Genomic DNA, 144,179 nt, shown 5'->3' with positions numbered 1-144,179 from the left:
TGTGTCCCCCTTCTAAGTGTCTCCTCAAGTGTTTACATAGGCTTTTGAATGCCTAAGAGCCCTAAAAATTGGCCTTTTCCTAGTAGGACTATACTTGGGCTCAGCGAGAACACGCCCGTGTTCGATTACTCTAGCCCGTGGTCAAGGCTGTTGAATAGGCATGGGCGTGTAGTCTACCCGTGTAAGTCGTGCTTCGATCCTGCCAAATGGACACACCCGTGTGAGGAAGACCAGGCCGTATTGATTTCCCACGTGGGTCCATTTTCTCCGTTTTCGGCCCGTTTCTCGCTCTTTTTACTCTCCTATGCTCACCTAAGTATAAAACATGAAATTAAAGAATTAGGAGCATCGAATTCACCAAATCTAAGGAGAAATCATCCGTAAATGTGCTAAGCATGGGATAAAAATATGTATACATTACGGTTTATCAAATACCCCCACACTTAAGCAATTCTGTCCTCAAGCAAAATTCTCAACTCACAATCAAAATAAATTCTTTTCAATTTATAATCTATATCAATAATATCTCAAAATAATCCATAAGTATTCATACATTAAAAATTCAACTAAAAGTACATCAAAGTTTCAAACATTCCAAGTTGAGCATTTTATCACGAAAACATAGATGTCTCCCATCATCTAAGTGATTACCTTTGATCAAAATATCACAGAGTTTAACATCCTCACTAAAGCTTCACTCAAATCACTCGAGGTGTTTAAGGGCATCAATCAAAACACTCATTAGTCAATATGAAAAGTTATTGCCATAAGCTTGCTTGAAAATCAAATCTCTACCACTATATATTGAGTTGATACATCAATCAAAAAGGTCTTTTAGAGGGTTGTAACGTGGCTTTGGTTAGGGGGTGTGGTCACAAGATGAAAGAAAAGATTAGAATCGAGATTGAATTGAAAAATTACCTAGCTAGAAAAATGACTTGTCATCAGTTGAATACAAGCGAGCTTCTTCTTAAAATATGGAATTAACACTTAAGCTCAAAAATGACAAATTACTACTAATATGTCTTGAAGTACACTTCTTTTCTTTTTTTTTTTAAGAACAAGTCAAATACATAGAAGAGCAAAACATAGCTAAGCAATTAGTTCAAATCAAATCTCGACAAAAATAGGGATCAAATTAGGGGATTTCAACAATAATGGGTTATGGGTTAATATTGAGGGTAAATCAATTAATGGCTTGTTAGGCTCAAAGGGGTTCACTAAGGGTTAATTATGAAGGTAGGCTTTTGTGGAGTGAGTGGGTTAAACCTAAGTGCCTTTATCATCTTGACATATCAAATCAAATGGTGTGGTCTTAACATGCATAATCAAGCAAGTTCTAGAATAACAAATCAATACTGACGCACTCATAATAAAAGTGAGCGTGAAAGGAATAAAATATGCTCTAAAGGCTCAAGATTTCACAAAAATTATGGCTTTTTGATGTTTAAACTTGTGAATTTCAACTCACGATAATACCTAAACTTAGGAAAACAACCTAAAAGTTTTTAATTCTTCAGAAATCAACTTATCATGCTTGATTCCCTAAAGTCTTAAAGTTTAAACAATCAATGCATAAATACCTATGTTTTAATTCAAGACATATCAATAAAAATCATAAATTAATTAAAATTCATTCTAATAGTGATATGAGTGATTCACGTAGGAATAAGACAAAATTCAGGGATTTATAATGATGATATAATAGACCCCTGATACGTGACTTTTGTGTGATAAGTTTTATAAATTTATAATTAATCATTCTTGAAACTAACTATTATCACGATGTAGGCAAGTGTACCTATCGAACAGTAGTATAGTTTTAGCAAGACCGGGTTGTCGAACCCAAAGGAACTAAAAGTACTAGTAATGACTGTCTTTTTATTATCTAGCCTAAGAATAATGGGGTTTGTTTTAACTAACTAATTAACTAAACTAAGAACTCACAGGAAATAGAATTGGGGAATTACTTTTGGAAAATGATTGAATTAAGACAATACCTAAGGAAAAATCCACCTAGACTTCACTTGTTATTCTGACTCCGAATCGGACGATTTATTCATTTGACTTGATCCGTAGAAATCCCTAAGTTATATTATTATCTCTCTCGAGACTAACAATGTCTAACCCTAGGTTGAATAATTCAAATTTCTTCCTAATTAACTTCTTAGGGTTGCATTAACTCTATCTATCGATCCCCTTATTAGGTTTCACCCTAATCTGACAAAATCTTGTCACCCTATCTCTAGGCGCGCAATCAACTCCGCTTAATTATGACAATTGTACTCTTAGACAGGGTCTATTCCTCCTCTGAATAAGAGCTTAACTTGAATCAATATTCTGGAATACCAAAACAAGAATTAAGAACACATAATTAAGAACAAGTCAAATATTTATCATACAATTCAGAAAATAATAACAAGATTTGTCTTAGGTTTCATTCCCCTTAGGTATTTAGGGGATTTAGTTCATAACTAAAAAGGAAAACATCTCAGAAGAATAATGAATACAAAACATAAAGAAAACCTAAAACTCCTGAAGGAAAATTGAGGGGAGATCTTCAGTCCTGATGGTGAATCCGGCTTCTGAGATGGATCAATCGGCTTTCTTCGAGTAATTCCTTCCTTCCTCCCTGTGCCTCCCCTTTTTCTCCTCCTCTAGGGCTTATTTATAGGCTTTGGAATGCCTAAGAACCCTCAAACTTAGCCTTTCTTGAATTGGACTCAACTTGGGCTCGGCAGGGACATGCCCGTGTGACACGCCCGTGTGCGATTATTTCAGGCTGTGCTTAAGCCTGTTAGAATGGCAAGGGCGTGTGTTCTAAACGTGTAAGTCGTGCTTCGATTCTTCCAAATTGACACGGTTGTGTGGTCTGCTCGTGTGAGGAAGTCCAGGCAGTGTTAATTTCGTACGTTGGCCCATTTTCTCTGTTTTTGGCCCGTTTCTCGTTCCTTTCACTCTCTTATGCTTACCTAAGTATAAAACATGAAATTAAGGCATTAGGAGCATCGAATTCATCAATTCTAAGGAAAAATCATCCATAAAATGTGTTAAGCAGGGGGTAAAAATATGTATAAATTACGGTTTATCAACCCCCCACACTTAAGATGTACATTGCCCTCAATGTACAAAGATGATATATTGAAAAAGATAGACATATAATCATAAGATAGGGAGAGAAGTGAAACTTCCTGAATGATGAATGAACTCCTTGAATTGGAGTTATGGAGAATAATCGGCCAAAGCAATGATGAGGGTGGAGGAGGATACTCCAGTGGTGGTAGCGATTTATTAATCTATAAGTCCTTTGCCCTTGGATTTTTAGTTCCTATTTGATGATGAGCTTTGGAGCTCTTTATGACTGTGATAAAATCAGGAACTCTTTAAGAAATATAATGAAGCATAATTACTCGTAATGGAATAGCCAAAAATATAATGAAGCATAAATAATAGGTGTTTATAGAGAAATTGGGGCACAGGGCCATGGGGCACGCCTGTATACTCTCATTTCAGCCTATGCGTTTCGTGGTTTTTGAAATTGGGTGCATTGGTGTACACGGCCATGTTGCATGGCTGTGTCGATCAACGTTCACTTCTCTCACACCCATGTATGCAGGCGCACACCAGTGTTATTTTGACAGGCTCGACCACGATCGGTGCGTACGATCATGTTGCTCACCCGTGTTACTTTGGCAGGATTGCCCACGGCCACGTCGCACAGTCGTGGCAACTTTATCGGATCTTGTGTTGGGGAAACATTTTTGCTCTGTTTTCACACGACTGTATTGCACGGCTGTGTTGTATCCCGTGGTATGTGCATGGCCTATGGAACTCCCATGTACCTGACCGTGTGGTTTTGGAAATCCTGTGTTCAATGACTCAGTTAGTGAATTAAATGTTAAAGACTAAAATTTAAGGAAGTTAACACCGTTAGTGCTTAGGGTGCCTCCCGATAAGCGCTTGTTTATAGTCTAAGCTTGACTCTACCTTGTGGGTATATTTAGGTAACTTCGTGGAGCCATAGCTCCTCTTTATCATCTTTGAAATTCTCACCGTTATACATTTTGAGACGATGTCCAATTACCTTAAAGGTGCCTTGTGATGGACTTCCCTCTACTGTGCCATATGGAAACATAGTTTGAACTACGAAAGGACCTGACCATCATAATTTAAGCTTTTCAGGAAACAATTTGAGCCCCGAGTTATATAACAGGACAAGATCTCCAACTTCAAATTTCCTTCGTTGCTTCAAACGGGCGACATGGAGGCGCTTCGTCGCTTCCTTATATAGGCGCGAATTTTCATATGCATTGGCTCACCACTCATCTAACTCGTTCAACTACATCAACCTATTTTTACCTACAAGTTTGGGGTCAAGGTTTAGAATTTTTATAGCCCAGAATGCCTTGTGTTCCAACTCAAACGGTAGGTGACATTTTTTCCCATAAACGACTCTGTAAGGTGATGTTCCTATGGGAGTCTTAAAAGTAGTTCTGTAAGCCTATAAAGCATCATCTACTGTCATCTCCCAATCCTTCTTGTTTAATTCTACTGTCTTTTCTAGGATACGTTTAAGCTTTCGGTTCGTTACTTCAACTTGGCCACTAGTTTGAGGGTGATAAGGGGTAGTTGTTCTGTGATGAACTCCGTATTTCTTAAGGGTCTTGTCAAATTGGGCGTTATAAAAATGAGTACCCTTATCACTGATAATTGCTCTAGGTGTACCAAATCGAGAGAAAGTTTCTTCAGGAATCGTACTACTACTCTAGCATCATTAGTAGGTAAAGCTTGGGCTTCAACCCATTTGGACATATAATCAACAACTACAAAGATGTATTTATTCCCGAATGAACTAGGAAATGGACCCATAAAGTCGATACCCCAAACGTCAAATATTTCACATGAGAGCATATATGTCTGAGGCATTTCATCACGTTTGGATATATTACTTGTCCTTTGACATTTGTCACAAGAAGTAACATACCTGTTGGCGTCTTTGAATAGAGTGGACTAATAAAAACCTGATTCGAGGACTTTATGTGCGGTTTTATTTCCATCGTAATGTCCTCCAGTCGGTCCTGAGTGGCAATGTTCCAAGATTTTCAATGCTTCTGTCCTTGTAACGCATCTCCTAATGATTTGATCTACACATTTACAAAAAAGAAAAGGGTCTTCCCAGAAGTAGTTTTTCACATCAGTGAAGAATCACTTCTTTTGCTGATGTGTCAACCCTTTTGGGATAATGTTAGCGGCTAAAAAATTTGCAATATCTGCAAACCAAGGTACCTCAGAATCAGATATAGCAAAAAATTATTCTTCAGGGAATGAATCATTTATTTAAATGTCATCTGGCTCATTGGTACTTAAGTTTTCAGGCCTGGAGAAATGGTCAGCCGCAAGATTTTTAGCTCCTTTCTTATCCTTAATCTCCAAGTCAAATTCCTGTAATAATAAGATCCATCGAATGAGTCAAGGTTTTGCATCAGTTTTAGTCAAAAAGTGGCGAAGAGCTGAATGGTTAGTATAAACAACAACTTTAGACAATATTAAATATGGCCTAAATTTATCGAATGCAAAAACCACAGCTAGCAGCTCTTTCTCCGTGGTGGTGTAGTTTTCTTGTGTGGCTGTCAAAGTCCTGCTAGCATAATAGATAGGTTGAAAATGTTTATCTCTTCGCTGTCCCAAAACTGCACCTACTACAAAATCACTCGCATCGCACATTGGTTTAAAAGGTGAATTCCAATCAGGTGTAATTAAAATTGGAGCTTTAGTCAGTTTATCCTTTAAAGTATTAAATGCTTCTAAACACTCCTGATCGAAATTGAAAGGCACATCTTTTTCTATGATTTAGTCAAAAGCTTAGCTATTTTAGAAAAGTCTTTAATAAATCTTCTATAAAACCCAACATGTCCTAAAAAGCTTCTAATAGCCTTAACCGAATTAGGGGGAGGTAGTTTTTCAATTGTTTCAATTTTAGATTTATCAACCTCAATCCCTCTACTAGAAATTTTATGTCCTAACACAATACCTTCTTGAACCATAAAGTGACATTTTTCCCAGTTAAGCACAAGGTTTGTTTCCTCACATCTTATTAACACTCATTTTAAATTTTTGAGGCAAAGATGAAAGAGTTACCGAAAACTAAAAATTCATCCATAAATACCTCCATGACGTCTTCTACGAGTTCATCAAAAATGGTCATCATGCAGCGCTAAAAAGTAGCAGGAGCATTACATAATCCAAAAGGTAATCTACGATAAGCAAACGTACCGTATGGACATGTAAATGTCGTCTTTTCTTGATCTTCAAGAGCTATTGGGATTTGGAAATAGCCAAAGAGTCCGTGTAAAAAGCAGTAGTACATGTGTCCTGACAATCTTTCCAACATTTGGTCAATGAATGGAAGGAGAAAGTTGTCTTTTCTTGTGGCATCATTTAGCTTTTTATAATCAATGCACAATCTCCAACTTGTGACTGTCCTTGTTGAGATTAATTCATTCTTCTCATTGGCCACAATAGTCATGCCTCCTTTCTTAGGAACTACCTGCATTGGACTCACCCAAGCACTATCAGAAATAGAATAAATAATTCCAGCATCTAGGAGTTTAATTACATTAGCTTTAACAACTTCCTTCATGTTAGGGTTCAGTCGTCTTTGGGCTTGCACGCATGGTTTATATTCATCTTCCGTTAAAATTTTGTGGGTGCAAAAAGAAGGGCCGATCCCTTTAATGTCAGAAATTTTCCAAGCCATGGCCCTTTTATGCTTTCTCCTTAGGTTGCAAGTTGGATGAAATAATTACCGGTAATGTTGAATTATTTCCAAGGAATACATATTCCAAGTGAGTTGGCAATTGTTTAAGCTCCAGTTTGGGAGATTCGTCAATAGAGGATTTTTGCTTAAGTTCATATTTTACCTTAATTCCCTCATATTCTGCTAGTTTTGGGGAGGTTTCATTGGAGTTTAGTTTGGTTCCTATTTCAGAATCATCATCCATCCTCATTCCTTGGGCGAGACACAGTTCCATCGTGTCCTTGTGTATGAATTCTTGAAAAGAATCTTGAGTAGCATGATCAATAGAGTTGATAAAATAACATGAGTCATCTTGTTCTCTAGAAAATCTCATGGCATCATAAATTTTAAAAACAATCTCTTCATCACCTACTCTAAGTACCAATTTACCATCACCAACATCAATTACAGCCCTAGCAGTCACTAAAAATGGCCGACCTAAGATTAAAGGAACCTCAACATCTTGATCCATGTCAAGTACAATGAAATCAACAGGGAATATAAATTTATCTACTTTTACAAGTACGTCCTCTATAATTCCCTTAGGATATTTAATAGATCTATCAGCTACTTGAATACTCATCCTAGTGGGTTTAGGTTCCCCAAGACCAAGTTGTTTAAACATTTTATATGGCATCAAATTAATGCTGGCGCCTAAATCAGCTAGTGCTTTATCAACATTCAAACTAATAATTAAGCAGGGAATAGTAAAACTTCCTAGATCTTTCAGTTTGGTTGGCAGTTTATTCTGGAGTATGGCTGAGCACTCTTCATTAAGTTCCACTGTAGATAAGTCTTTAAACTTCCTTTTGTTTGTTAGAAGCTCTTTTAAAAATTTTGTATATGTAGGCATCTGCGATATAGCTTCAAGGTAAGTTAATATGCTGTTGTTTAAAAAGTTCAAGAAATTTACCGAATTGTGCATCTATGCGGTCTTTCTTCAACTTTGCTGGGTATGGGATTGGTGGTCTATATTCTTTTGGCATTAGATTGTCATTGTTTTCGGGTTCGACCTCCTTTCTTCAGCTTTTTGTGGTGGCTTCTTTTCAGATTCAGCTAACACTTTCCCACTCCTTAGTGTAACTTCTTTCATATGCTCTTTTGGGTTGGGTTCAGTGTTACTTGGCAGGCTACCTTGTGGTCGTTCAGTTATCAATTTAGCGAGCTGACCTATCTGAGTTTCGAGACCTTGGATCGATGCTTGTTGATTCTTAAGTGTTGTCTCAGTATTCTAAAAATGAGTTTCTGACACTAAGATGAATTTTGTTAGCATCTCCTTAAGGTTCGACTTTTTCTCTTGTTGGTAGGGTGGTTGTTGGAAGCCTGGAGGTGGTGGTCTCTGATTCCCTTGGACTCCCCATGAGAAATTTGGGTGGTTCCTCCAACTTGCATTGTAAGTATTACTATAAGGATTATTTTGAGATCGAGGATTATTACCCATATAATTTAACTGCTCGTTCTCGATGTTGTGGCCATAGGGTAGGTATTCTGAATTGCTTGATCCACATCCACTTGCTTCGCACTGCATTACTGGGTGAACCTGTGAAGAACCAAGGAAATCATAAATTTTTCTGTTCAAAAGTTCTACCTGATTAGAGAGCATGGTGACCGAATCGACGTTAAAAAAACTGGCTGTTTTTGTTGGTTTTATCCTCATGACTTACCACTGATAATTATTCAGCGACATCTCTTCTATAAATTCATAAGCATCCTCAGGTGTCTTATTATTGATAGTTCCACCAGCGGCTGCGTCAATCATCTGTAGAGTCGAAGGATTCAGGCCATTGTGAAACATTTGAACCTGTAGCCAGAGTGGTAACCCATAGTGAGGGCATCTTCACAAAAAGTCATTGCATCTCTCCCATGCATCGTAAAGTGTTTCTAAATCCATCTGCACAAAAGAGGAGATATCATTATGTAATTTGGCTGTTTTAGCCGGCAAAAAATATTTTAATAAAAACTTTTCGGTCATTTGTTCCCAAATAATGATTGACTCTTGTGATAATGAGTTCAACCATTGTTTAGCCTTATTCCTCAACGAAAAAGGGAATAACCGAAGGCAAATGGCGTCACCAGAAATGCCATTGATTTTAAAAGTGTCGCAAAACTCTAAGAAATTTGCCAAGTGAGCGTTGGGATCCTCGTCCTGTAGACCATCAAACTGAACAAACTGTTGGACCATTTAAATTGTGTTAGGTTTCAGTTCAAAAGTATTTGCAGTAATAGCAGGCCTAACTATGCTCGATTTGGTTCCTATTAAAGAAGGTTTAGCATAATCATACATAGTACGCGGAACAAGATTCTGATTAGCAGCAATCGCAGGAGGTAGCGGATTTTCTTTGTTTTCAGCCATCTCCTCGGTTGTGGTTGAAGTATCGTCCTCTTGCTCTTCCACTGTGTATCATAAGCTTCGCCTTATTTCTTTTCGGTTTCTGCAAACTATACAGTCAACTCACCATAAAAAAGTAGTGGTCCTGACGAGTTTCTTCTTGTCATAAACTGAAAAAAAAACTGTCAGAAGAGAATAAATGAAGATTAGAAAAGAAAATTAAAATAAAAATTTGAATTGCAATAAAAGTAAAATGGCTAAAGTAATAAAAATCGAGTGTTCTTAATATCTTAGTTCCCCGGCAACAGCGCCAAAAATTTGATACGTGATATTCGCGACAGGTTTTAAAGATTTATGAATGAATCGTTCTTGAGACTAACTTATTATCACGATTAAGGCAAGTGTACCTATCGAACAGTAGTATAGTTCAGCAAGACCGAATTGCCGAACCCAAAGGAACCACGAGTACTAGTATTTACTTCCTTTTTATTATCTAGCCTAAAAATTAATAGGTTTGGTTATCTAAATTAATTACTAAACTAAGAATGCACAGAAAAAAAATTGGGAAAATACTTTTGAGAAAATTCAATTGATTAAGACAATACCTAAGAAAAAAATCCACTTAGACTTCACTTGTTATTTGACTCTGAATCAAACAATTTATTCATTTGACTTGATCCGTAAAAATCCCTAAGTTATATTATTATCTCTCTTAAGACTAATAACGTCTAACCCTAGGTTGAATAATTGAAATCTCTTTCTAATTAACACCCTAGAATTGCATTAACTCGATCTATTGATTCCCTTATTAGGTTTCACCCTAATCTGACAAAATCTTGTCACCCTATCTCTAGGCGCGCAATCAACTCCGCTTAATTATGACAATTTTAATCTTAGACAGGGTCTATTCCTCCTCTGAATAAGATCATTAACTTGAATCAATATCCTGGAATATTAAAACAAGAATTAAGAACACATAATTAAGAACAAGTCAAATATTTATCATACAATTCAGAAAGTAATAACAAGATCTATCTTAGGTTTCATTCCCCTTAGGTATTTAGGGGGTTTAGTTCATACTTATGAAAGAAAACATCTCAAAAGTATAAATGTGACAAAACATAAGAAAACCCAAAACTCCTGAAGGAACTTGAAGGAAGATCTTCAGTCTTGATGATGAATCCGGCTTCTAAGATGGATCAATCGGCTTTCCTTGAGTAATTCCTTGCTTCTTACTCTGCGTCCCCCTTCTAAGTGCCTCCTCAGGTGTTTAAATAGGCTTTTGAATGCCTAAGAACCCTAAAAATTGGCCTTTTCCGAGTAGGACTATACTTGGGCTCGGCAGGGACACACCCGTGTGCGATTACTCCAGCCCGTGGTCGAGGCTGTTGAGCAGGCATGGGCGTGTAGTCTACCCATGTAAGTCGTGCTTCGATCCTGCCAAATGGAAACGCCCGTGTGAGGAAGTCCAGGCCGTGTTGATTTCCCACGTGGGTCTATTTTCTTCGTTTTCGGCCCGTTTCTCGCTCTTTTTACTCTCCTATGCTCACCTAAGTATAAAACATGAAATTAAAGGATTAGGAGCATCAAATTCACCAAATCTAAGGATAAATCATCCGTAAATACACTAAGCATGGGATAAAAATATGTATACATTACAGTTTATCACTTACCAAACATTCATACACTTATACAATATACACAATTACTAAGTTCACCTGTCAACCACAATTTCACATGATGAATTTATTACATTGAGCTCAATTTCAAACATCAAATATCCAATCATATTCCAACATTTAGCTTCAACTATCACTTACCAACACTTGTCAAATTAGAGAACGTCTTATGGATTTAAGTACGTTGTTCACTCGTTGTCACATTTCACTTTGTCATATTTGGCACACTTTATCATTTTGCCATGTTTGGCACACTTTATCACTTTACCATAGTTCAACTATGGACTTGCACTTTCAAATTTTTCACTTGAGCACTTTGTCACATTGCCATAGCTTAGCTATGGTCTTACACTTGAACAGTTGCACTTTTCCATGATATAATCATGGTTTCATCCGTCAATCCGTCACTATTCACTGAACAACAGTACTCAATCTTACGTTCTACTAAATTTCAACTTTGTTTCGATTTTCATATTATTACAATATTCATGATTCAATAACAAATATATATAAAATAATACATTTAACCATTCTTCATTTAGCAAATAATTATGAAAGTTCAAGCATATGAACTTACCCAGGTCGATTTGCAAAATTTGTGAAAGTTTAGGGTCTAATCAGCTACTTTTTCTTTTCCTCGACTTGCTTCGGGTTCTCGATCTATCATTGTAAAATCATTCACTTATCAGTATTGATTTCACCTTCACTCTATTTCACATCCTTAATGTTTATAACTTGCTTATAAGTAACATTATTTGTAATTTCACTATTTACTTATGCATATTCAATGCTATTCATCTATATCATAGTCACTAAATTATTTTTATCTTGAGACACAGAACTCCAAATTAGGATCCGATAATTTTTCCTAAAACTAGACTCATATATCTTCTTACTATAAAATTTTTAGAATTTTTGGTTTAGCCAATAAGTACAATTTATTCTTTAAAGTCACCCCTATTCTGCTGTCTGACAGTTTCGACCCTTCTTCACTAAAAATTAATTATCTCCTTGTACGGGACTCAGATGATATTCTCATTTGTTTCTCTTGAAAATGGACTCATTAAAGATTTTAAAAATATAAATTTAAGGCCCTAACTATTTTTCTCCAATTTTTTATGATTTTCCAAATTTAGAATAGGGGAATCCGAAATCATTCTGACCCTGTCTCATATAATTTATTATATCTCATAATTTACAATTCCGTTGCTTTCACTGTTTCTTCTATAAGAAACTAGACTAAATAAGATTTAATTTCATATTTTATTCATTCTCTAATTCAATTTATACAATTTTTGGTGATTTTTCAAATTTAGACTAATGCTACTATTCAAAACTGTTTTAATGCAAAATGTTGGTTTCCATTTCGCCCCAAACTTCACAATTCATACAATTCAGTCCTTGCTCAATTAACCTCTAAATTAAGCTAATTTTTCTCAATTAATACTTTACCTAGACATTATAAGTTATTTCACAACTATTGAAATTTAGAATTTCCACATAAAACCCTAGCTTCAAACTCTTTTACAATTAGGTCCCAAACATTCACTTTCTATTCAATTCTTTCAATAAAATCAGCATATAAACAATTTAAAGCTCTAATTCCATGCTAAATCATCATATACTTCCAGAACATATTCATAGAAACTTTTAATTTCTTTCATAGAATCAAAAACTAATGAATTCAATAAGTGGACCTAGTTGTAAAAGTCACAAAACACAAAAATTTCTAGAAATAATCAAGAATTAAACTTACTTGTAGTAAAAGTATGAAAAACTAGCTTAAGAAAACCCTTCTATGGTGTTTTTTCTGATGAGAATGCAGAAAAATAAAGAGAAATCTAGATAATTCCACTTTAGTCCTAGCTTTATTAAGTAAATTTTGCAATATTCCAATTTTGCCCTTAATTCATCAATTTTCCTGCTAATTTCATGCCCCTTGCAGTCCAACCCAAAAAATTTTTGGGTCTAATTTCCTTCTAAAACCCTCCTTAATAGTCACCTAAGCTTTTCAATCACTATTTAACTAGTTTTGCATTTTTTTTCAATTTAGTCCATTTTAACCAATTGACTATCCAAACGTTAAAATTTTATAACGAAATTTTAATACCAACTCAATGGCACTCCATAAATATTTTTAAAAATATTTATGGCTCATTTTATGAACTTGAGGTCTTGATACCTTGGTTTAGACCCAATTTACTTATTAATTTCTTTTTAAATCACAATATCCACTAATCCAAAAATTCCCTTTTCATCACACTTGACTCATACGTATTATTTATGAAATTTTAAAACCTATGTATCAGATTTAGTGATCTTGGATCACTGTTTTCGACACCACTGAAATTTAGGCTGTTACAGAATTAGGGTCTAAATTTTAGCCTGGACTGGTAATTCAGATCCAAGCTCATTAGAGTAATTGTCGTTGCAGGGGATTTAGCCTAGACTGGTAATCCCAACAATACTCTATGAGTTTACATTACAGGGGATTTAGCCTGGATTGGTAATCTCGCTGTAAGGATGATGTTCGCGGGAGTGTGCTCTTTGAAATGGAAATGTGCGCACATGAATATGAATTGATGGACCCTGAATTGTACACTAAACGTGTACCTCTGAAAATCCATCAAAGTTATGAGAAATTCAATGGGATAAATATGGAAAAATAACAAGGGAATGGAAATCATGGTATTGATGAGCTCATCAATCGTGGTATATATTATTGATACATGGAAATTATTGGACTAACTTGAATGTTTAGTTTGTGCATGTTAGGGTAATAATGCATTGAATGGATATTTGAATGTTTATTGCATTGTATTAAAAATATTAGGTAAGTATAATTCTTCTTACATGAGCTTACTAAGCACAAAGTGCTTACCCTGTTTCATTTTCTCTTGTTTTATAGTGTTAAGAGCTCGGAGGTCGAATTCGGTCAGAGACACATCACACTATCAACCTCAAGATTTCGGCAGATAAAGAAACTTTATTTTGGAAATCAATGGCATGTATAAGCTAATAAAGTAAATGTTAATGTGAAATAATTGTAAGGCCAGCCATTGGTATGGCTAACAAATCTTGGTTTTGGTATGTGGTGAGGTTATCTTATAAACATGCATGAATTTATCTTGAAAATATGTTGAATTGGATTGGTTGATGTGGATTGGTCTCAGTTTAAAATTATAGGGAAGGTTAGATATCTATAAAAGGGTTATATTGAGTTAAAAAAATTAATTCGTAAGCTCCGGTAATACCTTGTACCTTATTCCAGCAACGAATACGAGTAGGGGGTGTTGCATTTGTTGGTATCAAAGCTACGATATAGCTAGTTCTAGGACTGACGTAGTAAATACGGGATTAGCTATTCATGTCATTTAAATTATTATTAATAGTGTGATATCTCCTGATCATTTAAATGTGTTTTTCTTATAGTAAATATCTGCCTACCGAGTTCAATCTGAGGAAGCCAGGAGTCATGCTCCGACTCCAGAACGGGCACAGAGGGAAGCCGAAGTTACTAGTACTACAAGGCCCATATTTGAGGGCCAAGGTGAGGAGGCAAAACAAGCCTTCTTTCAAACGATGAATGAATGATTAGTCAATACTTAAGAACTAACCCTGTAATGCAACAAGCTCAAGCTTCCCCTCTTGCTCCTCCACCGGTTCCCGAGACCCCACAAGGTACAGGTACTGAATCTGTTAGAAAAGGGAAAGCTTCGGTAGATAAAATTCAAAACTATGGGGCTGAAGAATTTCGAGCAGCATTTGATGATGATCCCGAACGGGATAAATTCTAGTTAGAGAATACCACTCAGTTTTTGGAGGAATTATCTTGCACACTAGAAGAATGTCTGAAATGTTTCGTCTCACTGCTAAAAGACACAACTTACCATTGGTGGAATACTAAAGCTTCAGTTGTTCCAAAAGAAGAAATTACATGGGAATTCTTTTAGACCGAGTTCAGAAAAAAATATATCAACTAGAGGTTCCTCGATTAGAAGAGAAAAGAATTTCTTGAGATAAAACAGGATTATAGATCAGTATCTGAGTATGAAAGAGAATTTGTTCGATTGAGTAAATATGCTCAGGAATGGGTACAGTCAGAAACTAAAATGTGCAAACGATTCGAAGAAGGGTTGAATGAAAATATTAAGCTACTGATCGAAATTCTTGAAATTCGAGAGTTTGCTACATTGGCAGAGAGAGCTTATAAAGTAGAAGAATTGAGCAAATAGAAGAAACAGGCTGAGAAGGAAGCTCGAATTTTTAGTAAAAGACCAATGGGAAAATCTTAGTTTTCTACTTCAAAGAAATTAAAGAAATACTAGGATCGTTCTACCTCAGCCACTGGATATTCGGGTAAAGAGCAAGGTTCTCAATGCACTAATCCAAGACCTTCCACTCCATCAGTGACCAGTGTTGGCAGTGTTGGTACCCCTAAGCCGAGATACCAGTACTGTAATAAAGCTAATTTTAAAGAGTGCCAGCTAAAAAGTGGGGCTTGTTACCGATGCGGTTCATTTGATCATTTTCTCAGAGATTATCTAGAAAATGGTGAAAAAGAAGCTGAATAGACATCGAAGCTGATTAATCTAGTTTCGAGGGGTAGACCACCTTGACCATCTGGTAATGTCAGTGGTAGCCGAGGAGCTACAAAAGATACTGCAGGCAGGCCTGAGGCACGAGCACCTGCTAGGACATATGCCATTCGTGCCAGAGAAGATGCCTTAGCACTCAATATTATTACTAGTACATTTTCTTTACTTGACACTGATATTACTACATTAATTGATCCTGGTTCTAGCATTCATATATATGTATAAAGCTTGCATGTGTTAAAGATTTATCTATTGAACCTAATGAATTTGTGCTTAAAGTCTTGAACCCCTTGGGCCAATCTGTTTTGGTGAATAAAATTTGTAAAAATTGTCTACTGATGGTAATAGGTTATTATTTCCTGACTGATTTGATGTTACTACCATTTGATGAATTTGACTTGATATTATGCATAGATTGGCTAACCCAGCATGATGCAATAGTAAATTGTAGATAGAATACATTGCACAAAAATGTCAGAATGTTGAGTTACTCCAGGTTAAATCTAATCAAACAAAGGGGTTATCTATTGTGATTTCAATGATGGCAGCACAGAGGTATGTCAAAAAAAGGTATGATGCTTACTTGGCTTTTGTACTAGAGACCAAGACATCTGAGTCGAAGATTCAGGCAGTGCCAGTGGTATGTGAATTTTCTGATGTGTTTCCAAAGGAATTACCAGGGTTGCCACCAAAAAGAGAAGTGGAATTTTCTGTAGATTTGATTCCGGGAACTTCTCTGATTTCCATAGCTCTGTACCAGATGACTCCTACAGAATTAAAGGACTTAAAGACACAGTTACAGGAACTTGTTGATAGGGGTTTTGTTCGACTGAGTCATTCACCTTGGGGTGCTCCAATTTTGTTTGTGAAAAAGAAAGACGGGTCTTTGAGATTGTGTATCGACTACCGGCAGCTTAATAAAGTAACCATCAAGAATAAGTACCCGTTACCCCGGATTGATGACTTATTTGATCAGTTGAAAGGTGCTACAGTGTTTTCAAAGATTGATCTCCAATCAGGTTATTATCAGCTATGGATAAAGGAGTCAGATGTGCCAAAGACAACCTTCAGAACCAGGTATGGGGATTATGAGTTTTTGGTTATGTCGTTTGGGCTAACTAATGCACCTGCAGTATTTATGGATTTGATGAACCGGATATTCAGACCGTACTTAGACAGATTTGTGGTAGTATTTATTGATGATATTTTGGTTTATTCTCGGGATGAAGAAGAACATGTAGAACATTTGAGAATTGTGTTACAAATTCTGCGAGAGAAGCAATTATATGCTAAATTCAGTAAATGTAAATTTTGGCTTCAAGAAGTGAGTTTTCTCAAACATATTGTATCCACTGAAGGCATCGTGGTAGATCCAAGTAAAATCTCAGCTATTGTCAATTGGAGTCCATCGAAGAATGTATCTGAAGTTAGAAGTTTCTTGGGTTTAGTTGGTTATTATCGGAGATCTGTACAGGGGTTCTCTATGATAGCTTCTCCTATGACTCAATTATTGCAGAAAGATGTAAAGTTCAGTGGACTGATGAATGTTAGTAGAGTTTCAACCGATTGAAAGATCTACTAACAAAGCACCTGTATTAGTGCAGCTTGAACCGAGTAAGAAATTTGTTATTTACAGTGATGCCTCATTAAATGGTTTAGGTTGTGTCTTGATGTAAGAAGGTAAAGTAATAACCTATGCTTCAAGATAACTTAAACCACATGAAAGAAATTACCCAGTACATGATATTGAATTAACTGCCATTGTATTTGCACTGAAGATATGGCGGCATTACTTGTACAGTGAGAAATGTCATATTTATACTGATCATAAAAGTCTGAAATATCTTATGACGTAGAAAGATTTGAATTTGAGACATCGCAGGGGGCTTGAACTGATAAAGGACTATGATTTGATTATTGATTACCATCCGGGTAAGGCTAATGTTGTAGCTGATGCTTTGAGTCGAAAATCTCTATATGCTTTACGAGCTATAAATACCCGATTGTCACTGACTGATGATGGTTCAATCATAGCTGAATTGAGAGCTAAACTGACATTTCTACAACAAATATGTGAAGCTCAGAAGAATGACGAAAAGTTACAGGTTAAACGGGTACAATGTGAGTCAGGTACTAATTCTGAATTTCAAGTTGAGATTGATAGTTGTTTGTTATTCAAAGGTAGGGTATGCATATGTAACAGCCCAATTTTAAGTGGTTTCGAAAAGAGCGAGTTGGGGATCACTAAATCTGACAAGTGAGTTGAAAATTTAATAAATTAATACCTATGAGTCATGTGACACCCCTAATGTGACCCTAGTCGGAGAGTGGTTTCGGGACCACGAAACCGAGTCACAAGAATAATTAAGTGTTATATTCCGTGCTTATTGTATGTGGAATTGGTATGCGTAAATATTTCGTGTCTCAATTTTTATTAATTAGGTGCTAATTTATAAGAAAGGACCCATGTGCTAGGACTTGAAAATGTGATAGGTGTATTTTTAAGTGGCCTAATAATGCATAAAGTGAAATAAATGGAGTTGCATGTCAATTATCCCATTCCCTAAGGTGGATGGCCAGCCATGACAAATTATGGGCAAGGGAAAACATGTTCCCAACATGTTTTACTAATGGATGATGTTAGAAATGATAAAATAAGAGTATGAAAAAAAAAAAAGAAAAAATGTTCATTCTTCTCCATAGGCTTGGCGAATGTCCTAAGGAAAGAAAAGAAAAATTTGTTCATCCTTTCTCATCTTCTTGGCGAAAATACTAAGGGAAAAGGGGAGGATTTTTGCTTCATGCTTGGGTTGGAAGAGACCTAGAAGGAGATTTGGCTAAGTTTACATCAAGATTAAGGTATGTATGAGGTTGTGTTGGGAGTTTCATGCATGTTTTGGTTGCTAACTTGATGTGCATGTTAGCCATGGCTCAAATCTTTGGTATGCCATGGAAATGGTATTTGGCCAAAGTTGTTATAGTGATAAAGCCATTGCATGCTAAGTGTGAAGCTTGATGATGATGCATGCAAAGATGGATTGTCTACTCTTGAGTAAGACTATGAGTTTTCTCTTTGTTTTATTATGATTGAAGTTGAAAAGGAGCATGATTGTCATATTCGCCATGATGCATTCTTGAGCATGATTCATGCTTTTGCATGTTAGTTAAAATTTGTGTTTTGGATGGCTATGGACACCTTGAAAATTCGCCATGCTCATATATGCATATATATGATTGCACATTATGTTTGGTTATGAACTAAGTGATGAATATATTGGTTTGAAGAAGAAAATGTGGAAGAATGCTTGTGAAATTGCAAGCACAATTGACCTAGCACACCTATAAGTGCTTGATGCTATATTATAAGTTTTGGGCCACAATGTGCAAAGCATTAATTAGTAAATTGCATGCTGTTTTGTGAGGTATTAAGTGCAAAATTGACCTCAACATGTACATGAATATTCGGCCTTGGGTAGCCTATTGAAGGCCTTAGCATTTCCTTGATGCTCAAATAAATTGTATTGAATTGTTTGATGTAGTATAAAATGTGCATGACCATTGTGTATTCAAGCTAAAGAGTGGCCATATGACCATTTAAAATCCTTGTCATATTCGCCATAAGCAAGCACAATGAGGTTTTAATAAATTGAATTTGTTTGAATTAGCTCAAGAGCTAAGAGGGCCACAATTGGACAAGGGAAGGAAAAGGTGATCGAATAGCCAAAAAGCCGTTCGACAACATCCGAGGTAAGTCCTCAAGAAGTGACCTTACTTGAATTATGTGAGATGAAATATGGATGTATGATTATTGATTATGTGTGTATGAGTATTTGAATTCCACCGGGCTAAGTCCGGCGAATATGCTAATGATTATAATTGTGTTTGAGCCTTAGTAACGAAAATGAAATATGTATGTCCAATGATTATTGATGTATGTGTGCATGAGAAATTGAATGATATCGGGCTAAGCCCAAGACAATTATGCTGGAAATTATATCCGGGTTAAGACCGAAGGCAATTGTGCTAGTGGCTATATCCGGGCTAAGACCCGAAGGCATTCGTGCGAGTTATTCTATCCGGGCTAAGACCCGAAGGCATTTGTGCACGTGATTATGTCCGGTTATATTCCGAAGAATCTTGGGCTGGAGATGAGTGTTGGTTGCTGTAATGAATTCAATTAGTATACTCGAAAGGCCCAAAGGATAAGGTACGTTATATGTGCATTGGAAAGTCGACATGTTTGAGCAACATTCGCTCAATCGACTAATGAATTTCAGTTATTGAATTGATTGATACTTTGTGAAATTATATAATGATGAAGTGTGAAGTAAGAATGTGTATTAATGAAATGATGCATTTGGCTATGTGAATGTATTGCTGTAATTAGAGTTGATTATATTCCTTGAGACTTACTAAGCATAAAAATGCTTACCCCGTTGCTTTGGCTCTCAGTTTTCTAGATTTCGCTCGAAGCAATCGGATTTGGGATCGTTCAAGTCGAAGTCATCCAAACTATCAAGCCTCCATTTTGGTATAAATTTTTGGTTGAACTTGAGATGGCATGTATAGGACTACCCCTTGTTTGTTAAATATGTTGTAATGTAAGTATGTACGGCCATGCGAAAATGGCTCGAAAAGGGAAGCATGACTTAGACTAATTGTGGGTTGTATGTATATATTTGGTGTCATGATGTGGCTATGGCTTGGAAATGGGAATGTTGGTCATATGATCAGCCATTGGCATGGTTAAAATGATCATATATGAACCTATGTATGGCAAGACTAGTTGAATCATGGAGACTACCAAATAGGTAAGTCCTACCTTAAAACAGATGCTGCCAGCTGCAGTGGCGTGAATGTGAAAAATCACCAAAATTCATAGGAATGGAATTAAATAGTGAATAAGCTATGTAAATGAACCTTGATGAGTCTATTTTCATATGGAAGAAACGAAATGGTCATAGGAGTTACAGGTTAAGAGATATTAAAGCTATTGTGAGACAGGGCCAGAATGGTTTCTGGGTTCCCTGTCGCAACTTTAAAAATTCACTATAAATTATCCAAAAGGAAATAGGAGACATACATTATATGTACAGATTCCATTTTGAGTCTAGTTTCATTAGAAACAAACGACACCAGCATTAAATCCCTGTACAGAGAGATATTCAAGTTATACCGCGCGAAGGTCAGAGCAGTCGATCCCTGTAACATGGGTAACTTTAACTAATAAACTGTACCAATTGGCCCGACCAAAAATCCTAGAAATAAATCCATGGATGGATATATGAGTCTAAATTCAGGGAAAATTTACGAAACCAGTTTCCGAGTTTTGAAACTCGAGATATGATTTTTAAGGCGACAGTGACGCAGTTTTCCAGCCTGACTGGAAATGTCAAATTGGTGGGCAAAAACATGTGAACTTGGCTTGTTAACCCCTCGGGTCCGACACCGGCGATGGTCTCGGGTTTGGGGTGTTACAATTTTATTGGTATCAGAGCCACGGTTTAGTCGATTCTAGGACTACCGTGATGTGTTTGGGGTCTAGCTATACATGCCATTAAATGATGAATCGATAGTGTGGTGATTTCTGACAATTTGACTTTGTGTTTGTTTATAGCAATGGATCCCGATCCCAACCGAAGCGATAGCTGATGATGTGGAGAGTGTGGCGCTGCTCCGCGCAAGGGACAGCCGGCGGACTCTCAACCTATGGCCAGCAATCCTAATGACGAGGCTAGGCAAGCCTTTTATAGTGTGATGAGCGAATGGTTTAATCAATACATTCGAACCAACACTACTGTTCCACAACCTCCATTCCCGACAAATGCAACCCCGCCCTACAATACCTCCAATGGTGACCAAATAAGGTCAAGTAAGCCCCAATCGATAGGATTCGAAAACATGGGGCCACTGAATTTAAGGCTACGGATGATGATGATGCCGAGCGAGCTGAATTTTGGTTAGATAACACTATCCGGTGCTTGATGAGCTATCCTGTACACCGATGAGTGCTTAAAGTGTACCATCTCCTTGCTACGCGAGTCCGCCTACTATTGGTGGAGTACTCGACTACTGTGGTGCCTAGAGAGCAAGTGACTTGGGAATTCTTTCAAACCGAGTTAGGAAAAAGTATATCGATCGAGATTCATCGACCAAAAGCGGAGGAATTTCTTGATCTTAAGCAAGGTTCTATGTCCATTCTGACTACTGACGAAAGTTTGTGAGGCTTAGCCGACGCTGTGAGAATGCATTTCGTCCGAAGCTATTATGTGTAAACGCTTCGAGGATGGGCTGAATGATGATATAAGGATGTTTGTTGGCATTCTCGAGATCGAGAGTTCGTAGTACTTGTTGAGCGAGCTTGTAAAGTCAAGAGCTTAGAAAGGAGAAACAAAAAGCTGATGTGGGAACTGGAGAATTCGAAAGAGGTCCTCGGAAAGTCTCTTCAACAAGCATCGAAGAGATTTTGAGATGATGCGAGCCGGTCTAGAGGCGTTTGGGCTTTTCTAGACGAGGACGCGATCGACCCTGTGACCACACGAGTCACCTCGATCGCCGGTGGATGAAATGATCGTAGAGAGAGGCGGAGTGTCCACATTGTGGCAAATGGCATTCGGGAGCTGTTGGTTTCGTGATCGCTCCTGCTATAAGTGTGGATCGGCCGACCACTTTATGAAGGATTGCCCGAGGATGCATGAGCAGAATGTAAGTCGAGTGCAAACCCGGGTGCTACCATCGCCGAGGTAGGCCACCTAGAAATATGGGCAATGTCGTTGGCGGTCGAGAGGATCTAGAGATGCTACCATCGGATCCGAGGCTCGTGCTCCTGCTAGGACTTATGCCATACGCGCACGCGAGGATCTTGCCTCTCCGGATGTTATTACGGTACTTTCACTCTTTTCAATACAAATGTAATTGCTTTGATTGACCACGGTTCTACTCATTCATATATATGTGAAACCTTAGCATCCAAAGAAGACTTTGCCCATTGAGTCTCTTGAGTTTGTAATTCGGTGTCAAACCCTTGGGTCATTACGTGCTTGTCAACAAAGTGTGCAAGAAAAGTCCCTAGTGTTCCGAGGTTCTTGTTTTCCGCGGACTTGATGCTTTTGCCGTTCGATGAGTTCGATGTTATTCTTGGTTTGGATTGGTTGACCATGCACGATGCGGTTGTAAATTGCAAGAGCAAGACTATCGATTTGAGGTGCGCGAATAATGAAATAATTCGGGTTGAGTCCACGGACTTAAAGGGTTGCCACCGTAATATCGCGATGTTGGCCCGAAATATGTAAGAAAAGGGTGCGAAGCGTACCTTGCGTCGTGCTTTCGATGACAAGGAATCGAGAAGAAACCGAATCTGTGCCCGTGGTTTGTGAATACCGGATGTTTTCCGAAAAATTGCGGGTTTACCACTGTTCGGAAATAGAATTTGGCATCGAATTGGTACCGGTACCACTCAATTTCGATAGCTCCGTATCGTATGGCACCAACGGAATTAAAGGAGTTGAAAGCTCAGTTGCAAGAATTGGTGGATAGAGGTTTTGCTCGCCCGAGTTTTTCGCCTTGGGGTGCGCCGGTGTTGTTCGTGAAGAAGAAGGATGGAACCATGCGACTGTGCATCGACTATCGTCAGCTTAATAAAGCGACGATAAAGAACAAATATCCGTTGCCACGCATTGACGACTTGTTCGATCAACTGAAGGGAGCCTCGGTGTTCTCGAAAATAGATTTGAGATCGGGCTACTATCAATTGCGAATCCGAGATTCGAACGTGCCCAAGACCGCCTTTAGAACGAGATATGGTCACTATGAGTTCCTAGTGATGCCGTTTGGGCTCACTAATGCCCCTGCGGTATTTATGGATTTAATGAATCGGATCTTTAGACCATATTTGGATCGATTTGTAGTCGTGTTCATTGATGACATCTTGGTCTATTCAAGAAATGAGACCGAACATCTTTGAACACTGCGGTTAGTCTTTTGCAAATTTTACGGGACAAGCAATTATATGCTAAGTTCAAGCAAGTGTGAGTTACGGTTAGAGAGGTTAGCTTTTGGGGTCATGTGGTATCAGATCGGTATTCGAGTCGACCGAATAAAATTTCAGCCATACTTAATTGGAAGCCTCAGAAATATTCTCGAGGTTCGAGCTTTTGGGGCTTAGGTTATTACCGACGATTTGTAAAGGCTTCTCAACGATAGCCACGCCGATGACGGCTTACTCCAAAAGGACGTTAAGTTCGAATGGACGGAGAAATGCCAAAAGGTTTCGATCAGCTGAAAACTTATTTGATGAAGCCCCAATTCTAGTGCAACCCGAGTCAAGCAAGGAGTTTGTCATCTATAGCGACGCCTCTCTACTTGGGTTAGGTTGCGTATTAATGCAAGAAGGTCGAGTTGTGGCCTATCGTCGAGGCAATTAAAGCCAAATGAGAAAAATTATCCGACTCATGATCTCGAATTGGCGCCATCGTATTCGCCTTAAAGATTTGGCGACATTACTTATTTGGTGAAAGGTGCCATGTATACTCGGATCACAAAAGTCTCAAATATTTGATGACCCAAAGAGACTTAAATCTGCGACAAAGGCGTTGGCTTGAGCATTAAAGGATTATGAGTGATCATTGACTATCACGGGAAAGGCGAATGTGGTTGCGGATGCCTTGAGTCGTAAATCGTTATTCACTTCGAGCGATGAATGTGCACTTGTCCGTCCGATCCGACGGTGTGTTAGTGGCTGAATTGAAAGCCAAACCATTATTGACACACCAAATTCGAGAAGCTCGAGAAAGTCGACGACGAGTTGGTTGCAAAAGCGGGCTGCGTGTGTTCGAACAAGGACTTGGAGTTTCAAATCGACGATGACGATTGTTTGAGGTTCAAAAGTCGTCTGTGTCCCAAAGAATTGAACTCATTTCGATAATTCGAATGAAGCCCATTGTAGCCAAATGGCAATCCACCCGGGAGTACGAAGATGTACAATGATTTGAAACGTCGGTTTTGGTGGCATGGTATGAAGCGAGACATCTCCGACTTTGTTTGAGATGTTTAATATGTCAACAAGTGAAAGCGGAACATCAGTGCCTTGGATTACTTGACCAATCACGATACCCGAGTGGAAATGGGATCGAATCACAATGGACTTTGTATCCGGACCGCCATTGTCGCAAGTAAGAAGGATGCGGTTTGGGTCGTGGTAGATCGATTGACTAAGTCGGCCCACTTTGTCCCCGTCGTCTGATTTTTCAATGGACAAATTAGCGGAATTGTACGTTTCTCGATTGTGAGATTACACGGGTGCCTATTTCCATCGTGTCGGATAGAGATCCGAGATTTACCTCGCGATTTTGGAAAAAGTTGCAAGAAGCTTTGGGTACCAAGTTGCATTTCAAGACCGCCTTTCACCCCCAAACCGATGGTCAATCCGAGCGGATAATTCGAGATACTTGAGGATATGTTAAGATGTTGCGTCCTCGAGTTTAGTGGTTCATGGGAGCGGTATTTGCCGTTGATTGAATTCGCTTACAACAACGACTTTCAATCAAGTATTAAGATGGCACCTACGAGGCTTTGTACGGCGTAAATGCCGTACACCATTGTTTTGGACCGAGCTTGGTGAAAGTAAGATTTTCGGGTGGATTTGATTAGGGATCTTTGAAGAAAGTGAAAGTAATCCGTGAAAGTCTGAAGATAGCCTTCGATCGTCGAAGTCGTGCGCGGATATAAAGCGTAAGGATATCGAGTATCGTGGGTGATAAAGTGTTTCTCAAGGTATCGCCTTGGAAAAAGATACTCGAGTTCGGTAGTAAGGGCAAGTTGAGCCCGAGGTTCATTGGGCCATATGAGATATCGAGCGAGCGGTCGGTGGCATATCGTTTGATTTTGCCCCGAACTCAAAAAGGTTCACGATGTCTTCCATGTTTCGATGCTTGACGTTATAGATCCGATCCATCGCACGTGATTAGTCCATCGAAATTGAAATTCAAGCTAATATGAGTTATGAGGAAGAACCAATTCGTATCCTATCACGAAGTGAAAGAGTTGCGAAACAAGCGGGTTCCGCTAGTGAAAGTGTTATGGCTCAAGCACGGGATAGAAGAAGCTACTTGGGAGACCGAGAACTCTATGAGAGAGCGATATCCGAACCTATTTACCGGTAAGCTTTTGGGACGAAAATCTCTTGAGTGGGGAGAGTTGTGACACCCTAATGTGACCCTAGTCGGAGAGTGGTTTCAGGACCACGAAACCGAGTCACAAGAATAATTAAGTGTTATATTCCGTGCTTATTGTATGTGGAATTGGTATGCGTAAATATTTCGTGTCTCGATTTTTATTAATTAGGTGCTAATTTATAAGAAAGGACCCATGTGCTAGGACTTGAAAATGTGATAGGTGTATTTTAAGTGGCCTAATAATGCATAAAGTGAAATAAATGGAGTTGCATGTCAATTATCCCATTCCCTAAGGTGGATGGCGGCCATGACAAATTATGGGCAAGGGAAAACATGTTCCCAACATGTTTTACTAATGGATGATGTTAGAAATGATAAAATAAGAGTATGAAAAAAAAAAAAAAAAAAAATGTTCATTCTTCTCCATAGGCTTGGCCGAATGTCCTAAGGAAAGAAAAGAAAATTTGTTCATCCTTTCTCATCTTCTTGGCGAAAATACTAAGGGAAAAGGGGAGGATTTTTGCTTCATGCTTGGGTTGGAAGAGACCTAGAAGGAGATTTGGCTAAGTTTACATCAAGATTAAGGTATGTATGAGGTTGTGTTGGGAGTTTCATGCATGTTTTGGTTGCTAACTTGATGTGCATGTTAGCCATGGCTCAAATCTTTGGTATGCCATGGAAATGGTATTTGGCCAAAGTTGTTATAGTGATAAAGCCATTGCATGCTAAGTGTGAAGCTTGATGATGATGCATGCAAAGATGGATTGTCTACTCTTGAGTAAGACTATGAGTTTTCTCTTTGTTTTATTATGATTGAAGTTGAAAAGGAGCATGATTGTCATATTCGGCCATGATGCATTCTTGAGCATGATTCATGCTTTTTGCATGTTAGTTAAAAATTTGTGTTTTGGATGGCTATGGACACCTTGAAAATTCGGCCATGCTCATATATGCATATATATGATTGCACATTATGTTTGGTTATGAACTAAGTGATGAATATATTGGTTTGAAGAAGAAAATGTGGAAGAATGCTTGTGAAATTGCAAGCACAATTCGGCCTAGCACACCTATAAGTGCTTGATGCTATATTATAAGTTTTGGGCCACAATGTGCAAAGCATTAATTAGTAAATTGCATGCTGTTTTTGTGAGGTATTAAGTGCAAAATTGACCTCAACATGTACATGAATATTCGCCTTGGGTAGCCTATTGAAGGCCTTAGCATTTCCTTGATGCTCAAATAAATTGTATTGAATTGTTTGATGTAGTATAAAATGTGCATGACCATTGTGTATTCAAGCTAAAGAGTGGCCATATGACCATTTAAAATCCTTGTCATATTCGCCATAAGCAAGCACAATGAGGTTTTAATAAATTGAATTTGTTTGAATTACCTCAAGAGCTAAGAGGGCCACAATTGGACAAGGGAAGGAAAAGGTGATCGAATAGCCGAAAAAGCCGTTCGACAACATCCGAGGTAAGTCCTCAAGAAGTGACCTTACTTGAATTATGTGAGATGAAATATGGATGTGTATGATTATTGATTATGTGTGTATGAGTATTTGAATTCCACCGGGCTAAGTCCCAAGGCGAATATGCTAATGATTATAATTGTGTTTGAGCCTTAGTAACGAAAATGAAATATGTATGTCCAATGATTATTGATGTATGTGTGCATGAGAAATTGAATGATATCCGGCTAAGCCCAAGACAATTATGCTGAAATTATATCCGGTTAAGACCAAGGCAATTGTGCTAGTGGCTATATCCGGCTAAGACCCAAGGCATTCGTATGAAGTTATTCTATCCGGCTAAGACCGAAGGCATTTGTGCACGTGATTATGTCCGGTTATATTCAAGAATCTTGGGCTGGAGATGAGTGTTGGTTGCTGTAATGAATTCAATTAGTATACTCGAAAGGCCCAAAGGATAAGGTACGTTATATGTGCATTGGAAAGTCGACATGTTTGAGCAACATTCGCTCAATCGACTAATGAATTTCAGTTATTGAATTGATTGATACTTTGTGAAATTATATAATGATGAAGTGTGAAGTAAGAATGTGTATTAATGAAATGATGCATTTGGCTATGTGAATGTATTGCTGTAATTAGAGTTGATTATATTCCTTGAGACTTACTAAGCATAAAAATGCTTACCCGTTGCTTTGGCTCTCGGTTTTCTAGATTTCGCTCAAGCAATCGGATTTGGGATCGTTCAAGTCGAAGTCATCCAAACTATCAAGCCTCCATTTTGGTATAAATTTTGGTTGAACTTGAGATGGCATGTATAGGACTACCCTTGTTTGTTAAATATGTTGTAATGTAAGTATGTACGGCCATGCGAAAATGGCTCGAAAAGGAAGCATGACTTAGACTAATTGTGGGTTGTATGTATATATTTGGTGTCATGATGTGGCTATGGCTTGAAATGGGAATGTTGGTCATATGATCAGCCATTGGCATGGTTAAAATGATCATATATGAACCTATGTATGGCAAGACTAGTTGAATCATGGAGACTACCAAATAGGTAAGTCCTACCTTAAAAACAGATGCTGCCAGCTGCAGTGGCGTGAATGTGAAAAATCACCAAAATTCATAGGAATGGAATTAAATAGTGAATAAGCTATGTAAATGAACCTTGATGAGTCTATTTTCATATGGAAGAAACGAAATGGTCATAGGAGTTACAGGTTAAGAGATATTAAAGCTATTGTGAGACAGGGCCAGAATGGTTTCTGGGTTCCCTGTCGCAACTTTAAAAATTCACTATAAATTATCCAAAAGGAACTAGGAGACATACCTTATATGTACAGATTCCATTTTGAGTCTAGTTTCATTAGAAACAAACGACACCAGCATTAAATCCCTGTACAGAGAGATATTCAAGTTATACCGCGCGAAGGTCAGAGCAGTCGATCCCTGTAACATGGGTAACTTTAACTAATAAACTGTACCAATTGGCCCGACCAAAAATCCTAGAAATAAATCCATGGATGGATATATGAGTCTAAATTCAGGGAAAATTTACGAAACCAGTTTCCGAGTTTTGAAACTCGAGATATGATTTTTAAGGCGACAGTGACGCAGTTTTCCAGCCTGACTGGAAATGTCAAATTGGTGGGCAAAAACATGTGAACTTGGCTTGTTAACCCCTCGGGTCCGACACCGGCGATGGTCTCGGGTTTGGGGTGTTACAAGTCAAGTGTGATTATAGAAGTATTTTTTTTAATTAGTGAATTTTGTGATTTAAAAGAATTAATTACATAAAATCAGGTTGAAAACGAGGTATCGAGACCTCGGATTCATAAACCAAGCCATAAATATTTTTATAAATATTTATGGAGTGTTATTAAGTTAGAATTAAATTTTCGTTAGAAAATTTTAAAGTTTGGCTAGTTAATTAATTAAAAAGGACTAAATTGAAAATAGTGTAAAATTTGGTAAAGTAATTAAATAGCTTAAGTGACTAATAAGGAGGGATTTAAAAGGCAATTAGGCCCAAATTATATGGTCTGGACGGTTTGGGCAAGAAAATCAGCAAAAAGACAAGGAGAAACAAGGGCAAAATTGGAAATTTTGCAAATTAAACATATAAAATAAAGACAAAATTGAAAAATCTAGAGATATCATCATTTTTCTTCAACAAAAACGCCATGGGAGGTCTAGAAGTTGCTGGTTTTTCATATTTTGACATATGTGAGTTCAATTTTTACTTTTTCTTAGTAATTTTTATGTTTTTGTGACTTTTACAATTAGGTCCAACTATCTAATTCATTAGTTTTTGATTTTATGGGTGACTTTAAAAGTTACCATGAACAAGTGTTGTATGATTATGGTGAATTATTATGGAATTGAAGTTCTTATTTTATTATATGATGATTTTATTAAGTGATTTTGATAGAAATTGATTTTAGGACCTAATTGTGAAAAAGTTGTGAATTAAGGTTTGGTACTGAAATTATGGTTTTCAAAAATTAGCTCAATTGATGGGTTAAATGAGCAGGGACTAAATTGTAAAAACTATAAAATTTAGGCAAAAAGTGTAATTTCGTGAATTAAAGGGTATAAACTGTAAAGTAGAGTAAAATTAAAATGAATGCTAATAAATTAATAATTTTACATTTATTGGTATCAGAGCTTCGGTTTAGCCGATTCTTTGAACAATTGAGATGTGTAAAGTGTATAGAAATACATGCCATATAAATTTGTGATAGTGTGATGTGTACGATCCGATCTAATCTTTTTTTTTTACTTATAGACAGAGATGCTTTCCAACCGAGATATTTCTATAGTACTAAAAGTGATATTGAGATATTTGAAATGTGTTTATCATGAGACGGAACTTAGAAAAGAAGTGAAGATGTTATAAACTTAATTATCAACATTTTTCACTAAAACAGTTTTGGACAGTAGCAGTAGTTCAAATTTGAAAAATCACCAAAAATTATGGAAATTGACTTATAGGTTGAATAAAATATGAAATTAAAGCTTATTGAGTCTAGTTTTACATAGAAGAAACGGCGTAAGCAAAAAAATCTTATTTTATGAGATATTTGAATTTTGTTTGAGATAGAGTTAAAATGATTTCAAAATCCCCTGTTTTGATTTGAAAAAATCATTAAAAATTTTAAAAAAATAATTATGGGTTATAATTTATATTCTTAAAATCCTTAATGAGTCTATTTTCAAAATAAATAAACGGAAACATCATCTGAATTCCGTAAGAGAAGATAATTGATTTTTAGTAAAGAAAAGTCGAAGCTGTCAAACAGCAGAACAAGGGTAATTTTTTAGAATAAAATATACTTATTGGCTAATCCATAAATTCTAAAAATTTTATTGTAAGATATATGAGTCTAATTTCATGGAAAATTAGTGGATCTTAATTTGGAGTTTCGTAGCTCCAAATGTAAATAATTTAGTGACATGACTCAAGTGGAAAGTTTTGCTATGAACAGTAAATATCATGAATTATTTGAAAATGTTCTGAAATTTTCAGTAATGCTCTGTAACCCTATTCTAGTGTTGGATACTGTTTAGAGGTGTTACAATATACCTTATAATTTAAAGCTCATACAGAAGATTTTACACGAGGCTCATAGTAGTACTATGTCTATACATTCGGGGAGTAATAAAATGTATAATGATCTGAAAAAGATGTATTGGTGGTCAGGTATGAAACGCGATATCTCTGATTTTGTATCAAGGTGTTTGATATGTCAGCAAGTTAAAGTTGAACATTAGGTACCTTCGGGGTTACTTCAGTCAATCACTATACCAGAATAGAAATGGGAAAGAATCACATGGATTTTGTATCGGAGTTACCATTGTCTCCGAGGAAAAAAGATGTCATTTAGGTGATTGTTGACCTATTGACAAAGTCAGCGCACTTTATTCTGATACGTATGGATTATTCTCTAGATAAACTGGCTGAATGGTACATATCTGAGACAGTCAGGTTACATGGAGTGCCTGTCTCCATTATATCGGACAGAGATCCCCGATTTACGTCTCGTTTTTGGGACAAATTACAAGAAGCCCTGGGTACTCAGTTATATTTTAGCACTGCATTTCATCCTCAGACAGATGGTCAATCTAAGCGTGTAATTCAAGTATTGGAAGATATGCTCTGGTGTTGTATACTAGAGTTTGAAGGTAATTGTGAGAGGTATCTACCTTTGATTGAATTTTCTTACAATAACAGTTATCAGACTAGTATTAAAATGGCTCCGTATGAAGCTTTGTATGGCAGAAAATGTAGAACACCATTATATTAGACAGAGCTCAGTGAAAAGAAGATACATGCGGTTGATTTGATCCGAGAAACAGAAGAAAAAGTAAAGGTTATTCGAGATAGTCTAAAAGCAGCTTCCAATCGTCAAAAATCATATGCCAATCTTAAACGAAAAGAGATTGAATTTTAGGTCAGTGACAAGGTATTCCTAAAGTTTCTCCTTGGAATAAAATTCTTTGGTTCGGTCGAAAGGGTAAATTGAGTCCAAGATTTATCGGGCCATATGAAATCATAGAAAGAATTGGACCGATCGCTTATTGATTGGCATTACCACCGGAACTTGATAGAATCCATAATTTTTTTCTTGTGTCTATGCTACGACGGTATTGATCGGATCCTTCACATGCTATTTCTCCGACAGAAGTAGAGATTCAGCTGGATATGAGTTACACTGAAGAACCAGTTAGGATTTTGGCTCGAGAGACAAAGGAGCTCAGAAATAAAAAGATAAATTTGGTGAAAGTATTATGGCAAAAGCACGAGATTGAGGAAGCAACATGGGAACTGGAGGAGGCAATGAGGAAACATTACCCGAACCTCTTTACTGGTAAGATTTTCGAGGACGAAAATCCTTAAAGAGGGGAGTTGTAATGGCTTAAATTCAAGGTTATCGGAACAGTGGTTTCGCAACCAAAAATCCAATTTAAAGAGAAATTTATTTTAATATTTTTTCATGAATATTGATATGATAGGAAAATCGTATGAAAATATCGATAGAAAAATTTTACCGATTTAGTAGTTAGTTAGAAAAAGAAATTATTGAATAAATTGGGTAAAAACAACGTATCGAGACCTCGATCTCATAAAAATAAGTCAAAAATATTTTTATAAATATTTCTGAAATGTTAGTAATATGGTATTAAAATTTCGTTAGAAATTTTTTACGTTTAGGTAGTTAATTAAGTAAAAAGGACTAAATTGAAAAGGGTGTAAAAGTTACTAAAAGGATTAAATAGCTCAATCGTTAAATGAGGAGGGACATGAATTGCAAATAAGAACAAAAGGGGATATTTTCGACGGCATAAGCTGGGAAAAATCAGGAGAATTGGTGAAATAAGAGCAAAATAGGAAAATAACAAAATTTACTAAAATAAAAATGGGACCAAATTGGAATATCTAGAATTCTCTTCATATTTCTTCATTATCATTAGCCAAAAACATCCTAAGAGTTTATTCAAGTTGGTATTTCATAATTTTTTCACCAAGTGAGTTAATCCTTGTCTTTTTCTTATAATTTTTGTGTTTTTAAGACTTTTACAACTAGGTCCTATTATTAAATTCATTAGTTTTTGATTTCATGGATGAAATTGAAAGTCACCATGGTTGAGTGTTGTAATTTTATGATGAAATAGCATGAAATTGAAGCTTTAATTTGTTTATGAGATGATTTTATTAAGTAATTTCAATAGAAATTGATTTTTAGGACCTAATTGTGAAAATGTTTGGAATTAAAGTCTAGTGTTGAAATTCTGATTCCCAAAGGTTATAAAGTAGTTTAAAGTGATTGAATTAAGTGTTAATTTAGAAAAATCAGCTCAATTGAGAGGCTAATTAAGTAGAGACAAAATTATCATTTATTAAAAGGTTAGGGGAAAAATAGTAATAAACATCTTACACTAAAACAATTTTGGACAGCAGTAGTAGACTAAATTTGAAAAATCACCATAAATTTTGGAAATCAAATTAGAAGATGAAAAAAATATGGAAATAAAGCTTATTGAACCTAGTTTCTCATAGAAGAAACGGTGTAAGCAATGGAAATATAAATCATGAGATATAATAAATTTTGTGAGACAAGGTCAGAATGAATTCGGGTTCTCCTGTTCTGACTTTGGAAAATCATCAAAAATTGGAAAAAAAATTATGGGTTAAAATTTACATGTTTAAATTATTAATGAGTCTATTTTCAATATAAACAAATAGAAACATCATCCAAATTTTGTACTAAGATATAAATAATTTTTAGCAATGAAAGGTCGAAGCTGTTAGACAGCAGCAGGGGTAAGTTTTAAGATTTTATTGTACTTATTGGCTAAACCAAAAATTCTGAAAATTTTATGGTAGAAAGGTATTTGAGTCTAGTTTTAGAAACATCAAGCGGTTTTTAATTTGGAATTCTTTAGCTTGAAATATAAATAATTTAGTGACTACGACTCAAGTAGACAGCTTTGAATGAACTATAAATAATAGTGGAATTATATAGAATGTTACATATGAACATGAAATGTATTAAATTGATGATTAAATTTATTTATTTAGATCTAGAAAATTCAAATATGAAGCTAGATTGAGGAAAAGAAAAAGTTCGAGCTTAGTATATTTTTGTAGACGAATAAGAATCGAGGTAAGTTCGTGTAACTTGAATTATGTTCTTAAATGCGTGAAATGTATGTTATTGATGTGAATATGATTTGAATGTTCATTGTATGAAAATTGATGAAACATTGATATATTTGATAAAAGGGGAAGAAATCTCGGTTGAATGAAAGGAAATTTTTATGGATCTCTGAAAAGGAATTGACGGTAAAAAGTATCTAGCCTGGACGGGTGATCCTATCCTGATATAGCCCTCCCGAAGAATATGTGTAAAATGGATTTAGCCTAGACGAGTAATCCGAATTTGGGTCGAATTTAGCTGGATCGGTAATTGGATCCAAGCTCATTAGAGTAATTGTCGTTAGGATTTAGCTCGACCGGTAATCCCGACAATACTCTATGAGTTTATATTACAAGGGATTTAGCCTGGACTGGTAAACTTGCTGTAAGGATGAGGTTCACGAGAGTGTGCTCTCTCAAATGAAAATGTGCTCACATTAATATGAATTGACGGACCTGGAATTGTATACTAAAAGTGTACCTCTGAAAATCCATCGAAATTTCGAGAAATTCAGCGAGATAAATATGGAAAAATAACAAGGGAATGGAAATCATGGTATTGATGAGCTTATCAATCATGGTATTTATTATTGATACATGGAAATTATTGGACTAACTTGAATGTTGAGTTTGTGCATGTTAGGGTAATAATGCATTGAATGGATATTTGAATGTTTATTGCATTGTATTGAAAATATTAGGTAAGTATAATTCTTGTTACATGAGCTTACTAAGCACAAAGTGCTTACCCTGTTTCCTTTTCCCCTGTTTTATAGTGTTAAGAGCTCGGAGGTCGGATTCGGTCGGAGACACATCACACTATCAACCTTAAGATTTCGGTATATAAAGAAACTTTATTTTGGAAATCAATGACATGTATAAACTAATAAAGTAAATGTTAATATGAAATGATTGTAAGGCCAGCCATTGGTGTGGCTAACAAATCTTGGTTTTGGTATGTGATGAGGTTATCTTATAAATACGCATGAATCTATCTTGAAAATATGTTAAATTAGATTGGTTGATGTGGATTGGTCTCGATTTAAAATTGCAGGGAAGGTTAGATATCTATAAAGGGGTTATATTAAGTTAAAAAAATTAATTTGTAAACTTTGGTAATGCCTCGCACCCTATTCCGGGAACGAATACGGGTAGGGGGTGTTATAGTGATTCACCAAAGCAAGCATGGGAAAAGCTAAAGGATGAGTGTATGGGGTCAGACAAGAGAAGGCAGCAACAACTGATCAACCTTGGGAGAGACTTTGGGAACTTTTAGATGAAAGAGTCAAAAACCATCAAACAATACTCTGATAGGATAATGGTCATAGTCAACAACATTAGGCTCATTGGTGATGATTTCAATGAGAGCAGAGTTGTTGAAAAGGTTATTACAACTCTCCCTGAGAAATTTGAATCATAGATTTCTTCATTGGAGGACTCGAGGAATTTATCAGCTATCTCACCATCTGAGTTGGTAAATTCCTTCTATACACTTGAGCAAAGGAGGGCCAATAGGTAGGACAGCATCCTGAAGGAGCTTTCTAAGCAAAGGTCAAAGAAGGCTCAGGTTCAAGTCAGAAAGGGAAGGAACATTGGCTCGAAGTAGTGAATCGAGAGCTTAAACGTATCCTAGAAAAGAAAATAGAATTAAACAGGAAGGATTGGGTGATGAAAGTAGCTGATGCTTTATGGGCTTATAGAATTGCTTTTAAGACTCCCATAAGAACATCACCTTACAGACTTGTTTATGAGAAAAGTTGTCACCTACCGTTTGAGTTGGAACACAAGGCATTCTAGGATATAAAATTTCTAAATCTTGACCCCAAACTTGCAGGTAAAAACAGGTTGATGCAGTTGAACGAGTTAGATGAGTGGCGAGCCAATGCATATGAAAATTCGCTCCTATATAAGGAAGCGATGAAGCGTCGCCACGAAGCCCGTTTGAAGCAACGAAGAAAATTTGTAGTTGGATATCTTGTCCAGTTATATAACTTGAGGCTCAAATTGTTTCCTGGAAAGCTTAAATCATAATGGTTAGGTCCTTTCGTAGTTCAAACTGTGTTTCCATATGGCACAGCAGAGGTAAGTCATCCATCACAAGGCACTTTTAAGGTAAATGGACATCATCTCAAAATGTATAACAGTGAGAATTTCAAAGACGATAAGGAGGAGTTATGGCTCCACGAAGTTACCTAAATATACCTACAAGGTAGAGTCGAGCTTAGACTATAAACAAGCACTTTTCGGGAGGCACCCCGAGCACTAACGGTGTTAACTTCTTTAAATTTTAGTATTTCACATTTAATTCACTAACTGAGTCACTGAACACAGGATTTCCAGGACCACACGGCTAGGCACACGGGCGTGCCGTAGGCTATGCACATACCACGAGATGCAACACAGCCGTGCGATAAGGCTGTATGAAAGCAGAGCAAAAACGTTTCCCCAACACCGGATCCGATAAAGTTGCCAAGACCGTGCGACGTGGTCGTAGGCAATCCTGCCAAAGTAACAGGGCGAGCGGCATGACTGTGCCCATCGACCGTGTTCGAGCCTATCAAACTAACACGGGCGTGTGCCTGCATACTCAGGCGTGGGAGAAGCGAACGGAGATCGACATAGCCGTGCAACATGGCCGTGTACACCAATGCACCCAATTTCGAAAACCATGAAATGCACGGGCTGAAATAAGAGCACACGGGTGTGCCCCACGGCCGTGTGCCCCAATTTCTCTATAACACCTATTATTTATTTTATTTTTATCTCTATATTTTGAAATTACTTTTTATTTCCTTTTAATACTATTTTATCTTGAGTTTTTACAATTTTTATTTTCGGTTATTTCATTACGAGTAATTATGCTTCATTATATTTCCTAAAGAGTTCCTAATTTTATCACAGTCATAAAGAACTTATGGATTAATGAACCTCTACCACCATCGGGGTATCCTCCTCCACCCTCATCATTGCTTTGGCCGATAATTCTCCATAACTCCAATTCAATGAGTTCATTCATCATTCAGGAAGTTTCACATCTTTCCCTATTTATGATTATATATCTATCTTTTTCAATATATCTATCTTTGTACATTGAGGGCAATGTACATCTTAAGTATGGGGGTCTTTTATATCATCATTAGAAATCCCTGAATTTTGTCTTATTCTCACGTGAATCACTCATGTCACTAATAGAATGAATTTTAATTAATTTATGATTTTTATTGATATGTCTTGAATTAAAACATAGGTATTTATGCATTGATTGCTTAAACTTCAAGACATTAGGGAATCAAGCATGATAAGTTGATTTTTGAAGAATGAAAAAATTTTAAGTTGTTTCCCTAAGTTTAAGTATTATCGTGAGTTGAAATTCACAAGTTTAAAAACATCAAAAAGCTATAATTTTTGTGAGATCTTGAGCCTTTAGAGCATATTTTATTCCTTTCATGCTCACTTTTATTATGAGTGCGTCAATATTTATTTGTTATTCTAGAACTTGCTTGATTATGCATGTTAAGACCACACCATTTGATTTGATATGTCAAGATGTTAAAGGCACTTAGGTTTAACCCACTCACTCCACAAAATCCTACCTTGATAATTAACCCTTAGTGAACCCCTTTGAGCCTAACAAGCGATTAATTGATTTACCTTCAAAATTAACCCATAACCTATTATTGTTGAAATCCCCTAATTTGATCCCTATTTTTGTCGAGATTTGATTTGAACTAATTGTTTAGCTATGTTTTTCTCTTTTATGTATTTGACTTGTTCTTAAAAAAAATGTGTACTTCAATACATATTAGTAGTAATTCATCGTTTTTAAGCTTGAGTGTTAATTCCATATTCTGAGAGGAAGCTCACTTATATTCAACTGATGACCAGTCAGTTTTCTAACTAGGTAATTTTTCAATTCAATCTCGATTCTAACTTTTTCTTTCAGCTTGTAACCACACCCCCTAACCAAAGCCATGTTACAACCCTCTAAAAGACCTTTTTAATTGATGTATCAGGTCAATATATAGTGGTGGAGATTTGATTTTCAAGCAAGCCTATGGTAATAACTTTTCATATTGACTAATGAGTGCTTTAATTGATGTCCTTAAACACCTTGATTGATTTAAGTGGATCTTTAGTGAGGATGTTAAACTCTGCGATATTTTGATAAAAGGTAATCACTTAGACGAAAGGAGACACCTATGTTTTCGTGATAAAATGCTCAACTTGGAATGTTTGAAACTTTGATGTACTTTTAGTTGAATTTTCAATGTATGAATACTTATGGATTATTTTGAGATATTATTGATAGGGATTATAAATTGAGAAGAATTTATTTTGATTGTGAGTTGAGGATTTTGCTTGAGGACAAGCAAACGCTTAAGTGTGGGGGTATTTGATAAACCATAATTTATACATATTTTTATCCCATGCTTAGCACATTTATGGATGATTTCTCCTTAGATTTGGTGAATTCAATGCTCCTAATCCTTTAATTTCATGTTTTATACTTAGGTGAGCATAGGAGAGTAAAAAGAGCAAGAAACGGGCTGAAAATGGAGAAAATGGACCCACGTGGGAAATCAACACGGCCTGGACTTCCTCACACGAGGGTTTCACATGGCCGTGTCCATTTGGCAGGATCGAAGCACGACTTACACGGGTAGACTACACGGCCGTGCCTATTCAATAGCCTTGACCACGGGCTGGAGTAATAGCACACGGGCGTGTCATACGGGCGTGTCCCTGCTGAGCCAAAGCATAGTCCTATTCGAAAAAGGCCAATTTTTAGGGCTCTTAGGCATTCAAAAGCCTGGTTAAACACCTAATGAGGCACTTAGAAGGGGGACGCAGAGTAGGAATCAAGGAATTACTCAAGGAAAGTCGATTGATCCATCTCGAAAGCCAGATTCATCATCAAGACTGAAGATCTCCCTTCAAGTTCCTTCAGGAGTCTTGGGTTTTCTTATGTTTTATTATCTTTATGCTTTTGAGATGTTTTCTTTCATAAGTATGAACTAAACCCTTAAATACCTAAGGGGAATAAAACCTAAGACAGATCTTGTTATTATTATCTGAATTGTATGATAAATATTTGATTTGTTCTTAATTATGTGTTCTTAATTCTTGTTTTAATATTCCAGGATATTGATTCAAGTTAATCCTCTTATTCAGAGAAGGAATAGACCCTGTCTAAGAGTAAAATTGTCATGATTAAGTGATGTTGATTGCGTGCCTAGAGATAGGGTGACAAGATTTTGCCGAATTAGGGTGAAACCTAATAAGGGAATCCATAGATCGAGTTAATGCAATTCTAGGGTGTTAATTAGAAAGAGATTTCAATTATTCAACCTAGGGTTAGACGTTATTAGTCTCGAGAGAGATAATAATATAACTTAGGGATTTCTACAGATCAAGTCAAATGAATAAATCGTCTGATTCAAAGTCAAATAACAAGTGAAGTCTAGGTGGATTTTTTCCTTAGGTATTCTCTTAATCAATCAAATTTTCCCAAAAGTATTTTCCCAAATTTTCTTTCTGTGCATTCTTAGTTTAGTAATTAGTTTAGATAACCAAACCTCTTCATTTTTAGGCTAGATAATAAAAAAGAAGTAAATACTAGTACTCGTGGTTCCTTTGGGTTCGACAATCTGGTCTTCCTGAACTATACTACTGTTCGAGAGGTACACTTGCCTTAATCGTGATAATAAGTTAGTCTCAAGAACGATTCATTCATAAGTCTTTAAACTTGTCGCGAATGTCACTTATCACTAGTGCTACTGATATAGCTGGTTTATGGCACTAGAGGTTAGGCCATGTCAATTATAAATCACTTGATTTGTTGCACAAATCAAACATGGTTGAAGACATGTCCAAAGTTGAAGTCAGTGACAATGTTTGTGAAATTTGCCAACTTGGGAAGCAGGCAAGATTTCCTTTTCTAGTTGATAAGGCATGGAGAGCTCGAGGCAAGCTCAAATTAGTCCATATTGACATCTGTGGACCAATGAAGACTTCTTATTTGAATGACAGTAGATATTTTGTGCCGTTCATTCATGATTTCAGTAGATTCTGCTGGGTTTATTTTTTGAAGCAAAAGTCAGAAGTATTTGAGGCATTCAGCAAATTTAAAGCCTTAGTTGAGAATCAAATAGGTTGCAAGATCAAGGCTTTGAGATCAGATAATGGTGCTGAGTATTTTTCTGAGAAGTTTTAGAAGCTGTGTGAGTAAGCTGAAATTCATCATCAGCTAACAACAATCTATACTCCTCAGTAAAATAGAGTATGTGAGAGGAAGAATCGAAACAGTGCTCGATATGGCTAGATGCTTATTGTTTGAGAGCAAACTTCTAGGCAAATTTTAGGCTGAGGCTGTAAATACCTGAGTATACCTGCTCAACAAGCTGCCAACCAATGCAGTTAAAGAAAAGACTCCTTTTGAAGCCTGGCATGGACTCAAGCCAATTGTTTCACAGCTAAAATTATTTGGTTGTGTCTGTTATACCCTCATCTCAATTGAGAAGAGAACCAAGCTTGAGAGAAGGGCTGTTCCAAGGATCTTTGTTGGTACAGTAGTACCAATAAGGGCTATAGGGTATTTGGTCCCTCAACAAAGAAGATTTTGGTGAGTAGGGATGTGAGGTTTGATGAAGAAAAAGTTTGGAGTTGGAGTTATGCAGATGCAAGTTTGAATGAAGAAGATCAGCTTGATAGCAGCTTGGAACCAGTTGAAAATGAGTCTAGCAATGAAGATTTTGATGATGCTCCTGTGAGAGGCACTAGAACCATTGCAGACATCTATCAAAGATGTGATGTTGCAATAGTTGAACCTTTAGATTTTGAAGAGGCTGTCAGGGACAAATGCTGGAAAAAGGCCATGGAAGCTGAATTGGAAATGATCCACAAGAATAACACTTGGGAATTGGTTGATAGACCAGACTAGAAGAAAGTGATAGGTGTCAAGTGGGTATTTAAAGCTAAGTACAATGCTGATGGCTCATTAAACAAGCACAAGGCAAGTCTTGTGGTGAAAGGCTACAGTCAGCACTATGGCATTGATTTTATGGAGACATTTGCTCCAGTAGCAAGGCTAGACACAATTAAACTTTTTTTTGCCTTGGCTGTACAGAAATAATGGAGAATTCACCAACTCGATGTCAAGTCAACATTCTTAAATGGCTTCCTCAAGGAAGAGATTTTCATTGAACAACTAGAAGGGTTCAACGTTCATGGTGAAAAGAACGAAGTCTATAGGCTAAAAAAGGTCTTGTATGGTCTAAAGCAGCCACCAAGGGCCTGGTATGACAGGATTGATGCAAACCTGTCTAGGCTCAGCTTTATAAAAAGTGTTAGTGAACCTACACTTTTTATAAAGAAGTCAGAACATGAAACTCTTCTAATTGTCTCACTTTATGTGGATGACTTACTTGTAACTAGAAGCAAGGAAGAGCTGATTAATGAATTCAAAGTGCAAATGCAAAAAGTTTTTGAAATGATAGAATTAGAAGTTATGACATACTTTCTTGGGATGGAAGTAAACCAATCTGATCAAGGCATCTTAATTAGCCAACATGCCTTTACTTTGAAGATTCTCAACAGATTTTGCATGACAAAATGTAAAACAGTTAGCACACTCGTGGCTCAAGGGGAAAAGCTGACTAGTAGTGGGAATCAAAAGAGGGTTGATGAGAAAGAGTATGAAAGCTTGGTAGATTATTTGCTTTACTTAACAGCTACTAGGCCCGATATCATGTATGCTGTTAGTCTCTTATCCAGATTTATGCATTGCTGCAATGTTGTTCATTGTAAAGCAGCAAAGAGAGTTCTCATATATGTGAAGGGAACTTTGGATCATGGAGTGAAGTTTGAGAAGGCAAAAGAGCTCAAATTGATAGGGTATTCAGATAGTGATTGGGCAGGGTCCATTGATGACATGAAAAGCACATCTGGATACTTTTTTACTCTTGGCTCAGGGGCTTTATGTTGGAGCTCAAAGAAGCAATAACCTGTTGTTCAATCAAAGCTGAATTAGAGTACATTGCAGCCGCTACAACTGTTAATCAAGCCAATTGGCTTAGAAAGTTGCTGTGTGATTTGAATAAAGAGTAGATTCAAGCTACTGAGATTAGGGTTGATAATCGGTCAACAGTTGCTATAGCTAAAAATCCTATTTTTCATGGCAAGACCAAACATTTTAAGATTAAATTTCATTTTGTTTGAGAGGCTGAACAATCGAGGGAGGTAAATCTCGTTCATTACAGCTCAGAAAATCAGTTTGCTGATATTTTAACCAAGCCTCTCGGTGCTACACGATTTGATGCTTTAAGAAGAAAGATTGGAGTTTGTTGCATACAGTCCAAGGAGGAGTGTTAAGCTTTGGCCTGCAATGCAACATTAGACCAGCATTAAAGATGAACTAGTGGAGCAACAACATTTTGTTTATTTTGTTCATTTGTAACTTAATTTAGTTCCTTTGTAATTTGTACTTCAAGTTAGTAGGATTTGGTCAAGATTTGAATTGATAGCTAGTATGTCAGCTACATTTTGTTTGTAATTTTAATTATGTTTTAGTCAAGCATTTATGGGAGCAGTTATACATTAGGTAACTATCAATTTTATTGTAACATATATACTTTTGTTGGATGAAATGAAAGGTGAGAAAAATTCATTTTCTTCCTCAACAATTTATTTTTGCTTCTGTTTTGGTTGTTCTTCTTGTAAGTCTCAAGTCTTTGAAGCTCAAACTTCTTTCATACTTTATCCGAGTTTATTATTTTGTTGATCTAGTTTCAGACAGAACTTCATACTTCATCCGGATTACTTGGTTCTGTTTTTCTTCTTGTGTGCAAAAAACCCAACACTATTTTCGAACTTCATCGTCTACTTGCTCAACTTGACGGGATCAAAAAAAGTTCTTTCATTAATCAAAACAATTATTTTCAAAACTGAATCGACCGATTGGACCGAGAACTAATTGGAGTATCAATACAGAGATAGGGGTTGAATAGATTAACTTGCAAATCCATATAAATCCATTGGATCAAGCTAAAAAAACACTCGTTCAACCGATTTTCTTTTTTTAATATTTTTATTTTTATGAATTTTAATAATTTTAATATATAAAGAAAATAATATTTTTGTCTTGTTTTTTTTTCTATATGGTAATTTTAATTGGTTATCTCTTTTTTAATAGACTCAAGGATTTTATTAACAAAATACTAACTTAGGGGAAAAAGTAGTTTAGATATTGCTTGCGACTGAAAAATATTTAGGTATTAAAATAGAAAAAATGGCAAAGATTTTCTAGTTAAACCTTCTTTTAAAAAAATAGAAAAATAGACTTAATGATTTGACTAACAAATGTACCAACTGTTGAACTGCAACACCAACTGATTTGCTTCTTTGTTTAGTTGTCATTGAGTCAAATAATTGCTGAGATATTTTGCTGATTTTTAGTTTTTGAATTGTTCACATAGAGTAGTAGTAATCCTAGTTTTTAGCAGTTAATTAAGTCTTTATTAGCTGCAATATATGCTGAAAATATGGCAGTATTATTACTTGTGTTTTGATATAAAATGTATTTGGTTCAGCAATAAATAACAAGTTCTTCTATTTTTCAGTATTCTCTCTTCTAAAAAATATTGTTGTGAATTATGAATTGTGGCATTCATTTCATGTTCTAGTTTACAATTTGGTATCAAAGTTGGATTGATTAAAAGGCATGCATATTAATTTTCTGATAGTTGTTTTTGTTGTTGGTGAGATGGTTGATCTACAAGTCATTGGTGGAATAAAAAATGTGAGCAATCAAAATTATAATTCATGGTCGATATGCATGATGTTGTATCTGCAAGGCCAAGATCTCTGGAAGGTAGTTAATGGGAATGAAAGTACACAACCAGAAGAGGACGGAAACGGTGTTCTTAGGAAATGGAAGATTAAGGCAGGTAAGGCCATGCTTGCCTTAAAGACAACAGTGGAAGATGTGTTGGAACACATTCGGAATGCAAAGACTTCAAAAGAAGCTTGGGATACATTTGTTGATCTGTTTTCGAAGAAAAATGAGACAAGACTGTAACTTTTAGAGAGTGAATTACTGTCAATAATGCAACGTAACATGACGATTGCTCAGTATTTTCAGAAGCTGGAATCCTTATGTCGAGAGATTTTTTAGTTGGGTCCACAAGCTCCAATTGGCGAAACTAGAATGAAGAGGGTAATCATTCATGGTTTAAGACTAGAATATCGATGCTTCGTCACAGCAGTATAGGGATGGCAGAATCAACCATCACTTGTTGAGTTCGAGAATTTATTGGCTGGTCAAGAAGCATTGGTTAAGCAAATGGCAGGAATTTCATCGAAAAGTGAAGAGGAAGTTCTTTATGCTAGCAGGAGTAAACGAAATTTCAAGCAACATGCTGTTTAAGGAACAAAAGGAAATCCAGAGGAAAAGGGTAATTGTACAGGTGCACCAAAGCATTATGGTAACACTAAGAAATTTAAAGGAAAGTGTTACAATTGCGAAACAAAAGGTCACATGGAAAAAATTACTGTTCAAGGAAAAAGATTGTTGAGAGCAATACTGCTACGTCCAAAAGCAAAGAAGAATGGGATGGCGAGGCTCTTGTTGCGATAGAAGAAGAGGAGTCAGCTTTAACTACGACAACAAAGAAAATCAATTACGATGAGGACTGGATCATTGACTCGAGCTGCTCAAATCATATGACGAGTGATAAAGAAAAGCTGCAAAATTTATAGAAGTATAAGGGAAGTCATGTGGTGGTGACAGCAAGTGACTCAAAGCTACCAATAGCCCACATCGATAACATTATAATTTCTCTGAAGCATAAGGATGATGATGTATTACTTCAAAATGTCTACCATATTCCAAGTATGAAGAAGAATTTGCTTTTGATAGCGCAATTAACATCTATGGGTCACTTTGTCTTATTTGCCCCACAAGACGTAAAGGTATATCAAGATCTTAAGATTTCAAAAATATCAATAATGGAAGGGCAGAGATCATAATCGATTTATATGATGTTAACGGAGGCTGCATATGTTGATAAGACTAGGAAGAACAAGGTAGCAGATTTGTGGCACATGCGATTGGGTCATGTAAGTTATTCAAAGCTTGAAGTGATGATGAAGAAATCGATGTTGAGGGGTCTTCCACAACTTGAAGTTAGAACTGATTCGATTTGCATTGGCTGTCAATATGGAAAAGCTCATTAATTACCATATACAGACTCTAAGTTTCAAGCAAAAGAACCATTAGAGTTGGCGCATTCTGATGTGTTTGGACCTGTCAAACAAGCATCAAATGGTGGAATGAAGTATATGGTGACCTTCATTGATGACTTTTCAAGGTATGTGTGGGTTTATTTTGTAAAGGAATAATCTGACACATATTTAAAACTTGAGTTCAAAGAAACGACAGAAGCAGAGGTTGAAAAAAGAATTTGTTGCTTACGAACAGATAATGATGGAAAATATAGCTCGAATGAATTTTCTCAGTATCTTCGAGATGATCGAATACATCATCAGCTTACATATGCCAATACGCCATAACAAAACAGCGTGGCTAAGAGAAAGAACAGATACTTGGCTGAAATTTGTTAGAGTATGCTTCACGCAAAGAATGTACATGGAAAATATTGGGTAGAAGCAATAAAGATAGCAGCATTTGTTATCAACCATCTCCTTCGACAAAGGTCATGTGTTCTATCACCTTTTGGAAAATTATGGAATAGAAAACCTTCTTCGAGTTTTCGAATGTGTGTGCTATGTGTTCATGCCTAACCATTTGCGTAGTAAAATGGACAAGAAAACTATAAAAATATATTTTTATAACATATGACAACCAAAGAAAAGGTTGGAAATGTTGCAATACTATAAGTGGAAAATGTTACACATCTCGAGATGTAGTGTTCAATGAGGCTTCTTCTTGGTGGATTTTGGAAAAGAATGAACTACTAGATTCAAAAGGTTTTAATGATGCACAACCTTCCCATATAACAATGCGAATTTACTTATATGATGATGTAAACTCACATCGTGTGGTCCTAAAGAAGGGTGCGAACACCGTACATGCAAACTCAAAGTGCGAACCGTGTAGAGTACAGGTCAAAACCCAATCAAGTAGTAGGTCAGTAATAATAAGAATCCTAACAAATATCAAAAAGTCAAGTTACCTAAGCAAATATTTAACAAAAGGTTTTCACGTTTTGTGTGGCCCAAATTTTGCTCTCTTTTCTAGGTTGTTTTTCCATGTTATTGCTTCTTTTTATGTTTCTCATTGGAAAGCTAATGGAAGCTATTGTGGTCTACTATATTGATTCCCTATTTATTACCTCAAATTAGGCAAATTATATAACTGTAAGGAAAAAAAAACTATTATAGGAGCCTTTGAGTTAAGTTATTTTTGTTAAATAAGCTGCTACAGTTTTGTTGAATAAAATTAATCTTATACTTCGATTTGAATTTATTTATTTATTATCCAATATTAGAGGTGAGGGATGGAGGTCACATAGTTTGAACTCGTGGCAATTGAGTATCTGACCAAAAATTTAATCGTCACTTTATACAAATCAAGATGTAGGGACGTGAAAAGTTTTTTGCTTTGGCGATCATTTGAAAATTTGAAAATAGAATTTCGGTTTTTTAAAAAAAGAAAAGGGAGTCGCCACCGATCCTTTTTCCTAGGTGTGATCGGACACCTGATAAATCTTCGTTTTAACAAAAAAAAAATTATTTTTGATAAAAAGAAAGATGAGTTTAGGTCTACGTGAAAGTTTAGAGAAAAATAGCGTTCGGAAGTCGGTTACGCGCGGGGAAGGTTTTAACACCCCCACGACGCCCAAAATTGGTATCTCATTAAACATGTGTTGTCTTAATTTTCAAAAATGCGAGTTCAATGTAATGTTTAATCGTGATCCGAACAAAACATGAGAAATTTCAAGTTTTAGGTTTTTTTTTAAGGATGTCCCGTTTTTAACACGAGCCAACGTGATTCACCCAACATAGCGATGAAATCACAAGCTTAATGTTAAAATCGGTACATTACCTTATTTTTTTGAAATAAAAAAATGTTTCAAAAATAAATAAAAAAACGGATGATGTTATTGTGACAAAAATTCGTGAATAAATAAACGATGCAAAATAATGAGGTGATTAATAAAATAAAAATATTATAATATAATATTAGGATATTAGAGTGATTATAAATAACATTTATAGTAAAAGAAAAGGATAAAATTTTATTAATACAATAATAAAATAATATATATAACAAAATGATAATATGTACAAAAGACATATGTATACCAAGTTTGACATAATAATGTTAAAATAAAATAATAAGTAACAATAGTAAAAATAATAAATATAATAATAAATATAATAATATATAAAAATAATACTATATATATAAAACTATATATATACACATATAATAAAATTTATACTAATATTAAAAACAAATATAATAGGGTAAAAATAGATATAATAATATGTATATAACGTGGTATTAAGAATATGTGTATAATATAGTATTTAAATATATATACATAATATATATGATAATAATATTAAAAAAACAACTATAAATTTATACAAATATATATATAAGTATTAATTGAAACTAAAAAATAATACTAATAATAGTAAAAGTATACTAATAATAATAAAACGATAATAGTAAATATAATAATAAATAATATTAAAAGTAGAAAATGGTAAAAATAATATAAAAACCAAATTAAATCTAGAAAAAGGATTAAATTCGAAACAAAAATGAAGTTTTGAGGCCAATTTAAAAAGAAATAAAGGGAAAGGGATTAAATTGCATACGCGAAAAATAGTACAGGGACCAATGATGCAATAAATCCATTCGGCCTAAAATGCACAGCAGCAGAAGGACCGAATTACAAAGCACAACAAATTTCGGGTCAAAATTTAAAACAACTAAAACTTAATTGCATAATAGAAAAAAAGTGGAGGGGCTAAATGTGCAAATAGCCCCTCTAATGAAAACACGCGGATCCTGAAGTTGGAGCGGGTCGGGTCGCGGGTCGGCCATGGGTTAAGGCTCAAAACGACGTCATTTTGGGGTTAAAAGGCAGCCCCCAAAACGACGTCGTTTTGGGGGGCTTTTTAAGGCAAAATTTTGGAAAAAAATCATTTCCAGCTTGTTTAAAAAAAAATTTCCTTTCCCCCTTTTGTTTTCTCTCTGCAGGTATGCACTCCGGCAAAGACTCCGTCCGGTCACCGCCACGGTGGCCGAAAAATTTAAAAGGTATTTATTTTTTTATTTTTTACGAAAATTTTCCGATTCTTTAGTTTTCTATCTTTTTTATTTTTTTGATATATTTTTTTATACATGTATATATATGAGGAAGTAGATTCGAAAATAAAACTAAAATAAAAACTAAAATCACCTTAGGCCTTTAATTATGATATTGGTGTTTTGGTTGCTTGTCTTGGTGCTATTCTCGTGCTATAATATTGCTAGAGTTGTTGTTTTTTTTGTTCCTAAAAAAAAAGAAATCGAATGCCTTTTTATTTCTTCCCATTGCCGAAAAAAATCTCCTACAAATAATTTTTGTTTGGCTTTTTATAGCCATTTTACATCAATTTTTTATTAATTGCTATCTTTTCTTCTCTGGTTTTGCAGGTGCAAGTGGCGGTGGAGCAGGTGGCAGTGGGTGATGGTGGCAGACCTAGGTGCGGCGCACCTAGGTGTTAGGGGGCTAGGGTTTCTGATTTCTGAAAATAAGTTGTAGGCTGATGTTAGTGGGTTAGGGTTTGTTTAATTTGGGCTGGTAGTTTAGGTTTGGGATATGTTAATTGGGTTTGGGTTTAATGGGTCTTGAAAGGGGGTTTGGATAATTGGGTTTGATGTATGTTGGGCCTAAAGTGTAAACGGACCAAAATTGGCTTACAACAGCTGCCCCTCTTTGCTCATTGTCATGCAACGGGAATAGAGCAAAGACACAAGGAAAGGCCAATTTTGCCCGGTCTTGCCTAGTCTTGACTTCTTTGGTATCCTTCTGGTTCAGGTAGTCTCTTTCCAGTCCACCGCATCTTGTAGCTTTGGTTCAACCTACTGCAAATTCGAAGATATACCTTGTAGCTTCAATTTACTCCAATGTGACTTCAAGGATATGAGATTTATGGCTTTGATCTTTTCTGCAACTTCAGGAAGATAAGATCTACAACTTCAATCTGCTCTTCTACCGCTTCAGTGAGATAAGGTTTGTGGTCTTTTTTTCTACGACTTCAAAAATGTAAGATCTGATGTCCTCGATCAACTCCACTGCAACTTCAGGAAGATAAGACTTGAAACTTCAACCTGTTCCACTGCAACTTCAAGGAGGCAAAATTTGGTGTCTTCAATCAGCTCCAATCTTTATTCTTTATTGAGAAACAAACATCAAAAATAGATCGGCCTGCGAACTTAGTGTGTGACCTAGGACTCAACTCACCTCTCGCAATATGAGTTGATTTTTTTGAAAAACTAAAATTGGAAATACCTCGGCGTGTGACCTGAGGTTCAACTCACCTCTCGCAATATGAGTTGATTTTTGAAACACATAAATTGAATAGCAGAAATTGAAAATACCTCAGCATGTCCTGAGGCTCAACTCACCTCTCTCAATATGAGTTGATTTTTTGAAAAGCAGAAATTGAAAATTCTTCAGTGTGTCCTGAGGCTCAACTCACCTCTTGCAATATGAGTTGATTTTTTTAAAAGCAGAAATTGAAAAACAAAAATTGAAAATACCTCAGCGTGTCCTGAGGCTCAACTCACCTCTCGCAATATGAGTTGATTTTTTGAAAAGCAAAAATTGAAAATACTTCAGCGTGTCCTGAGGCTCAACTCACCTCTCGCAATATGAGTTAATTTTTTTGAAAAACAAAACTTAAAAACAGAATTTGAAAAGACCTCGGCATGTGGCCCGAGACTCAACTCACCTTTCGCAATATGAGTTGATTTTTGACGAACAGAAAATACCTCAGCATGTCAACCAAGGCTCAACTCACCTCTCACAATATGAGTTGATTTTTTGAAAAATAGAAATTGAAAAACAGAAATTAAAAATACCTCAGCGTGTCCTGAGGCTCAACTCACCTCTCGCAATATGATTTGATTTTTTTTGAAACACAAAAATTGAAAAAAAAGAAATTAAAAACAGAATTTGAAAAGACCTCGGCATGTGGCCCGAGACTCAACTCACCTCTCGCAATATGAGTTAATTTTTTAAAACAAAAATAAAAACATCAGAATACCAAAACATGTCATCTGGTGGGACTCAGGTGTCTTTTCCTTTGATTCAGTACAGCTATCATCACATCCTCTTGCTCTACTGGAGTACCTGTATATGTCATGCATGATGTTATCATGATATGTACATATTTGTCTTAAATGTCTTTATGCCTACGTGATTGTGCTATGCGCTTTGGGCTTATTTGTCATATATCCCTTTTTGTTACGATTTTTGTGATGATCTGCATTCATTACTTCGACTCTTGACTTTCTATTTAGGCCCTGTACCCGTCCTCAAGCTTCACGAACAATCTGCGTTTCTCAAATATCACTCTTTTGCCCTTGGTTGAACTTTGTCCTTGCTTTGAGGCTCTTGTACTTATCAAATTCTTATCCGGGTAATGCTTAACATTTCTTTTGCTCAGAGTATGTCATTTTACTATTTATTATTTAAATAAACCACACAATGAGATGCATGAAAATGGTCAGGTAGGTACGAAAGGGATACCTCCATTTATTTATTTCAAAGGTGACAAACAAAGAAAGTTAACCAAGATTAGTAAAAAGTGTAATAAAAAGAACGGGGATCGCATTCAGCGGATACAAATGCTTAGATTTTCAACGCATGAACTCTTCCACGTTTCTTAATCAAGAATCTTTTCAAGCATTGCTTCTTACGTAGAAGATCTCGAGTTTTCAGAAATGTTTCAAATACTGTAGTCTCGTTGTTTGACCCACCGTTCAAAACGCCTTACTTTTTAAACCCAGTGTTTGCTTCATTAGAACCCCCTTTTGGGTTTTCATTCTAATCTTTTGTGTTAATCAAGATGCCCTTTTCGGGTTTTCACCTTGATCTTTTTTTTTAGGCATAATATTTCTTCACAGCATTTGAATTCACTGGATTAGGTAACTCCTTCCCATCCATCTCAATGAGAATCAAAGCTCCACCTGAGAAAGCCTTCTTTATGGCATATGATCCTTCCCAATTTGGTGCCCATTTTCCTCGCAGGTCTTTTTGTACTGGGAGAATCTTTCTCAGTACGAGTTCTCCTTCGTGGAATTCTCTCGGCCGTATTTTCTTGTCATGGGCCGCGATCATTCTCTTCTGGTACATTTGTCCATGACAAATTGCCTTTAAACATTTTTCTTTGATGAGGTTTAACTGGTCATATCGAGCTCGGACCAATTTTGCTTCCTCTAATTTCGACTCCATTAAGACTCGTAGAGAATGGATCTCAACTTCGATAGGTAGCACAGCTTCCATTCCATAGACCAGAGAGAAAGGAGTTGCTCCCGTAGATGTTCGTACAGATGTGCGATATGCATACAAAGCAAATGGTAGCTTCTTGTGCCAGTCTTTATATGTCTCGGTCATTTTCTCAATAATCTTCTTAATATTCTTGTTGGCCGCTTCAACAGCTCCGTTCATTTTTGGGCGATAGGGTGATGAGTTATGATGCTTTATTTGAAATTGCTCACACAATTCCTTCATCATCTTGTTGTTCAGATTCAAGGCGTTATCTGAAATGATTCTTTCAGGCAAACCATACCGATAAATAATTTCCTTTTTCAAAAACCTGCAAACTGCAGTCTTCGTCACATTGGCAAACGAAGCGGCTTCTATCCATTTTATGAAGTAATCAATAACCAAAAAAATAAATCGGTGTCCATTAGAAGCTTTTGGGGAAATTGGCCCTATAACATCCTTGCCCCACATAGAAAAAGGTCACGGAGAAGTCATGACATGAAGGGGCGAAGGGGTTGCATGAATTTTATCGCCATAAATTTGACATTTGTGGCACTTTCGTGCATAACTAATACAGTTGCTTTCCATCGTCAGCCAGTAGTAACCGAGTCTCATAATCTTCCTGGCCATAGTGAAACCATTGGCATGCGTGCCACAAATTCCTTCATGGACATCTTCAAGTATTTTTCTAGCTTCAATATCATCTACGTATCTCAAGAGCAGTTGATCTTTTCCTCTTTTGTATAGGATGTCCTCATCAAGAACAAATCCTACTACCATTCTTCTGATTGTTCTTTTATCTTTCTCATTTGCTTGTTCGGGATACTTTTGATTCTTGACATATTCTAAAATATCATGGAACCATGGCCGTCCATCTGGCTCTTTCTCAATGCTGAAACAATGTGCAGCGACTTCATATATGCTCATTTGAAGAGGCATTATTTTTGTTTCTCTGTTCGCTTTGAACATTGAAGCCAAAGTGGCCAGGGCATTAACCAATTGGTTTTCTTCTCATGGGAAGTAATTAAAAGTTATTTCTTTCAATTCTTTAACCAGTCCTGCCACTAGATCGTTGTATTTAACTAATTTCGAATCTCTCATTTCCCAATCTCCACGGATTTGGTATATCACCAATGCTGAGTCCCCATACACCTCTAAGATTTTGACGTTTCGTTCAATAGCTGTACGAAGTCCCATGATACAGGCCTCATATTTCGCTATGTTATTAGTACAGAAAAAATTCAGCCTGGCAGTGAAGGGATAATGGTTCCCTTCTGGTGATACTAAGACTGCTCCAATCCCATGCCCCAATGTATTTGATGCACCATTAAAGCTCATCTTCCATGACTTCTCTTTGGATGACTCACATTCTATTCCCGTAATATACATCAAGTCTTCATCTGGGAAATCAAATCTCAATAGCTAGTATTCTTCCATTGTTTGAGTTGCTAAGAAATCAGCTATTGCACCTCCTTTTATCGACTTTTGATGCACATAGACGATGTCGTACTCTGATAGTAGGATCTACCACTGTGCCATTCTTTCTGAGAGTGCAGGTGATTCCATCATGTACCTTATTGGGTCCAACTTCGAAATTAACCATGTCGTATGATCAACATATATTGCCTGAGTCTTCGAGCTACCCAAACCAATACGCAATAGAATTTTTCAATTGACGAATACTTTGCCTCATACTCTGTGAACTTTTTGCTGAGGTAGTAAATCGCCTTTTCTTTCTTTCCTGACTCATCATGTTGCCCCAGTACACAACCCATTGAATTTTCGAACACAGTCAGATACAATATTAATGGTCTTCTTAGAGTTGGAGATACTAGTACTAGGGAACTAGACAAATACTATTTTATCTTGTCAAAAGCTACTTGGCATTCCTCGTCCCATTCTTTCGGGTTATGTTTTCGAATGAGTCGAAAAATTGGGTCACACTGGTTGATGAGTTGAGCAATGAATCAAGCGATGTAATTCAACCTTCCTAAAAATCCTGACTTCTTTTTGCGCGTGGAGGCAGTAATTCTTGTATGGCTTTTATTTTATCTGGATCAACTTCAATGCCTCTCTCGCTGACGATGAAGCCTAGCAATTTTCCTGAGGTAGCCCCAAACGTACATTTGGCTGGATTAAGCTTTAGTTGGAACTTTTTCAGTCTTTCGAACAACTTCCTAAGGTTCCCAACATGCTCTATTTCTCCCTTGGATTTGGAGATCATATCATCGACGTAGACTTCTATTTCTTTGTGCATCATGTCATGAAACAACATCACCATGGCCCTCTGATATATTATCCCAGCATTCTTTAATCCGAACGGCATCACCTTATAATAGAATGTTCCTTACATCGTTACGAAAGTAGTTTTCTCCATATACTCAAAAGCCATCTTTATCTGATTATAACCCGAGAATTCATCCATGAACGAAAAAAATGAATGTTTGGTTGTGTTATCCACCAATGTATCGATGTGTGGCAAGGGAAAATTATCTTTAGGACTTGCTCGATTCAGATCGCGATAATCTACACATATTCGTACCTTGCCGTCTTTTTTCGGTACTGGGACTATGTTAGCTACCTATTGTGGGTACTTGGAGACTTGTAGGAAGCAAGCATCGAATTGTTTCTTGACTTCTTCTTTTATTTTTAACAGCATTTTAGGTCTCATTCGTTTTAGCTTCTGTTGAATGGGTTTGCATTCTAGTTTCAGTGGGAGTCTATGGACCACTGCATCCTCATCCAATCCTGACATGTCCTGATACGACCATGCAAATACATGTTTATACTCATGAAGCAAACCGATCAAATCATGTCTCGTGTTATCTAAAATGGAGGTCCCAATCTTCACTTCTTGCCTCTTTTCTTCATTTCCCAAATTTATTATCTCAACAGATTCTTAATGAGGTAGAATCTGTTTATCTTCTTGTTCTACCATTCTTAGTAAGTCATGAGACGAGACATAGTCTTTAACATTTTCCTCAGCTTCGAACTCTCCTAAACAAATAGCTTTCTCAAAATCGATTTCAAGATTTGTAACTGGTTTGTTCATATCGTTGATATCTGAGCACTTGAAAGTTGAATGGAAAAGAAAACTATAGAGGAGCATCAAAGTATTGGGGCCAACAAGCATAATATTATGGCATGATGTAAGATATATGCAATGACAGGCTGTGAGAAAAGGGAAAAAATTATGAAGTTAGTGAGGATGAAAAGACCGTGACAAAATGCATCTTCATTAATGTTCATTTAAATGATAAAGAGCAAATCATAAGCTCTTACAAAAGAATCCCTACTATTACTTAGGGACACATAAAAAGGAGAGTGTTAACATTGAGTATTACTCTGGAGAAGACTTAGAAACTACAAGGAGATCCACAGTAGTCCAATTGTTCAAAAAGAATCCAGGAGGACAAGGGCGTATCATTGAGACATCTTTAATTGCATCATTTTCTTTTTCAATGACATTTATACTGACATTCTGAGGACCCCTTTCAATTAATAACAGCGTGCTTCGTGGATTATCTTGTCCGGGGTATATCATTCCTACAGATGTAAATGTTTTTGACAAAGGAGGGTATGTTATAGGCTCCCATTCCAATTCTCAGCCTAAGGCTCTTGCAATCCGCCTTTGTCGCATATCCAGTTCGAACCCTAAACCATATCGAGCCTTATGGGGCACTGGTTTTAGAGCTCTAACTATCCCTTACTAATATCTTCCAAAACCTTTCCTCGCTCGGGCTCCCTTTCCCACAGTCAGCTTAATTCCCATCTTGGTATTCCTTGACAGCTTAGGCATGGGAATTTTATTTCCTTCAGCAACAAATGTAGCATTGATGAACTCAAAGGAACGGAAGGAACATTCTACTGCATCCTTGCTTACTTAGAGGTATGGTGTCTCAGCATAGATAGATGCGACAATGTCTTCCTCACCCACGATAGTGACCAAGAGACCATCCATGATAAACTTCACTTTTTGATGGAGAGATGAAGGAACTACCCCAGCAGAGTGGATCCAAGGCCTTCCTAAAAGGAGATTATATGAAGACGTGATATCCATGACCTAAAAGCCGATGTCATATATATAGGGACCCACTTCTAGAGGAATTTTAATTTTTCCCATGACTTCTCGTCTTGTCCCATCGAATGCTCTTACTGTAGAGTGACAAGGCCTCAGATAGGATATATCAATTGGAATTCTAGAAAGCGTGGCCAAAGGCATGACATTGAGTGTTGACCCGTTATCAATGAGCACATTCGGTATTATATAACCCTTGCAACGGGTTGTGATATGTAATGCTTTTACGGAGCCCCTACCATTTGGCGGTATTTCGTGATCACTGAAAGAAATAAAATTATCCGCGTTCAGGTTATTCACCCACCTATCAAGCTTTTCGACAGATATATTGTTTGCCACGTAAGCTTGATTTAACACTTTCAGCAAAGCATTCCGATGTGGCTCTGAATTCAACAGCAGGGATAATACCGAGATTCGTGCCAGTTGTTTGCTTAACTGTTCCACGACGTTATATTCACTATGCTTGTTGAACTTCAAGAATTCATGTGCTTCCTCTTCATTCACAGGCCTTTTAACTTCTTGTTCAGATGAAGTCTCAAGTTCGACCTCGGCCTCATGCATCGGTGCATTTCCTTTCTGCTTCAAGTCATTAGTCTTCTTCATTAGTTCGACCACTTTAGAGTAACACCTCCCGCTACGGGTGAAGTGTCCTACTTCGCCAACATTTTCGGTTGTGACTTTGGATTTTTCACCTTCAGGTATGATAATGTTGACATCATATTTCCATGGTACTGCCTTGTTGTCTTTGTAAAGGAAAGGAGATGGTACTTCAACTATCATCTTTGGTCTCACTTGCTCCTTTTTTGCATCGTAATAAATCACCAATGGTCGATCGGCACTATAAGGGAAATCCGATGATTGATTATCAGAAGTGCATACTTCTCCTTCATCAGCCTCTTTCATTTTGTTAAAGATCTCGATTTCCTTATTATCCATCATGTCTTGAAGTAGTTTTCTAAATCCTTCACAAGACTGGATGTCATGCCCCTCGATCTCATGAAACTCACAAAAACAATGACGTTTTGTATTTCTTTCTTTGAAAATTCTATTGGGGTGACAGAATAACCCCTTTTCAACCATTACCTCCAAAATCTTTCGCAGTTGTGTCTTTATTTCAAAAACACAACTTTTGGCACGCCAACTGTCTTCTTTTTTCACCACGCTCACGTTCCCTTCAGTATGGTTAGGGAGCAGATTTCCAGCTGTATTGCCAACACCATCAAATCGTAGAATGCTTGCATCAATAAGACCTTGAACCCTCATTTTAAAGGCCAAACAATTTTCTGTAGAATGCCCCTAGTTTCTAGCGTGGTACATGCAACTAGTATTAGGATCGTACTATTTTGGGTATAGAGGTTTTAGGGGTGCCATGTAATGTGGAGATATTAATTGTTTTTCCAATAGTTTTGGGTACAGCTCTCCATATGACATGGGAATAGAGGTGAACTGAGGTTTTTCAAGATTGGATCTTGTCAGTCTTTGTTCATTTTTGGGTTGGTTTTGAGCAGGCATGGTATTTGGTGGGAACATGGCAAATGGTCTTTGGTTATTTGTGACGTAGACGGGGTAAAGAGGAGGTGCTTGATAGTAAGGGCTTTGGGGTGGATAATAAAAGTTTGGAGGTGGGCGATATAGAGGTCGTGGCTGGACTGGGTAAGGATTAGAAGTGTGGTGGCTCTCAGTTCCCACCATATGGGCTTCTGCCTCTTTTTTCTTTACAGATGCTGCCCTTTTCGAGCTCTCGAAACCTTCCATCCTTCCACTTTTGATGACATTTTCTATAAGTTCCCCGGATATTACAATATATGCGAAGTCTTTCGTGGCACTTTCTACCAACTTATCATAAAACAGTACTTTCAAAGTGTTGATGAAGAGGACTGTTATTTCAGTTTTAGTCAATGGGGGTTCTACTTGAGCCAAGATATCCCTCCACCTTTGTGCGTATTACTTAAAAGTCTCCGTCGACTTCTTTTTCATCATTTTCAGAGTTAGTCGATCAGGCACCATGTCAGATACATGCTTGTATTGTTTACAAAATGCTAAGCGAAGTCTTTCCATGACCGGATCCTTTCTCTACTAAGTTGATTATACCATCCAAGGGTCGATCCAACCAAGCTGTCTTAGAAACAGTGTATTAGCAATTTATCTTCATTCACGTAACCAGTCATCTTCCGGCAAAACATGATAAGGTGCACATTTGGATATTTCGTTCCATCATATTTTTCAAAATCTGGCACTTTAAATTTTAGAGGCAGAACCAGATCGGGCACCAAACTAAGCTCTTTGGCACTTAGTACAGAGTAGGTTTCAGCACCTTCTATCGCCTTGAGCCTTTCTTCCAAGCTCCTATACTTGTCCTGGGCATCACGATCATCCATTTTCAACCTGGCTATTTCTACGGGATCATCCAAATTTGGAACATTGGGATCAGTAGAATTAGCTTCGGGGTTCGATACGAATATACCTTGCCCCAAATGAGCAGGGGGTACGGGTCGTTGGTCCAAGCTTACAGGTTCTCCTCGAGGACATTCTCTTTGCATTACATGTGCATGAGGTGGAGTGAATCCTAGGGGATAGAGCTGATCCTGATCATGATTAGTTCTTGGCTGAGGCTCCATAGTATCAAGGCTCTGCATAGGTCCTTTTCCTTTGACCAAAACTATCATCATCTCCATCATTTTGGCCATCTGATCTCTTTGCTCGAGCGATTCCTCTCGAAATCTTAACATCAGATCTGGTCAACTGCTCTTGCAATTCTCTTTGGGTCCTTTCCATCCTTTCAATTCTCTCATTGAACTCAGCTTCCATAATTTTAGCTTTTCAGCGCGTCCTATAAGAATGGCGTGATTCCAAACTTGTAGTGTCGCAACTGCGGATTATATGGTTTTAGCCTTAGTGAATGATTATGGAGATATGTATATGCAATAAATGAATTAATGAATGAATGTCAAATGAATGTTAGTTGTGAATGAATGTGCAAGAATTTGGTGTCGATTTCAAGATGGCCCCTACTTAGGCATTTCATTAATCAAAAGAGTCTATTACAAAACGTTTCGCTATTTTTGATTCAACAGTTATACAAATTTTCTAGCCATATTGCCTTGTTTCTTCACTCGTTTTAAGAATTCTAATATGCTTGATCTTTGACTCGGAGGGAATTGGCACCTGAGAGCTTCGGCTTCATCTGATGATTGCACGACTTGCATAACCACCTTGCGAATTTCATTGATCAAAAAGTCGAGTTGCATTTCCTTTTCTTGGAGAGCTCTTTCGTAGGTGTGAGTGTCTCGGTCGTACTAACTATTCTTTTCTTCTAGGGCCTTTAGGAGATTATCCAACTGTTGCTGATGAGCTTGCAGTGTATTTTCTAAATCTCGTACTTTCCCTCTTAGCTCTTGATGTTTAGACTGGCTAGTCACAAATTCTGCAGACACAGTTTCATACTCAGCATTCTTCTTCCTTAACTCTATCATAGCACGCGCAGCTTTTTCCTCTTCTTTCTTTGCTTTCCCTTTCCAGAATTCCATCCTACCTTTGATGTTGCTAATTTCTTCCTTCCATTCTGCTGACGACTTGCCCAAACCACTATTTTTTATAGTGTTTCTTAATTTCTTATTTTCCAAATGAAGGTCCCTTAAGTCGTTTCTCATGATCTCAGCTTCTTTTTGAACTTTCATGGTTTTGGATTCTTCAATTTGAACATCGATCTTCAGCTGGTAGTTTTCCTCTTGAAGAGAACTAATATCATGTAACAGCTTGGCCTTTTCACGTTCGAATTCATGTCTCGCTACTTCCAGCTCGGATGGCATTTCTTCTGAGAAAGGATTCTGGACAGTGTAACTCGTCAGTGAGATTTGTTGACTATTCACTCATCGTTTTCTCCATAAGTCATAATCTTGAGTGATAGTATCAGCATAAAGGGCTAACTCCATTAGGTGAATTTCCTTCCAAAACTTTGCAGTATCTCGGACTCTTTTCATGTAGCCTTCACCCGTAAAAGCGAACTCTGATTGTACCAATCCTCCGGTAGCGGGTATGAACTGTCGTGAAGCAAACTGTCTTTGAACCATTAACGGAGTGTATCCAACTCCTCCCCATAATCCTAGTAAAGGCACCCAATCTTGGCTTCCGCATTTGTATAATAGAATTGAAGGACGGATCCATGGTGTTCTCCAGGTTATATCTTCGGTACGAAGGTTCTAAAAAACTGAAACCCAATGCTGTTCGGTGACGTCCTTTGGCCAATCTTTCTTAAGGTAAGCTTTCAATGGGGCGAATATTTTTGAAAACATGTAGAAAGGTGTGTGCTCCACTTTCCAGAAATGGCTTAGAATCTAGATATTAAGTAACTATGCGCATCTGATAAAACGCCTTCCCCTTTCCTCCTACAACAACTTAGAGATCTAAAAGTCTCGGCCAAGATAGCCGGGACGGGGTAGATCCCTTGCTTCAATCTTTCGAAGAAATCCACTACCGTGACTTCTGTATACCCGAGAACTTTTGGGAAAACAATTAATCCCTAAATGGCCAAAGTAAATAGATCAATCCTCTTCACAATATCTGGATGGTTTTGAACTAAATCTCGTAGAGAAGACCACGGAACACAACTAACTTCATTCTTTTTCTTTATTTGTTTTTCAGCCCACATATCAGTCATTACCGTTAACCTCACTAACTTTTTCTTGAAGTCATTGGTTTGGGCTCTTTCACATATATCTTGCTGAATTGTACATTGTCAATGCGAAGCAAGACAGCATACTCTTCTATAGTCGGAGTCATATCTTCCTGACTGAAAGTGAAACATTGGTATGCTGGGTCCCAGAATCGAACCATGGCTTGAATCAGTTGTTCGTCTACGTTAACGGCGATCAAGTGAGCTATATCACCGTACTTTTCAGTAAAGATGCCCCTAGTGTCTGAATCCCATTGTTTCCAAATCCGAGTCATATCTTCGAGGTTATTCTGACGAACATTTGTAGTTACTTGCTCGGGAAGATTGGAGGTACATCCTTCCGTTAAACTGTCCCCTTTCGCTTTTTGAGTTTTCAAAGACCAATCTCGAATCACGGCATTTTTCTCGGTCACTTGTGTAATTGACTCCTCCATCAGAAACCCATTTTTGGCAACCAATCTCTAATCAACACCTTCCTAATCAAGATGCCTATGATGCATGATGAAAAATAAAAATAAAAATAAAGACAAACAACCTTGGTTAGTAATCACAACAAATATGAACTGAAGAAAACTATGGAAAAATTAAGTTACCCGGTCCAATAGACCCGATTCCTTTGCAAAGTATAAATGTAAAATAAATGAAAAGTAAGAGGCGTTTCTCCTGTGTACTTATTTCGGTGACTATTAATGGACAGAGGTTCAGCATGGCTCTAATTAGTTGGCTCATATGGTTCACTATATGTGGTTTCGGTTCTAGATAGGTACTCGAATTGTCCGTACTGTCATCTGCTAAGATTAATACAAACCCTCGGTCCTTGCCTATCACAGGCTTACAAGTTCAATTCGAGGGATCACATTTACTTATGCCTATGCGAGGGGACAAGTTAACTCATGAAAGCATAAGTCATATGTAACCCGAAAGTATTCACTAGCCTGTGCGGAGGGACGAGTTAACTCACGAAGGCATAACGTTTACTTTCACTTAAACGGACAGAGCCCGGGTAGAGAGCTTATGTTATGCAAAATGCAAGTGCACAGTGTGTAGGGAGAAACTCACAAACCTTTCATTTTATTTTAAAACTACGAAACTAAAACTATAAAAACTTAGAGCTGAAAAACAAAAGATAAAACAAGTTAGAAAAATATTTACAACATGATGCAAATGCATGATTTTTGAAAACAAAATTTAAGGATCACGACTAAATATTAATTTGCACAACGAAATTCGAAAATTTTGACAACACGCATTTAATTCGACTCGACTCTCAAGAATGGGTCCCCAGTGGAGTCGCCAGTTGTAGCGACGTGAAAATTTTTTTGCTTTGGCGATTATTTGAAAATTTGAAAATAGAATTTCGGTTTTTTAAAAAAAGAAAAGGGAGTCGCCACCGATCCTTTTTCCTAGGTGTGATCAGACACCTAATAAATCTTCGTTTTAACAAAAAAATTTATTTTTGATAAAAAGAAAGACGAGTTTAGGTCTACGTGAAAGTTCAGAGAAAAATAGGGTTCGAAAGTCGGTTACGCACGGGGAAGGTATTAGCACCCCCACGATGCCCAAAATTGGTATCTCATTAAACATGTGTTGTCTCAATTTTCAAAAATGCGAGTTCAATTTAATGTTTAATCGAGCTCCGATCAAAACATGAGAAATTTCAAGTTTTAGGTTTTTTTTTTTTGAAGGATGTCCCGTTTTTAACACGAGCCAACGTGATTCACCCAACATAGCGATGAAATCACAAGCTTAATGTTAAAATCGATAGATTGCCTTATTTTTTTGAAATAAAAAAATATTTCAAAAAAAAAACGGATGATGTTATTGTGACAAAAATTTGTGAATAAATAAACGATACAAAATAATGAGGTGATTAATAAAATAAAAATATTATAATATAATATTAGGATATTAGAGTAATTATAAATAACATTTACAATAAAAGAAAAGGATAAAATATATTAATACCATAATAAAATAATATATATAACAAAAATGACAATATGTACAAAAAGACACATGTATACCAAGTTTGACATAATAATGTTAAAATAAAATAATAAGTAACAATAGTGAAAATAATAAATATAATAATAAATATAATAATATATAAAATAATACTATATATATATAAAAGTATATATATACACATATAATAAAATTTATACTAATATTAATAACAAATATAATAGGGATAAAAATAGATATAATAATATGTATATAACGTGGTATTAAGAATATGTGTATAATATAGTATTTAAATATGTATACATAATATATATATAATAATAATATTAAAAAACTATAAATATATACAAATATATATATATAAGTATTAATTGAAACTAAAAAATAATACTAATAATAGTAAAAGTATACTAATAATAATAATAACGATAATAGTAAATATAATAATAAATAATATTAAAAATAAAAAATGGTAAAAATAATATAAAAACCAAATTAAATCTGGAAAAAGGATTAAATTCGAAACAAAAATAAAGTTTTGGGGCCAATTTAAAAAGAAATAAAGGGAAAGGGATTAAATTACATGTGCGAAAAATAGTACAGGGACCAATGATGCAATAAATCCATTCGGCCTAAAACGCACAGCAGTAGAGGGACCGAATTACAAAGCACAACAAATTTCAGGTCAAAATTTAAAACAACTAAAACTTAATTGCATAATAAAAAAAAAACGGAGGGGCTAAATGCGCAAATAGCCCCTCCAATGAAAACACGCAGATCCTAAAGTTGGAGCGGGTAAGGTCGCGGGTCAGCCATGAGTTAAGGCTCAAAATGACGTCGTTTTGGGGTTAAAAGGCAGCCCCAAAAAGACGTCGTTTTGGGAGGCTATCTAAGGAAAAATTTTGAAAAAAAAATCATTTCCAGCTTGTTTTAAAAAATTTTTTTCCTTTCCCCCTTTTGTTTTCTCTCTGCAGGTATGCACTCCGGCGAAGACTCCGTCCGGTCACCGCCACGGTGGCCGAAAAATTTAAAAGGTATTTATTTTTTTTTACGAAAATTTTCCGATTCTTTAGTTTTCTATCTTTTTTTATTTTTTTGATATATTTTTCTTATACATGTATATATATGAGGAAGTAGATTCGAAAATAAAACAAAAATAAAAACTAAAATCACCTTAGGCCTTGGATTATGATATTGGTGTTTTGGTTGCTTGTCTTGGTGCTATTCTCGTGCTATAATATTGCTAGAGTTGCTGTTTTTTTTGTTCCTAAAAAAGGAAATCGAATGCCTTTTTATTTCTTCCCATTGCCCAAAAAAATCCCCCACAAATAATTTTTGTTTGGCTTTTTATAGCCATTTTACATCAATTTTTTATTAATTGCTGTCTTTTCTTCTCTAGTTTTGCAGGTGCAAGTGGCGGTGAAGCAGGTGGCGGTGGGTGGTGGTGGCAAACCTAGGTGCGGCGCACCTAGGTGTTAGGGGGCTAGGATTTCTGATTTCTGAAAATAAGTTGTGGGCTGATGTTAGTGGGTTAGGGTTTGTTTAATTTGGGCTGGTAGTTTAGGTTTGGGATATGTTAATTGGGTTTGGGTTTAATGGGTCTTAAAAGGGGGTTTGGATAATTGGGTTTGATGTATGTTGGGCCAAAAGTGTAAACGGGCCAAAATTGGCTTACAACACAAGATGTTTAACCAAGATTTGTATTTAATTTAGTTTTTATTTCAAATGAAATATTGATAAATGTTAAGAGTTTTAGGTATAAATCAAAGGTTAAGTACTTATTTGAATGGAGTCAAAGATTAAGTACTTATTCAAATATGGAAAAAAAAAAAAAAAAAAAGAGGGCTTGTTTTCGGTTCCATCATCCATGTATTGTTTGTGAAGAAAGAAAATCAATGATTTGGCAAATTTTCACACGGAACTTTGATCACTTTCACAAGTTTGTTCTTCAACTCTAGTCATTACTTGATAAAAGATGACTACAAGTTTAGTAATTTGGTGAGCAACCCACTCCGTTTTGGTATATGAAGCAAGGGGATAGAATCTATACTTAGCTATGAAGCACGGACACTTACGACATAAGGGTAGTATTCAAATATTGAACAAGTCTCCGACGAGGATATGAATATAAAGATGTGTATGTGTTTAATAATTTGGCGAGTAATCCAATTTTGGAATTGGGGCTGCTTAGCTATGGAGCAGGAATACTTGTATTAAGAGTGTCAAAAGTGTTGGACATATGTTCAATATAGACACGATTTTTACATGGTAAAAATACTTGTCGGACATGCAAAGGCAGGTCGAACAACATTATTAATACAAAAGATAATGATCTCAGTGTGCTTATCATTGGATTAAAAGAAATTTTAGCAACATGCGGCCTTAAATTACAAAGAATAATCACTCTATGAGTCAAGTTGAGCATACCAGATACCAGTGATCTTCACATCCTTAGGAGTCTTGGCACCCAAGTCAGTGTCAGATGGCTGAAGGCTCTCAAACACACCGATCACTTCACCAGTCTCAGGCTTGCTTTTCGTAACACTCAATGTGATTTTCCCCGATGAACTGGCAGCACTCTTGTTGTTTTACTTGGCCAATTCTTCCTCATCGCCTCTTCCACCAGCAGGCAAGGCCACTGCATTGTCGTAACCAGTCGAACCACCTTTTCCTTTCGGGTCCAAGAAAGATGAACCACGGTAAGACAATACGAGGAAGTCTCCACCAAAGCTCTCGGTTTTGCCTGATGCAACCAATTGCTTGATGGTGAAAAGGAATAGCACACGTTCGCCGCCAGGGAGCTGGACTGTTAACAGCAGCATAATCGATTCCACCTTTCTCCTAGATTTTGACTGTGCCATCAGGAGATACTTTAAACTTAGCTTTTATTAACTGACATTAATCTTAACTCAATTTTTTGTGAAAGTTGGACTGGATGATATATAACGCCCAATATGTTTTATATAATATATTAATCAAATCAAGTAAATAATAGAATGTGTTTTTTTTTTTAATTAATATTTGTTATTATATTTTTATTTTAATGTCAGCATGAATATCCTTTATTATCATGTTTTCACATTTTATTATTTATTTCTCTTGATTTAAACTTCTTTCTATTAAAAATAAACTATGTTTTTTTTCACATTTTGTACTTAAATAGTTTTTGGTCAACAATATTATTTTCTTTATGAGGTTGATATCTTTTATTAGCTAAAAGAGTTAATTTTTTTAAAAATAAACAATTTAAAAATAATTTATATCAAAACTAATTTTTAAACTAGTCAAACCACAAATTTTAATTAAATCCATCAAATTAATTATTAAAAAATCATAAAATAAAAATAAAACACCTTGATTCAACAACCCGGTTGGACCAACAAATTTAATTAGATTTTGAAAAGACTAATCTTTTAAAGTACTTAAATCAGTATCTAAATTATTATTCAAGTAAAAGAACAACACTATCACACAAATTATACTTAACGATGCCATACATTGAGCGTTGAGATTGGTCAATAGACATATGCTGAGATTCTAAGCCCTAATTTAACATGACTTTTAAAATGAAATAAAAAGCTTTTTAACTTTTTAAAAATGTTGTTACACAAAAATGAATTTGGTACCAATAAAGGCTTTTTTAAAATTTTTAAAAAATAATACATTAAATGAATATATTTTGCATTGATATTTTTTTCTTGTGTCAAGCAAAGCCCTGTAAACCCCAGTGACACTAAATCTATTGACTATTATAAAAAAAATTATAAAACAATATTAATTAAATTATAAAAATGAAATAAAAATTAAATAATATTACAAAAAATGAAACTAATCTTTACTATTTGCATTTAGTCAGAGATATATTTACCATAGAGACAAATTAATTGTCAAACTATTGTTAATATGAACAAATTTCTTAGAAAATATAAAAAAATTAATAATCCAAACAAAATAAAAATATAGAGAGAAATTTATATAATTAATAAAATTTGATGTGAAAAAATAGATTGAGGGTTACTTTTTCATTTTCCTAATGGTTAAATTTTAAATAATCATTGGAGGTAACCGTTAAAAGAAAACACAGCTAAAAACACGTTAGCACTTTTTAGTAAAAAAAATTCTTTGTCAGCACACTTCTACCAAATACAAAGAAAAAAAACACTGACATAAAAATATTTTTCTGAATTATCTTCTGAAAATACGTCCCTATTAGCACATTTTTTAATTTTCAGCCTAAACTTGTTATTTTTAAAAACGATCAATTTTTGTAAATAATTTCAGAAATAGGCCTCTGTTATTGAGACAAAAACACTTTTTTTTTTTTTAATCAAAATCAATAACAAGAAAATTTAACTTCTACTCAACAATATTTTTTAATCTAAAAACCAAAACTACTTGTTACAAATTACAATGAATTAAAAAACTAACCCAATTAATTATATTTATCCTCGAAAATGTTAATTTAAACTTATTAAACATTTAATAAGTAGATGAAAAATTACACACCCTAAAGTAGATCAAAGGTAAGACAAAGATTCACAGGTAATCCTCATCAAACCTTTCTGTTTCTTTATAAAAAATCTTTACCCAATATAAAACCATTGTACTGGCATTCGGAATGAGTAGGAGGTGATTGATCATCACAAAAGGTCAGATTTTTTGTTACTTCTTCTTCATTATGCCTCGCACAAAAAAACGATCATTTTTTTAATTTAAAAAAAAAAAAAGAATATGGATTTCTCTCAGACAAATGCCTCGATTTGTCGTCACGATTTGAAAGAATGGAAGTCGGACTCGTCATCGTATTCCATCATCACCGAGAAACCCTTTCTATTCCACCACTTGCAATCTTTCATGGTTAAAAATAATAAAAACAAGAGGAAGGGAGGGAGAAGCCTATTTCGTTTCAAATTCTTGAGGAAAAGAACAAGGCTTTGACATGGAAGCCGTCCTGGATTTATTATATAGGAGAGAAGTGATTTAGGGTTAGGGTTTCCACTTCTTTAAAGTTTTTCATAACCATTGGGCTTATTTCTTGCCCTGTTGTAGGCTGTGAGGCACTGGGCCAATCCAGATTTTTTTTAAAAAGAAAAATATATGTTGTTAGTTGTTGTAGTTTGACAAAATTTGAGATTTATTGTGTGTATTTGAAATAAAAATAAAAAATTAAATCCTGCGACTGTTTTGAGTTAAACACCATAGTCTAAGCATTAAAATTGCAAGTAATTTGGCATGTTGATTAAACTTGTGTTATATGATGTTGATTAAACCTTTTAAAAATTATTTTACTAAAATAAAATAATAATATTAATCCAAATTTTAAATCACATTAAGTTTTTCAATATTGACGTTTGTAACAAATCAAAGCGTGATACATAAATTAAAATAAATAGAATTCAGCAGCCCAACCCAGTATGAGTTCAACAATCATCTTTTGATGTCGATTTTAACTTAAATTATTTTAATTTTTTATTTAAAATATATTTAGTGTTCAGAATTTAACACTTTTTTCAATATAAAATTTATGTTTTTTTTTGTCTAAAGTGGTACACGTATTTGGTAAATGTTATGTATTTTAGTACTTGAATGTACTAGTATTAACTTTTTAATGTTTAATTTAGATTCTAAGTAAATTTGATTATAGTTTATAACTAATATTATTATATTTGAATCTTTCATGATTTTGTTAATAGATTAAATTTAGTGTTAATTTTAAATTTATTTAATTTATCAAATACAATCCCATTGAAGTGTTTTAATTCAAAATTTAGGGTCAATTTGATAAAACTTAATTCCTAATATTATTAATTAATTATGAATTTTCATCAAATCAACTCTAAAACTTAAATTAAACATTAAATTTGAGCTTATATGAAATGAAATTATCTTAATAATAAAATTTTAAATTATTCGTTTGATTAAGATGCATGACATTTTTAAATAACATTTAGATTTTTCATTTTTAACACATAAGAATTTTCATATAACTTTTGTTAGGGTGGCATGTCATATATCTTCTTTATGAGAAATTTGGGCAAAAATTTGTTTAAAATTTTAATTTTAGAGTTGATGATGTCAATGTTGTTGCTGGAGCAATATGATATCATATATGAATAGGTTTTTTTTTTTTTTTTTGTACAAAATTAGTTAATTGTACAAGTTCTCTTAAGCTTTTTGTGCTAGAAAATGTAATTTACTTGTAAGAAAATGAAATGTAGATTTTATCTACTAATTAAAAAAACACTTACTTTATAATAATGAATACAAGCTATAGAAACTAAAATACGACAAAACAAGCAACACAACATTTTTTTTTTCTTTGGAATAAAATTTGGTTGGTTGCCTGGTAGTTGATACCATTTTAGTATTGCTCATATCGGCCAAATTGGAATAACCATTCTGGTGCAAAATTTAGTCGGTATTACTTGTACTGGTTGATACAAAAAAATTAAGGGTAAATTATACAAAAAGTCACTCAACTTTAGAATAGCTAATAAAACACTTACCTTAGTTTTATTTGAGTCACTCAACTTTAGAAAAATGACAAAACAATCATTTTTACCATTTTCCATTACAGACGTAACGATAAAGTGATATAGTAGATTACGTATTGCTTGGTGTCATTAATCGTCCAACTGACCGATTAGCACCAATTTAAACAACCCTATCAATAGCAATTTGGGATTTATGCAAAAGAAGAAGAAGAGGATAAACAGCCCTATCAGCACCAATGTAAACCTTTTATTCTTTCTCTCAATCTCAAATTCATTTCCAACCTTAAAATTTTGTAAACACTCTCCACCTCCTCTCTTGCCTCTCTCATTCGCTTATCTTCATAATTTTTTTCCAGATCCCTTTACTTTCCTAGTTCTCTCCTATGTCTTCTCACACAATAACTAAAACTTTCATTCACAGCAAATTCAAATTAAGCAAAACTCTCCCTTTCCCTTTGTGGGGGAAAAAATCTCAAAAAATGTTCATAAAGGTTTTAATCAGTTGGAGAAGTCATAGTCTTCTCGGTATGGGGGATTTAAAGCCTAATGAAACACTCAGTCATGATAGTCTCTTCTCCTCACCTATTTTTGTAAAAATTTCAATAAAAGAAAGATAAATTTTTCTCTTTGTTTTGGGTTTCGAATTAAAATACAAAAAGCAAAACACCAAAAAAAAGCTTTATTTTGATCTTGAATGTGACAGGTTTTTGTGTTTATGCACTGTTAAGAGTTTGGATTTCCTTGTTTTTGTTTGGCCTGGGTTTTTGGTTTTAATCTGTGTGCTCCCCTTTTTCCTTTCTTGTTTGCAGGATTTGGTTCTATGTTCTTTTTTTCTTTTTTAATGTTGAAACTTTTTTCTGATTTCTTTTCCTTTCTGTTTCCATGACTCTCGCTCCCATTTAGTTTTCAGAGATTGAGCAAGAGATTGAATAGTTTCCATTTTCCCTTCTTCTCTATTTCTTTTATTCTTCTTTTTACCCTTAACCAATCATTTTTTTTATTGATAACATGTTAAATTTGCATGATTTTTGTGTTTAAATTGGTTAATTCTTGAACTGATCCCTGTTAAATTAGTGATTTTATGTTTTAATCTTGTCAGGGATTTAATTGGAATGTTATGAGTTAAAAACAAGCAGAAAAGGACTAATTTACAGCACTGTCAACAAAGTGGGGCTGAATAAAAAATGTAAAAATAACCAAGGACTCATCATATTTATTTTAATTTTGTAAAAGCCAAAATTAGAAAAAAAAATCTGATTTTATTTATTAAATTTTAAATATGTATTAGGTGATTAAGCCATATTTAGTAAGTAATATGTATATAAATAGGGCTTTAAGGTAGCTTAGAAAACACACTTGACACGTGATTCATTTGGATTAAATAAGAATTAGTTTATTTTCCTTTCCAAATTCTTACATCAATAGCTATTGCAATTCCATTTTCATTTATTTGTTCTTTGCAAAATTTGTTTAATTGCTTTCTAAGTCCCTTCTTTTCTCAATTCCCACCATTTTCATTCAAATCTACTCCATAGGCAATCAAAGCATGAATAATTTCATGCTTGACTAAATACCAACTTAGTTTTAGACCAATATCCTTTCTAGTCAAGAATCGTGAGATACGTATCCGTACTAAAAATCCTTCCAATCGGTATTTACATTTTTCCTAAGTATCAGGATCGACAACTTATCCATTAAAGTTAACTCAATTTCAAGTCAAAAAGTGCATTGGTTGGAGTCGTGTTTGCGGACAACTGGGGAAACAAGTTGGTCATGCTGTATTCGAATCTCTGAGAATAAATTGAGGAAAAAATGATCGGATTTAAATGACCCATGTGGTTGAGGCTGTTAATTCGAGTTGGGTTCTTTAGAACGCAAGGCTGTCGGAATCTTGAATCGGGAACGTGTGTATCTCGATTAGATAATCGGTAAGGGTTGGTTTGTAGGTCGTATCAAGACTAGCTATGAGAGTAAGAATTGACAGTTAGGATGTTCTTAACTTCTATAATCAGCTTATTGTTTGGAGGTAAAAATTAATTTTCGAAGATCGATTCAAAATCCAGAATCTACCGAGTCTAGGGCTAAGGCTTATTATCTCTTATTACAAAATCCGAATTTAATTTTCAATTTATTTAATTATTTATTTATGTTGTTTCAATTATTTAATATCTAAACATTTTAAAAGTTCTCTGATTTATTTTTTTTACTTTTCAGCAGGTCCATTTGGAGTCGTGGACATGACTATTGTCACGATTATCAAAACGATAGAAATTCTGATCACAAGTTAAACATGAAAGTTAATTATAATACCAATCTCTATGGACTCGACCCTACTACCACTATTTATTATTATCTAGAGTCATTTTGCTTTTAGGAATTATTTTTGGTAGTTTCGACGCCCATCATTGACCCTTTGACTACTTGTCCAACGTGACAAGTTAACTGGCCACATCAGCTAGTTAACTTGTCACATCAGCGATTCCGTTAAGATAGTAACAGAAAATGTTAATTAGTGATTGATTTGTCACTTTTTAATAACATTAGTGACTGTTTTGTCATTTAAAGTTTAGTGACTGAAATGAAATCAAAGTGATTGTTTTGTTAGTTACCTTAAAGTTGAGTGATTATTGGTGTAATTTACCCAAAATTAATTTTAAAATATATTATAAATTTAAAATTAAACTTTTATTATTTAACTTGAATTTATTGAATTATGAATTGTTAGATACATAGTATGAGTTGATCTAATTGTTTAATTTATGTAATAATTTTTTACTTGTTTATTTTGAGTTTGTTTAACATTGTATTTATGAAGTTTATTAAACAACATTTTATATAATTAATGAGTTTTTTTAAATTGTATACTCTATTATTTGTTTGACTTGTTTTAAACATTTTTGAATTAAAATTTTTTCATAAATTGGTACTTAAATTTGCTTTTTCTTTTTATCTTGATGTTTTTTTTATTACAAGTGATATCAAAAATACTTTTTTTTCGAATTATACTTTCACTGGTGAAGTTTATTTAAAACAAATTTATACTCAACTATGTTTTTTCTTCACTTTTTTTATAATATATATGAAAATCAGTGGTTGAATTAGACACTAATTTTTTAATTTAATTAAATAAATTATAAAAAATTCATAAATATAAAAAAATATTTAAGAATAGAAAAATATGGTTGAACCTGCTTATATTGATTCAATAACTATTTCCTAATTAATACCCAATTGATTTTCTCACTTTAATCAATCAAATTAATTTGATCTTAAAAGCACTAGTGATTTACGTTACTCTTTGGGAAACTTAAAACAAAGTTAATCACAAACATTTTAACTTCTTTTGGAAAAGTAATTTTGAACAAAAGAAGAAGAATTATAAAAATAAAAAGAAAAGGAATGAATAAAAAATATTTTTTAAAGTGAAATTTGGATACCCAAGTAGGTAAATGGATAAAATAATGACTTAAGGTGGGCTTAAATAATAGGATGAAAAAAAAAGAAGACAATTTCTATGTTAAGCCCACCATTAATTGATACACACATCCTCGTCCTCATCCTCAAATTTCAATTAATTCAAAAACTAGCCTAATTAATTTTATTTATCCTTTACAAAATTCTAAGTTTACACACACATTAAAGGTAAAACAGGCAATCCTCTTCAACCATAAATCACTTATCAAACCTTTTCTCTTTCTTTAAAAAAATCTTTACCCAAAATAAAACCATTGTATGAATATTTTTTTAGCGGCATTCAGAATGAGTAGGAGGTGATTGATCATCACAATAAGTCAGATTTTTTGTTACTTCTTCCTCATTATGCCTCGCACCAAAAAAATAATCATTCTTAGTTTTTGGAATTAAAAAAAGAGAGGTAAAAACACAAAGAATATGGATTTCTCTCAGACAAATGCCTCGATTTGTCGTCACGATTTGAAAGAATGGAAATCGGACTCGTCATCGTATTCCATCATCACCGAGAAACCCTTCCTGTTCCACCACTTGCAATCTTTCATGGTTAAAAATAATAAAAACAAGAGGAAGGGAGGGGAGGGGAAACCTATTTCGTTTCAGATTTAAAGAGGAAAAGAATGAGGCTTTGACATGGAAGCGCTTCTGGATTTATTATATCGGCGAGACGTGATTTAGGGTTAGGGTTTCCACTTCCTTATAGTATTTCATAACCATTGGGCTCATTGGCCCAACCCAAGTTCATTAGTGAGAATTTTTTAAAAAAGATTTGACAATATTTTAGATTTAGTCCTTATATTTAAAAATTTTAAAACTTAAGTCCTTCAACTATATTGATTTAAACATCGTATTGTAAGTATTTTTTGTAAAAAATTATTAATTATGTGACGATTTTATCCAATTCAATCGGCTACGTGTATACTTTGACGACTTAATTTCAAACATGGAAAAAAGTTTAATTTCCTCCTCTTTAATATTGAAAAGAAAAAAATAAGAAAATAAGATTTAAGGGTTTTGTAGCCTAAAACATGAAGATCAGAACACTCCCATTCCCCTCTCCCCGGAAAATATGCATTTCAGGATTCTCTTCCCAACTGATCTTTTTAATTGATGACCCATGAATCTGTTTCAACATTTTAGAGAATCAAAGGCTTTGTAAGTATGTCAGAGAATCAAAACTCATATTAATAAAAGCAAAAGTAATCACTTTACCAATTGCTATAAACAACTCCTGGTTTCAACTTTGCTTGCAAGACGGGAAAAAGTATCGATAACAATGATACGGAGCACTACATATGAGGCCTCATTCTCGCTGAGATGCATTACCCAACAAGCTGTTTGTTGAAGGTGAACTTTCTCCACTTAACCAATACTCTTGGACTGAAACAGGGGAACTATGATCTTCTTCCCTTTGCTTCACAACCAATCTCTGGCTTCCCATCTTTGTACTTAAACATTTTTCACTCTCATTATCTGACGATGAATAAGAGGAAGCCGATGGTGACAAGCTGGGAACCCAGGCGCTAAGCCGGATGTGTTCTAGCTCTTCGGCCACTTCCGACATGCTAGGCCTCATGTCACCATGAAAAGCAAGGCATCTAAATGCTAGCTCAGCCACATTATGGATTGATGACATTGTCCAAGCATCCTTGTGTGGGTCAAGAAAAGGATCGATTATCTCATCGATGCAGCCTCTTCCTATCCTATCACTAGCAAGTGCAGCCAAGTTTACCTCGCTATGCTGCCGGGCGAAATCGACCACTTTCAATGCAGTTATTATCTCCACGAGAACAACCCCGAAACTATAAACATCACTTTTATCCGAAAGATGGAAGTACTGATGGTATTGCGGATCGAGATAACCTGGTGTTCCTTGTGGAGCAGTGGAGATGTGGGATGATTCTGTCATCCCCAGCCTTGAAAGGCCAAAATCAGCCACCTTTGATCTATAATTATAATCCAATAGTATGTTGCTAGACTTTATATCTCTATGAAAAATTGGGGGATTCACAGAGTGAAGATAAGCAATAGCTTTGGCTGTTTCAGCAGCAATGGTAAGCCTTACTGTCCATGGAAGTCCTTCACCCCTGTCTCGTTGCAGATGCTGCAATAAAGTTCCATTTGGCATAAATTCATAAACCAGGATCGGTTCGCCTTCCTCAATGCAGCAACCTAAGAGACGAACAAGATTCGGGTGGCTGACCGATGAAAGGAGCTTGATCTCATTCATTACTTGATCAATGCTAGCAGGGTCTCTAAACCTGAACCTTTTTATGGCAACCCAATCAACATTTTGGAGTTTCCCTGAATAAACTGCACCATAGGCTCCAATCCCTAGTCTTTGTTTATCAGAGAAACCATTTGTAGCTTTTTCAATTTCTCTATAGGCATAGAAAGGAACACTAGAATTACCGGCTGCTTCATATATAAGCCGCTTTGCATTCATCCGTTTGTTTATCGAATTAGTTCGCCTTCGAATATAGCAACATAAAAGAGCCACCCCACCCATCAACAAAGCCCCAACCGCAAGCCCTAACAACACAAACACAACGACAGGGTTCATATGTTACTCGAATATGGCGTAAGTATTTGGAAAGCCCTTAAAGGATTTAATCGAAAATCCTTTGTCCAGGTATGTATAGGATACGAATGTCATACATAGAGGCTTACTAACATTGACAGAAACTATAAGAATGATGATAACAGTACTTGTTGCTCGATTACCTCCAATAAGAACAACAACTCTTGTAGTTCCCCCGCATTTGCCAGACATGTATTTTGAAGCATTGCATTTAGAAACTGTTAAATTGTAGCATTCGGAAAAAAAGGAGTTACTGAGTTTATCCAATTACAATTATTGAATATAACCAAAGCAAAAGACCATGCGTTTAAGCATTTCCTATGCTATTGTTCTCACAGTAATTACATCACATTTATGGTATAAACTATATGCTAATATCTATATTACTGTATATAATTGTCTTGATATGAATATTCAATAATTATTTAATTTTTTATCTTCATAGTTAATAAACTGATATTCATAAAAATACGGTCGGACATCGGATAATGTTGTGAATTACTTGAAATGAGTATATGAAACTTGTCTCGAGATCACAAATTTACATGTCAAAATCTAGTTTAAACATAATTAGTATAATATGTCCCCGAGGTCGAGGTCGAAACTAAATTGTAAATAAAAATGTAATTTTATCATTTCAATAGCCTATATATTTATAATTTTTAAATAATTAAATCAAAATTTTATTATTTTTAGGGTCAAAATATAATTTTATTTTTATTAATTTAAAATTTTAAAAGATATAAATGGAAAATTTTCCATTTTAAGGAGTTGCCCTCTAACGACGCTACTGCGTCATGGATTGCACAAATCTAAGTCTGTGACACCAAAAGAATTTATAATTTCTTTTAAAATTTATAAATGATAAATGTTTTCAACCAAAAGTAAATAACATGAATAATAAAATATGAATAAATTTCATTACTTTTTATTACTGGTAAGGCATACACAAATATAATTTTTATTATTTTTAGTAAATATTAGTTCACTACTCCGATTCATTTCCCATAAATATATAATCAATTATATTAGTTAAATTAAATTAAAATTAATTTTATTTATAAAAATACCAATAGGACATGTGACAAAATTTTAAATTAGTTTGTGGAGTTAAAATTTTCACTGCTTATATATCAAATAATTACCCTTGTATTAAATAAAATGACAAATGATTGTGTTAGAGATAAATTATTTTAGATCAAATTATGATTATGGTATTTTGTTATGCTTAAATTTAGATTTTAGTATCTATTCTTTAATTTGATATAATTTGATTACTCTATATAATATCATTGGTTAGTTGAGATAGTTGATATCCTTAATTATTCGATCAAACATTGAGGTTAATTTTTTTTTTAAAAATACCCATTCTGTGTTTTTAGGAGAAATTCAGGTAATTATTTTAATGGATATAACTAAAGATCTTAATTATTTGGGCTAACTAATGTCTTTAATCAAACCATGCCAAATTAAAATATAAATACTAAATCTCAAATGTGAGCATAATAGAGATATAAAATACAACAATTTGATCATTATCTAATAATGACTAGAAAAGAGTCATATTATTAATTAGTCCAAATATAGCACTCTTAATATTTTTAGTAGTTGATACAAATATTTTTAATAACACTTATTCTAATTTATTATGCGAAAATAAATTGTTTTGATAGAAAACTATTTAAAAAAAAAGACTAAAAATTAGTTAGAATAGCTAGAGATGTTGATTAGTTCAATAATCTAATATCGATAATCAAATTATGTTAAATTAAAATATAAAGATTAAATTTTAAATGTAAATATAAAAGAGGGACCTGAACTGAAAATTTACCATTATAGTTATAATAGCAAAAGGAAAATGTAAGTTCCTTCCATGATAGAGATTAAAACACTGAGGAAAACACAATTAAGTTTTATTTATAAAAAGCTTGGATATATTAATAATTTTATAAGAAAAATATATAGCGGAGGATATTGTAATTTTCTTAATAGCAGTAAAGTTATAAAATTTTATCCCCTGTAGAATATTACCAAAAATAATAAATAAGAAGAAAAAAATGATTGACCCGGTTCGGTTGACTTACCTCTCCGGCAGCCATCGCCAGCTCGGAAGCCATCTCCTTCAAACCCGTCTTTGCAAAAGCACTTAAACCCCACCGTCGTATTACCAGTCTTGACAGGCTCATAATTAGCATTTCTATCACAATCAGGCTGCCCCTTCATCCACCATTCCAAGTTAACTCGATCGAGTTCCAAAGAAATCGATGAGTTCCTCGCCGAGTCAACCACAAATGAAGTCGAGGAAAGCACGAAACGGCACTGCGTTCCATTAACTTCCTCGAAACTCAACAACTTCTCACCAGGATTGCCGGCGAAGCAACTTATGTTGCCGCCCTTAGAAACACAAGGGTTGAGATTGAATGATGGTTCTAAAAACTTGGGCCTTATTTCACATGGAGCTTCTATGGGTTTCGAACAGCTTTGTAGCAGAAGATTGTTGGAAGTTGAAACGGCGTAGTTTTCTCCGAACAAAGCATTGATCGAAGAAACCTGTCGGTCGCATTTGGTGGGAAGGCCGACGATGATGTATGTGGAAGTCACGTTGAGGACATGAAAGCCTCCGATCCTAACACCGCTTCGGGTGCATCTGAGTCGGATGGGGCAACCCGATGAGAATCCGAATGGATACGGCAAGGGTGTTGTGAAATTGTTGGTTACGCAAGAGCCATGGCACTTATTCTTCTCTGAATGAACAGATTTTGCTCGGGAGCTAAGAAAAAGAACTATTACTGTTATTGAAAGCCATAATTTTGCTGGACACAATATCATTTGGTTTCTCCAAGAAGAAAACAGAGCAACCATCAGCTACCTAAAGACGAAGAAGAAGATAAGCAAAAGAAACAAGAATTAAGGGAAAAAAAACAGAGCTTGATTAAAAGAAACAGAGTAGAAAGACGTAAATATAGGGTAACTGGAAAAATTTTAAGTAGAATTGAGAAAACAGAGTAATCAAAGGCGTTGGGGAGGCATCGAATCTCAATAAATGCGACATAGAAAGAAAGGTCAATGCATTGGTTAACTGGGGAAGGAACATGTTTATAAGAATTTCTTAATGGGTTTGGATTAGTTGAGAATATTTATGAGCTTTACCGCAGAATTCTTTTTCTTGTTCTTGCTGTTCTTCAATGGTTGCAGGCATCCTTAGACTCGGCTCTTTTCATGTTTTTATTTTTTATTTTTATTTTTAAATTTGGGATTGAATAGATAGATTCCTACTCATTTATTTGAATAAAGTTATTAATAAAATATACAATAAATTGAACTTTACAAATTTTAATTGAATAAATGTATCATAAAATTTGATCGTGGAATACAAGTTGCAAGTTTTTTTTTTTTTTTATAAATAATTTGAGAATATATCTATCTATAAATGTGCAGTGTTGTGGTCTGGAACACACGTGGAAGAAGAGATTTTGGTATGTCGTAAAAAAAAATTATGTAATAAATAAATACGTTAAATATTGTATAATAATCAAATCAACGTTTTGATTAATTTATAACATAGTAAATTACACCATCAGTTACTTAATTTTGGAGTAGTTGGCAAAATAGTTACTCAAATTTCAATTCAAACACTCAATTTTTAAAAAATAACAAAATAATCACTACTGATCATTTTCCGTCATAGATGTAACAGAACTATCATTTTTCCATTACAAACTTAACAGAGCTACCATTTTCCATCCTCTGTCACTACTCTCCCATCCCTCTCCCTCTTCCCCACCCTCCCTCCCTCCCGCTACTCTGAATCTCTCTCCCTCTCCCCCTTTTCCCCACCATCCTTCCTCCTACTCTGATTCTTCCCTTTTTTTTTTTTCCATTTTACCACCTTCTGAATATGTTTGGAACACACGTTTTTAGTATAATCCTTTTTTATTTCCTGCCCTTTCGTTTTGTTGTTTTGTCATCAGGGATCATATAAATCTCGGTGATCTCCTATTTGCCTTCAAATTACTGGTTTTTAAGAAAGCTAATTAATATAACATCCCTACTGCTTTTGGTTCAACCTCGTAACAATTGAAGCTCTGTTAGAGATGAACATGACGAAGGTAATGCAGAGCTTAGCTTTAGCTATGATTTTATAGTTTGTCTATAAACCAAAAGATGAGCCTAAATTAACTATTGTGCAACAACCAGGGCTTAAGTTGTCTATAAACCAATTCATATGTTGCAATATAAGACCAACCCTCGTAGACTGGACTTGTTGTGCATAGAAACATTCAGAGATATATCAAAAGCATCACAAATTAGAAAAGAACAAATGCAACTCAAAAACATTACTTTCAGCAATAAAATTCCGTACTTATGATTTAAAACCATCAAGCAACAACCTTGGAATCAAATCCTTAAAACATACCAACAAAACTCACTTGTATCTATCTATCTATCTATCTATCTATCTATCTATCTATCTATCTCTATATATGATGATCAAATCGAAAGGATGAGCCAAATTGACCCACTGTAAAACTCTTTTTGTCAAAACCATATCAGTCACCCTTTTTCCTAAAAGAGCATCTCTCGGTGAGCCTAGCTTTACCTCCTGTAGGCCGGCAAAGAATAGTCTGGCAATTGCCACATACCACTACAGTTTGAGAGTAGCTAAACACAATTATTTTGTCCCTAAACCACAAACACAAGTATGTCAGAATCATCAAATGGATACCATACATAGCTCAATAGATAAAACGTAAATTTAGAGACCCAAAGACAACTTACATGTTGAAGCAGCCTTGACATTTCACATCCTTCACCAAACAAAAGCCAACGCCCAAAGAAAAAAAGTTAATCCCAACACATACATATATCTATATATGTACAGAGAAATGAATTTTTTTGAAAATTACCATGAAGAAGGATTGAGCAAATCGATGTCGTTTTGGAGAACCTAATAATTTCCAAGTTATAAACAAAATTCAAATCTATAGGTTTAGTAATGAAAAAAAAATGACATAAAAAGAAAACAATAACAAAATAGAACAAAGAGCAACTTCAACGCATCATTTTCGGTTTGGTGGCTTGGGTATTTCAACAGTAACTTATAAACCCTCGAAATCTTGAAAGGCGACAGAGGGTTAGTAAAGGGACAGTAGAGGAAAGGGAAAGAATTAGAGTAGGAGGAGGGATGATGGGGAAGAGAGGGAGAGAGGGAGAGAGAGAGAGAGAGAATCAGAGTAGGGGGATGGAAAATAGTAGCTTTGTTAAGTCTGTAACGGAAAATGGTTAGTGGTGATTATTTTGTTATTTTTTGAAAGTTGAGTAACTGAATTGAAACCTGAGTGATTATTTTGTCAGCTACCCTAAAGTTGAGTGACTGTTGGTATAATTTACCCTTTATAAAAGATAAAAACATGTCGGTAAAAGAAATAATTTTTAGTGCTCGATTAACTCATGAAATTAAATAGTTAATAGCATATAAGTTATTTTATAAAAGAATGATTTTATAATTATTTTTCAATTTAGTTGATATATAATGGATTCAAAATTTTGAAGGTATAAATATAAATCGTACTTCAATGTAATTTGTTAATTATAATTAAATAGAACAAAATTATTATTAATACATTCATTATACATGAAAAAATGATAAATTGATAATGAATATAAAGTAGAATAAATTCGGAAAAATGGGCATATTATACCAAAATAAAATTTAAATTGAGAATTCCCACAGAAATAAATACAGATTTGGTGTAGTAACATATTATGGAGAGAATGGAGGAATCCGGATGTGCAGATGCAATGGTGTGTGTGTTTGTCATCTACACAGCTTTTAATTGCAAAAATACATTAATATTAATCCAAATGTTGAAAAAGATGAAACTCAAAAAAGAATAAAAAAGGAAGCACTGCTTCAATCTTTTTCTTTTTTAAAAGTAATGCTTTTATTATTCACAACAAAAATCCACGTTAATGAGACTGATTCAAATAAATGAATGGTTATTATTGTAAATTTTATTTTTTAAATATCTAAAATTGGAAAATAATACCCCAGCAGCAGTATTTTCTTTGGTGTCTGCAGTTTTTTCTTTGTTCAACAGTTGACTTTAATGCTAAAAGTTTACGGAAAATTATTGTTGAAGTCATCGTTTTATAGAAAATTATAAAACATAAACCAAATTTGACAAAATAGTTGTAAGATGAAAATATGTGTAGTGGGTGACCTTTATCCTTTATTTTAAACATTAACTCATACTCCAATCTTCTTAATTAATAATTAGATTAACTTTGAAACAATTATGTAAGTAGCTGTGATTTTTTTTACTTTAATATGGTTAATTATTTAAATAGATATGTCCAAAAGTTTTCTAAAAATATGTTTCTTTTACCAAACTGTAACAATAATAATAACTTAACAGTACCTTCAAAAATACTGAATCTAGAATTTTTTTTTAATAGGACTGAATTTAATTATAATAAATTCTTTTAGCAAGCCCAGAATTTAATTATAATTTTTTCATAGATCAAAATAAAAGTTTATTATGAATTAACTTAATTATTTTTAAGGGACTATAGAAAGTATTTTATTTTTATTCTTTATTTATAAGAGTACTAAATTGAATTTTTTTTATTTTGGGGCTAAAGTATAATTTCTCTATATTTTAAATTTTACTTTCTCTATTTATTTATAATTTCACTATATGAATCTTAAAATGTCATAAAATTTTACATTAGTAGGAGTTGAGTCTCTGTTCCATTATGGGTGTGGAGATAATTCTCCTAAAAATTACATATTCTGAAAATTACCCTTTCAACCTATCATTTGGATAAATAATTAAATTTTTAACGATATCCAAGTTAAAAAAAAAAAAAAGTATTTATGAAATCATATTATTTTTAGTATTATATCATATCTAAATTATTTGATGAAACATCAACAAGGTTAAATTAAGATTAGCTACCCATATGAAGTATCCTAATTTTGACTTTGAATATTATTTTTCATTATGGACTTCGATATTTAATATATATACATTGTTCAAACTAATTAATCAACTTTTTCTTTTCTTTTTTTTTATATTTCCTTAAAATATTCAATATTCTTCAAAAACTTAAGTCTTTTTCTTTATTGCGTGCTCGGGTTCCAAAATTCTTGAAGATCATCAAATCAAGAATTTTGTATTCCTATTAATTTCTGTTTTAATTTTTTAGGTATAAATTAGGATTTAGTTTCTATATTTTAATTACTTAAATTTTAATTTTTATATACTTTTTCAAATTTATAATTTTAGTCCTGTCTTAAATTATGGGTAAAGTTTTATTAATAATTTTATACTATACGTAAATTGTGTATTTAATCACTATTATTTAATTTGATCAATTTTAGTCCTTATGTTTTTTTTTTAAAATTTTAATCATGACTCAAGTAACAACAATTAAATCTTGGATAAACTACACTAGTAGTCACAGAATTACGGTTTTTTTTTCATTTTTGGTTACCCAATTATGAAAAGTTACAAAATGACCACTCAACTATTCAATTGTCATTTTTTTGGTCACCCAACTATCTTTGATTTTTGGTGGTTTCAATTTTGTGCCAATTGGTGACAAAAAAAATTGAATAGTTAGGTTACTATTCTGTAACTTTTCATAATTAGGTGACTAAAAAAGAAATTTATTAATAATTAGGCTTGATCATTTTTTAACTTTTCATAATTGAATGACCAAAAAAAAAAGGACAATCATTGTTCTATGACCTCTACTACCATTTACTATTAAATCTATTAACTAAAATGATATGTTTTTTTTTGTATTACTGATATTATACACGTGATAATACATTTGTCACATAAGATTTTGAAAATAACAAAATTTAATGGCTTGTGTTAGGTTATAAATGAAATTTTAGAATCCGAAAAGTAAAGGTAACAAAATTACCAAATTAAAATATAAATACTAGATCCATAACTTACACATAATATAAAAATTAATAACCGAGTTTGACTTCTTATTTGTAACTTTGAGTTATACCTAAAAGCAATTTAAATTTAAATAAAAAATAAATATTAGTTTAAGTCCAACCTAATTCAAATTAAATAAAATTAAATCGATTTATATTTTAAAAAATTCTACATTAACTAACTCAATATTTTTTTGGTATTTTAAATAATGAGAATTTTGGGATTGCAATATCAAATTCTAACCTAATGCTAACATTAGGAAAATAAGAGACAAATTTTAAGCTTGTGGTATATGGTGAGTTAGAGAATGGCCTAAGAAAAACGCCAAAGGTTGTGAAATATTCCAACACAAAATTTGGCGTTTAGGAATAATCCAAATGGATGAAATTAAACTTGGCGTTTAGGAATAATCCAAATGGATGAAATTAAACTAGGACTCTAGGAGACAGTGGAACTGGCTTAACCACTTGTGTTGGTATGGTGACTACCTTTATTCTTTCTTTTGCCAAACTTGTGAATGCCATCATCTCTTTTGGGTCTTGGCTCATTTTGCATTACCTGATGAGTTTAATTTAATAATCTCCACTCCATTCATAATAAATGTAATACTGCTGAACTTAAATCAGGAATTTACTCCCCACCCCCTCCCCCAAAAAAAAAAACAATATACCACATTCATTTAGTTTATCTATTATTAAATAGATCAATTTAGTTACTATATTGTTAAAAAGAATAAATTGTAATAGAGTTAACATTTACCATATAAAAATGTCTTCAAATTTATTCTTTTAATTATTGTTAAATTCAAACAAAATATTTCATTTATAGAACGATAAAAACTTTAAAAATATTAACTCCGTTAGATTCTAAATGTTAACTCTATTTCAATTTAGTTAATTATTAAATTCTGTTTAATAATATATAGACTAAATCGATCCATTTAATAATAATAAAATTAATTTAATTTAATCCCTATAATAATCCAAGTACATACACTAAGTTGTGGATTTCAACATTTGCTCATAGTGATAAACCTAACACACTAGCATATTAGTCCATTCTTACCTAAACATATTTGTGGATCCGAGAAAATATTCCTCACTACTTTTTTTTCTTAATTATTTGTTTATTAGTTGAATGATACGTATTTGAACATTTAATTCAATGATATAAAAGCTAATTGGTTTTTGTATATGCATTAATAGGATTAATGCTAAGCGGCTCAAATTTTCCTTACAAAAAATGTGTTACTCTCGTCGCATTCAGATAGAATATATATTACTAAAAAGTATATCCTACGCCAGACCCATTTCGCATGAACCACAGATGAAAGGGATAATTATTTCTTTGGTTAAAGCAAACAATTTGCAAAGAGCAGCAATGTTTGACGAGTACGGTGAAAATGACTTTTGTCATGTAACCATTTCTGGCTTTTAAGGTCTTTGATTTACATGTATCATACTCAAAACCTTTCATGACGGGAGTCATGCATATATAAATATATTTTCAGATGGTTTTTGTGTATGTATATTGCTCTTTTCTTATAAAATTCAAAGACTTCCTTTTCGGTTATCTACTTTTGTTAACTTTTCAAAGACGACCATTTTTAGAGTTTTGGAAAATTAAAAGTAGATTTACTATGCTTTTTCACACCAATTTTTCAAACTTTTCCACCATCTTTTTCCAGAACCAAGCATGCAACAGCAGACAAGATGTATGGAAATTAACCTAACTGCATGACCAAAATATATACATATATCTGTACTTGAAATCTGTAATTCTAAAACCTTAACATATTCATTTTAATTGCAAGGAAATAGATCCCTAACTTTTTTATTTTTAGGCTTTCCATAGTATTAGGTCAGGTTAAAGTTTTAAAACTTTAAGCATTTAAGTTCGAGCTGCACCATATGCAAATATCATATATAGTTGTTCTTTGCATTATTATGTGTTTAATTCCCACAATGTGTGAACCCTATTTATATATATTTCGATTTTCAATCCCTTATTTTTTATATTGAATTTACTTTAATTTTAGTTTATTAAACATATACAACATATAAAAATAACATTATTAAAGTAATAGTTAACAAATGTTGTTAAATATTGTGGTAAGAGAGGGGTATTTTCCACCGCAACAATCTTCCATCATGCTATTAAGAATCCATTTAAGGTATTTGAAACACAAATAAATAGTATATGGATAAGTAATGTTTGTGGAAGATGGTTAATGACCCAATAATTAAACATAACCAAATACATAGTTTGTTAAATTTGCAATAAGCTTTGGAGAATAAAACTAAAAAGAAGGCATGGAATGCAGGGATTGGCATATGCCAAATAGATGGCTAGATAAAATGAAAATGAATATATTCATTTTATATTAGTCCCCACACGTAATAGAAACCATTTGTACATGTTTCGCATGCAATTCCTTGGGGCAAAGGACAACTCCCCAAAACGTGCAACTTGCGGTGTAATAAGGTTTTTATTTGACTGACAAAGTCATGCATGTGGAAAGACAAAGTTTGAAAGGTGGGCTTGAAAAGTTTTTTATTTTAATTGGATTGGGGCTGACTGGAATTTCCAAAAACTGCGCTTTACTCTTTAAAAGAAATTGAATGAGGTAATCCAAATTCACAAAAACCAAAAGCTTATATAAAATTGGGATATTATCTTATTTGTATCTTTTTAATAACAATTAATTATAGTTTTAATGTGTTATTTCGAGGTGCAATATAATTTTTTTATAAATGTTAAAGATTAAAGTCTTATATATATGTTAAGCTTTGGTTGAAGTAATAGTCAAAAGCTTTGACCAAGTATATAAGGTAATAAATGAAGTTTGATTTCGGTTTAATTATACATTTTTAAAAATAAATAATTAAATTTATTTTTATGTTTAATAAATATAATTATTTATGTATGTAATATGTAAACTAAGATGGTGTTATATTAATAACGGTGTTAGTAATTTGTGAAAATTAAATCAAATAAAGGTATTATGTATACAATTGCACAATATCAAAGTTCATATATTACATTACATATTAAACCAAATTTTATATATAGTTTTGATGTTTATATATCATATTTATTATAGGATTAATTCATTTTCTGGTTCCTGAACTTGGTAAGAATTTCCACATTAGGGTCAGAACTTTTTTTGTCAAACTATTAAGGGCTAATTTGGACAAAAAGGAATTCAGGTCATAATGTGGAAATAATTACCAGATTTAAAGATTAATTTGAAAAAAAAAAATCATACCGGAGAATAAATGTGAAGTTCCCAAATAGTTTATTAACCCTTCATTGTGTAATTAAACTTGGATTTCCTCTTCAGGCAACATGTTTAATAATATTGAAACAAAAAAGCCCAATTTGTCTTTGTAATATTATAGAAACACGGGTCTATATATTCTTGTCTCTTTTGGTTCAATTTTCTTCGAAGTAGATGGCATACCAAATATATCTATTTAAGGACGTTTAGATTAATAAACAGTAACTATGTCTACTCAAACCTTACTTGTTTCAACTGTAGGTAGTTCAAATCCAACCTTATCAAATTTATAATGATAATAGTAAAAGCAACGTACATGGATAAAAAAAAAAAATAGTAAAATACCATATTCAACGTTGGGTCTTTTCTTTCTCTTTTCAAGTGGACTTTATATATATATATATATATATTCATTCATCACTCTTCCTAAAAATATCGAACCAATTTTCGAGTTTTAAAGAGAGAACTGGAAATCTTAATGAACAAAGCAAGGTTGATGACACAGCCGGTTTTGTGGTAATATGATGATGATGCTAAAGTTAAGTCCTATAGCGAAAGCTAAATATTTGTCTGCTTTCTAATACTGAGAATGAGACAAAGGAGTATATGTGTGGCAGTTGTTCCTATGTAAAGGAGTTGTGGGGGATTATTTTGCGTACTAGTTTTTTTTTTTTTTGCTCGGCCAAGAAAAGTTTATTAAGACCTCAAAAGAGGTAAGATGAGTAGCCACTAGCCACCCAATACACCAGAAAACATTACAGAAACCTCCCATATAGAACTCATAGGACAAACACCCATATCACGAAGATAATTTAAGAAGATACAAAACTCCCCCAATAACCCCCCCCCCCCCCCAAAAGAAAAATAACACCTAAAGAAAGCCCATATAAAAATAATTAATATAATGTACAATTGGGCAACAAAACTCGAAAGCTTCTTCAATCACTAACTGCTCTCAATAATCAACGAGACCATAATTTTCTCCTCTAATCCCACCTTGCAAAGGCAATCTATTCCTGAATCTCTTCAACAACAACATCACCGTTAACTACTTCATCTCTCTTGAAAAGGCTTTGATCCTACTAAGTAGTTGGCAAAAAAATCTCCCTTGCAACATTATCTTAATTGCACAACTTCCATTTTCCCATCAGCATATCTTTCATTTCACTATTCAAACCCCCAAGTCCACTTCTTAATACTCACAACTTCATTAACCTTAAACCCTATTTTGCATAAGTGGTTCGAACTTGGACAGCTCACGGTAGGATATTATGAGAGAATGAATTTATATGGTAAAGGAAAAAGCCTTCTTTCAACCATCATCAACTTGCTTGGAACACTTCCATTTATGAAATTTAGCATGGCAGCAGCCCACGGTTGATCTAAGTGATCTTTAATCATGTTAAATGGATTGTACAAGCTAGATTAAGTAATAGTAAAGGTGTTGTTAATCATTCTGTGGAATTGTTAAGGGATGGGGCTTAGCTACTGAAATTTCTTCTCTCTCTCACTTTTTATTTTTTATTTTTTTTATTTATAGAAATAAAATGCCTACTTATCCAGTATATATATTTGTGGTTACTGACAAGTATTTTAACGGTGAAGTATGGGAATTGAGATTGGCCAATTTTGAGTTACCCACCTGTGCTTTATGATTTTACCAGCCTCCCCATTTTTAACCATGTAACCCTTAACTCTTCAATTTGGAAAATTTTGTAAAGTACTTGTACTTGATACTCTATTCTACACGTATTAAAAGAACATTGAATTTATTAGGAATTTGTCTTTTCTTCGTCACCAGATAAATAAAGCTATCCATTCCATTGTACCACCCAACAGCATTCATTGCTACTTATATATACGTATATCTTGGGATGCGTATCATCTGTATCAATAACGGATTTAAAATATGTATTACATTAAGAGTATATGGCAAACATGAATATACTCGAAGCATAGTCATTTTTTTATTCCCATATATGAGAAGGTATAAGATAAGGTCAAAACTGCAATAATGATACACAGTGCTTCTCTTGGAGTCAAAATGACAATAATATACACTATCCAGTTCCCATTGGACCATAGACGATAAGCCTCTCCAACGAGAGAACCTGAAGCACTCTTCTTCATTGTGAAGCATCGTGATTAGGTTTGAGTTCAGGGGCAGGTGAAAGCATCACCCATTTCCATCCACTTTTCTTGAGCTTGTCCGGAGCTGCCAACCAAAGCCTGTAAAACACTTTGGACTTTGCTTTTGCATTTGTGATAACGAATACGCCTAAGAACAACTTGCTTGTCCAGGCCTTCAGGGGAAGATCCAGCGATCTGAAGCTGGCTGCTCACTACTCCATTACCATTAATCATTGTTTGAGTATCGTTTCCTTCTGGGCTATTCACATATCGCTGAGCTTTGGAAACCATGAAATCCATTTTCCTGTAAGAAGAAAAAGCTTTAAAAAAAGTGATATATGAAGATAACAGGTGACAGATGGGGGCTGTAGTATTTATAGACATTAACAATTCGGTGATGTTTGGTCATTTAGTGGTTTTGTTTTCTTCTATTATCATGGACTTTTTACGAGGTTGTGTTCCAAACCAGTGGCGAATGGAGAGAGCAACTTAATATGAGATTGGCCGACTGAAAGCAACCATGATATATACCGTGGGTGGAGGCATGGGTGGGGTTGTGAAACTGGGTGCTATGGCGGCTGACTGCTGTTGAGGATAAAGTTGGCCACGCAATGTTGATTGGTTGACACCTGACAAGTTTAGCCTTTCTTTCTATAAAACAAAAAAAAGGAAGATTAGCCTTCCTGTTTCGAGGTTAAATTTGTGGGATCAGAACCATTTCTTTTAGCTGTCTTTTGCATGGCTTATGTTGGCAACTTTTAACTGGCTGTTCATTTCGGCTTTATTTGGATCAATAGGTTGGGACAATTATAATGTATTTCTGTTTATTGATATTTTTAACTTGCAGGATTTATTTTGGAATGTATCTCAAGAGCAAATGATTATGATTCGTGCTACGAAGGAAATTGAATATATTTGAAATTGATAGAAAGTAGAAAATAAAAAGTAGAATGTAAAGAAAATATGTATTTTATTGATTAATAAGGGTGTTTATAATGTTTATTCAAAGTTTATTTAGAGATATAAGAATTATAAATGAAATAAAATTTTAATTTTAACGACTACTAGAGTTCTAAAGTACATCAAACTTATTGTAACACCCCGAACCCGAGACCATCGCCGGTGTCGGACACGAGGGGTTAACAAGCCAAGTTCACATGTTTTGCCCACCAATTTGACATTTCCAGTCAGGCTGGAAAACTGCGTCACTGTCGCCTTAAAAATCATATCTCGAGTTTCAAAACTCGGAAACTGGTTTTGTAAATTTTCCCTGAATTTAGACTCATATATCCATCCATGGATTTATTTCTAGAATTTTTGGTCGGGCCAATTGGTACAGTTTATTAGTTAAAGTCACCCATGTTACAGGGATCGACTGCTCTGACCTTCGCGCGTTATAACTTGAATATCTCTCTGTACAGGGCTTTAACACTGGTGTCGTTTATTTCTAATGAAACTAGACTTAAAATGGAATCTGTACATATAAGGCATGACTCCTAATTCTTTCTGGATAATTTATAGTAAATTTTTAAAGTTGCGACAGGGGACCCAGAAACCGTTCTGGCCCTGTCTCACAATAGCCTTAATATCTCTTAACATGTAACTCCTATGACCATTTCGTTTCTTCCATATGAAAATAGACTCATCAAGGTTCATTTACATAGCTTATTCACTATTTAATACCATTCCTAAAAATTTTGGTGATTTTTCACATTCACGTCACTGCAGCTGGCAGCATCTGTTTTTAAGGTAGGTCTTACCTATTTGGTAGTCTCCATGAACCAACTAGCCTTGCCATACATAGGTTCATATATGATCATTTTAACCATGCCAATGGCTGATCATGTGACCAACATTCCCATTTCCAATCCATAGCCACATCATGACACCAAATATATACATACAAACCACAAATAGTCTAAGTTCATGCTTCCTTTTTGAGCCATTTTCGCATGGCCGTACATATATACATCACAACATATTTAACCAACAAGGGGTAGTCCTATACATGCCATCTCAAGTTCAACCAAAATTTATACCAAAATGGAGGCTTGATAGTGTGGATGACTTGACTTCAACGATCCCAAATCCGATTGCTTGACGAAATCTAGAAAACCGAGAGCCAAAGCAACGGGTAAGCATTTTATGCTTAGTAAGTCTCAAGGAATATAATCAACTCTAATTACAGCAATACATTCACATAGCCAAATGCATCATTTCATTAATACACATTCTTACTTCACACTTCATCATTATATAATTTCACAAAGTATCAATCAATTCAATAACTGAAATTCATTAGTCGATTGAGCGAATGTTGCTCAAACATGTCGACTTTCCGATGCACATATAAACGTACCTCATTCTTTGGGCTTTTGAGTGTACTCATTGAATTTATTACAGCAACCAACACTCACCTCCAGCCCAAGATTCTTCGAATATAACCGGATATAACCATGTGCACAAATGCCTTGGTCTTAGCCGGATAGAATGTCTCGCACGAATGCCTTGGTCTTAGCCCGGATGTAGCCACTAGCACAATTGCCTTCGGTCTTAACCGGATATAATTTCCAGCATAATTGTCTTCGGATTTAGCCCGGATATCATTCAATTTCCATGAACACATACATCAATTATCATTGGACATACATATTTCATTTTCAGTTACTAAGGCTCAGACGCAATTATAGTCACAAGCATATTCGCCGGGACTTAGCCCGGTAGAATTCAAATACTCATGCACACATAATCAATAATCAATACACATCCATACTTTATTTCACATAATTCAAGTAGGGTCACTTCTTGAGGACTTACCTCGGATGTTGTCGAACGGCTTTTTCGGCTATTCGATCACTTTCTCCTTCCCTTGTCCAATTGTGGCCCTCTAAGCTCTTGAGCTAATTCAAACAAATTCAATTTATTAAAACCTCATTGTGCTAGCTTATGGCGAATATGACAAGGAGTTTAAATGGTCATATGGCCACCCTTTAGCTTGAATACACAATGGTCATGCACATTTTATACTACATCAAGCAATTCAATACAATTTATTCGAGCACCAAGGAAATGCTAAGGCCTTCAATAGGCTACCCAAGGCGAATATTCATGTACATGTTGAGGCCAATTATGCACTTAATACCTCACAAAAACAGCATGCATTTTACTAGTTAATGCTTTGCATATTGTGGCTCAAAACTTATAATATAGCATCAAGCACTTATATGTGTGCTAGGCAATTGTGCTTGCAAATTTCACAATTATTCTTCAACATCTTCTTCTTTAAACAAACTTATTCATCACTTCCTTCATAACCAAAACATCATGTGCAAACATATATATACATATATGAGCATGGTCGAATTTCAAGGTGTCCATAGCCATCCAAAACACAAATTTTAACTAACATGCAAGAAGCATGAACCATGCTCATGAATGCATCATGGCTGAATATGACAATCATGCTCCTTTTCAACTTCAATCATGATAAAACAAAAAGAAAGCTCAAAATCTTACTCAAGAGTAGACAATCCATCATTGCATGCATCATCATCAAGCTTCACACTTAGCATGCAATGGCTTTATCACCATAACAACTTTGGCCAAATACCATTTCCATGGCTTAACAAAGATTTGAGCCATGGCTAACATGCACATCAAGTTAGCAACCAAAACATGCATGAAACTCCTAACACAACCTCATACATACCTTAATCTTGATGCAAACTTAGCCAAATCTCCTTCTAGATCTCTTCCAAACCAAGCATGAAGCAAAAATCCTCCTTCTTCCTTAGTTTTGGCTCAAAGAAAGGATGAACAAAATTTTTTCTTTCCTTCTCTACAACTCATGGCAATGGGGGAATACCTCACTCACACACATTTTTTTCATTCTTTTCTTACCCATACACCTTTGTTTATTATTTCTCCCTAATGCACCAACAAAACATGTTTCATGACATGTTTTGCCCATCCTCTTGCCATGGCCGGCCACTTCATGTTGGGGGAATTTGACATGCAAATCCTTATTTTTGCATGCATGAGCAACTAGTCATCACACATTTCCCCATCATACTTTCAAAGTTCACTACTAGGTCCTTTCTAGTGAAATTCGCATTTATAACACTAAATCGAAACATCAAAAATGTCACACACAAATTAACACATATCATAGGCATCAAAATAAATTTTAAATTATTTTTATGCCTCGGTTTTGTGGTCCCTAAACCACATCCCGACTAGGGTCAATTTTGGGCTGTCACACTTATCTTAATCTTGATGAACATTTACTTAATAATAAAATATTTATAACACTTCTACTTGGATATCTATTAGTAGATAATGTGTTTCGTTCAAACTTTATTGCCTCATTAAAAACCTTATCAGGAAAACTTAATGGGACAAGACCTCGATTAAGTAAAAAAGAGTATAATGCATATTTACTCTCCTCATGACAACATCACATAATATATCATATTCTAAGTATTCAGTTTTAAATACTAGCTTTTCAAATGATTATTTGAACAATTTGCTAAACATTTATATTTGGAAGTCATGAGTGAGGAAGACTTTTGGGGAAATATATTTTGATCTCTTCAAGAGTTCCAACAATAATCAAAACAAAATTTAATCATGATCCTTCTAATAATACATATAGGTATTTTGGATCATTTTATAATCTTCCTACAACTACTATTCACTAAGTCAAATTTATAAAATATATTCAAATCATTTTAATTTATATAAATGTCTACGCAAACATATTAAACGATTTCCGAGAATTTCTATATCATTCTAGCATTCTAAATCCTCTAAGGATTTTAATATAAATTTCACCATATAGTGATTCATATAACATCAGTAACAACAAACACTAGATGCATGTCAAATATGTCATGAACTAATATACTAATAAGATATCTAAAGGTTATTGCAACCACCACAAAAGAATATCATTCAAACCAATGCCACGGCTCAGTAAAAAACTTCATTTTCTTATTTTGTTTTAAGAAAATTACTCATTTGTACTCCACTGGTTTTATACCTTTAGACGTTTGGATTACTGATATAGAAACTTTACAAATTTAATTATACTTTGCGTCTTTCCATTTTGGCCAATCTATTCTATATTTATATTTCTTGACAGATTTATTCAAGATCCTCATTTTCTTTCATTATCTCAATCATATTATTGCATACAAAATCGTTGTCTACAACTTTTCTATTTTAGGGTTCCATATTTTCTCGTATTGACATACCTTATCGAGATCTCTTTATTTTCACTATTTCTATCTTTAATTTTAGGTGTCAGAATCTCTTCTAGAGTTTTAATAATTAGTTATGTCTTAGTTCTCTTCAGGAGCACTTTCTTTACGATATGACCATCTAGATCTATTCTATCTTTTACGAGAATTTTCATATTTGAAACTAATGGATCTACCATGCTTCAAGCATGCATTACTTTCAATTTATTCCAATAGGTTGTCCAATTGAGACTCCAACATATTAGCTGGTATATAAGACTTGGTTATTATTTATTAAGTCAATAAATATATTTGAAAATTAACTTACAATAAAGTAAATTATCTTTTGAATTTCGGTTCAAATTACTTTCTACGAGGATTTAAATAATGATAATTCATTTAGGTAATTATTTCATCAAACTATTATTTCTCTCTCCATAATGTTGGAAAAACTATCAAATCAAAATAGACTTATATCATAATTAAATCTCCAATTCTTTCAAAACATCTAATAATATAAAGAGATTCAGAATATATAATCCCAACATTCTTTGAATACCCATTTTGTGCATTGTGGTGGAGTAACTTAAATATACATTATACATTTAAACTTCTAAAATGGGTTGTATCTGACTGTTGACTAAAAGCCAATTGTATTGAGGAGTATTGAACATAACTTATTGGCATGATATGTAAAAGTATTGATTCATGTAAAATATCATATCCTTATACACATAGACAAAAAGTTTTGTTCTAAAAAAATATGATTTAGCTACTAGCTAGAGACATTTAATTATTAATTCTGCTGAATCATTTTATACACATAAACATTAACCTTTGCAATATTTACTCGCACCAATAATCTAGCATACAAGGATCATTGAAAGCCCGAGAAATAAACTCATTAACACTGATAAGAATTGTCTTGATTGCATAATATGAAAGTTTTGTTTTTAAAAAAATAATTTAAAAAATGATAGGTTGTGATCCAATTTCAACTTTTGTTAGTGAGGTTTAATAAATCTTCTTTGAGAATAAGGAACATTATATAAATGAATAATCTTCGGGTTTTTTTAATAAATATCCATGTAAATCCTTATCTTGTTGCATCATTATTGATCGGGATGGTCTAACCAGTTATGCCAACTAATTAGTATATTTGGACTAGTAAAACTTTTGGTTTACTATGCACATTATTCAATGATAGTAATGTAAACTTTTGGTTTATCATATCATATGATTTAACCATGCTAATATATACATAGTACCGGCTAGAGGAGACGATGATAATTTTCAAATACAAAATTCTTACCTAACATAATAAAATTAATTCACTGTCTCCTTATCCATAGTCTTAATATGATATCTATTACAATGTATATCCTTTTAAGACAAAATACATTATTTGAGATTGACTAAAACATAATGCATTAATTATCAATTTGTTTCTTCAGATAATAATGTATTAGCTTTTCTGGAGCCTTGAATTAATTTTGTACCATTAAATGTTTCATTACCACATTGAACATAGGTTAACAATATATCATCTCTTCTAAAGCCTTACATTAATTTTGTACCACCAAAGATTTGTTTGTTTCATTACCAAACAAGAAGAATGCCTTTTATCCCTAAGGATAATATGCAATATTGTATTGTCTACTAGACATATGTTTCCTTCTTTTTAAGGAATATTAATTGAATAATAAGATATTCAAGTGTACAACATGTACATAACCAAAAACTTTTCAAAAGTTGTCTCTCTTCTTTGAAAGATTATATTGAGAAATCTTGTTGTTTTCTCATTTATCTTTATGTTTCCACTTCTCCTAGCAAGAAAAATCATTACTAATTAGATATCCAAGAATCAAGTAATGAGTTCTACAATTGACAAAAAGGATGCAACTCATACTTTTAGAAAATTTGTTTTTAACAAAATACATACAGTCCTAAGAAATATGGTTATAAGATTTCATATAAAAATCAAAATAAAATCATATACTTTGTAACAACTCGTTTTTCAGTGATGTCGAAAGCAGTGGTTTTCGAACCCCATTTTTGACAAGCTCGCTTGTATATATTTTTGTTGAGGATCGACCCGATTAAGTAACGAACAAGTAAAAATAGCAGAAGAAATTGAGAAATTGAACACACAAATTTAACGTGGAAAAATGCCACCAAAGAGGATAAAAAACCACGGACAAATATAATTTTACTATAATGATAAAAGAACGAAGAGAACAAAAGATGGAGATAAAAAAAACTAAACCTCGAAACCCAAAAACAAAGAACCCTCAAAATGTAAACACAAAATTCTCTAAAAGTATTATGAGTTCTAATATTTTGATGGGTGTGTTTTCTAAGGTTGTAAAAGAGCCTATTTATAGGCCAAATTTGTAGGTCAAATAAATTATACTAATAAATGCTAAATATATTATACTAATAAATATTAGATCTTCTAAGAAGAAAATAAATATATATTTAACTTAACTTGGAAGCAATCTTTTATTTAATAGGAATTTGGGTCACATAACTCTAACAATCTCCACCTTGATATAAATTCTCACAACGCCGTCTTTGCCAAAGCCTGCCATGAGCCTATCTTGAACTATGCAGGGAATTAATTAAATCAAATCTGTGCTTAGAAGCTAGAAGACTTCTAGCTTTTAACTTGTGCACTGCCAAATCAAAACTAACACGGGTCTGATTTTCACGAACATAGTGCCTTAACTTTTCAAAACCTGTATTCAAAAGAGAACCTATATTCAGCGAAACAGTCATACCCTTTTCCCTCATATGACCAAGTTGCCTCCGTTCCAAACGAGTTGACTTCAACTTCGTAACGAACGAGGGACGTCCGATTTCACCGATCACTATAGAACCTTCTAGAATATAAAGACTCCTGGTCATTTTACCTTTTAATAAAATGAGAGCTCCATGAGACACCTTAATGTCGCTCGACTCGATATTGATTCTACAACCTTTCAAGTCTAAAATACATGAGGAGATGAGATTCTTTCGTAAATCAGGTACATATTTGACATTTGAGAGTGTCCTAATCGTCCCATCATGCATCTTAATTTTAACAGTACTATTATCGATTACCTTACTGGATGAATCATTTCCCATGCGCACAACTCCATATTCAACCGAACTGTATGTGGAAAACCATTCTCTGTTGGGACACATGTGGAAAGAAAATCCCGAATCTAAGATCCACTTGGACGTAAGCTCAAAGCTATCGCTCATTGACACTAACAAGAAATTATTACTGCTTTTGTTAGCCAAATTAGCACCAGCTACATGTTCCTCATTACTCTCAATAGCCCTTTTATTTCATAGTTTGTAACAGTTTGCTTTGACATGACCTAACTTCTTACAATAGCGACACCTTTTGTCTCACTTCTTTTATGCTACCAAAACGGAAGCTTGTCTATCTACCTTGCTATTTGAACCAAACTCATTGTCGAGTATGTCTTTACTCAACAAATGACCTTTCACATCTCTAAATGAGAGTTTATCTCTTCCATAAATCAAGTACCCCCTAAAAGACTTGTATAAAGAGGGTAAAGAGCATAATAATAACATAGCTTACTCTTCATCGTCAATCTTAACCTCAACATTCTTTAAATCAATCAAAAGAGTAATAAATTGACTAATGTGATGTCTAAAAAGTTCACATTCGTTCATGCGAAACATAAATAGACCTTGTTTCAACATTAAACAGTTAGCAAGAGACTTAGCCGCATAAAGAGTTTCTAACCTTTTTTACAAGGCAAATGAGGTTTTCTCCATCAATACTCCTATAACACCCTATTTGCGAGGCACAATTGGATTGCAGATAGGAACTTTTCATCAAGCTCTTTCTATTCTATCTAATCTAGATTCTCAGGTTTTTTCTCGGTAATGACTTTTTTTAGGTTGGTCTATACTAGAATTGTCATCATCCAAACTTGCCACAGATTGGAATTTGTGACACAATCAAACCTCTCAATGTCAAACCTTGTTGCTATCATTTCTGAATGGGCTGATCTATGAAAAATGAACTAGTTCTGATGCTACTTGTTTGAGATAGACCCGATTATGCAATGAAAAAGTAAAATAGCGGAAGAAATTGATAAATTAAAATAAAAATTTAATGTGGAAAAACCCTTCAAAGAGGATAAAAAATCACGGGCAAAGATAATTTTACTATGATGGCAAAAGAATAAAGAGTATAAAAGGTGGAGATAAAAAAACTAAACCTTGAAACCCTGAAACAATGAACCCTCAAAACGTAAACACAAAATTCTCTAAAAGTGTTATAAGTTCTAATATTTTAATGGGTGTGATTTCTAAGGTTGTAAAAAAGTCTATTAATAAGCTAAATTTGCAGGTCAAATAAATTATGCTAATAAATGCTAAATATATTAGACTAATAAATACTAAATCAAGAAAATATATTTTGTTTAACTTAACTTGCAAGCAATCTCTTATTTAATAGGAATTTGGGTCATACAACTCTAGCAATTATTATTTAAAATTTACGAGGCAAGTGTAAAGTTTAATTAAAGTTTGATTTCTTAATTTATCAATCAGGTAGTTAATTAAGGTACAAAGACTAAATTGGAAAAGTGGTAAAAGTTAATCGTTATGAATTTTTAATTAATTGGAGGACCAATTAAGCAATTGGACCACTATATTGCAACCAAACAGTGGTGGATGTTTGGTGTAATCTACTAAATGTGTTAATCAGGCTTAGTATAATCTTAATTAAGCTTAATTAGATGAATTATGATTAATTATTTATTAAACTAAATATATAAGAAAAATAAAAGACATTCTCATGTTCATCTTCTTTATTTCAAGAACCAAAGAAAAGAAAACCCTTGTTTGAGCTTAAGCTTTTGGTCCATGGTAAGTTTATGTAATTAAGTCATTTTCTTGTAAATTTTATATTTTTTGAGGTCTTGGAAGCTTTATTTAGTTAGCATGTGTACCAATTTGTAAAATTGTTAAAGTTTTTAAAAGTTTCCATTGATAATTGCTTGATGAAATTGATTTTAAATTGTTAGATTTTAAGCTTGGATATGAAAAATGACTAGTTTGTAAGTTCTAATTGGTAATTTTTGAATAAAAGGATTAAAGTGCATAAATTTTAAATTTGGTGTAATATTTCTATAATTATAAATAATAGAGGCCTGTAGAAGGGTGAAATTGATATCAATTTTGAAATCGAAACTAAAATTTGAAAGTTATAGCAATTTTAGTTTTGGGGACTAAATTGAATAAAATGCAAAATTATAGGGAACATTTAAAAAATAAAATTGAATAAACATATGCATATGCATATAATAGGATGATATAAGGTATTTGCAATTTAGAAATTGAAATGAATTATCGTATAGACTGAGAATTGAACCAATCAGAGGATAATCGAGGAAAGACAAAATTACGAATTAGTCCTCGACATTTTGTTTGTTGTTGTTTTTGCCAAGTAAGTTCATGGTTATATGTAATTGTAGATATAATTGAATTGTGAATTTATGTTTGTGTGAATGTAATTTAAATTGTTTAGGATTTGATACAAAAATATCATATATGGACTAAATTGTAAAGAAATGGTTATATGTACTAAATGTGCGCAAGTGAACATAATAAAGGATAAAATACAATTGGCATACCAATAGGGTTAATTGCGTGGTTAATTGCGTGCTAGTATAGGATATGTGATGGTACGAAGTTATTACTGATTATACCGAAATCCAGCATTTGTTGAGGATTACTAAGTTATATGTCTATACAGAGACCCCAGTGTGCTAGAGGGATGCATTGTTACATGATTATATGTTGCTTATGGGATTTTCACTTTGGTGCCTTAGAATGGTGTAGTTACTACTCTGACGAGCAATCTGGTGTGGTGTAGTTACTTGTGTATTTGAATCTATTCATTATAGTTCATCAGCCTAACTGGTTAATAAAAAAGAGATATTAAAGTAGAATGGAATGAGTTCAGTTTTCAAATGTTTATACGATGACGAGATTATGCAAATGGTATTCAATTGTTGATTCTACGTGAACAATACTAAATTGAATAAGATGCTTAATGTTGAATTGCTATGTGACTCGATTGTATGATAAACTCACCTTGTTGTTGTGAATTGCTATGTTAGGAAAGTTGTGTCAAGTTAATTAATTTGATATGTTTAATTGTAAAACGAGGTAAGTTTATCGTTTTAATACCTATGAACTTACTAAGCATTCGAAATGCTTACCTAGTTGTTTTCTCTTTTTTTGTAGATTGTCAGTCTGCAAAACATGTCGACTGGATCACTTCAAAGCTCACACTATCCCGCTATCAACTCATTAGATTTTTGCTCGTTTTAAGCTCGATTTTGTGGCATGTAATTAGGTGTTACCTTTGAATGGATAACTTAGTTTAAATTTGATTAACCTTTGAATTTAAAAGTGCTAATGCTCAATTATGTATATAGCTATGCTTAACATGATAAACTTAACATGTGGAAAATGAATGTTAACTTTGTTAGATTAAATAGCATGATTAGTGATGATATTGAATAGCTATATGGCATGGTTAGTGGGTTGAATTGATTTAGTTGAATTAGTGGTTTTAATGCCAATTTATGGAATGTTGGAATAAATGATTGGATTTGGATAAATGGCATGTATTTGGCAAGTATTTAGTAGGTTTATGCTGGTAAATGTTGTGCTTAGTGCATCAAATGTGTAAAATGGTTTTGATGGTTGAAATAGGCACCAAAAGGCCTAATTTGTACAAAAAACAAAGTCCACATCGCGAGATCAAGCAATGATTGTTGCAACAAGACCTAGATTTTAGGCCATGACGTGACGAGGAATTCCTCACGTCGCGACGTCAAGCTGAGAATTTGAAAATGTTGCAATTTGATCCTTGTTCGATTTTAGGCTAATTATAGAGCACATGTAAGCTTTTATAAGACACGAGAAAGGTTATATTTGATGATAATGAACTATGGTTATGATCTTATGATTTATGTTTTAATGTGAATGTTAATTGTTCGTTGTTGTTTCGACAATGGCTATAGCATCCCATAGCTCAGACCTGACGATTGAGTCGAGCGAGGGGTGTTACATATTTAAAATAAGTAATGAATAAATAATAAATTACAGCACCAAGTTCCTCAATATGGATTATAAATAACTTGAAAATTGACATGTTAGCATTTAAAATGATCACCATAATAGAAACAACGTCAACATCCCTTTATTATTTAGATTCATCATGATCATCAATCCTGTAACATCACTAACTCGTCTCCGTTGCCAGATTAGGGTTGCGGAGTATTACCGTACAATTGAAAACATTGAAACATTATATCATTCATGAATTTAATCACATCATAAACTATTCTTACACATACAATCTCTCCCTAAATTGAGCTCTCGACACCCTAAAAACAACTTAGAAGCAATTCAAGACCACTATAAAACAAAATGGAAAGTTTAATAAAAAGTAGCAAGATTTCCAAAATAGGGGTCATAGCAAATTCTATATATTTTCTTTTCAAATCAGCGTATGACTTTTGACGATCAGATCCAACTTTCAAACAATCTCGAATAATTCAAACTTTGTCTTCAGTTTCTCGAATCAAATCAATTCCTACCATTTTAGGTTCATTTAGCTCGGACCAATATGACGACTTTTTACATTTTTTTCTGTATAAAGCTTCAAATAATATCATTTTTATACTGGATTGATAACTATTATTATAAGCGAACTCAGCTAACGATAAATACTTTTCCCAGCTACCCTCAAATTCAAGTATATAGCATAGTAACATATCTTCCGAGATTTGTCTCGTTCTGATTTGCTCGTTCATCTAAGGATGAAACACAGTACTAAAGTTGAGTTTAATGCCCAAACCCTCGTGAAGTTTACTTTAAAACCTCGATGTAAATCATGGATGATGATAAGAAAAAATAGATGTTGGAATACCGTGTAATCTCACAATCTCTGACACATAATTCTGCTAGCTTTTCAAGTGAGTAATCTGTTCTGACTGGAATAAAATGGGCTGACTTAGTCAATTTGTCAACAATCACCCAGATCGAGTATTTCTTTCTCAGAGTTATAGGCAAACCAGATATGAAACTCATCTTGATTCATTCCCACTTCCACTCAGGAATCATAACAGGCTGTAATAATCTGGACGAAACTTGATGTTCTTCTTTTACCTACTGGGAAATCAAACATTTGGCTACGAACTCACAAATCTCATGTTTCATACCCGACCACTAGTACATCTGTTTCAAATCATAATACATTTTTATGCTACCCGGATGAATGGAATATGTACTACTGTGAGCCTCTGATAGAATATCACGTTTCAAATTTGAACTATTCGGAACACAAATTCTATTGTGGTAATGCAATGTGCCATCATCACCAATACTATATTCAGTAGTCAAATTATCTTGAACCAAGCTTCATTTCATTATTAACTTCAGATCATCATTTTGCAATTACCGAATTAGTTGTAAAAACAAGGGTTTAGTCTTCAATTTTTCCAGTACAGAACCATCAGCATTCAAAGCCAAATGAGCATTCAACGCTCGAAGTGCAAACAACGATGACTTTGCCTTTCCTGGATGGTGATCAATAACGAAATCATAATCTTTGAATAACTCTAACCAATGTTGCTACCTCAGATTTAGTTCCTTCTGAGTCATTAAATATTTTAAGCTTTTGTGATCAGTATACACATAACATTTCTTGTCGTATAAATAACGCCTCTATATCTTCAAAGCGAAGACAATCGCAGCCAGCTTAAGATCATGAGTAGAATAATTCTTTTCATGTGGCTTTAATTGTCAAGAAGTATAAGCTACCACTTTCCCTGACTACATTAACACGCAACCTAAATCATTGAGAGACACATCATTGCAAACAACATATGCCGTTCCAGATTCAGGCTGAGTTAATATTGGAGCTTCTGTTAACATGTTTTTTTAGCTGATCAAAAGTCTGTTGAAATTTATCAGACCAAACAAATTCGATGTTTTTCTATAGTAACCTGGTCATAGTTGAAGCAATGATTGAGAAGTTTTTAATGGATCACCAACAGTATTCGGCTAATCCCAGGAAACTTTAGACGTCAGAAACATTCTTCAAAATTTTCTAATCAACTATCGCAGATGCTTTATTTAGATCAACCCTGATTCCATCACTAGATATAACATGTCCCAAAAAATCAACTTCTTGTAGCCACAATTTACATTTACTGAATTTCACATATAGTCGTTTTTTATCGAAACCTCATTCAGTGAATAAATCAGAATGCCATCAGTGAATACCACAACCAAACAATCTAAATATGGCTGAAACACCCGATTCATCAAGTCCATTAATGCCATAGGGGCATTATTCAAACCAAATGGCATCATCAGAAATTCATAGTGACCATATCTAGTTCTGAATTCAGTTTTTGGTACATCTTGCTCTTTAACTAATAGCTAATAATATCCAGGTCTCAAATCGATTTTTGAAAACACTGTAGCTCCTTTTAATTGATTGAACAAATCATCAATATGAGGTAACAGATATGTATTCTTAATTGTGGCTCTATTCAACTGTCGATAATCTATACAGTCTTTTTGACCCATATTTCTTATTCATGAACAAAACCAGAGCACCCCAAGGTGACATGCTCAGTCATTAAATCTACGATCTAATAACTTTTGTAACTGCACTTTTAGCTTTTTCAATTCTATAGGAGCCATCTTGTAAGATGTTATCAAAATTGGAGTTGTCCCAGGCACAAGTTCAATCACAAATTCTACTTTTTGAGTCAGTGGTAACCAAGACAGTTATTCAAAAAAAAGATCAGCACATTCTTTGACTATCGACACTTGTTTAATTTTTGATTCAGCCACTTTTGCCGGGGGTGAGGGCATTCCAACACCGTGAATGAGGGTGATGGATGTGGCGATTGAGAGCGTGGAGTTTATTCTCCTCTATGAACTCCTTAGTGTAAAGGCCCAGAGCGGTTCTGAACTCTAGGATGTTCAATTGATAGACTAGACCACCGAGGCAAAATTGGATTGTTCCCGGGTCATCAAAGTGGGCCATCATGGTCTGAAGATGGAACATTGAGCAAAGTTCCATTGTGAGTTTGAGATATGTCGGCTCGACAATTTTAAAGAAAAGCCCCTAAGGATTGGTGGTGAGGAGGGCCCGAATTGCATCCGCGAGTTGGACTTGTTCTAGCGCGGCCCAGTCTATACAGCAGCCCACTTCCAAGGGTTGGGCCCGTAGAATCTGGAAAAGTTCTTCTTGGGGCCCAATAGGGAACTGTAGGAAAGGGTGACGAATTTTCGCTGTAGGACCCGAGGAAGATGACGATCCCTTCTTTTTCTTCGAAGTAGGGACGGAGGCTTTCTTTCATCGTGAAGACGACATGGTATACCTGCAAGTAAAACCATTATTTCGTCGCGATGAATGTTCAAGGTAAGATGAAAACAAATTCAAAAGGGCAAAAGTCATAAATTAAAACTAATAATCTCAGTCACCACTACTAGCAAACTTAATTAAGAACAATTAATTTTATGGTGTATTATTAGCATGATAATAGTATGAGTTTCATAAAAAATGGCAAATAATTCTATATAGCAAATTTTATTGATGGAAAATATCAACCCAAAAGGTATGAGTATTTCTATTATCCTAACCATAAATGTTCACTTTAAACTAGTCAAATGGAGCAGATAGATCATGCAATGAGTAAGAACTTCAATATGAAAAAGATGATAACTACTCTAGATATGAAATTTGAGTGATAGAAAGATGAAAATAACATGAAAAATGCAGATTACTATGATAAATAGCATTAAAAATTAGTAAAATAAAAGAAAGAAAAAGGAAACAAATGCTAGAAAGAGGAAAATGAACGTTAAAAATGGGGTTGGAAGCGGTGCACGGGCGTGGCAGGGAGGCCGTGTGGACTTGCAGAAGCTAGGGTTAAGGATTTTAGGTGAAGAAAATGATGAATAGTGAAGGGTATTTATAGATTTTGGGACACACGGCCAGGGGCCACGCCTGTGTTCCCTAATTTTTGCCCGTGTGATTCACGAATTTCGAATTTGGGCGCGTCTAACAATTTCCTCACACCCGTGTACCTTGGGCGTGTTGGTGCACACGGCTGTGTCGCACGGCCATGTCTATCTTTGTTCGCTTCTCCCACACCCGTGTATGAAAGTCCACGCCCGTGTTAATCTGACAAGTTTGCCCACGGTTGCTCGACACGAGCATGTCACACACACGTGTTAATTTGACAGGTTTAGCCACGATTTCCAGTCACGGACGTATCGAACGCCAGTGTTGTTTTGGCAGGTTTGCCCACGGCCATGTCACACGGCTTTAAGCATGCCCGTGTTGGGGAAAATCTTTGCCCTGTTTCCACACGGTTTTAAGTATGCCCGTATGCTTGGCCGTATCTGTGTGGTAAACCTGTATTCAAGAGCTCCGTTAGTAAGTTAGGTGTTAAATACTAAAATTTAAAGAAGTTAATACAGTTAGTGCTCGGGTTGCCTCCCGAGAAGCGTTTATTTATAGTCTAAGCTAGACTTACCTCTCCATTGAATGGCCATGGTGGTTCGAGGAGTTTATTCTCCTCATTCCTACTTTGAATCTCATCAAAATAAGGTTTTAGGCGGGTATTGTTTAACTTAAAAGTGCCGAACTTGGGATGACTTACCTCGACTGTACCGAATGGGAAAATGCTAAGTACTGTAAGGAGGATTTCTTCATTCGGTTTGGTAGTGACAATGTGAGGATCTGCGTCATCTAAATAAAACTTTATCTCCAACCTTAAGTTGATTTGGAAAGGTATTGAGCTTGTTCTGGCATAGTTTTGGTTTATCGTGTGTTCTTGGTTTATGTGTCCGCCATTCATCTATTTCCTCGATTTGTAGCCTTTGTTCTTCATGAATAAGTCCTCTACTATTGCTTGAAAATGGCTCATGTACTTCTTTCAAACTCATTTCCTGCAAAGTAGGTTGCACTATATTGTCAGTTTTAGTAGAATGGTATAGACAATCACCTTTAATTTTCGATGTGTTGCCGGAATTGCGAGCTTGAAGGGTGATTGTTTGGTCTCCCACACGAAGTGTGAGCTCACCTGTGCCAACATTAATAATCATTCTAGCAGTTGCTAAAAAGGGCCTTCCTAAAATTAAATGAGTGTTGCTATCTTCCTCTATGTCTAGAATAATGAAGTCAACGGGAAATATAAATTTATTGATTTTAACTAGCACATCTTCAATAATACCCCTAGGAAATCTTATAGTTTTATCTGCTAATTGAATGCTCATCCTAGTCTGTTTGGGTTTCCCAAGACCTAGTTGTTTAAACATTTTGTAAGGCATGACGTTAATACTAGCCCCTATATCAGCTAATGCATTATTAACATCTAAACTACCAATTAAGCAAGGAATTCTGAAACTCCCTGGATCTTTCAATTTGTTGGATAGTTTATTTTGTAGCATAGCTGAGCAAACTGCGTTCAGCTTTACATACGACCTTTCATCTATCTTTTGTTTATTTGCTAGAAGCTCATTTAAAAATTTGACTGCATTCGACATCTGCGAAAGTGCTTCAATAAACGATAAGTTAATATGTAGTTGTTTAAAAAGTTCAAGGAATTTACCAAATTGTGCATCCATGCGGTCTTTCTTCAACTTTTCTGGGTACGAAATTGGTGGTTTATATTCTTTCGGCATTGGATTGTCATTGCTTTCGGGTTTTACCTCCTCTCCTTTGCTTCCGTCAGCTTTTTGTTGTGGCTTTTTTCTGATTCAGCTAACACTTTGCCACTCCTTAGTGTAACTACTTTCACATGTGCTTCTGGATTAGGTTCGGTGTTACTAGGTAGATTTTCTGGTGCTCTATCTGCAATCATCTTAGCCAGTTGTCCAATTTGAGTTTCAAGCCCTTGGATCGATGCTTGTTGATTTTTGAGTGTCGTCTCGGTATTCTGAAAATGAGTCTCTGACACTGAGATGAATTTGGTTAGCATCTCCTCAAAGTATGGCTTCTTTTCTTGTTGGTAAGGTGGTTGTTGAAACCCCGAAGGATGTTATAGCCTTTGATTTCCTTGACCGCCCCACGAGAAATTGGGATGGTTCCTCTAACCTGCATTATAAGTGTTATTATATGGGTTATTTTGGGATCTAGAGTTATTGTTACCCATATATTGGACTTGTTCCTCCTTGATGCTAGGGTTGAAGGGTTGATATTCTGTGCATGCTCCTCCTCTATTCGAATCGCACCTCATCACTAGATGTACCTGAGCAGAACCACACAAACCGTCAATCTTTTTATTTAAGAGTTCTACTTGGTTAGAGAGTATAGTAACCGCGTCGAGGTTGAAAACACCGGCTGCTTTCGTCGGCTTTGTTCTCATAACTTGCCATTGATAGTTATTCAGTGACATCTCCTCAATAAATTCGTAAGCCGCCTCAGGTGTCTTATTATTGATAGTTCTTCCAGCGTCTGCATCAATCATCTGCCGAGTCGAAGGATTCAAGCCATTATTGAACGTTTGAACCTGTAGCCAAAGCAGTAACCCATGGTGAGGGCACCTTCTAAAAAGGTCATTATATCTCTCCCATGCATCGTAGAGTGTCTCTAAATCCATCTGCTCAAAAGAAGAGATATCATTACGTAATTTAGCCGTTTTGGCCAGTGGAAAATATTTTAATAAAAATTTTTCGGTTATTTGTTCCCAAGTAGTGATTGACCCTCGTGGTAACGAGTTCAACCATTGTTTAGCCTTATTCCTTAACGAAAAGAGAAACAACCGAAGGCGAATGGCGTCATAAAAAACGCCATTAATTTTAAAGGTATCGCAAAATTCTAGAAAATTTGCCAAGTGAGCGTTGGGATCCTCGTCCTACAAACCATTAAACTGAAGAAACTGTTGTATCATTTAAATTGTGTTAGGTTTCAGTTCAAAATTATTTGCAGCAATAGCAGGTCTAACTATACTTGACTCAGTTCCTGTTAAATTAGGTTTAGCATAATCATACATAGTGCGCGGAGTAGGATTTTGATTAACAGCAATTGCAGGAGGTAGCAGATTTTCTTGGTTTTCAGTTATCTCCTCGGTTATGGTTTGAATATTTTCCTCTTGCTCGTTTTCTGTGTATCTTAAGCTTCGCCTTATTTCTCTTTGGTTTTTGCGAACTGTGTGATCGATCTCACTGTCAAAAAGTAATAGTCCTGATGGGTTTCTTCTAGTCATAAACTATAAGAACCTATCAGAAAAAAGGGAAAAAGAAGAATTAGTAATAAAAATTAGAATAAAATTTAAATTACAATAAAAGTAAATGACTAAAGTAATAAAAATCGAATGTTCCTAATATCTTAGTTCCCTGGCAACAGCGCCAAAAACTTGATACGTGATATTCGTGACAAATTTTAAATATTTATAATGAATCGTTCTTGAACTAACTATTATCACGATGAAGGCAAGTGTACCTATCGAACAATAGTATAGCTTTAGCAAAACCGGATTGTTAAACCCAAAGGAATTAAAAGTAATAGTAATGACCGTCTTTTTATTATCTAGCCTAAGAATAATGGGGTTTGTTTTAACTAACTAATTAACTAAACTAAGAATTCACAGAAAATAGAATTGGGGAATTACTTCTGGAAAAACGATTGAATTAAGACAATACCTAAGGAAAAATTCACCTAGACTTCACTTGTTATTTGACTCTGAATCGGACGATTTATTCATTTGACTTGATCCATAAAATCCCTAAGTTATCTCTCTCGAGACTAAGAACGTCTAACCTTAGGTTGAATAATTGAAATCTCTTTCTAATTAACTCCCTAGGGTTACATTAACTCGATGTATGGATCCCCTTATTAGGTTTCACCCTAATCCGCGCAAAACCTTGTCACCCTATCTCTAGGCGCGCAATCAACTCCGCTTAATTATGACAAATGTACTCTTAGACAGGTTCTATTCCTCCTCTGAATAAGAGCTTAACTTGAATCAATATCCTGGAATATCAAGACAAGAATTAAGAACACATAATTAAGAACAAGTCAAATATTTATCATACAATTCAGATAATAATAACAAGATCTGTATTAGGTTTCATTCCCCTTAGGTATTTAGGGGTTTTAGTTCATAACTAAAAAGGTAAACATCTCAGAAGAATATTGAATACAAAACATAAAGAAAAACCTAAAACTCCTAAAGGGAAATTGATGGGAGATCTTCAGTCTTGATAATGAATCCAGCTTCTGAGATGGATCAATCGGCCTTGAGTAGTTCCCTGCTTCCTTCTCCGTATCTTCTCTTTTCCTCCTCCTCTGGGGTGTATTTATAGGCTTTAAAATGCCTAAGAACCCTAAAAAAAGGCCTTTTTCGAATTGGACTCAATTTGGGCTCGACAGGGACACGCCCGTGTGACACGCCAGTGTGCGATTACTTCAGGCCGTGGTCAAGCCTGTTAAATAGGCACGGGCGTGTGGTCCACCCGTGTGAGTCTTGCTCCGATTCTGCCAAATTGACACGGCCGTGTGGTCTGCCCGTGTGAGGAGGTCCAGGCCGTGTTGATTTTGTACGTTGGCCCATTTTCTCCATTTTTGGCCCGTTTCTCGTTCCTTTCACTCTCCTATGCTCACCTAAGTATAAAACATGAAATTAAGGCATTAAGAGCATCAAATTCACCAATTTTAAGGAAAAATCATCCATAAAATATACTAAGCATGGGATAAAAATATGTATAAATTACGATTTATCATAGGCCGTGTAACTCTAAGAGTTGCCCTACACGTCCATGCGCCAGGCTGTGTAAGTCACTGACTTGCACCCTAAGAAAATCATCAGATGACACACGACATTGTTGCCAAGTCACGTGCCTCACATGGCTGAGTTACACGCTCGTGTCTCAGGCCGTGTGGACTTAAATTTACCTGAAATTGAGTCATTTCTAAGACCATTTCATGCATAAACATTTAGACCAATGTGCACATTTTCTAAGTACCAAAACCTTATCTAAACATACAAATATTTTCCATTTAAAGAATCTTAATTCAACCAACCAATATGTCATTCAAAGGCACCACAATTAACATCCAAACATAACATGTTATGACAAGCCAAAAACACTTTAGTTCATGCATATAGTGTAATTCAAAACACCTACCAAAACCTATCTCAAATAACCATTTTCATAACATCATAAAACACCAATATAGAACCTTATATACAAGCATTTGGAAGTGCCCAAAATGACAATACTTGGTAAAACATTAAACTATACCAAACCAACCTTAACTTTCAAAGCATAAACATACCAAATTACCAGTACAAAACATCCTATGCTCGTCAACCCCATATTCATCTATATATATACATGTCACTACCCTAAGAGTCACAAAAACTACCAACTTAGATGGATAGTGTGAGCCAGTTGAATGATACTTCCAAAGTGTCAACGACAGTTATCTACAAACAAACCAAAAAAAAACTGATAAGCTTAAAAAGCTTAGTAAGGACATAGCATAACACTTCTAAATACCATTAAGTACAGTTCATATAATATTTGATTTAGAGTTACCGGAGTAAAAATAGGGGCACGGAAGTGCAATTAGGGGTGCCGAAGTACAAATAGGGGCACATAAGTGCAACCAGGGGTACCAAAGTACAAACAGGGGCACGTATGTGCAATCAGGGGTACTGAAGTATAAACAAGGGCATGTATGTGTAATCAGGGGTACCTAAGTACAATAGGGGCACATATGTGCAATTAAGGGTATCAAAGTACAATAAATTTCTATTGACACAATAATTAAAGATTCATAATATAAGAATACAGTTAGAAATTCATTTATGTATTGAAATACTATAAACTTACCTACTATTCGATTCCGACCAACATGCAAGGACTAATACGCTATTTTCCCTTTTTATCAGTTATTGTCTTTTTTTTCCAAGTTGTGATCCATATAATAATTAAATACAATATATTAATCTCATACATACTTCACATTCCATTCAATGTACGTAACCCTTAAATTTTCATTAATTACACATTTTCCTTAAACTTTTACAACTTTTCAATTTAGTCCTCCAACCCAAAAATCATTAAATTGACTATTTTCTTAAAATCAAATTACAGCCAAATATTATAGGCCCTTTAACAATCCTATTGTACATCAAATTCACTATCAAACCTTGAGATTTTGACATTTAACAAATTAATCCTTAAATCAAAATCTAACAACTATCACTTCACAATTCAACCAAATACCACAATCAAAGCTTCAAACACATGGTTATCATCAAAAAAATTCAAGATTCATCAATGATCACTTCCAAAATTTTTAACTGATTCAAAAACGAAGGTACGGGCTAGCTGGACCTAGTTGTAACGATCTCAAAAACATAAAAATCATTAAAAACGGAGCTTGAATACACTTACATTCAATAAAATAAGCTTTACCGAATACCTTATCTTGTTTCAATGATGATTTTTTATGGAGATAGGATGAAGTGAAGAAGATGAACATGATTTCTTAGGTTATTTTAGTTTTATTTACTAACTTACCTTTTTGCCCTTTAAAATTTATCAAAATTTCAATAATACCTAATCCATGTACATTCACTATCAACATATATGGTATAATTATATTTAAGTCCATTAACTTTCATTTATAAAGCCATTTGACTCTCTTAACTAATAGAACTAAACTTTTTTTACCTTTTACGATTTAGTTCTTCTCACTTAATTAAGCATTTAAACATTAAAATTTCATTAAAAATTTTAATACGACCTTAATAAAATCCCATAGACACTAAATAAATAATAAAATAATAATTTACTTGTTGGAATTGTGGTTCCGAAACCACTGTTCCACTATCACTGAAAACGGGTTGTACAAATTTGGAATGCCAAATTTGATTCACCTTCATTATTATTATTCGTTTTTGCATTGTCTCCATTTTCTTTGATGGAATATTGATTGAGTTTAACTAAATGTTTAGGCTTACGACAGGTACACAACCAATGGCCTTAAATAACATAAGTTATTTCCATTCCTGAAAAGGTTCTCGAAGGAATTCTTATTCATTATTGGGTGAGTGATTGTGACAATTGGGTTCATTATTAGAGCTACAATTATGAGCTACAATTATCCACTGTTGTAAAATTAGATTGAGTTTTAGCTAATAGGTGATTTGTATAAATTGTTGAATAAAACCATTCATTGAACAAAACTTCTCAAAAATAGGATTGTTATCCGAACTACATTAACTAATATTGTGTATTAATTTATCTTTTTGCCTTACTCTATTTTTGGATCTGTTAGTTATACTCTTTTGTTCTAACCTATGTTGCAACATCAGTTACTACAACAGATTTGAACATCCAACAAATTGAAGGCTTTTTTAGTATATATTAGGCAATGTTTTGGAACTAGACTTGTGGTCATACTGGTTAGACCAATAGTTCTTAGTTTGGTCGGTCTAATTGATCTGATCGGTTCAGATGATCCAAAGTAAATAAATTATTAAAATAAAAATTGATTCAACTATCAAATCAACTGGTTTTTAGTCTAATTCAAATGGTTTGTACGATTTATGAGTCAACCAATTTTTTACCTCTAGTTAGACTGATAACCGAATTGGTTTCTAATTCAACTAGCAAATTTGATCAAGTTCAAACAACACTATTATTAGGACTGATATCTTAATTGGTTCCCAATCCGATATGCTGATCTAGTCCAATTCTAACTAAAGAAGTTAGAGAAAATAAAAATCAATACAATGTTAATACGAAATACTAACATGTATAACAGGATAAAAGTTTAAATGTCAATTAAATTTAAAAAATAATATCAAAATAATTACATATAAATAAATTCAAAGAAGGAAATATATATTAATCTTTTTACATATAATTTATCCTTAATTGAATATAAAAACACTTCAATTCCAAGTTTTAAAAACAACTTTTTATTTATTATCCAGATTTTTTACCATAAATGTATGTTTTATATTCATTTCATTTGGTTGCAGTAATTTTGAGCTGTCGTTTTAGTTTCTCCTCTGAACGCTTAGATGATAGTATAGCCTAAACTTATTTAGATTTCTGAAAATGGACAACCTAATTATGAAATAATTCAAGTCCTCCTTTGGCAGAAGTCAACATGCTCTGTTCAGAACTGGATTTATCTCAGTTAATTTCAACGCCTACAACCTTCGGTTTTTATCTTTAAACCGCGATGGACAGATTGTTTCCACATAAAAAATAGATGTTGATTACAATTTTAATCATCAGATTTGGAAATGCATACGTTTAACAAGCCATGCTTCACTGCATCTAGCTCATACACACATATATCTCCTTCTCTCAGAAAGTTTTCCCTTGCAAATTCGATCCAACCGTTGGTAAATCTAGCTTGCCGATTCTGCGGGTTGCTTGCTATCTTTACAGGCCACGATCTGTTTTCAACCTTAAGTATCACCGTCTCCATATTTGGCTTTAAATATTGCTCCACAAATCCGAATGGTATACCCTGCACAAAATCACTTCCCATAATATTGTTCCTATTGTTAAAGCCATTTAAATTGGAGTGAAACGAATGCCTACCGCACGTTTTTCCTTTAGGTGCAATGGCAGCACAACACTTCTGAAGAATGGAAGCGTTGAGGTCATTTCAGTAGCAGCTTTAAGGGACTGTGAAGTCAAGCCTAAAGGTTTCTGACTAACTCCTGCACCAAAACCATTTCCATATCATATCAGTTAATGGGATACATTTGCACCCGAGGTGGAATCAATTAGCTTTAACACACCTTCTAAAGGGTGGGAATTTGCATCTGCAATAGCCTTGAAAATGATTACTTTGAAGGAGATTTTAGTGGCATGATTTGTCATCTCTAAGACACAAACATCACCAGGTTGTAAATTATTGTCATTCACAAATGCCTTCCAACCATGACAGATTTTACCATTTGGATTGCCAATGCTTCGTCGAAGATACTTAGCCGGCCATGATTTCCCATTTGAAAGACAAAGATTTACATCAACGCTGGTGAGGTCACTCTCAAAATGTTTCCTGGCAAAATGGTTTGATATACACTGGTACACAACACAAATGCATAGCGATTCTTAATTCAATTACCAGGTTAGATACATACAATCAAGTTTGGGGTTGAAAAAACTAACCAATGCATCCGTTCGGATATATGATGGTCGTAACACAACAACAAGAAAAGGATTTTCAGAAGTGAATGCCAGTGCTTTTTCAAGCGCTGTTTCACGGGCCTTCAATGGCTGAGTAAACGAGGTTCCACTTTCCCTTTTTGCAGGAAAGTAACCATCAGTGGAAGGTGGTGATCCATGGAAACCTGACTTCTTACCTTCAAAAATGGAGACTTTGAATGAGATTTGTTTGCAATTGATTAACTCAAAGGCGCAAACATCGCCGACTTGTAAGTTTTTATCTCGTACGAAAGCACCCCATCCATTGCAGAGTCTCACATATGATCGTTGGTTACTTCCGAGAGATGTTGCGTACTTAGCCGCCCAACTTTTCCCATTAGAATCACACAGAACTACATTCCCATTTTGTTTCAAAAATAATCTGGAAAACTCTCTTGGTATTCCCTGCACGAAATAATAATCTAGCTAACACATAACGAACATCACACACCCGAGTTCAAGCAATGTAGAAATCTAACATAGTTTCTCATCTTACCAGGATACAGCTATGTTTGGGATTATGAGATACATAAGTTGGTTGCATTAGAACCAAAAAGAATGGATTTGTGGACTGGAAAGCACTGGCAACTCTTTGTAAAACCATGAATTTTTCATTAGATGTCACCTTGGAAGCAGTCGTTGATTCCATTTCACCTCTTCCAGTTCCAGCAGAAAACCCTGAAAGCATAGGCTCGGACTTCATCGTCTTATGAGGCCGAGGACATTGCAATCCAGGTTTCTCTCTTAATCCATGAGAGATTTCATTCATGATGCTTACGGGTTCATCGTCTTCAGATTCTTGTTTAATCTTCACCTCTTGTTTCTGAGTTCCCTCATTGTCATTAACGTCAGGATATTCAATCTCTGTTGCAGTTCTATCAAATATGATGGCATGGAAATGGCAATGCCCTTCATATCTGAAAACCAAGAAATGTCCAGGCTCCACTGAGTAATGCTCCGCAAAGTTTTGCCAGCCATCTTGCAGCCACATTTTGCCACCAGAATTTGTGAATTCTAATTCCCAGATTTCACCATTTGGGACCTTAATGAACACCGGGTTTGACAGATGATTCCCATAATCTCTTGCAAATTTGCGAGGAATTTCCTGTTCATGGTGCCAAATGTAATTGAAAGTTGTCAATTTACTCTCATTTATTACATTTGGTTAATTAAATCAATAGCAAGTCAAAGGAATTTTCTTCATTGAACTAAGAGAAAAATATAGACTTACAAGTTTGCCACTCCGAATAGTATCTTCAAGAACTACCTTAAAGAAATGGCGACAAGCCATTGTTGAACTTGAAGAAATTCGCAGTAAATAGAGGTTTGAAAAACGAAAGCAAAACAACTAAAAGACGTAAAGGGTTGATAATAATAACACATTCAAAATTTTACTCTCAGAATGACCAACTATTATTGAAGAGCCAATATGAACTGAAAACTCCACCGTTCCTTGACATTTGACAATGCTGAATACAAAAGAACAGTTCCTTGTCATTAATTCCCACTGCAACACTCAATGAAAACTTTTCAGTAGAGGTAGATATCTATCTCTCTTCTTCCTCTGCCTGGTAAATAACTAAACACATTAAATGACAAATATTCAAGGCCATTTTGACTCTCAAAGACCCAAGTTCCAAGTTATTGTCGTCTTCAAAGCGCTCCAACAATCAATGATTTTTTTGCTTTAGGGCTTAGTTCCACCAAACGTCTCCCATTTGTCATTCAAATTGATTACATCTTCAACCCTCTTTGTCAGTAGTTCCTCGGCGTGTTCAATGGTATAGTCTGCATAGAAAAAGTAGATATCTTTTTTACAATAGAATAAAGATTGAATTTTGATGAATGCCAGTTTATTATTATTTACTTTTTTCACCCCCTACAATCAAGGAGAAAATTTTTATTTCAACCTTTATTTAACGGATAAGGATCCTATATTGCAGCTGGATAACCACTCTCAAGTCCATTTAAATTCAAGTTAGCATGTAATTTTAAAATTTAAATTTAAAACTATTTGATGTAATCTTGGAAACTCTTTTCAAAAAAAAAAAAAATTAACAAATCAGTTTTTTTCCTTCTTATTTTAAATTCAACTAAAAAGACTAAAAATAAAAAAATAAGAATAACATGGAATCACATATTTATAATCTTTGTATACAAATCAGCTCCCATTTTACTGTAACCAAGCAATATCTATACTTGTCACTTAAATACGGATAGGAAAATATATAGATAGATATGTTCAGGGCAAAGTGTCATTTCCGTTGAAGGAAATCTGTTGACACTGTTTGGCCACAAATCCAGGGTTAAATGATAGGACTTTGTCAATAAATTATTAATTTATTGATTTGGAATCTGCTTTTCCCCGTCGTGGCTTTACGTAACTGGTGGTTCAACGTGTATTTATAGATTTGGAATTTGCAATTGACCCCAAGTCGGATGATTACGATCTACTCCCCACTCTCCTATACTAACTTCATCACCTTCCAAAACTTTAAGTTATCATCATCTATACATCTAAGTACTATGAGAGAAATTAAAGCCTAAATAAACAACCCTTCTAAATAAACTAAAATTAAGCGAATGCAATACTAACTAATAAAACTCAAACATCAAAAAGTATTTTCTACTTAAAACAAGCCCGTAAATTTGACTAATATTACATTTAAACACTTATTAACTACATAGTAATTTTTAAGATTAAGAGTCAGTTTAGATGAAAAAAGCAAAGATAAATTTTATAAACTCAAACCATGTTTCAACTCCAAAATTCCACAAGGTGCTACCGCTCTCAAGCTTTCCCTCATTTGTATAGTTTTTTATTTCTTTCATTCAATCACATCGCTTTCTTGCATCCATAAATCTATAATTAAGCATCTCTTATTTTTCACAAAACTACAAGTAGTTATTAAAAATTAAAACTAAATAATTTAAAATAGAAATTATGCACTGATGAATGACAAGAAATTGTAAAACTAGCTAAAATGTTGAGAAATAATGCAAATTTACTTTTAAAAAAAACAAGCTATATGCAAGTTAAAAAAGGTTTAAAATATGATTATGATAAGCACTTATAAACGTTGTTGACCGAAAAGTATGGAGGTGCATTGCTTTGCTCTAGTGCGGATGGTGGTAGCGGTCACATTGTTGGCGTGGTTGATTCAAAGAATGATAAATCTTGGAGTTGGTTCTAGAGTACATTCTTGAGAAGGAGCTATGTTTTGTTTCAAATCATCATGGTAGCATAAGGTGAGTTATTTCTTTTAAGTGTATAATATGGTGCATCATAGAATAGCAAAATTTATCAATACTACGAGCTTCAAAAACACTTTTGAATGAACATTGAAAGCATATACTTCATGAGTTCAATACTTAGCTTGACGCAATAAAAAGCACGAATAACAGAGCTTGAGAATACCTAACAAAGGACCACGATGTGGAGAGGTGGTACAACACACATTTCTTAGAAACATCTGTAGCTTATTATAAGTTCAGTAAACACATTTTTTAATATATGAGTCAGTAATAAATTAATTCAATTGATAATAAGGAATTTTTTTCATTTATTTTGAAATGATTTTTATTTTTTGTAAGAGCTTTTACTCATTTCTCTAATTTCAATTTTATATTTGTACTAATTATTTCCATTTTATGTCTAACTATTGTAATGCGTATGAGGTGATCATGGTCCGAGCCGGGTTCGGGTTGAACCTCAACATAATTTTAGGCCCATTTTAGGCCTAGGCACGACTCAAAAATGGGCCTAAAATTTTGCCCAAGTTCGCCCGAGTAAAAGCTAAAATCGAGCTTGGCTCGCCTGCCCATATTCAATTTTTTATTTTATCATTTTATATAAAAATAAATTTAAAAATACAATACATCAAATACACTAAAAATATTAAAATAAATATTTTTCAACAGATTGAAAATATTTTTTAAATTAATATTTATGATTAAATAACACTAAGATAGGTGCAATTTAGCAAACAAATGCCTCTAAAATAGTAGTAAAATTAACAATAAAATGATAGTTATATAATATCTAAATAATAATAACAAAATAGTAACAATATAATAGCGAAATGACAACAAAATAGTGGCAAAACATCATCAAAATAGTGAAACAGAAGCAATTTTCTTTTTTTTTTTTGTAAATTTAGGTCGGGTCAAGCCTGAGCCAAAAAAAGCTTACACGACGCTCGATCCGTTTAGAAAATAGGCCTATTTTTTTCTAAGCCTATTTTTTAGCATATATTTTTACTCAAACCCTTACATTTTTCAAGTGAACCTTCAAACCGAGTTGGGTGGCCCAACCTATAATCAAGTCTATGCATATGTAATAAATAATTTTTTTTTCACATGTTATTACACTAGAATCCAAACGAGGCATGGCAAGTGGCAACTAATATTACTACAGTTTTGAGCAATGATTTTAGAGTTTAAAGGCACGAACACATATAATAATTCAATATGGGGTAAATTACAAAATAGTCCAATATTTTTGTTTAAACTTATGCTTTGATTTTGAACTTTCATTTGTTACATATTATAGTGGGCCATTTTTACCCAACCCAAAGATAAAATATAATGATAAATAAAACCCCCCCAAAAATTATATATAAATCAAAATATTACAGTCCATTACAAAATAATAGACCCAAAAATTACATGTGACCCAAATTTACAATGACCCAATATCAAAAAAACCCTAAGTCAATCACCTAAACAAGAAAAAGAAACCCTAGTTGCCCCTAGCCTTTGACAGCTACTTGTCACTGCCACTGTCGCCTTTGCCACTGCCACCACCCAACTGCTCCTGCAAGGAAAGAAAAACACGCAATGAACAGTAACAATGTAATCGGCTATAAAGCCATGACATCAAGTTGTAATTTTTTTGGGAGGAGAAATCAAATACACAAAAAAAAAATCAAAGAAAAAATTGAATCCAAAAAAAGAGATTTCGGAATAAAAAATACAAAGAGGATTCTTTCTTTCTTTTTTTTTTTTTTTCATTTTCGAAAATAAATAACAAAATAAAGAAAGGTGAGAAACTCACTATTGTTGCGCGCCGAAAAAGAAAGAGAGACAAAATGTTTCTCTATTTTGCATCGAGTTTGATTGGGTTTTCAGGGGTTTTGGTTGCGGATCTAGGCTGAGGGTAAAAAAGTGAAACGAAGAAAGCTTTTTTTCATTTCGCCGGACACTGTGGACAGTGGCGCAGTCGCCAGCGACCAAAGACCGGTGGCCGCCAAGGTGGTCCAACGCCGGAGCCATGGCTGGACCTTAAGGCCATTTCAAAGAAAAAAAGGGGAGGGGTGTTTGTTTTTATTTTTATTTTTTTGAAAACTATTGAAAATGAATTTTTTTTTAGATTTTTAACTTAAATAGTAGGTCAAGACGACGTCGTTTTGGCCTAAGCTCACAAGCCTTAAAGCGACATCGTTTTGAGCCGACTTGCGCATCGACCGACCCACTCCCAAGGATCAACGTGTTTTCAACAAATGGGATATTTTTGCGTTTAGCCCTTCCGCATTTTTTTTGGTTTTTAAATCCATTTTTTGTTTCTAATTTATACCATAAAATTTTATTTTGTTTTCAATTTAGTCCTTCTTGAAGTTGTGCATTTTGGATGGGGGAATAATTTCCCCAATAGTCCCTCCCCTTTAATAGCGCATTACAATTCAGTCCTTTTGCTTTATTTCATTTCTATTTTTACCCTAAAACCCTATTTAGCTTTCAAATTCATCCTATTATTATTATTATTATTATTAATTTTAAACTGTTGTAATTTTAATACTCCTTTAATTATTTGTTGTTGGTTTAATTTAAATCATTTGTTTATTTATTATTATTTAAACTTTATTAGTTTTTATTATTATTATTTCTTTATTATTTCTTTATTTGCTTATTAATTCTTTTATTTTTAATTTTATTTATTTATTTATTTATTTTTATAATTGGCTTATTTTATTTTTACTTTTACCGTATTATTTTTTATTTTATTATTTATTCATTTATTTATGTATATCCTTTTATATACTTCCAAATTTAGATTATTCATCATTAATAATAATAATAATAATAATAATAATATTATTATTATTATTATTATTATAATAATAATAATATTATTATTATTATTATTATTATTATTATTATTATTATTATTTACATTTATCATTTTCATTATTTTTATTCTATCATGCATATTAGTGCCGTAATTCATTATTACTATCATATCTTTCATATTTTATTAAAGCATATTATACCATTATTACTACGAATTTATGTTGCATTATCATTATTCGTCAAGCACGATTTTTAACCTTTTAGCCGTTTTTTTTTACCATACTCGAATAAATCAAACCCATGACATTTCAAATATTATATTCATTTTCACATAATTGCATATATATTTTTTAAAAAGGTAAAAAATGTTTCGTATTTTGGAAATTCGAAAGGTCGTTCCCTAACTTACGGGGTTTTGATTTTCTCAATAAATCCAAATAATCGAACATCTTTCCCTTATTTTAAAAAAAATGAGATTTTAATTAAAATATTCTCGGGAATCAGGAAAAAATCATGTTCTAACTTACGGAGTATGATTTCTTTAAACCGAGATAATCAAATTTTTTTAAATAAAATTTTCGGGGTTTATTCTCGAAAATTTTTCAATTAAATAGCTTTTTAACAAAGGATCGTATTTTAAAATCTCTTCAAATCTTCAATTTTCGATACCAAGACATTAATTAACCAACTAGGTACCAATTTTGGGCGTTACGAGGGTGCTAATCCTTCTTCGTGCGTAATCGACTCCCGAACCTATCTTTCTGAATTTCGCAGACCAAAAGCGTTGTTTTAATAAATCAAACCGTTTACCAAAAACAATCATTTTACGAGGTGACCCAATCACACCTCATAAAAAAAGGATTAGTGGCGACTCCCATTTTTTGTTTTCAAATAAAAGTCGATCATCATCAAAAAAATAGTTTCGACACATATAATTACGGATGTCATCAATTTAAAATCGTTAAATGCTTACATGTGGACACCATATTTTAGTTTTTAAGATTTTTATTGTGGATCTTACCACTTATATCTTTATTTATTTTTATATTTATTATTTTCCATTTCTTTAATTTTTTCTTTTTTTCATTTTCTTTCTCACTTTTTACGCTTTTGACTTTTTTTTTTCAAAATAGTACTAAAAACAAATTATTTGTCAGAATAATATGAATTTTTTTACGAAAATAATATGAAAGATGAAATTGCAACCCCAAATCGATATAAAGATTGACGATTTGGGGTTGAAATTGAAACAACAGGGATGTTAGAATTGGATATGCACCTCGTTTCCTCAAATCGATAACCGCCTTGTCGATATGGTGTTTCTTATGACTTATCGTGTCGGATCAGAGACCACAAAGGTTCCTTGATTTGACATGACTTAAGCTCCGGGATTCCTGGACCTATCATACACTAGGGTGTTTAAAAACAACAATTTTTTTGGGAACAATTTGCATTGGTTTGAAAAAAAATTGAGCGTTGTTGAAAGACAACTGGGAGTTAAGTTAAGTGAAGGAAAAAATTAGGGAGTTGATAGAATTTTTTTAATTATTTAGAAGATAGTTTTGCTTAGAGAAGCAATGTTAAAATTTCGAGGTATAGAAAACAACCACTATTTATTTGTTAAAAATAATTTATTATTATGCATAAATTTAAATTGTAATTTTTTCTAGTAACAAAAAATAGCTTAAATAGAAAACATATGAAATTGTAAATGATATATCGATTTTAAATGTTTTATCAAGTAAAAATATGGAAATTATAAATGTTATTTAGGGTTTTTCTTGAATAATATAGAAAAAATTAATATAACTAAATAATATGAAAAATTGTAAATGTTATACACAATTAGTAGGTTATCATTGTATTAATTGGTGGAAGTAATTTCTTTTCTCAAGATCAAAGTTAAAAGAGGTATGATCCGAGATAAAATGTAAGAAAACCATATAATTTAATTATATTATGGTTTTACGGTTTATGAATATGATAAAATGACATTATGTGAATTTGTTTGTGGCATAAGATATTAAGGTTTAGAATTTATGAAATATGATTAGTTTGAAATGGTAAGATGGTTTAGGGTTAGGCTATATATTTTAATAAATACAGTTCTTTATAAATGTTTTGTGCAAAGGAAAATGGCTAGGATTATCCTAATTGCAAAAAAGATAAGAATTGAATAGCAACGAGAGGTTGTTGATAGGTTGATAGAAAAATTAATAAATTATAAGATGGATTCGAACAATGACTATGTTGTTGCCCACATAATTTTTGTGAACCTCATCATGCAAGAGTTAATTTGGTCATGTTATACTTGTCTTAGGTGGGAAGTTCAAAAATATCGTTTCCTAAGAGAAACATTTATATACGTCGAACTTAAAGTCAGGTTGGATAGTCTGTGGTTGATGGTATCTTCCAACAAGAAAATTAGAACAAAATAGTATGAGATCTCAATCAAAGAATTTCTAAAGGTTATCAACAAAGACGATGCAAAGAGAACTTCCCAGTTGATTATGGGTAATCATATCCGTATCAGAAATCAAAATCCTCATTTTTTTCCATGGATGAGGAATTTAGATATCTATGGGTTTTTAGACGATTATATCGACTCCATTTCTAAGCTTTGTAAGGAAATTAAACCATAGAAGGACAGAGGTGCATAGGGTTTGGCGTTTATGTAATTAGGGTTAATGTTTGAAATGTATTATCTTATATCGAAAAATCTGACTCTATTATTATATGAAGTTGGTGTTTTTATTATATGGCAAGGAAATTGTGTTGAATTTCAGTATCATGTTTGCTTTGATTTTTTAATTATTTTGTATTAAAAATCCGTTTGTTAATTCAACGAAACTTAAAATATAAAGGGTATTAGGGTTTAAGGGTTTGTTAACAACTATATTAATTTAAATTGCAGTTATATTAAATACAAACAACCATATCTCAACATTTGTCTACTATGATGGGCAAATTATAAATTTCGATGTTGGTGCTATTTTTTAATCCGATCATCATGTAGGTGTAAGATTTACTAATTCTGCAACACTCGATGAAATAAAAACAAAGATTGGATAGAAAATAGCTTATCATCGTGGAAGAGTTATTTCGAAACTATATTACAGATTTCCTACAGCATCCAATCCACGAACGTATAAAATATTGGAAATTTTTTACAATGATGATATGGAGACAATGGTATATACACATACCGACTTTAGGGACCTGCATGCTACGAAATTGTATGTGGAGTTACATGATAATAATCCTGCTTTCGAGGCATGCACTCAACTGTTATCAACAACAGCTTCTGATACATGCATGGATGTGGTGAAATTTATTAAATTCCATTCATCGAAGTTGTCAATTTTCAAGTTTGGAAAATTAGTCCACTTGTGATGACTTTTTGGATGGGATCTAGGCGTCTCTGGGTTGAGATGTCTCGTAACATTTGAAATCCCTTAGCTTCACAATGAACTTTGAATTACTTGATTTTGAGTTAAGAGCTCAAGTTATAACTGTTTTAGTGAAGGCTACACGAGCAGAATTTCTGGATGGAATTATTACAAAAATTACGAGTTTCGGGTTTTTTAATTTGAGTTTAAATCATATTGGATTCAATTGTTAGGCTTAATTTTTACTATATATGAGCCTAATATTGTATTTATTAGGTTTTATTATTTATTTATTTCAAATTTTGGATATATATTTTAAGTATTTTAAGTTATTTAGGAGTGTTATGTTTCTTAGTTAACAATAAAGTTTATTTTAAAACTATTTCTTGTTTAGATTAATTAAAGTTTCGATATACTTCAAAGTTTTATTTGGATGTACTTAACTAGCCTATATAAAGGCCCCTTCTTTGTTTATTAGAAACACCATTTTTTTCATTAATAACATTTTCAACTTTGGGAGTTAGTTTCTTTTGTGCATGATTGCTTTATTATGATTTTTAGAGGTAGTTTTTTTTCTCGGTTTTCTTTCAGGAGTCGTGAAAATTCATCCTTCAATTTGCCAATGATTATTTATTAGAGGGTTGATTAGAGTTATTAATTGAGTTTGTTGGGGTTTATATCTCAAAGGGTTCAATTGGACACTTATCCATCTATCCATTATATCCATCGGTTTATTCAATTCTCTTCTCTTCCACTTTTTATTCTATCGTTTCTTTTTTATTTATTATTTTAAATATTTATTCTTTATTATTAATTTCTATTTCTTTTCTCCAATCTCTAGCGTCGTCGTTCAGTCTCTGGTCACCAATCGTCTTCTCTTCTCCCCTTTAATTTCTACTACTTTTTTTTTAAATCCTTAAATAAAAACTAGCCTTTTTCTTAAAGTTTCCGATGTTGCTCTTTAAATATGTTTTTCTGTTGTTATTTGAATGATAATTCTTGTTTTTACAATGTTGTTATAGTGGTAATGATTGAGGGTGGTTGGTGTAAAAAGGGTTAAGTTTGAAGGAGATGGTTTGGGTATAGGGATGTTGGTGGTTAAACAATGATTGAATGGTGTTGAGGTTTGGTTAGGTTGAGAGTTGGTGTTTGAGAGAGAGTGCTAAGGGGACAAAGCTTATGAGAGCGATGATGAAAGTAGCTTGAAGTGGCATTAGATATTGGTTTAGTGTTGTGATGTTGAGAATAGTGAGAAAGATGAACAATGGAAGGTGTGAGATGGTTGGGATGGTAGTGGTGGTCGCTAGATTAAGAGGGAAAGGTTGGTGTTTGGTGTAACACCCCGAATTTGGGCCTAGAAGTATTGGGCCTTGAGTGGGGGTCTGTAAGGAGGTTGTATATAGGTATTTAATTGTGCAATGAAATGAAACAATTAAATGTTTGCTATTAGTGGTTAATGGCTTTGAGGAGTGTTGGAGAAATCTTGGGTTCAAACTTGGGCTTTAGCAAAAATTTTGGTATTAAGTGAAAAAAACCTGGATGCTTGGATGAGGGTTTTTAAATTATTGTGTTAAATAAATGACACAAGGAAGCTTGTAGTCTAGTGGTTGTGGTGTCATTAAGGTTGTATGGGAGCCTGGGTTCAAGCCTTGGCTCTTGCAATTTATTTTGTTTTTTTTAAAGGAACACGGACTTTGGCCTTTAGACCTTATAATTAATTGGGGATAAAATATGACACAAAAAGCCTTGTGGCTTAGTGGCAAGTAGCGTGTGGAGCATTTAAGGGAGGCATAGGTTGAATCCCATGGCAAGCAAAGAGCATTTATTTTGCTAATGGGGCGACAAGAGTTGGTGTTGAATTTAAACTCTAATGTTGGAGGATCCCACATCGAAGCTAATATAAGAGTGGTTGTGAAGTCGGCTTTAAATAGAGGAACCATGAAGAGAGTAAATGTACCTTTCTTGGTGATCCCTTTCATTGTATGGCGTGCTCGTTTGGGTTGGGCGTCATTAAGAGTGCTCGGGCGTGGATTAACTCCAGTCTCCTATCAGGTGTGTATTTATCACTACTCTTGTTGTTGGATGGCTACTTCGGGCCGAAAAGGGCCATGTGGGCCCAATGGGCCTACGGGCCCAATTGGATAAGTTGTTTGATTGTGTAGTAAATATTGGACTAGGCTAGGTGAATCGCATATCTGTGGCTAGGTTTGGGCTAAAAGGGTCACACGAGCGTGTGGGCCCATTTGGGCCGAGAATAGGCTTTAGGCCCATTCGTATTGTTATCCATGTTTAGAATACTTTAGTTTACCAATTACTGAAATGCCCTCGACTTGTAAAATTACCAAAGTACTCTCGATTTACAGAATTACTGTTTTACCCTCAGTTTACAGAATTACTATTTTACCCTAGATTTACAGAATTACCGTTTTACCCTCAGTTTATAGAATTATTATTTTACCCTTGATTTACAGAATTACTGTTTTACCCTTGATTTATAGAATTACCGTTTTACCCTCGATTTATAAAATTACCGTTTTACCCCTAATTTACATAATTACCGTTTTACCCCTGATTTACATAATTATCATTTTACCCTCGACTTACAGAATTACCGTTTTACCCACAATTTACATAATTACCGTTTTACCTCGATTTACATAATTATCGTTTTACCTCGACTTACGAATTACCGTTTTACCTCGATTCTGAGAATTACTGCTTTTACCTCGATTTATAGAATTACTGTTTTACCCTTGATTTACGAATTACTATTTTACCTCGATTTACAAAATTATCGAAATACCTCAATTTGTAAAATTACCAAAATACCTCGATTTACAAAGTTACGTAAATACCTTGACTTTTTAAAAATTATAGAAGTACCATTGGTTTACAAAATTATGAAATACCTTTGGTTTGTTGATTTACCAAAACACCCTTGTAGGATGAAATGACTAAAATACCCTAAAAGGTAAAAAGACCGTAAAGCCCTCAGAGGATAAAGTGACCGTAATACCTCGTATGGTAAAATGACGAATATGCCCTTATGTTCCGTATGGTGATGTGCATAGGATTTACATATATTGATATTGGATTAGTTAAGTTTGAGTGACAAGTGGTGGTTATCGAGGCGATTGATTTTGGAAACGTTTCAACTTCAACCCGTAATGTGTGTACTAACCTCGTAATAGCTTAGATTAATATTTGCTTTGAAAAGTCAAAGCTTCATATTTTAGTGATTCGGAATTAATATTTAGATCTATTTTCACGCACGCTTAAGTTGGATTCACAACGGATATGGGGTAGGAAGGTATTTGGAACGTTCTTCAATGAGTAGATCTCTTGGTAAGTATTCGAACCTTCTTTCCATTTGTATCTTGTGGTTTAAGAAAAGCTGAAAACCCCTCTGTCGACTAAGGCTAAAAGGGTTTTTGGTGTTATTTGGTTTGTTGGTGATAGTGAGGATTAAAGGCTAGCGATCGAGGAGTGTGTGAAAAGCTTGGATCATCGGAGTGACTAAATCTAGTCATCAACTTCGGCAAAGGTATGAACCCAAGGGCCATTGTGGATGGTGGCCGAATGTGTAAGTGATGATAATAGGTAGTTTTCGATTTGGTTTAATAATAACATGGTCTAATCTATAAGTGGTTGATTATAGGAGAAATCGCATAGGAGATCTCGTCAAGGAATATCGCAAATCAGGTGTGTAACGAACCCTTTTTCATAGCTTAAAGCGATAAAATGCCGAAAACCCGAAATGCCGAAATTCTAGCATTTCGAGGACGTGTGAGCAAGCGAACGCTCACTAGTTAGTTAGAATCGATGAAATGATGATTGGGAACGATGGAAACGGTAAGAATGTGGTTTTTGGCGTTTTTGGTAAGTTGGGCCTCGAGGGGCCGAAGTGGGGCCCATTGGGCTTTCGGGCCCATTTGGGTAAAATTGGTAGAAAACGGAAATATGTTAAATTGCATGTTAAGACTGTTAATACTGTTATGGATATAGGCTAAATGGGCCTAGATGACAAAATCAGCTGAGTAGGGCCCATCAGGGGTTTTTTGGCCCAATAACTCGTTTTCGCTAAAAGTGGGCCAGAATCACTGTATGCACCCATGAATTGTTTGTAATCAGTTAATGAACATGGAAACCCTAATTTTGGTAAAATTACAAGATTACCCTTATAATATGAAAATGACCGCTTTTGCCCCTAGGTAAAAATAACCATTATACCCCTAGGGTTTATATATGAACTTAACGCATGGAATTTTGATAAACATGATATGTATGATATGCACATGATATGTATGATATGCACATGATATGTATGATATGCGCATGACATGTATGATATGCACATGATATGTATGATATGCACACGAGATGTTCATAAATGCATTGGGTTGGGGTTTTATATGAATGGAGGAAGTGAAAAGGGCTTATGCCCTGCTTATTAAAGGGCTTATGCCCCGATTATTAAAGGGCTTATGCCCCGATTATCAAAAGGGCTTACGCCTGATTATCAAAAGGGCTTACGCCTCATTATTAAAGGGCTTATGCCCCGCTTATAAAAAGGGCTTTTGCCCGATTATTAAAAGAGGCTAGGCCTCGGTTATATGATAAAGCAACTAAGTCGCCGGTGGAGAGTTATGGCGGGGTGGGTCGAGTTAATCCCACATGGTGTGTTGGTTGGTACGGTGGAGAGTAGCGGATGGTGGGTTGAGTAGTCTCCCGGATGGGTTTGCATTCTTTCATTGACATTATATGTGATATTGAAATGGGCCTATGGGCTATACCGTTTATCGTAAAGGCTTCGGCCCAGTAATATGAAATATGAAAAGGCTTCGGCCCAGTGTTATGAATTATGAAATATGAAAAGGGCTATGGCTCAGTACATGTATGAGATTGGTTTTGGGCTTAGATCCAATAGGCTGTTATTGTTTTGGGCTCTGAAAGGGGCTTGTTGCACATCGAGTTTCCAAACTCACCCCCTTTCCTTAATCTTGCAGTGAGCTTAGATGTGGGGACTTGGGCGGAGGGATTTGAGTGGCCACGGTGATTGTCTTTGGACTTTTAAATAAGCGTTGGTTTTCTTTAAATTTCCTTTAAATATTATTTATTTTGGGTTGTAATAAGGCCATTTTAACTTTCCTTTTATTTCTTTTCGGGGTTACTTTAATCTTAATAACTTTAAACCTAGTTGATAATTATTCAAATGGGCTAGACTTAGGACGTGTTTTCAAAATGATACTTGTTTTCAAAATATCTCAACACCACGATTAATCGATTTATCAAAGACGTCCACTTAAACAAATTTAAACTCGATATGACAAAGTGTGGCTATGGTTGTGGGCATGTCTAGGATTGGATCCAATTAAAGAGCTTGGTACTTAAGCAGCCTTCATGGCTCACTTCCTCTATCTCGGATACCTACCTGGTGCCCAGCTTCCATACACTTTGTTAACTCAACAAAATATATGGTTTTAAAACACTAAAAACGGAACGTGGGTTTTCAACTCCAATGTGGCACGTCAGATTCGGCCATAACGTCTGGGCCGGGTTTGGGGTGTTACATTTGGAATGATTCTAGAAAAAAGAAGAATAAGAAAAAAAGGAAAAATAAAAAGTAAAATAAAAAAATAGTTAAAAATATGTTTAAATTAAGTGGAAATGACAAAAAGCCACGTCAACATTTAATGACACCATTTGTCCCATGTCAGAATTTCGTAACTCTTTTAACATCAGGTAACATCATAGTGACCAAATTATTATAAATCCATAACATCGATGACTAGTACAACAATTGAAAGTTAAGTGGCAAAACATAAACTTAAAAAATATAAGGGACTATTTTTTTGTAGTTTACCTGTAACACCCTGTACTTGACCCGATCATCGAGTTCGAGTTATAAGGTGTCACATTGGTTGTTGAAACAACTACGATTGATCACAGTCAATTTATACTATTTAATGTTTAAATTTAACTAACATATATTTAATATAATATGCAATCATTTTCGGGTCTTACACGAGCTTATGAAAGTTCAAATAGCAATTCGAAGTTAAAAAAGGACCAAAATGTAAAAGTTCCAAAATACAGGGTTGGCATCGTGATGTCAACATTTTCACGTCATAACGTAGCCAAACGTTCATCATGTCATGACGTTAGACAACATGACGTTGCGACTTCACTTACTGTGTTGGCCTCTTCAAACAATGGGTTTTGTAACACCTTAAAAAAATCGATATATTATAAAGGTAGTGTTAAATTAAATAGTGTATAATTGATTTCTAGTAAAATGAGGGGGAGATATAAAGATGATGAAAGAGAAGGTTAAGAAATGCTAAAGAAAATTTTAAATTAAGAAGTATGTTGAGATATGTTAGTCTAAAGCAAAGACTAAATTGTAAATATGCAAAAAGTTTATGGTCTAAGTGTAAATATTCAACATATGAGGGGTCAAAATATAAAAATGAGAAAGTTAAAGGATTAAGAGTGAAAATAACCCAATTTATTATGACATGGAATTGACATGTAAGGACCAAATTAAATAAGTAGAGAAATAAGAGGGATAAAATTGTAATTTTACTAAAAGTAAGTAGCGACTCAAGGATGAAATTTTAAAGAAACATGAAGGGTAAAATGATCATTTAGTAAGAAAGATAATTTGTAATGATGATATAAGAGATATTCTAAATAATTTATTTAATTAAATAATATATTAATAATAATTAAATTAGATATTTTTGATAATCCTTTAACAAATAAAATGATAATATAATAGGGAGGAAAGATGAATAAATTTCTTCATCCTTCCCTCCCCAACGTGAATGGCAAAATGAAGGAAGGAAAAAAAATTCTTTTTTTTTTTACAATTTGGTCATTACTATGAAATTACACTTTTTCTCCCAAATTTTTTGATAATTTCCATAGTCACCCAAAAGGAGAAATGACGTAAAGATACTAGAGAACGTTAAAATAGAATGTTGATAATGGCAATGTATCACAAAGAAAAGGAAGAAAAATAAAACACATAAATTTTACGTGGAGACCATTTCGGGAAAAAACCACTGGCAGAGGAGAAGAAAATTTACTATTTCAAATTCAAAATTAAAATACAAGGAGCATAGACTGCGTCTATTTATAGGTTTAGAAAACCTTATTATAATAAACATCTATAGAAGCAATGCAATAAGGTGAAACACCTTATTCAAATTAATATAAAACAGAAGAAGTAAACTTCTATACGGATTCTTCTTGTGTAACCTATACCGTACTACAAGGGCCTTTGGTCTTTACCCTCGTGGATCCTTTTGCTACTTGTATTTTATTTTAATAAGAATTTGGGTTACGACTCTAACAATATCCACCTTGACACAAATTCTCAACGAACAAGTTCTCCACCTATTCTATGAAACCCCTTAAGGGTTTATCTTCAACAATGAACACCAACCAAGTCTAAGTAATGTTCAAACTTGGTCATAGGAAGTGGACTTAATCATCATATCTGTAGGATTAATATGAGTACTGATTTTTCTCACAACAATATCACCACGAGTAATAATATCACGAACAAAATGATACCGAACATCAATGTGCTTTGTTCTCTCATGAAACACTGGATCTTTTGTAAGGAATATGACACTTTGATTGTCACAAAATACTGTACTAATTTGATGGTCTTTATTGAGTTCAATAAAGAGCCCCTTTAACCAAATAGCTTCTTTATAAACCTTAGTAATTGCCATGTACTCAGCTTCAGTTGTAGACAAAGCGATAGTAGTTTGCAAGGTGCCTTCCAACTGATTTTACAACCCCTAATTGTAAAGACATAAACCATGAGAGATCTCATTTTATCAAGGTCTCCGAAAAAATCAGTATCGACATACCCAATGAATCTATCTCTATTTCTTCCAAACTGTAAGCAAACATCAATAGTGCCTCATAAGTATCTCAAAATCCACTGAACTGCTTTCCAGTGTTCTTTATCGGGATTCTCCATGTATCTACTAATTGCATTGACTGCATATGATAAATCTAGATGTGAACAAACCATAACATATATAAGAAATCTCACTGCACTAGAATATGGAACATTTGACATTTATTCAATGACATCACCTGATTATGGAGATAAAGGTGATGAAAGTCTAAAATTGGCCGCCAAAGGAGTACAAATAGGCTTAGCACTTTGCATATTGAACCTACAAAGAACTTTCTCAATTTACCATTTTTTATTTAGGTACAATTTACTTACTTTTCTATCTCTGAAAATCTCCATACTAAGAATTTTCTTTGCTGCTCCCAAATCCTTGATCTCAAATTCTTCACTGAGTTGCGCTTTGACATTTCTTATCTCTCATTTATCTTTCACTGCTATCAACATGTCATCAACATAGAGGAGTAGATATACAAAAGAACCATAACTGTTCTTCTTAAAATAAACACAATTGTCAAAAATACTTCTTTTGAAATCATGAGAAGTCATAAAAGAATCAGACCTCTTGTACCACAGTTTTAGTGACTGTTTCAAGCCATAAATGGATTTTTTCAACAAGCAAACATAGTCCTCTTTTTCTAAGACTGTAAAGCCCTCTAGTAGTTGCATGTAAATGTCTTCCTCAAGTTCTCCATGTAAGAACATTGTTTTTATGTCTAACTATTCGAGCTCCAAATCATACATGGCCATAATACCAAATAAGGCTCGAATCAGACTGTGCTTCACAACTAGAGAAAATACATCTATGAAGTCCATACCTGGAATCTGACTGTAACCCTTTGCAACAAGCCTTACTTTATATTTGGGTTCTTCAACTCTTGGATTCTCTTTTTCCTCTTGAACACCCATTTACAACGATCAGTCTTCTTACCTTTAGAAAGCTTCACAAGATCCCATATTCTGTTCTTGTGGAGTGACTCCATCTCTTCTTACATGACAAACATCCACTTTTCTGAGTCTTCACAGTTAACTGTCTCGAAATAAGTAGATGACTTTTGATTTCCATCTATATTCAGCTACATTTAAAGTATAAACAACTAGATCAGCCTCGGCATGCCTCTTTGGAGGTTTAATTTCTCTTCTAGTTCTATTTTTGGCAATAGAATATTGTGGTGAAGAAGTGACTCTATTTTAATTTTCTATTCTAACTTGAGGAGTCGATTCTGCTGCAGATATTGGATCATTTGAAGCTCCACCTACTTTTGTTGTTTTTTATTTGAAGAGTCGTTAAAAGATAAGTTAGGTAGCATAGCAGCTTCATCAAAAACAATATCTCTGCTAATTACAACTTTTCTATTACACCATAACTTATACTCGTTTACACCAGCCTTATAACTAGGGGTGTTCAGTCGGTTAACCGACCCAAAATACTGTTAACCGAATTAATCAACCCTTTAAAACTTTTAACCGTTAACAAAATCAAAATTTTTTCAAAAAAAATTAACCGAATCAAAAATTTTTCGACTAATTCGGTCGGTTAACTGAATTAACCGAAAAATATATTTTTTTTTATTTTTGGTTAAAATAAGTATAAAAAATAACCTAATTAACTGAATTAAAGTATTAACTGAATTAAAGTATTGAATCGCTACATAATTAAAAACATTACATAAGTCTTGAAAGTAACACATAATTGAAATGTAAGTCTTTAATATTCTCCGTTTGTATCCATTTCTTCTCTCCAAAAGATTTCCATTTGCATTATACCTACAAAAAAAACATGTGTAGAAACTGAGCATATAATAGAAATATACACATTTAAAAAATATAATATTATAAACAAATGAATACATTGTAAGCTAACAAGAATAAGATAGTAAGCATACCCTTCGACTCATGAAAGCTTATGAATTTAGGGTAGGCTCTGATGAATTCCAAGAAAAGTCTAAATATTGAATCAATTAAATAAGTAGGAGTGGTAGGGTAAAAAAAATTGAAACTATTAAAATAAAACAATAAATATACCATTTTCAATCTTGTCAAGCTCTTGGATTTGTTCTTCAATCTTTTTGATGTCTTCTTGTGATGATGATTTTCGAATCCAATCTTAAGTACACACAAGAGCTTGTACAATTTTAGGAGTTAACGAACTCCTATATTGATTAAGCACAAATTTCCCGGTGCTAAATGCATACTTTGAAGCAACCATAGAAACCGGTATAGTTAACACATCTCTAGCCATTTTTGAAAGAGTAGAAAATCTAGGGCTGTTCACTTTCCACCATAATAAAATATCAAAATCTTTGACAAAAATCCTCATTAGCCTCAGCTAGATATTTATCCAACTCAGATGTTTTATCCTCACCACCATCTTCCAACCCACGTTTTTTATATAAAGCTTGCATTCGCCTTTCCATTTTTTGTTATGGTTCACCGAGAGAAACTTGGCACACTCGATTGGCTACAATTACTATGAAGTGGAGGCTTATACTCATCAAACAATTCATACAAAGATTCCTTCAATTTTTGTATCATTTCATAAGCTTTTCCAGAACTAGACATTTCACTAAGTGCAAATTCAAGATATTTTAGTTTTTATCTAGGATCTAAAACACAAGCAACAAGCATAAGCAAATATAACTTATCAATATCACCATAATACTTATCATACTTCTCTTTCATCTTGATGGCCATAACATTGAAATCAACATTACTATTTAACTAAGCATCTCGTAAAAAAATATCAATTTCAGAAAGCTCGTAAAAAAAAAATTATTGGACGTGGCATATGCCAGATATACGCAAAGTGACTTCATAAAAGTGTTCCAAGAAATCCCTTAAGTTTCTAACATTAGCCCAATCATCCACACTAGGCCATCCCTCTCCCCTTTCAAGTTTAGCCCTAAAGTTTGTATATTGCTCCTCAAATCTCTCAAAAGCTCTATCAAAGTTCTGAGCATTGGCTAACATTAAGTAGGTCGAGTTCCACCTAGTAGAAACATCAAGACACAACATCTTCTTGCACTCTATCTTTTCCACCACAACATACTCCTTATACTTTTGTAATCTAGCTGAAGATTGTCTCACATATCTAACAGCCTCCCTAACACGTTCAATAGAGTTATTCATTTCCTTTAAGCCTTCAACAACAATCAAATTCACAATGTGTGTCATGCATCTCATATGAAGATATATACCATTTTGAACTAAACCCCCTTGAGGGTTAAATTTCTTTCTCAAATAACCAATAGAAACATCATTTGAACTTGCATTATCAATAATAACAGTAAACAACTTATCGATCCCTCAATTCAACAAACATTTCTCAATCACCATCTTAATAGACTCACCCTTATGACTAGAAATTGGACAAAAGTTTAAAATATTTTTATTCAAAACGTTATTAATAAAGTGAGCAGTGATACATAAATAATTAACTCTTTGCAAAGAAGTCCATATGCTTCTCAAATGTTGTTTTATCTTGAGCCTTTTATCTAAATACAATTGATAAACATCCCTAGTCATAGTAGTTCGTGAAGGAATATGAAACCAAGGACATACTACAAACATAAATTTCTTAAAGACTTCACTTTCAACAAACTTGAAAGGTAATTCATCAATCACAATCATTTGTCCTAATCCTTTCTTACATGCTTCTTGATCAAATCTCTAAGTTTAAAAATGCTCTCCCCCTCCTTCAGCTCCCTTTCTAGGTAAAATTAGTTGTCCTTTACTAGTGTCAACAACATTACTAGGATTTTTCTTCCAGGAACCAATATGATATTTCAATGACCTTGTACCATGTTTTTTTATATCATAACAAAATTCCTTTTGACAACAATTACTATAACACCCCTAACTCATATCGGTCGCAAGAATAGGGTTACGAGGCATTACCGGATAATACACATCATTCACATACATTTATGCATTCATAGTTAATATCCATTCAACTCATCTACATTGTCCCTTATAAGATCCTACGAGACCTTAAAACATGCTTAAAAGTGGTTCGGGACTAAACTGATAACATTTATAAACTTTGGGAAACTTATAAAATTTTCAATCATTTAAGGGTCATACGCTTGTGTGAACAGGCCGTGTGCCTCACATGGCTACCAGACACGCTCGTGTCACAGGCCATGTGAAAACAGGGCATTCATTCTGACTTGCACCATACGGCTGAGGACACACCCGTGTGCCAAGCCGTGTGAAAACGGGAGGGTTACTGACTTGGGTCACACGGCCAGTCACACGCTCATGTGCTAGCCCTATGTCACACACGGCCAGTAGACACGCCCGTGTGTCTAGGCCGTGTCAAACTTGTAAGGTATACTGACTTAATTCAAAAGGGTACCTCAGGGGACACACGGCCATGTAGCATGACCGTATGTCGCACACGACTGAAACACATGTCCGTTTCTCTGCCCGTGTGGACAAAAATAGGCTATTTGCAATGCTAATTTTCCACCCTTTTCTCAAGCACACCTAAAAACCAAAATGGTACCATTTAAATGCATTTATAGGCAGCCAAAACATGCCAATTCATACACATTGCATTCTATTTATAAACCATTCTCTTAACTACTCAAATACATAACTAAAACATACCAAATCAATATGCCAAAATCATCTAACTTACATAATTTCTCAATGCATTTAGTCATCATCTTATTATCTATTTCATGCTTCAAATCATACCATTTCATCATCTCAAAACCAAGCCACAACATATCATCATTCAAGCATTAAGTCACCAAATGACAACTAGTTACTTGAGCAACCATATAACCATACCAAACAAACCAAAACATATGACAACTTATACATCATGAATTACTTACCAAACACCTAATTCAAGCCAATTTAAGTGGCCATACACACCAACATTTATATCATTTCACAAGTCAATACAAGTGATTAATATCATATCTCAAAACTTATCATCAAACTACTAGCTTATACATGCCATATACTATATTTACAAAGCTTCAAAAGTACCAACAAGATGATCGGTAGTGTGATGATGTTTCCCGACGATCCCCAAGTCCGAGCTAGCTTTGATAATCTATAAAATAGGAAAAGAACATACAAAGTAAGATTTAAAAGCTTAGTAAGCCATATACAAATAAAGTCATCATATGAATATTTGCATATCAATTCAATTATGCTAAGCATAGCTAAACACATACAAGTTCACAAACCTTTCTCATTGTACACATATTCAATATCATAATTGAACTCATCAAACACTTCCCTTTTCAATACTCGTATGAATCTCGTACGTACTTGAGTCAATTAACTCATTCACACATTCTTTCTCGACTTGACTTTGCCTGTTGAACCATTCAGAATCGTTAAGGATACTCTGAATTCACATCTAGCTCGTACAATGCCATATCCCAGATATGGTCTTACATGTTATCACATATCGATGCCACTATCCCAAATAGGGTCTTACACGAAATTAATTAACGATGCCAATATCCCAGACATGGTCTTATACGTAATCACAATACAATGCCAATGTCCCAGACACGGTCTTGCATGTAATCACATCTCGGTAACCTAATGTCATGACATTTGTATCCAATATTATTCTTAAGGTTCGTACGAGACTTTCGGATATCGTAACTTCGTCGAGTCTTGTTCATATTTACTCGTTCAACATTCATAGTAGTTCAAGGAAAAATAAACATATACAATTCAATTTAAAGACATTTATTTGCATATGAACTTACCTCGGTCGTAGAAACAACGAAACTAGCAGATTAATCGAGTACTTTGTTCTTGCCTCGATCTAAGTCCGATTTCTTTCGTTCTTGATCTATATATATTCAAAATCAATCCATTTAATCACCAACTCAATCAATTTCATTCACAAACACATATTTAAGCCAATTTTAACTTTGGCCCGAAACTTTTACATTTCTTACACTTTAGTCCTTATTTCAATAAACACAAAATTACACTAATTCATTAAAAACCCATGTGTGCTGAATTACCATAGTACCCCTAACAGCCCATATTTCACATTCCAACCACATAATTTGTACTTTTCACAATTTAATACCTAAATAGTGTTTTTTTGTTTTACCAAAAATCACTTTACAAAACATGTAAATTAAAAACCAAGCTTTCATATTTCAATATCCACATCACAAAGCTCATAGGTTCAATAATGGCACTTCATAAAATCATCAACAAATTCAAAAATTAAGGCACGGACTAGCTAGTACTAGATGCAACGATCACAAAAACATAAAAATTAGCAAAAATTGAGCAAAATACATACCTTAATCAAGCCACACAAGTGCCGAATGGTTTAAGCATTCAAAACCCTATTATTTTCTTTAATTTCGGTTCAAAAAGATGAGAAATAATGAACCATTTTGTTATGTTTTGTTATAATTAACTTAATTATATAATTACTATTTTAACCTTAATAAAATAAATGCATAATTCACTATTATAAGGTCATTTGTGACCAACACTACTATCATTGGTCCAATAACATAATAAAGGTCTCACATTTAACTTATCAAAGCAAATAAGCACTTAAACAATTAGAATGCAAATTTTGCATTTTATGCGATTTAGTCCTTTCATCAAATTAAGCAGTCAAACACCAAAATTATTTAACGAAATTTTCACTCATACATATTCCCATAATATTAACGCCAAAAATAATATTAAAATATTTTTATGAGCTCATATTTGTGGTTTTGAAACCACTGTTTTGATTTAGTTAAAACCAGGCTGTTACAACTCCCTCCCCTTAAGGATTTTTGTCCCCGAAAATCTTACCAATGAATAGGTTTGGATATTGTTCTCTCATAGCATTCTCGGGTTCCCATGTAGCTTCTTCAATCCTGTGTCGATGCCATAATACTTTCATTAATGCAAATTTCTTATTTCTTAGCTCTTTGATCTCACGAGCTAGAATCTGAATTGTTTTTTCACTATACGACATATTTGATTGAATTTCAACCTCAGTCGGGGAAATTACATGTGAAGGATCGGATCGGTATCGTTGAAGCATCAACACATGAAATACATTATGTATCTTTTCTAACTCAGACAACAATGCTAGCCGATAAGCAACTGGTCCGACTCGCTCGATGATCTCATACGGTCCTATAAATCTTGGACTTCATTTGCCTTTACGACCAAATCAAAGTATTTTTTTCCATGGAGATACTTTCAAAAACACTCTATCCCCAATCTAAAATTCAATATCTTTCCGTTTCAAGTCTGCATATGATTTCTGACGATCTGACACTACTCTCAGACTATTACGAATTACTTTCACTTTTTGTTCGGTCTTTTTAATCAAATCGACCCCGTGAATCTTATTCTCGATTAGCTCAGTCTAGTACAACGGTGTTCAACACTTTTGACCGTATAAATCTTCGTACGGTGCCCATTTAATACTATATGCAAATTCAATCAACGGCAAATACTTTTCCCACGTACTTTTGAACTCACGAATACAACATCTCAACATATCCTTGAGTATCTGTATAACTCACTTGGATTAACCATTCGTCTGTGGGTGAAATATGGTACTAAAATGTAATTTTGTACCCAGCGCATCATGCAGTTTCTTCCAAAACCTCGATGTGAACCTCGGGTCTCTATCTTAAACAATAGAAACAGGTACTCCATGTAATCTCACAACCTCGGAGATATACAACTCAGCTAACTTTTCAAGCGAATAGTCCATTTGTACTGGAATGAAATGAGCCGATCTTACCAATCTATCAACTATAACCCAGATTGCATCTTTCTTTCATAGAGATAGGGGCAATCCTGACAGAAAATCCATAGTCACTCTATCACATTTCCACTTGGAAATCATAATTGGCTACAATATACCAGACGGTACTTGATGCTCAGCTTTAACTTGCTGACAAATCAAACATTTCAAAACAAATTTTGAAATATCACGTTTCATACCAAGCCACCAATAAAGCTATTTTAAGTCGTTATACATTTTCGTGCTTTCAGGATGAATAGATAAACGGCTACTATATGCTTCATTCAAAATCATTTGAATCAACTCTGAATTTCTTGGAACACATATTCAGCCTCTAAATCTCAAACAATCATCAGTGTCAACTTGAAATTCTGAATCAAGGTTCGAATCACATTGAACCTATTTTGCTAACATTTCATTATCAACTTTCTGAACCATACAAATCTACTGTAAAAACAACGGTCTCGCTTTTAACTCAGCTACAACCGAGCTGTCGTCAGAAAGAGCCAACTGAGTATTCATTGCACGTAGAGCAAACAAAGATTTCTGGCTTAATGATAAACCGTAATTTAGACATAATTTTACCTCATGCTTAGCATATTTTTGGATAAATTATCCTTAGATTTGGTGAATTCAATGCTTCTAATCCTTTAATTTCATGTTTTATACTTAGGTGAGCATAGAAGAGTAAAAAGAGCGAGAAACGGGCCAAAAACAGAGAAAATGGACCAACATGTGAAATCAACACGACCTGGACTTCCGTACACGGGCAGACCACACGCCCGTGTCCTTTTAGTAGAATCGAGCATGACTTACACGGGTAGACCACACGCCCGTGTCTACTTAACAGACTCGAACACGCTTTGAAGCAATCGCACACGGGCGTGTCCTTGTCGAGCCCAAGTCTAGTCCTATTCAGAAAAGGCCACTCTTAAGGGTTTAGAAGTATTCTAAAGCCTATATAAACACCCTCGGAGGTACCAAAAAGAGACACATGGAGTAGGAGGCAAGGAATTACTCGAGGGAAGCCGATTGATCCATCTCAAAAGCCGAATTCACCTTCAAGATTGAAGATCTCCCTTCAATTCCCTTCAAGAGTTCTTGGGTTTTCTTCATGTTTTGTTATCATTATTCTTTTGAGATGTTTTCTTTCATAAATATAAACTAAACCCCCTAAATACCTAAGGGGAATGAAACCTAAGACGGATCTTGTTATTATTATCTGAATTTTATGATAAATATTTGACTTATTCTTAATTCTTGCTTTAATATTCCAGGATATTGATTCAAGTATTGATGTGCTTATTCAGAGGAGCAAAAGTTACTATCTAAGAGTAGATCTAACATAATTAAGTGGATTTGATTGCACGCCTAGAGATAGGGTGACAAGATTTTTTCGGATTAGGGTGAAACCTAATAAGGGAATCCATAGATCGAGTTAATGCAACATTAGGGAGTTAATTAGAAAGAGATTTCAATTAATCAACCTAGGGTTAGACGTTGTTAGTCTTTCGAGAGATAATAATATAAATTAGGGATTTCTACGGATTAAGTCAAGTGAATAAACCGTCTGATTCAGAGTCAATAACAAGTTAAGTCTAGGTGGATTTTTCCCTTAGGTATTGTCCAAATCATTCAGTTTTCCCAGAGGACATTACTGATGATGTCCCTCCACGTCATGAGGACCCGCCGTCTCAGCCACCACCCATCCATTGTCCAGTTCATGAGGCGACTTCATACTTTGACATTTCTGAGTGCCTTACACGATTTGAGCAGCAATGTTTTTAGCGCTTTGATCACATTGATGCGACTCTACATCAGATTTGCCAGCACTTCCACATCTCATCGCCATCACCACCTCACGAACCATCCGGCGATGACGATGTTTAAAATCTTTTTATTTATTATTTTTATTTTCACTTTTATCTTTATTTATCTTATTTAAGTACTTTTTATTTCATTTTCGTTTATTATTATTTTAATTTTAGTTTTTATAATTTTTATTGAATAATTTATAGTTTCAGCTATTTCATTATGAGTAATTATGCTTCCTTATATTTCCTAAAAAGTTCTTGATTCTATCACAATTATAAAGAGCTCTAAAGCTCATCATCGCATAGGAACTAAAAACCCCACTGACAAATGTTCTCAACGACTACCATGTCCTGCTTGACCACGACCATAGATACCACCAGATATAATATTCTTTTGGCACAAGACTTATGGACTACTGAACCCCTACCACCATCGGAGTATCCTCCTCTACTCTCATCATTGCCTTGGCTGATTATTCTCCATAACTCCAATTCAAGGAGTTCATTCATCATTCAGGAAGTTTCAACAGCCTGTGCCTATTCACGTCTTACACGGGTAGACTACACGTTTGTGCCTATTCAACAGCCTTGACCACGGGCTGGAGTAATCGCACACGGGCGTATCCCTACCGGACCCAAGTATAACCCTATTCAGAAAAGGCCAATTTTGAGGGCTCTTAGGCATTCTAAACCCTATTTAAACACCTGAGGAGGCACTTAGGAAGGGGACGCAGAGTAGGAGGCAAGAAATTACTCAAGGGAAGCAGATTGGTCCATCTCAGAAGCCAGATTCATCATCAAGACTGAAGATCTCCTTTCAATTTCCATTCAGGTGTTTTCGGTTTTCTTTATGTTTTGTATTCATTATTCTTCTGAGATGTTTTCTTTCATAAATATGAATTAAACTCCCTAAATACCTAAGGGGAATGAAACCTAAGACGGATCTTGTTATTATTATCTGAGTTGTATGATAAATATTTGACTTGTTCTTAATTATGTGTTCTTAATTCTTGTTTTAATATTCCAAGATATTGATTCGAGTTAATGCTCTTATTCAGAGGAGGAATAGACCCTGTCTAAGAGTAAATTTGTCATAATTAACCGGAGTTGATTGCACGCCTAGAGATAGGGTGATAAGATTTTGCCGGATTAGGGTGAAACCTAATAAGGGGATCCATAGATAGAGTTAATGCAACACTAGGTGTTAATTAGAAAGAGATTTAAATTAATCAACCAAAGGTTAGCTGTTATTAGTCTCGAGAGAGATAATAATATAACTTAGGGATTTCTACGGATCAAGTCAAATGAATAAATCGTCTGATTTAGAGTCAAATAACAAGTGAAGTCTAGGTGGATTTTTCCTTGGGTATTGTCTTAATCTATCGAGTTTTCCCAAAAGTTTTTTCCCCAATCTTCTCTCTGTGCACTCTTAGTTTTGTAATTAGTTTAGATAACCAAATCCCTTAATTTTAAGGCTAGATAATAAAAAGAAGGTAATTACTAGTACTTTTGGTTCCTTTGGGTTTGACAATCCGGTCTTGCTAAAGCTATACTACTGTTCGATAGGTACACTTGCCTTCATTGTGATAATAGTTAGTTTCAAGAATGATTAATTATAAATATTTAAAACCTATCGCGAATATCACGTATCAGGGAGACAATATTTGCCATCTTCGATCTGCTCCACTACTACTTAGGGAGATAAGATCTACAATCTTCAACCTACTCCACTATTTCTTAGAGAGATAGGATGGTGGCTTAAATCTACTCCACTACTACTTAGGGAAACAAGATTTTCCATCTTCGATCTATTCCACTACTGCTTAGAGAGACAAGATGGTGGCTTAAATCTACTCCACTACTGCTTAAGGAGACAAGATTTGCCATCTTTGATCTGCTCTACTACTGTTTAGGGAGACAAGATCTACAATCTTCAACCTACTTCACTATTGCTTAGAGAGATAGGATGGTGGCTTAAATATGCTCTACTACTACTTAGGAAGACAAGATTTTCCATCTTCTATCTGCTCCACTACTGCTTAGGGGAAATAGGATCTACAATTTTCAACCTACTCCACTACTACTTAGGGAGATAGGATGGAGGCTTAAATCTGCTCCACTACTGCTTAGGGAGACAAGATTTGCCATATTCGATCTATTCCACTACTGCTTAGGGAGATAGGATCTGCAATCTTCAACCTACTCCACTATTGCTTAGGGAGATAGGATGGTGGCTTAAATCTGCTCCACTGCTGCTTAGGGAGATAGGATCTGTGAATTTACCAATGTTGCTACACCATCCTCTAGGGATATAATCTGTAGAATCGATTTCATGGGCCTATGTTTATGCCAAATAATTAAGATGCCTTGATCAGAATGAGCCAAATGCTCCTAGCTAGATAAATTATATGAATGCAGAAATGTCATGAGAATAATTCTTTTTTAAGTGCTTAAGACGTCATCGCTCATAGTTCATCAGGGCTTTATCACCGACATATTATACCACCCTCTTGTTCGGCTGGTATTTTTGATAGAGCCCAAAGAAACAATTATGTCTTGCTCAATAGGTTTCCTCCACTGTAACTTTAGGGTTTTTTTTCATCCAACCCATTACAACTCAGGGTATAGGATTTGTTTCATCTTCAATCCATCCTACTGCAGCTCAAGGGTATAGGATTTGTATCTTTTCAATCCGTTTTGCTACAAATCAAGGGTATAGAACCTGTAGCTTTTTCAATTGATCTATCACACCCCTCTCTGGGTAACATGACCAGATGGGTATATAGAATGACAAATTTTCAAGAATAAACCCCCTTTGACGCTTGGGTTAACATTGCCTGCTATTCATCGAGGTTGCGTCACCAACAAATACCTTGTTTTTTTGTACAACTGATATCTTTAACAAAGAATCTGGAGAGATAGCCACAATTTTAGACTCCTCTCTCTCAAATATTTCCAACCCTTAGGCTTGGTGAGTTTTAAATAATGGTTCTATTTCAGGTTCCTATACTATTTAGAAGCTTCTAGAGTAATATACAGAACTTCTTTTGTGAAATTATTATTGGTCCATTAATCATTATTTCAAAGCAAAATGCTTGAAAAAGATCAAAATGATATACAAACTGGAATTTATCAAGAATAGAATCTAAGAAGGATGGATTAATCAAATAAAGCAAATATTGCTGGAATACAAAATGAGCAAAAGGAAAGTAGGTGCCCCAGATATCACAGTATGAGCTTCTCCGTACAAAATTCTTCAAGATCCTTTTTTGAGCTCAACATGTGTTTAGGGGATCTAGAGTACTTTGTTGATGCCTCAAGACGTAACATTTTCCTTTTTTTGTTAATCCGGAGAAAGCGAGACCACTGCATGCCCCACCTTTGATAAAAAATTTGAATTTCCCATTTTTGGGTTTTCAACTCAAAACCCCTTTTGTCTCAAGGCGCCCTTTGCTGGTTTTCACCTCGGCCTCTCCTTTTTTTTCTTTTTTCTTTTTTTTTGGTGAAGTATTTTTTGATTGAATCTGAATTCACAAGATTAGGCAAGTTCTTGCCATCACATTGGTCAGTATCGACACTCTTTCAGAGGAGGCCTTCTTTACCATATAAGGTCCTTCCCAATTTGGCGTACACTTTCCTTTGAAGTCCTTTGAAGTCCTTCTTGTATAGGAAAGATCTTTTTCAATACTAGGATTCCCTTTTGAGGTGAACCTTTTTGTTATTTGTTTTTGGTACATTTGCTCATGGTGGATAGCATTCAACCTCATTTTTTCGATCAAATTCAACTGATCACATCAGAATTGGATCCATTTATCTTCTAACT

At 34.3% G+C, this 144,179-nt stretch overlaps 3 protein-coding genes, 1 long non-coding RNA gene, 5 other non-coding genes and 1 pseudogene across 10 annotated transcripts; 2 read left to right on the top strand and 8 right to left on the bottom strand.

The window, feature by feature from the left end:
- The first annotated feature begins 8,613 nt into the window (after window positions 1-8,613).
- LOC128282689 (small nucleolar RNA R71) lies at window positions 8,614-8,719 on the top strand. The gene has a single exon (XR_008273043.1). It is a non-coding gene; the product is annotated as a small nucleolar RNA R71 (small nucleolar RNA).
- A 46,425-nt stretch (window positions 8,720-55,144) lies between these two features.
- Window positions 55,145-56,602, bottom strand: LOC108487996 (uncharacterized). Its single transcript, XM_017792317.1, has 3 exons — window positions 55,695-56,602; window positions 55,418-55,601; window positions 55,145-55,324 (listed from the first exon to the last, which is right to left on the bottom strand). The coding sequence occupies exons 1-3, from the start codon at window positions 56,600-56,602 to the stop codon at window positions 55,145-55,147; spliced, it is 1,272 nt and encodes a 423-aa protein (XP_017647806.1).
- A 7,671-nt stretch (window positions 56,603-64,273) lies between these two features.
- LOC108487995 (oxygen-evolving enhancer protein 1, chloroplastic-like) lies at window positions 64,274-68,548 on the bottom strand (annotated as a pseudogene).
- LOC128282912 (small nucleolar RNA SNOR75) lies at window positions 66,714-66,798 on the bottom strand. The gene has a single exon (XR_008273262.1). It is a non-coding gene; the product is annotated as a small nucleolar RNA SNOR75 (small nucleolar RNA).
- A 3,514-nt stretch (window positions 68,549-72,062) lies between the features above and the next one.
- On the bottom strand, window positions 72,063-77,790 carry LOC108488348 (wall-associated receptor kinase-like 14). 2 transcript variants are annotated; one of them, XR_001871735.2, is made up of 4 exons: window positions 76,607-77,790; window positions 74,666-74,740; window positions 73,154-74,473; window positions 72,063-73,064 (listed from the first exon to the last, which is right to left on the bottom strand). XR_001871735.2 is itself a non-coding variant. In XM_017792634.2 (4 exons), exons 2-4 carry the CDS (start codon window positions 77,382-77,384, stop codon window positions 73,245-73,247), a joined length of 2,082 nt encoding a protein of 693 aa, XP_017648123.1. In that variant the 5' UTR covers window positions 77,385-77,391; window positions 77,673-77,777; the 3' UTR covers window positions 72,063-73,244. The 2 variants fall into 2 exon arrangements, 1 of the variants encoding a protein (XP_017648123.1); XM_017792634.2 differs by having other exon boundaries at window positions 72,063-74,473; window positions 76,607-77,391; window positions 77,673-77,777.
- On the bottom strand, window positions 72,225-72,296 carry LOC128282883 (small nucleolar RNA Z105). Its single transcript, XR_008273234.1, has one exon. It is a non-coding gene; the product is annotated as a small nucleolar RNA Z105 (small nucleolar RNA).
- LOC128282911 (small nucleolar RNA SNOR75) lies at window positions 72,368-72,452 on the bottom strand. The gene has a single exon (XR_008273261.1). It is a non-coding gene; the product is annotated as a small nucleolar RNA SNOR75 (small nucleolar RNA).
- A 9,725-nt stretch (window positions 77,791-87,515) lies between the features above and the next one.
- LOC128282531 (uncharacterized) lies at window positions 87,516-88,583 on the bottom strand. Its single transcript, XR_008272828.1, has 2 exons — window positions 88,425-88,583; window positions 87,516-88,197 (listed from the first exon to the last, which is right to left on the bottom strand). It is a non-coding gene; the product is annotated as an uncharacterized LOC128282531 (long non-coding RNA).
- Window positions 88,584-106,729: 18,146 nt separating this feature from the next.
- Window positions 106,730-106,836, top strand: LOC128282687 (small nucleolar RNA R71). Its single transcript, XR_008273041.1, has one exon. It is a non-coding gene; the product is annotated as a small nucleolar RNA R71 (small nucleolar RNA).
- A 5,482-nt stretch (window positions 106,837-112,318) lies between these two features.
- On the bottom strand, window positions 112,319-114,680 carry LOC108487994 (B3 domain-containing protein LOC_Os12g40080-like). The gene is made up of 6 exons (XM_017792316.2): window positions 114,621-114,680; window positions 113,886-114,494; window positions 113,354-113,794; window positions 112,981-113,266; window positions 112,778-112,899; window positions 112,319-112,703 (listed from the first exon to the last, which is right to left on the bottom strand). Exons 1-6 carry the CDS (start codon window positions 114,678-114,680, stop codon window positions 112,455-112,457), a joined length of 1,767 nt encoding a protein of 588 aa, XP_017647805.1. The 3' UTR covers window positions 112,319-112,454.
- Between the last annotated feature and the right edge of the window lie 29,499 nt (window positions 114,681-144,179).

This window comes from Gossypium arboreum, chromosome 10 (genome assembly GCF_025698485.1).
Source record: "Gossypium arboreum isolate Shixiya-1 chromosome 10, ASM2569848v2, whole genome shotgun sequence".
Lineage (NCBI taxonomy): Eukaryota > Viridiplantae > Streptophyta > Magnoliopsida > Malvales > Malvaceae > Gossypium > Gossypium arboreum.
Note: the sequence above shows the minus strand (reverse complement) of the source record. Positions and strands in the feature narration are given on the sequence as shown.

Coding starts and splice junctions, on each gene's coding strand:
- LOC108488348 (XM_017792634.2), bottom strand. CDS start 77,384: ATGGTTGCTCTGTTTTCTTCTTGGAGAAACCAAATGATATTGTGTCCA. Junction 74,741..76,606: donor TGGCGATGGCTGCCGGAGAG/GTAAGTCAACCG, acceptor ACAATTTAACAG/TTTCTAAATGCAATGCTTCA. Junction 74,474..74,665: donor AGTTGTTGTTCTTATTGGAG/GTAATCGAGCAA, acceptor TTGTGTTGTTAG/GGCTTGCGGTTGGGGCTTTG.
- LOC108487994 (XM_017792316.2), bottom strand. CDS start 114,680: ATGGCTTGTCGCCATTTCTTTAAGGTAGTTCTTGAAGATACTATTCGG. Junction 113,795..113,885: donor CCAAACATAGCTGTATCCTG/GTAAGATGAGAA, acceptor TATTTCGTGCAG/GGAATACCAAGAGAGTTTTC. Junction 112,704..112,777: donor ACCTAAAGGAAAAACGTGCG/GTAGGCATTCGT, acceptor GATTTTGTGCAG/GGTATACCATTCGGATTTGT.
- LOC108487996 (XM_017792317.1), bottom strand. CDS start 56,602: ATGAGGGTTCAAGGTCTTATTGATGCAAGCATTCTACGATTTGATGGT. Junction 55,602..55,694: donor CGGAATGCTTTGCTGAAAGT/GTTAAATCAAGC, acceptor TATTTCTTTCAG/TGATCACGAAATACCGCCAA. Junction 55,325..55,417: donor TGAGGCCTTGTCACTCTACA/GTAAGAGCATTC, acceptor ATCGGCTTTTAG/GTCATGGATATCACGTCTTC.